Here is a 144,179-nt window from a genome sequence, read left to right as displayed (position 1 = left end):
CTCTGTTTTGAATTTTTGTCATTTTTGCGCATGACATCGTTTAAGACACTGACAGTATTGCTTGTCAAAGACATGTCTACTAAGTTAGAGAATGCTGCATACGAATAGGGACTGCTCTATTCATTCTTAGAAATTTTGCAATCTTTTGACCTAGAAAACACCCTTTTCTATTTAAAATAGATATTCTACATTATAAGGTGTCGACGGTAAGTTTGTTGTGGAACTTGAATAACTTTAAAAAGTTTAATATGTTTTAATACTTAAACAAAAGGTTGCCACATATATAATATGATGGACACACCAACCTTTAATGACAGGCCCCTTCTGTGTTGCCCTATCCTTGCAAATCTTAAATATTATCTCAATACCTTTTGCTTTCCGCTGAAATAGCAGTTTAAATTATGAATACAGTTCTGCTATGAAATTCATCTATTCTTCTTGCTATTCAAATAAATTAAAAGTTAAGCTTTAGCATGTCCAGCGGCACATATATCACAGTCTTATCCGAATTCATCAGTATACAATGCGGGGAAAAAGCTATTGTACAATTCAATTTCAAATAAATAGATTCGTGTTTAACAAAACTATAAGCTGTGTGGGAAACGTCTATGAAGATATCAAATGATTGATGTATTCATTGTTGGTCTTTAACGCTACTTTTATCCTTTTTTGCTATTTCATGGCGCCAAGCTTATTTTATGTGTAGAAAACCAAGACGCTTATTTCTTTCTTTACGGGCGGGGACTCAAAGCAGACACCATGCATGTAACGGCACTGTAGATTTTCTTATAAAACAAAGAAAGTCGCCGGTCCGATACATGAATAGATCTGTTAGAAAGCAAGGTTTGAATTTTGATTAGATTCGGGAGAGCTTAATTTGAGGGTTGAGTATACACCAAGACGAGCATCAGATTTTCAACTTTTGTTTCATTTTGTAGATTGTCTGCTCAAATTTTTTAACTGAAAAAAAATATGTCTTCACTGGGATCTCTCAAGCTGAAACCTACACTGTTCAGTTTAGCAGGGACACTACTCTGTTTTGAATTTTTGTCATTTTTGCGCATGACATCGTTTAAGACACTGACAGTATTGCTTGTCAAAGACATGTCTACTAAGTTAGAGAATGCTGCATACGAATAGGGACTGCTCTATTCATTCTTATAAATTTTGCAATCTTTTGACCTAGAAAACACCCTTTTCTATTTAAAATAGATATTCTACATAATAAGGTGTCGACGGTAAGTTTGTTGTGGAACTTGAATAACTTTTAAAAGTTTAATATGTTTTAATACTTAAACAATAGGTTGCCACATATGTAATATGATGGACACACCAACCTTTAATGACAGGCCCCTTCTGTGTTGCCCTATCCTTGCAAATCTTAAATATTATCTCAATACCTTTTGCTTTCCGCTGAAATAGCAGTTTAAATTTTGAATACAGTTCTGCTTTGAAATTCATCTATTCTTCTTGCTATTCAAATAAATTAAAAGTTAAGCTTTAGCATGTCCAGCGGCACATATATCACAGTCTTATCCGAATTCATCAGTATACAATGCGGGGAAAAAGCTATTGTACAATTCAATTTCAAATAAATAGATTCGTGTTTAACAAAACTATAAGCTGTGTGGGAAACGTCTATGAAGATATCAAATGATTGATGTATTCATTGTTGGTCTTTAACGCTACTTTTATCCTTTTTTGCTATTTCATGGCGCCAAGCTTATTTTATGTGTAGAAAACCAAGACGCGTATTTCTTTCTTTACGGGCGGGGACTCAAAGCAGACACCATGCATGTAACGGCACTGTAGATTTTCTTATAAAACAAAGAAAGTCGCCGGTCCGATACATGAATAGATCTGTTAGAAAGCAAGGTTTTAATTTTGATTAGATTCGGGAGAGCTTAATTTGAGGGTTGAGTATACACCAAGACGAGCATCAGATTTTCAACTTTTGTTTCATTTTGTAGATTGTCTACTCAAATTTTTTAACTGAAAAAAAATATGTCTTCACTCGGATCTCTCAAGCTAAAACCTACACTGTTCAGTTTAGCAGGGAAACTACTCTGTTTTGAATTTTTGTCATTTTTGCGCATGACATCGTTTAAGACACTGACAGTATTGCTTGTCAAAGACATGTCTACTAAGTTAGAGAATGCTGCATACGAATAGGGACTGCTCTATTCATTCTTAGAAATTTTGCAATCTTTTGACCTAGAAAACACCCTTTTCTATTTAAAATAGATATTCTACATTATAAGGTGTCGACGGTAAGTTTGTTATGTAACTTGAATAACTTTAAAAAGTTTAATATGTTTTAATACTTAAACAAAAGGTTGCCACATATGTAATATGATGGACACACCAACCTTTAATGACAGGCCCCTTCTGTGTTGCCCTATCCTTGCAAATCTTAAATATTATCTCAATACCTTTTGCTTTCCGCTGAAATAGCAGTTTAAATTTTGAATACAGTTCTGCTTTGAAATTCATCTATTCTTCTTGCTATTCAAATAAATTAAAAGTTAAGCTTTAGCATGTCCAGCGGCACATATATCACAGTCTTATCCGAATTCATCAGTATACAATGCGGGGAAAAAGCTATTGTAAAATTCAATTTCAAATAAATAGATTCGTGTTTAACAAAACTATAAGCTGTGTGGGAAACGTCTATGAAGATATCAAATGATTGATGTATTCATTGTTGGTCTTTAACGCTACTTTTATCCTTTTTTGCTATTTCATGGCGCCAAGCTTATTTTATGTGTAGAAAACCAAGACGCTTATTTCTTTCTTTACGGACGGGGACTCAAAGCAGACACCATGCATGTAACGGCACTGTAGATTTTCTTATAAAACAAAGAAAGTCGCCGGTCCGATACATGAATAGATCTGTTAGAAAGCAAGGTTTTAATTTTGATTAGATTCGGGAGAGCTTAATTTGAGGGTTGAGTATACACCAAGACGAGCATCAGATTTTCAACTTTTGTTTCATTTTGTAGATTGTCTGCTCAAATTTTTTAACTGAAAAAAAATATGTCTTCACTGGGATCTCTCAAGCTGAAACCTACACTGTTCAGTTTAGCAGGGACACTACTCTGTTTTGAATTTTTGTCATTTTTGCGCATGACATCGTTTAAGACACTGACAGTATTGCTTGTCAAAGACATGTCTACTAAGTTAGAGAATGCTGCATACGAATAGGGACTGCTCTATTCATTCTTATAAATTTTGCAATCTTTTGACCTAGAAAACACCCTTTTCTATTTAAAATAGATATTCTACATAATAAGGTGTCGACGGTAAGTTTGTTGTGGAACTTGAATAACTTTTAAAAGTTTAATATGTTTTAATACTTAAACAATAGGTTGCCACATATGTAATATGATGGACACACCAACCTTTAATGACAGGCCCCTTCTGTGTTGCCCTATCCTTGCAAATCTTAAATATTATCTCAATACCTTTTGCTTTCCGCTGAAATAGCAGTTTAAATTTTGAATACAGTTCTGCTTTGAAATTCATCTATTCTTCTTGCTATTCAAATAAATTAAAAGTTAAGCTTTAGCATGTCCAGCGGCACATATATCACAGTCTTATCCGAATTCATCAGTATACAATGCGGGGAAAAAGCTATTGTACAATTCAATTTCAAATAAATAGATTCGTGTTTAACAAAACTATAAGCTGTGTGGGAAACGTCTATGAAGATATCAAATGATTGATGTATTCATTGTTGGTCTTTAACGCTACTTTTATCCTTTTTTGCTATTTCATGGCGCCAAGCTTATTTTATGTGTAGAAAACCAAGACGCGTATTTCTTTCTTTACGGGCGGGGACTCAAAGCAGACACCATGCATGTAACGGCACTGTAGATTTTCTTATAAAACAAAGAAAGTCGCCGGTCCGATACATGAATAGATCTGTTAGAAAGCAAGGTTTTAATTTTGATTAGATTCGGGAGAGCTTAATTTGAGGGTTGAGTATACACCAAGACGAGCATCAGATTTTCAACTTTTGTTTCATTTTGTAGATTGTCTACTCAAATTTTTTAACTGAAAAAAAATATGTCTTCACTCGGATCTCTCAAGCTAAAACCTACACTGTTCAGTTTAGCAGGGAAACTACTCTGTTTTGAATTTTTGTCATTTTTGCGCATGACATCGTTTAAGACACTGACAGTATTGCTTGTCAAAGACATGTCTACTAAGTTAGAGAATGCTGCATACGAATAGGGACTGCTCTATTCATTCTTAGAAATTTTGCAATCTTTTGACCTAGAAAACACCCTTTTCTATTTAAAATAGATATTCTACATTATAAGGTGTCGACGGTAAGTTTGTTATGTAACTTGAATAACTTTAAAAAGTTTAATATGTTTTAATACTTAAACAAAAGGTTGCCACATATGTAATATGATGGACACACCAACCTTTAATGACAGGCCCCTTCTGTGTTGCCCTATCCTTGCAAATCTTAAATATTATCTCAATACCTTTTGCTTTCCGCTGAAATAGCAGTTTAAATTTTGAATACAGTTCTGCTTTGAAATTCATCTATTCTTCTTGCTATTCAAATAAATTAAAAGTTAAGCTTTAGCATGTCCAGCGGCACATATATCACAGTCTTATCCGAATTCATCAGTATACAATGCGGGGAAAAAGCTATTGTAAAATTCAATTTCAAATAAATAGATTCGTGTTTAACAAAACTATAAGCTGTGTGGGAAACGTCTATGAAGATATCAAATGATTGATGTATTCATTGTTGGTCTTTAACGCTACTTTTATCCTTTTTTGCTATTTCATGGCGCCAAGCTTATTTTATGTGTAGAAAACCAAGACGCTTATTTCTTTCTTTACGGACGGGGACTCAAAGCAGACACCATGCATGTAACGGCACTGTAGATTTTCTTATAAAACAAAGAAAGTCGCCGGTCCGATACATGAATAGATCTGTTAGAAAGCAAGGTTTTAATTTTGATTAGATTCGGGAGAGCTTAATTTGAGGGTTGAGTATACACCAAGACGAGCATCAGATTTTCAACTTTTGTTTCATTTTGTAGATTGTCTGCTCAAATTTTTTAACTGAAAAAAAATATGTCTTCACTGGGATCTCTCAAGCTGAAACCTACACTGTTCAGTTTAGCAGGGACACTACTCTGTTTTGAATTTTTGTCATTTTTGCGCATGACATCGTTTAAGACACTGACAGTATTGCTTGTCAAAGACATGTCTACTAAGTCAGAGAATGCTGCATACGAATAGGGACTGCTCTATTCATTCTTAGAAATTTTGCAATCTTTTGACCTAGAAAACACCCTTTTCTATTTAAAATAGATATTCTACATTATAAGGTGTCGACGGTAAGTTTGTTATGGAACTTGAATAACTTTAAAAAGTTTAATATGTTTTAATACTTAAACAAAAGGTTGCCACATATGTAATATGATGGACACACCAACCTTTAATGACAGGCCCCTTCTGTGTTGCCCTATCCTTGCAAATCTTAAATATTATCTCAATACCTTTTGCTTTCCGCTGAAATAGCAGTTTAAATTTTGAATACAGTTCTGCTTTGAAATTCATCTATTCTTCTTGCTATTCAAATAAATTAAAAGTTAAGCTTTAGCATGTCCAGCGGCACATATATCACAGTCTTATCCGAATTCATCAGTATACAATGCGGGGAAAAAGCTATTGTAAAATTCAATTTCAAATAAATAGATTCGTGTTTAACAAAACTATAAGCTGTGTGGGAAACGTCTATGAAGATATCAAATGATTGATGTATTCATTGTTGGTCTTTAACGCTACTTTTATCCTTTTTTGCTATTTCATGGCGCCAAGCTTATTTTATGTGTAGAAAACCAAGACCCTTATTTCTTTCTTGACGGGCGGGGACTCAAAGCAGACACCATGCATGTAACGGCACTGTAGATTTTCTTATAAAACAAAGAAAGTCGCCGGTCCGATACATGAATAGATCTGTTAGAAAGCAAGGTTTTAATTTTGATTAGATTCGGGAGAGCTTAATTAATTTGAGGGTTGAGTATACACCAAGACGAGCATCAGATTTTCAACTTTTGTTTCATTTTGTAGATTGTCTACTCAAATTTTTTAACTGAAAAAAAATATGTCTTCACTGGGATCTCGCAAGCTGAAACCTACACTGTTCAGTTTAGCAGGGACACTACTCTGTTTTGAATTTTTGTCATTTTTGCGCATGACATCGTTTAAGACACTGACAGTATAGCTTGTCAAAGACATGTCTACTAAGTTAGAGAATGCTGCATACGAATAGGGACTGCTCTATTCATTCTTAGAAATTTTGCAATCTTTTGACCTAGAAAACACCCTTTTCTATTTAAAATAGATATTCTACATTATAAGGTGTCGACGGTAAGTTTGTTATGGAACTTGAATAACTTTAGAAAGTTTAATATGTTTTAATACTTAAACAAAAGGTTGCCACATATGTAATATGATGGACACACCAACCTTTAATGACAGGCCCCTTCTGTGTTGCCCTATCCTTGCAAATCTTAAATATTATCTCAATACCTTTTGCTTTCCGCTGAAATAGCAGTTTAAATTTGAATACAGTTCTGCTTTGAAATTCATCTATTCTTCTTGCTATTCAAATAAATTAAAAGTTAAGCTTTAGCATGTCCAGCGGCACATATATCACAGTCTTATCCGAATTCATCAGTATACAATGCGGGGAAAAAGCTATTGTAAAATTCAATTTCAAATAAATAGATTCGTGTTTAACAAAACTATAAGCTGTGTGGGAAACGTCTATGAAGATATCAAATGATTGATGTATTCATTGTTGGTCTTTAACGCTACTTTTATCCTTTTTTGCTATTTCATGGCGCCAAGCTTATTTTATGTGTAGAAAACCAAGACGCTTATTTCTTTCTTTACGGGCGGGGACTCAAAGCAGACACCATGCATGTAACGGCACTGTAGATTTTCTTATAAAACAAAGAAAGTCGCCGGTCCGATACATGAATAGATCTGTTAGAAAGCAAGGTTTTAATTTTGATTAGATTCGGGAGAGCTTAATTAATTTGAGGGTTGAGTATACACCAAGACGAGCATCAGATTTTCAACTTTTGTTTCATTTTGTAGATTGTCTACTCAAATTTTTTAACTGAAAAAAAATATGTCTTCACTGGGATCTCTCAAGCTGAAACCTACACTGTTCAGTTTAGCAGGGACACTACTCTGTTTTGAATTTTTGTCATTTTTGCGCATGACATCGTTTAAGACACTGACAGTATTGCTTGTCAAAGACATGTCTACTAAGTTAGAGAATGCTGCATACGAATAGGGACTGCTCTATTCATTCTTAGAAATTTTGCAATCTTTTGACCTAGAAAACACCCTTTTCTATTTAAAATAGATATTCTACATTATAAGGTGTCGACGGTAAGTTTGTAATGGAACTTGAATATCTTTAAAAAGTAATATGTTTTAATACTTAAACAAAAGGTTGCCACATATGTAATATGATGGACACACCAACCTTTAATGACAGGCCCCTTCTGTGTTGCCCTATCCTTGCAAATCTTAAATATTATCTCAATACCTTTTGCTTTCCGCTGAAATAGCAGTTTAAATTTGAATACAGTTCTGCTTTGAAATTCATCTATTCTTCTTGCTATTCAAATAAATTAAAAGTTAAGCTTTAGCATGTCCAGCGGCACATATATCACAGTCTTATCCGAATTCATCAGTATACAATGCGGGGAAAAAGCTATTGTAAACTTCAATTTCAAATAAATAGATTCGTGTTTAACAAAACTATAAGCTGTGTGGGAAACGTCTATGAAGATATCAAATGATTGATGTATTCATTGTTGGTCTTTAACGCTACTTTTATCCTTTTTTGCTATTTCATGGCGCCAAGCTTATTTTATGTGTAGAAAACCAAGACGCTTATTTCTTTCTTTACGGGCGGGGACTCAAAGCAGACACCATGCATGTAACGGCACTGTAGATTTTCTTATAAAACAAAGAAAGTCGCCGGTCCGATACATGAATAGATCTGTTAGAAAGCAAGGTTTTAATTTTGATTAGATTCGGGAGAGCTTAATTTGAGGGTTGAGTATACACCAAGACGAGCATCAGATTTTCAACTTTTGTTTCATTTTGTAGATTGTCTACTCAAATTTTTTAACTGAAAAAAAATATGTCTTCACTGGTATCTCTCAAGCTGAAACCTACACTGTTCAGTTTAGCAGGGACACTACTCTGTTTTGAATTTTTGTCATTTTTGCGCATGACATCGTTTAAGACACTGACAGTATTGCTTGTCAAAGACATGTCTACTAAGTCAGAGAATGCTGCATACGAATAGGGACTGCTCTATTCATTCTTAGAAATTTTGCAATCTTTTGACCTAGAAAACACCCTTTTCTATTTAAAATAGATATTCTACATTATAAGGTGTCGACGGTAAGTTTGTTATGGAACTTGAATAACTTTAAAAAGTTTAATATGTTTTAATACTTAAACAAAAGGTTGCCACATATGTAATATGATGGACACACCAACCTTTAATGACAGGCCCCTTCTGTGTTGCCCTATCCTTGCAAATCTTAAATATTATCTCAATACCTTTTGCTTTCCGCTGAAATAGCAGTTTAAATTTTGAATACAGTTCTGCTTTGAAATTCATCTATTCTTCTTGCTATTCAAATAAATTAAAAGTTAAGCTTTAGCATGTCCAGCGGCACATATATCACAGTCTTATCCGAATTCATCAGTATACAATGCGGGGAAAAAGCTATTGTAAAATTCAATTTCAAATAAATAGATTCGTGTTTAACAAAACTATAAGCTGTGTGGGAAACGTCTATGAAGATATCAAATGATTGATGTATTCATTGTTGGTCTTTAACGCTACTTTTATCCTTTTTTGCTATTTCATGGCGCCAAGCTTATTTTATGTGTAGAAAACCAAGACGCTTATTTCTTTCTTGACGGGCGGGGACTCAAAGCAGACACCATGCATGTAACGGCACTGTAGATTTTCTTATAAAACAAAGAAAGTCGCCGGTCCGATACATGAATAGATCTGTTAGAAAGCAAGGTTTTAATTTTGATTAGATTCGGGAGAGCTTAATTTGAGGGTTGAGTATACACCAAGACGAGCATCAGATTTTCAACTTTTGTTTCATTTTGTAGATTGTCTACTCAAATTTTTTAACTGAAAAAAAATATGTCTTCACTGGTATCTCTCAAGCTGAAACCTACACTGTTCAGTTTAGCAGGGACACTACTCTGTTTTGAATTTTTGTCATTTTTGCGCATGACATCGTTTAAGACACTGACAGTATTGCTTGTCAAAGACATGTCTACTAAGTTAGAGAATGCTGCATACGAATAGGGACTGCTCTATTCATTCTTAGAAATTTTGCAATCTTTTGACCTAGAAAACACCCTTTTCTATTTAAAATAGATATTCTACATTGTAAGGTGTCGACGGTAAGTTTGTTGTGGAACTTGAATAACTTTAAAAAGTTTAATATGTTTTAATACTTAAACAAAAGGTTGCCACATATGTAATATGATGGACACACCAACCTTTAATGACAGGCCCCTTCTGTGTTGCCCTATCCTTGCAAATCTTAAATATTATCTCAATACCTTTTGCTTTCCGCTAAAATAGCAGTTTAAATTTTGAATACAGTTCTGCTTTGAAATTCATCTATTCTTCTTGCTATTCAAATAAATTAAAAGTTAAGCTTTAGCATGTCCAGCGGCACATATATCACAGTCTTATCCGAATTCATCAGTATACGATGCGGGGAAAAAGCTATTGTAAAATTCAATTTCAAATAAATAGATTCGTGTTTAACAAAACTATAAGCTGTGTGGGAAACGTCTATGAAGATATCAAATGATTGATGTATTCATTGTTGGTCTTTAACGCTACTTTTATCCTTTTTTGCTATTTCATGGCGCCAAGCTTATTTTATGTGTAGAAAACCAAGACGCTTATTTCTTTCTTTACGGGCGGGGACTCAAAGCAGACACCATGCATGTAACGGCACTGTAGATTTTCTTATTAAACAAAGAAAGTCGCCGGTCCGGTACATGAATAGATCTGTTAGAAAGCAAGGTTTTAATTTTGATTAGATTCGGGAGAGCTTAATTTGAGGGTTGAGTATACACCAAGACGAGCATCAGATTTTCAACTTTTGTTTCATTTTGTAGATTGTCTACTCAAATTTTTTAACTGAAAAAAAATATGTCTTCACTGGGATCTCTCAAGCTGAAACGTACACTGTTCAGTTTAGCAGGGACACTACTCTGTTTTGAATTTGTTTAAATTTGTTTAAAAAGTTTAATATGTTTTAATACTTAAACAAAAGGTTGCCACATATGTAATATGATGGACACACCAACCTTTAATGACAGGCCCCTTCTGTGTTGCCCTATCCTTGCAAATCTTAAATATTATCTCAATACCTTTTGTTTTCCGCTAAAAAAACAGTTTAAATTTTGAATACATTTCTGCTTTGAAATTCATCTATTCTTCTTGCTATTCAAATAAATTAAAAGTTAAGCTTTAGCATGTCCAGCGGCACATATATCACAGTCTTATCCGAATTCATCAGTATACGATGCGGGGAAAAAGCTATTGTAAAATTCAATTTCAAATAAATAGATTCGTGTTTAACAAAACTATAAGCTGTGTGGGAAACGTCTATGAAGATATCAAATGATTGATGTATTCATTGTTGGTCTTTAACGCTACTTTTAAATATTAGAAATTATTATAAATTAAGGAATGTATCTCCCTCATGCAAAGCTCTGATTCCTTTCACGGATTTGGCTATACTTTTTGGACCTTTTGGATTATAGCTCTTCATCTTTTATATAAGCTTTGTATTTCAAATATTTTGGCCACGACCATCACTGAAGAGACATGTATTGTCGAAATGCGCATCTGGTGCAAGAAAATTGGTACCGTTAATTTTATTATCCTTTTTTGCTATTTCATGGCGCCAAGCTTATTTTTTGTGTAAAAACCAAGACGCTTATTTCTTTCTTTACTGGCGGGGACTCAAATCAGACACCATGCATGTAACGGCACTGTAGATTTTCTTATTAAATAAAGAAAGTCGCCGGTCCGGTACATGAATAGATCTGTTAGAAAGCAAGGTTTGAATTTTGATTAGATGAAGGAGAGCTTAATTTGAGGGTTGAGTATACACCTAGACGAGCATCAGATTTTCAACTTTTGTTTCTTTTTGTAGATTGTCTACTCAAATTGTTTAACTGAAAAAAAATATAACCTCACTGGGATCTCTCAAGCTGAAACCTACACTGTTCAGTTTAGCAGGGACTATACTCTGTTTTGAATTTTTGTCATTTTTGCGCATGACATCGTTTAAGACACTGACAGTATTGCTTGTCAAAGACATGTCTACTAAGTTAGAGAATGCTGCATACGAATAGGGACTGCTCTATTCATTCTAAGAAATTTTGCAATCTTTTGACCTAGAAAACACCCTTTTCTATTTAAAATAGATACTCTACATTATAAGGTGTCGACGGTAAGTTTGTAATGGAACTTGAAAAACTTTTAAAAGTTTAATATGTATTAATACTTAAACAAAAAGTTGCCACATATGCAATATGATGGACACACCAACCTTTAAAGACAGGTCCCTTCTGTTTTGTCCTATCCTTGCAAATCTTAAATATTATCTCAATACCTTTTGCTCTCCGCTAAAAAAGCAGTTTAAATTTTGAATACATTTCTGCTTTAAAATTCATCTATTCTTCTTGCTATTCAAATAAATTAAAAGTTAAGCTTTAGCATGTCCAGCGGCACACATATCACAGTCTTTTCCGAATTCATCAATATACGATGCGGGGAAAAAGCTATTGTAAAATTCAATTTCAAATAAATAGATTCGTGTTCAACAAAACTATAAGCTGTGTGGGAAACGTCTATGAAGATATAAAATGATTGATGTATTCATTGTTGATCTTTAGCGCTACTTTTATCCTTTTTTTGCTATTTCATGGCGCCAAGCTTATTTTATGTGTAGAAAACCAAAACGCTTATTTCTTTCTTTAGGGGTGGGGACTCAAAGCAGACACCATGCATGTAACGGCACTGTAGATTTTCTAATTAAAAAAAGAATGTCGCCGGTCCGGTACATGAATAGATCTGTTAGAAAGCAAGGTTTTAAATTTGATTTCATTCGGGAGAGCTTAATTTGACGGTTGAGTATACACCAAGACGAGCATCAGATTTTCATTTTTTGTTTCATTTTGTAGATTGTCTACTCAAATTTTTTAACTGAAAAAAATATGTCTTCACTGGGATCTCTCAAGCTGAAACCTACACTGTTCAGTTTAGCAGGGACACTACTCTGTTTTGATTTTCTGTCATTTTTACGCATGACATCGTTTAAAGACACTGACAGTATTGCTTGTCAAAGACATGTCTACTAAGTTAGAGAATGCTGCATACGAATAGGGACTGCTCTATTCATTCTTAGAAATTTTGCAATCTTTTGACCTAGAAAACACCCTTTTCTATTTAAAATAGATATTCTACATTATAAGGTGTCGACAGTAAGTTTGTAATGGAACTTGAATAACTTTAAAAAGTTTAATATGTTTTAATACTTAAACAAAAGGTTGCCACATATGTAATATGATGGACACACCAACCTTTAATGACAGGTACCTTCTGTTTTGCCCTATCCTTGCAAATCTTAAATATTATCTCAATACCTTTTGCTTTCCGCTAAAAAAGCAGTTTGAATTTTGAATACAGTTCTGCTTCAAAATTCATCTATTCTTCTCGCTATTCAAATAAATTAAAAGTTAAGCTTTAGCATGTCCAGCGGCACACATATCACAGTCTTATCCGAATTCATCAGTATACGATGCGGAGAAAAAGCTATTCTAAAATTCAATTTCAAATAAATAGATTCGTGTTTAACAAAACTATAAGCTGTGTGGGAAACGTCTATGAAGATATCAAATGATTGATGTATTCATTGTTGGTCTTTAGCGCTACTTTCATCCTTTTTTGCTATTTCATGGCGCCAAGCTTATTTTATGTGTAGAAAACCAAGACGCTTATTTCTTTCTTTACGGGCGGGGACTCAAAGCAGACACCATGCATGTAACGGCACTGTAGATTTTCTTATTAACAAAAGAATGTCGCCGGTCCGGTCCATGAATAGATCTGTTAGAAAGCAAGGTTTGAATTTTGATTAGATTCGGGAGAGCTTAATTTGAGGGTTGAGTATACACCAAGACGAGCATCAGATTTTCAACTTTTGTTTCTTTTTGTAGATTGTCTACTCAAATATTTTAACTGAAAAAAAAATATAACCTCACTGGGATCTCTCAAGCTGAAACCTACACTGTTCAGTTTAGCAGGGACACTACTCTGTGTTGAATTTTTGTCATTTTTGCGCATGACATCGTTTAAGACACTGACAGTATTGCTTGTCAAAGACATGTCTACTAAGTTAGAGAATGCTGCATACGAATAGGGACTGCTCTATTCATTCTTAGAAATTTTGCAATCTTTTGACCTAGAAAACACCCTTTTCTATTTAAAATAGATATTCTACATTATAAGGTGTCGACGGTAAGTTTGTAATACCGACCGTGCAAGGGCTGTATAGCCAGTCAAGGTCGTTAAAAACTTCCATTTGTTGTAGTTTGTAATGGAGCTTGAATAAATTTAAAAAGTTTAATATGTTTTAATACTTAAACAAAAGGTTGCCACATATGTAATATGATGGACACACCAACCTTTAATGACAGGCCCCTTCTGTTTTGCCCTATCCTAGCAAATCTTAAATATTATCTCAATACCTTTTGCTTTCCTCTAAAATAGCCTTTTAAATTTTGAAAACAGTTCTGCTTTAAAATTCATCTATTCTTCTTGTTATTAAAATAGATTAGAAAGGTTAAGCTTTATCATGTCTAGCGGCACATATATCACAGTTTTATCCGAGTTCATCAGTATACGATGCGGGAAAAAAGCTATTGTCAAATTCAATTTCAAATAAATAAGTTGTTTCATCTGTCTTAATTATGCACTCATACTACACCTGTTCCACTGTTTCAATAAAATAAAGCTGCCATGTGTCTGTCCTAGTTCCAAGATAATTACGTCAAAGCTCAAGTTGACAAAGCCCTTAACAGAATAGTATTATGCAATAGCGCTTCATATCTTAATGCTTTTATTATACAGTGTATGAAATGAGGTACTTAGGAATAATTTTGCACTTCCAAAATACATTGACTTTGATTATGATGACTTCCATTCCATTTTTTGGATATAAAAATAGCACACGTGTCCTTAGAAATACTACTAGTTCTGAGAAGTGGTCCATTAAGTATTTTCAAAACCATTTTAGAATACTAGTTCTAGTAGTAGTATTACATTTTAATGCATTTACGAAGGAGTTTTGAACTACTGTGACAAAGTGTTGTATTCCACAGTTGTGTATGACATGGGTGACGCTAATATATCATAATTTCAAAAAGCAGTTGAAATAACTATGCAACCCGGGATAGTTTACCTTTCTCCAACAGTAAGTTTTCTTTCTTTCCTGCTTTGCAAAATATCCTCAAAAGAGGGGAGAAAGATACCAGTGGAACAGTCAAACTAATAGATTGAAAATAAACTGACAATGCCATGGCTACAAGAATAAAAGTTGTTTTAATATTTAGTTTACCCTTGTAATTTTCATGAAAATCGCTGTCACATAGCATATTTAGTAAGGTTAATATGTAACATAACAAATGTCATCATTACATAGTTTTAGTCGATATCAGTATTTGGTCGTTTGTTATCAGGTGAGTGTTCCAATATTTTTGATAGTGATTTTCATGTCAATCACTGTGTCAAGGCCTATTTAATAAACTTTATACTCAACAAAAATGTATTTCATCATGATTAGTTTCTTTTTTATCATCACAAGATTTTGTCGATCGTTACCATATGCGTGTTTCACAAAAAGGAGACATTTCCTTGAGTATTTCACGCTCTTTAACTTATTCGAACTTTCATAAACTTTGAACATAGGGAAATACCAACAGCATCGAATGTTGGTTGCTTCGGTTATTCTAACATTTTACACCTGTTTTGATAATGTAACAATACAAAATTGTCTACTAATGCTCGAGCTACAACCTCTGCTTCCTGAGATTTTAGTGGAATGGCATGCACAAACTTAGTGAAGTAATCACCAATAACGAGTAAATAATTATTTCCCTGAATTGACCTAGGCAAAGGCCCAATTATGTCCATAGCAACCCTTTCTAGGAGCACCGACCTTGTATTGTCTTATAGGTGCTTTTGGTTTTCTGTTTGGTCGCTTTCGTGAAGCACATACATCACATTTGTTACACCAATTCTCAATATACTTTCGTACTCCAAACCAAAAGAATCTTTGTCTAACCTTACTTAAGGTTTTCTTAATACCCAAATGACCACCAGTGACACTATTGTGTAACTGCTTGAGCACACCTTCTTTCAAATTTTCTGGAATTACTTTTTGCCAGATGACATTGTCCCCTTTTTCACTTTCCCATTTTCGACATAGAATACCGTCTCTTATCTCAATTCTATTCCAGAAGTATTTGATAATCGGACTGAATTTTGATATTTCCGACCAAATGGGTTTCAACTTGTTTACTAGCCAATCCCTAATTATCTTTAGTACCGGGTCATTTTCTTGTTCATTTTCTAAATCAAAATCCATCTCAACAAATTGTTCATCGTGCATCGGAGATGACGAGCTCGGTTTTTGTTGATCCAAAGGATTAGGTTTCATACTTCGAGTTTTAAATACTCCTACCCGTTTGTTATAATGTTTTCATGGGTCTTTGATTTGCAAACATCAACTGATGTTTCTCCTGCAAATCCTCTTTTCCCTTTTATTTTCTCGGACCTTTTCAAATTAAAAATATTAAAAGTTTGAGAACTACTTGATTTGCGAGCGTCATGTGATGCCTTTGAAACAAATCCACTTTCATCCTTCACTTTATCAGATATGTTCACCCTTTCATTTTCATGTTTTGTACAGGATTTAGAAGCATTTAAATCGTCTGACCTATAACTAGCATATAGTTGTGCTACTTTATGTTTCTTACTAGTCTCTATACGTTGACTACCTTCAACTTTAACGGCGCCTGTTAAAGTATTCGTAGCATCAACCACAACTGACTTTACTACCACTTCTTTGGTTGAAATCTCATTATTTATTTCAATCTCTCCTAAACCCACATTTGAAAATGTATCCTCAACTTTAGAGCAATACGAACAATCAACTGAACAGGGTCTACGACTCAAAGCATCAGCATTCGAATGAATGCGACCAGGGCGATGTATTATTTGAAAATCATATGCACCAAGTGTTTCCAACCAGCGGGCAAGCTGACCCTCTGGATTTTTAAAATTTACTAGCCATCTAAGAGACCCATGATCTGTACGAACAGTAAAAGATCGACCATAAAGATAGTGATGAAAGTTTTTAACTGCACGGACGATAGCAAGCAATTCTTTTCTGGTGACACAATAGTTTCTTTCATTTTTCGAAAAAGTTTTACTAAAATAGCCAATCACTCTTTCTACCCCATCTTGGATTTGAGATAAAACAGCCCCCATTCCAACATTGCTAGCATCTGTATCCAGAATAAAGCCACCATCATTAATTGGATAACCTAAGATAGGTGCAGATATTAACAACTTTTTCAGATGCTCAAATGAGCAATTATAAGCTTCTGTCCATTCAAATTTCTTACACTTCTCGGTTAATTGATGTAGGGGCTTTGCAATGGTAGAGACATTTTCTACAAATCGACGATAATATGAACAAAGTCCGATAAAGCTACGCACATCTTTTACATTCTTGGGAGTGGGCCAATCTTGCACGGCCTTAATTTTTTCATCGTCAGTACTTATCCCTTCGTGACTAACTTTATGTCCATAAAGGTAACTTCCTTTTGAAGAAGGAAGCACTTCTTAGGATGTAATTTTAAATTAGCTGATCTTAGCCTCAAACAAACTTCACTTAAATTTTTGAGATGCTCATCAAAAGTTTTGAAGAACACAATAATGTCATCAAGATACACTAAGCAGATTCTCCAAGTTAAACCAGAAAATATTTTCTCGACCAACCGCTCAAAAGTCGCGGGAGCCCAACATAGTCCAAAACATAGCACTTTAAATTGCCATAAACCACTACCAGGTATTGCAAAAGCTGTTTTCTCCCGATCCTTCTCATCTAAACCACATTGCCAGTAACCACTGCGCATGTCCAGAGTTGAAAACCACTTACTACCGCTTAAAGCATCCAGAGTGTCCTCTATACGAGGGATCGGTTGGCTATCTTTTTCAGTAATATCATTAATTTTCCTAAAATCTATACAGAATCGAATGCTCTGGTCTTTCTTTTTCGTAACCATGACCACCGGGGAACACCAAGCACTACTTGAAGGTTCTATGATACCCCTTGATGTCATGTCTTGTATCTCTTTCTCTGCAACTTCTCTCTTTGCCAAAGGAAGTCTATATGGTTTAAGTTTGATGGGTTTTGCATTGCCCGTATTTATTTTATGGTTAACGAGTTCAGTATGACCAATATCAGATGGAGATTTTGAAAAAAAACTCTTGATAAGAACATAAAAACTCCTTTAACTTTTTGACTTCAATATTATCCAAATCTTTGGAACCTTTCTCAAATACTCCCTTTAAATGATCAGGAATGTCTACTTTAGTGTTACTATCTGCACAATTGACCCGACTTACAGTACTCACTTCATACGTTTCTAAGTCAACAGGTTCAAAAGAACTCACAATTGTATTTTTATAAACCTTGACCGGCTCTGAGCTAGAATTAGCAACCCTTAAAGGTATGATATTTGAATTTGGCTGAACTACTATTCTGGCTTACAACAAACCAGTTTTCTCAATAAACGACCTGTTTGTCTCCACGATACCTACTTCATTAAATATAACGGGGCCACATGGCACTCCTTTTATTATCATTTCACTATCAGGCGGAATATCAACTGTTTCCGCAATTGAGATTCGACAACATGAGCTATCACCTTTATTTGTAAAACAGGTTATAAACTCATCCTTAATTCTCAGGCAACCTTTGCTAAAAAGAACATCAATACTATTAGTCATCAAAAAGAAAAGTCCATACCAAGTATAGCCATATCTTTGATTTCAGCCAACAAAAATTCGTGTTTGAAAACATGTTTTCCTAATTTTATTTCTAAATTAACTTTTCCAATAAACTCTGAAACTTCTCCAGTAGCTGTCAATAAATTCATTCTGACTGGCATGACTTGAGGTCTATTCTCAAGTACAAGGCTATCAAAGAAATCTTTTCTCAAAATGGAGACACTCGCTCCAGAATCAACCAACATATTTACAGACATAGAATTTATACTAGCAACTACAAAATATACATTATCTTTCCCCCAAGAAACATTTGAAATAATTGTGTTGGGTCTTTTTATCGTGGTCGAGCCGCGACCCCCGCACTCGACGCTTGGTAGTTTTCCGAGCTGTTATAAATTTGGTTGTTATTTCTATTTCCAAAATTATTTGATCCTCTTTGCTGACGTGAACCATTATTGTTATTATTGTTATAACGTTGACCATTAGACGTATTATTTTTCCTTATGGCACCTACTTCATTTTGTAGATTTCGTATGCCTAATTTTATTTCTTTTATTTCACTGGCCATTTTACTGTCATCCGTGTCACATGCATCAGCAGTTCTCACTGATCGCCCTTTTTGTCTGTCTTCTAGTCTTAAAGCTTCAAGACGAACAGCAATATTTTCAGCTTCATATATTGTTTTTGGACCTACTTCTTTCAACCTTAGACGAATGTCAGTTTCAGTTATAGCGTCAATAAAGTAATCCAGCGCAAGGGTATCCCTGACAATAGGGGAAGTACCAGGGTATGCTCGCCTTGTAAGTTTTTTTATTGCCTGTGCCAGTTCAGGCAAACTTTCGTTCCTTAATCTAACTCTAGTCTGTAGCTCAGCTCTAAAAACTTCTGAGCGATTTATAGAACCAAATCTGCTTTTAAGCATTGTCACTAAACATTCAAAGTCATGCCTTTCACCCTCTGTCATTTCATTTAATAGAGCACGAGCGTTACTTGTTAGACTACTTGCCAACAATAAGTCTTTAGACCTTAAAAGTCCCAATCATTAAGTTCTGCCAAAAGATGAAATTGTGTCAGGTACTCTTCTAGATCGTCTGAACCGTCATACAGCTGAGGTTTAATTTTACATTTTATTTCAGGTTTAGTTCTGATGTTCTCAGTGAAATGGCTTTTATTTAAATCTTGTTTATTATGCTTGGCTTCTCCACTCGCATTTATAGACGAACTATCATACCCCCTTCCCAAAATAGGAGTAGTTTTATTTGTTAAATGATGGTCAAATTTTGCCAACATACTGTCCATTTTCTCAGAAAAATCTGAAAGACATTTATCTACCATAAATTTCATTTCAACTTTAGCGTCAGCAAGCCTTCTATCTGCTGTTACATTATTTTCACTACTAGAAGCTATCACTTCATTCGATAGTGTTTCATTTACTTCATGTCTAATCCCAGTATTGGGACCGAACGTAACGATATTTGAATCGTCCATTTCTATTTTTTTTAACAACTTTAGATTTTGATATACAAACAATAGACTCTAATATATTGAGAGTGGTATCCCACCGCTGCCACCAATTGTTACGCTGCCTCTCTGGCGTTAGAGTCGGTCACCAGAGATAACAGGGTTACATAAAAAGGAATCTATTAGAGGTCGAGAAAGGTGTCTTAATTTAAACCACCGATCTAAACCCGAAATAGGACGAAGGAATTATATACCAATAGAGGTGTATTAATGTACTATTGTAGTCCTGTTTTCATGAGTATTATTAAAATGAAATAGAATATTTATAGTTCAACATTTTATTAATGAGATAAAATACTGGAACAAGTCTGGAATCTCGGTGCTGTCACTGGTCAGTGCCCCCGGGTATGGTTGGTCTTACAACTATTCACGTGGGTGAATACTGCTCATAAGCTATATATATGTATAGCTTTTCTTTAACACAAATCCTTTATACAAAGGTTTCAATCATAGTTATAATTACTTTTACTAAACAAGATCAAAAGGCTTGATCTTCCTCAAACTGTTATATTAGAAACATACCATATATGTTTTTCAATTATAACTATTTATATTTAATACTATTAACTATTTATATTTAATACTATTAACTTTTTATATTTAATACTATCTCAATAGCCACGGTTATATTTTCATTAATTTATAATATACATATCTGAATCTCCGAATGTGGTGACAAAAATATTGAGTCACCGTAACCCACAAGTATGGTCACCGTCACCGACAGATATAGTCACCGTCACCTACAGCTATAGTCACCGTCACCGATATTACAGTCACCGTCATCGAGATTTAATCACCGGGACTGATATTTGTCACCGTCACCTTTAATATAATTATAATCCTATAATATATTTCACAATACTAACTTTTAAATTCATTACATCCGACATATTTGTATTTAGTTTATCTATCTATCTATCTATCAACCAACCACACGTATTTATATTCTAAATTGACCAATGAGAATTGAGCTTATATAGAGACGCCCAATCACGAGCCATCACTCTTCTTAGGGAAATTCCCTTAACGGTGACAAAATAGTAAACAATGCCATGTTCTTCACGAACAAATATAATTTATGTATTTAAAATGCATCTAAAAGCTTGGAAAACGTTTGTAATGGATACAAACAGATACAAACTACTGTATATAGCAATCGATAGTCCACAAGAAACGAGCATTCTAACCAATACACATCAAACATGTAAGTGTCACCTAGATCGGTGACAAACATTAAAAATCGGAACGAGAGTTATTTACAGTCTCTAAACTGTTCCGAGAAATTAGCAATCATACACAAAAGAAACCCAAACATAATATAGAATTATAAGATGTAAAATTATGCCAACAAGAATCATCTTATTATTATTATTTACAGCCGTAAATAAAAATCTATGGCCTACTTTCATTTTCCAACAGTTCGAGAATAAACGTTATCTGTCTCAAAAACAATAATACACAGGTTTAAATCATACAAATTAATAGTTTTATATGTACAAGAATAAGCCTTTCCTGACTTATCAAACACATTCGATAACCAACTTATGATCAGGGATCATAACAACAACGAACATGCATATTAAAAATAACACTGAATAACTACGGGGAGCCGGCATAACAGTATTATTATGTTAAAATTAAGTGTTCTCTGCACATGTGTTTGATCTTGTTTGTAAATTCACCTGTCTTGTTTTCTTTAACACTTTTCATGTAGCAATGCAATTACAATGTTCAAATTTTCCCCTTAAACACAGCTTGGTCTATTTCATAATTATTTAAGGGTAAACAAAGCACATTAGACCCAAAACATTTCCCGAATTCCGCTAGAAAAGTGCAATTACGTATACTTCGCCTTAAAAATACCAGTTCACAAATAGTAACCTGTCATCCAAAACAAAAAAGAATCTCAAATATGGAAAAGAAATATGGGTTTTAATTCGTTGAGACAATAATCCCTCACATAGTAAGACATTAATCCCTCACATAGTAAGACATTAATCCCTCACATAGTAAGACATTAATCCCTCACATAGTAAGACATTAATCCCTCACATAGAAAGACATTAATCCATCACATAGTAAGACATTAATCCCTCACATAGTAAGACATTAATCCCTCACATAGTAAGACATTAATCCCTCACATAGTAAGACATTACTCTTTACTTCAGACTTCGGGTATGCTATCCATGTCATAGTAAGTACTGCATTATTGGTATGGTTCAAATAAAGAAAACACTAAATACACCTATCTCTGGATATTATGTTTTGAGACTTTTAGCTTGTGTGATAAGGTAGCTTAATTCAGGAGGACCTTTTGACACGGGTTAACAAATGGGACGGCTAATCAAGAATCAAACGTTATGCCATAACTCATCATTTAATCTGATGCATCATGTATTGATATTAGGTTATGCTTGCGGTAAGTGACCCTATAGAAAGTACAATGCCCTATTAACATATATATATTGTTTACTTGCTTTGTCGATTACGAGGTTTAATTAATAGACAAGTTCGTCTGTAAAGACATCTTTCAGTGTCTTTATTCTGACCAGTATTGATATAATTAAGAGTTGTTTACAGGAATGTCAGTGTGATATCTAGATGTAGGACCTTGGCCTTTGAGTTATTGTTCTGTTTAGACATATGGCACAGACAGAACACAATCATTTCTGTCTTGAGGCTACCCCACTAAGATCTCAATAGAAAGTTCTTATTCCTATAAAATATACCCCACGATCAGGACCTTTGTACACAGTATTCATATATATCGTAATATACCAAATTATTTCGTTTTCAATATGTATTATCTAATGATTGTTTTAAACAGTTGAGACTGTATATTCAGATATTATTACGTGCATTAATTATTGCCATTTTGTCATTTTAGACGCGAATTTGAATTTTGTGATATTGAGAAAAATCTTGTTAAATTCGTATCAAAACTTTCAAAATGCGAGTTTTAATTATTGCATTGCGATGATAACCCTGTCTTTTTCGCCAAAATAAAAACATCGTAACATTTTAAATGTATAGTACATTAAAGCCATTATATCATAGCATTTTAACCTGTGAAACAAGGCATTGACAGGTTTGCCCACTAAAGTATTATTTTTGTCACAACATGAATTAAAATGTTTTAAAGAAAAAATGGCTATTTTTCATAGTAATCACCATCTTAAAAAAAATAGTTGGGCCGTCGTCGTTGAGACAGGTACATTTGATTTTCATGCAACAAGAAGTTAATATGGTGGGAATGTTCTCGAAAGACATTCGTATTCTTATACATCAATTGGTTGATTACTTCATAGCACGTGCCATGTTTTTCATGTTGTAAATTGGATACCATGAAGAAAATAAGGATTCAGCATCATTTGGTTTGTTGACCTTATATGGCTTTAGCTATATATGTATATTTACAATTTTATTTTGGTCATATAACTCTTCAACTGTGTCTGTTCTTTTACATCATTGGCTTTTAAATATTGAGCTTTGATCATTCCCGATAGAGGTAAATACAAAAGCGTTTCGGACGCACAAAATTAAAAACAAGTCGTTTTAATATATTTTTACTTAACTTTGTTGATAGATCTGCTGTTGGACTATCAAACCTTGAGGGTAACCAACTTCAGCATTCTGTACTTTGGTACTGACATGATTTATGAAAAACAACTTTCTTGATTTATCCTTTTATTAATTTTGGTATTTTAAAGAATCTAAGGTTTAAACTCCAACCGGTTAATTCGACCTAAGATGAATCAAGCTAGAATCAGTCCGTTTTTTATAATTACGTTCTGACCGTTTATTCATCAACGTCATATGAATTCTAGAAAAAAATACGCTTTCATAGCCTCTAGTTCTGAAACAAAATTCGGCAATAGTGTTTTAGTTCTAGCCGATGATATATTTTAGTCTAACGAATTCTAAAAAAATCTGCTTCACAAAAAGAATTATCTTATCATATTTCGAAGACATCTTGATGTTCTGCTTCATTTCAAAGACGACTCCTTAAAAAAAAAAACAAGCCATGGACTCTCCAAAGAATTGCAGAAAAATTTCTGTAACTTTAAATAACAATCTTGGATGTTAAACTCAAGTGGGAACTAAATTGCATCATAATCTGTCAGTAATCCGCAATCTATTTTCTCATGTTTCTGAAAAGTGCATATTAAAACCAGTTATAACTATATTTGCTGTTTTAATATGTTTTGTCGGTTATTGTGCACTCTGTGTTGATTAATTTTCGATTATTAGATATTTTAATATCCTGTCAGGAGTTTGATTAATGGCATTGTATTGAAATTCTTTCTTTGCTCCTTGGTATTTAATAGGTATACAATCATATTGATCAATTTTGGAATAATGTGTTATTGTCTACTTTTATTCCATTACTATATGTACTTCACCATTGTTTACATATCATCTAATCTTATCTTATCTATAGTATCATATGTTTTTCTATTGCTTTCGTCCTATCTCTTATGTGTCTAGGTTTTATGGCAGAAATAATTGGGGTTATGCTCTTTTTTCTTATAGTTCTTGGACAGTGATCATTATTGTGGTGCAATACTTTTGTACATGAATATAAAATAAAGAAGATGTAAAATTTACATTGAGACAATTCTCCACTAGAGACCTATACACATAGAAGTTAACAATTAAAGGTGGCCGTGCGGTCTTCGGCAATTAACAAAACCCATGCCGCATAGTTGATGCATATCTTATTATATTATGTGGACAACAAAACAACCAGTAAGATATTTCTCCACTTTTGGACAGTTGGTATATGTAATTTAGAATTCGAGGCTTGCTGCGCATTCTATGGATATCAAATTGAATTGCCTACATTATAAAAAAAACCACCGAATCTCACGAGATACAGTTGATGTCAATGTTTGAATCGGTTCCTCTAAAAGCTATTTGACGCTATCAGACAAATTCGCTTTATTTTGTTACCGTCACAAGAGACTTGAATAAAATTCGACCTGTTTAAGTTTTGACAATTGATAACACGATATCAATGAAGCCGCATGATTACTATAGACAGATATTAACTCTTCAGGACTAGTGTAAATCTGTTAAGATTAGAGCAATATATACCAGTACAAAGATCTTTATAAAGTGTGTTGCGTAATTTTGCTGGTATGAAATCTAAACCAAATTTCCATTACACAGAGACTTGAAAACAGTATTCTGCACGGAGCTCTTACAGCTAAACAGTAAAACAATCAATGGCAGTAATTGATTTTTTTTAACTGAAATAATTATTAGTATTCATTCGAATTTATCATTAATTGAATATGAATAAGTATCGTTTATGTTATATTTGTGAAATATTTCCATAACCTCAATACAACTTTAATGTAAGAAGAAAAAAATACCATATTTTTTAATTGTCAACATAGAACAAAATTAGATTACACGTTTGTTCATTAATTAAAACTGAAAAAGACGAATTAAACAATAAACCCTTTGTAAAGAAAAACATTGTTACCTCAGTTTTAGTTTGTAACCCGGATTTGTTTTCTCTCAATCGAATGATGACTTTCGAACAGCAGTATACTACTATTGCCTTTATTTACCGTATGGAAGCGATATAGGAGTGTTTTGTTTGATTCTAAGAACAAAATGGTTTAACTACTTTGCAATTTTTAAGTACTAATATTCTCAACTATTTTTGAATATACAAACCAAGCGAATAAAACCTAAATGATTGCATAAACTCTCAACATAGATAATTTCGGTGTCTCGACGGTATAAACATCTCAAATACAATCATGCATGCGTGCCGTGCAAATCCAGAAATAGAGAAAACAAAAAGAACATACTTATTAAAACTTCAGATAATTTGGGACACAAACAAATGGTATCAGTAAACAAATTTGTAACGGTGACCGTAACAATGTGTAGTGTTGTTTAAATTCGTTCTTCCTCATATCGCTGCTGTCGGATTTCAAAGTAACACCAACTGGAATTAAGACGGTAGCTGATAGATTTTTCACCCATACTATTTCAAGTGTTAAGGCTTATCCTTACATTTCAATTTTGTGGTCAAAAGCTTGACCCGACAATGATTTCCAAATGCTAATTGATTACGAATAAACTATACTATCAATAAAGATCTACAAACAATATTGATTTGGATTAATATAAAGAAAATAATTTAACAATTATTCTTTTGTTTCAATGTAATACCTTACTTGTTTTGATTTGTCCTTATAATGTTTTGCTCAAGTGCCCCTGCTCAGTTTTCTGTATACGAATTACAAATATGCTGTTCATGGAATATAAGCCTGGTATCTTTCCTTCAATCAATCAAAGGCATTGTTAGCAACGGTAATAGTAACTTGTGTCAATCAAATTTACAGAAAAGCACTGTTTGACATCTGTATCATCTTTTATCCTATTGGAATAAAAGTTATGAAGAATGGTACACGTATCCTATAAATATTTGAATGTCAGTTGCCAATAAAGTTTAAATAATAAGTTTTTCTGGGGAACGTTTAGTTACCGAAAGTATTGTTCGTCCAGTTACGCATGTATCGGAATTAAGAATGACGTTAAACATAATTTTCAATGTCCCTCCTCCCTCAAACAAAAAAGCTCGGGGCAAAATTACAATCCTTGTATCTTTGATTATTTTATAACTGCTAGATCGATAACAGTGCTGGTAGAATGTGTTGTTTTTAAGGAAATAACCAACCCAGTAGTAAACACCTTTACAGAGGTCTCAAACGTTCATTGGTCGCTGTTGTATGTCAATTTTTCACTTGGAAAATCAAAAGTCGCTTAATCGTGCACTCTAAATTATGATCTTTTCTGTTGTAGGATTAAGACCTACCTAATTGACTTGTACTAGCTTATACAGGTAAAGGCAAAAGTAGAATAACGCTGTGCAATAGCCATAAATCGAATTAGCGAAGAAACATCGGGGTTTCAAACCAAAACAGAGGGAAACACTTCAACTTTAAGAGGAAAACAACGGAACAGCAGAAACACTGAACTGCTACAAAAAACAAACACATACATAAATCGAAGCGGACTGCCATATTCCTGACTTGGTACAGAGCATTTTAAGAAAAAATGGTGAATTCAAGCTGCTTTTTTTACTAGCTAAACCTCCTGCTTATATGGCAATGTTAAAAGAACACCATTAAAATGTCAACATAATGTGACAGGACTACAGTACAAAAAACACAAGAACACTTAGGACAGAGAAATACATAAATATATAATATATTAGTACATTACACCGTGTAAACCACATATAACATCGGACACCTTCCATTAAACTAGTTTACGACAGTATACCACAAAAGAATTATGAACTGTTCGTCACACGCATGTATCAACACAACATATGGTAACATGGTGTACGCAATTTACATACACACAAATAAACAATTACGGTTTATTAGAAATTGCAGATAACAAATTAATCCTCGAAAATTTGAATAAAAAAAGAATGTGGTATGATTGTCAATGAGACAACTCTCCACAAGAGACCAAAATGACAATGAAATTAACAACTATAGGGTGTACGGCCTTCAACAATGAACAAAGTCAAATTTACAAAACAAAATACTAAAAACAATTGTAAGTCACATAGCCTTTTACTTGAAGTCATGCATATGTTTTATTTACTGTGTATGCACTGATTTTATCCCATATCCTGTGTTTTTTCTGGTATAAAGTGTCTAATTGTTCTTTTACTTTTCTTACTGAAGCATAACAAAAGAAGCAAAAAGCTATGCTGGACATCGAATTAAATTTTACTATAAACACTTTATTCCTTTATATAATAACAAAAAGAAAGCATCTGATATAAACAAGGTTTTATTTACGGAGTAACCATAAGCACATGCAATACAATATAACTAATTGCAGTATAAAATGAGCTTTTATGTTACAAAATCAATCATGTTTTAAGAAAGAGGTTGATACATAAAAAAAAACTTGTTTGGTATGCTTCAGTTGTATCATTGACATTACTATATATAAACATACCTTTACATGCGTATAATATCTCCATGGTATAGTATTTCATTGTATTACATAAACGCAAATCAATTTGCGTTTTAAATCGTGAGAATATATAAGATACCGAAGTACTTTCTGATGTAATGTATGTTGTAGTTTGTTTAAATGTTAACACTTTAAAAGGTTATTAGTCATGCCGAAATTTTTTCATTTCGGTATTATTTGATCTTTTTGGTGTACAGTTCTCATTTGTCAATATCGTTAATCATATCTGTATACTTAAATATGTCCACAGTATGATCCGGATCGTCAATTCTAGGCTATCGATTTAATAATGTACCGTCTCTACCAAGTCATCACAATGGTAGATGTTTTTCACTTGTTCCGTTGATCATATTTATTGGTGGCGTTTGATTTTTTTCAATTTTCTTGGACTTTACGCTTTTTTTTAATTTGCCTTGGAATTCAGTATTCATGTTATTCCTTTTACTATTTTCCCGCTTTTTAAACTCTAATTTAATTACGTAACTTTGAATTTCATTCATGAAAATCATCATGCCATCGCAATTTTTTTAATTCAATTCCAGAATGGCAATACTTTTCAGACTTTCAACATGTTAGTCTACAACTATAAGTTATCTTGGCTATAGCTCGTATTGAAATTAACGTTTTACTTTAAACCAAAACAAAAATCTTGTATAATCATTTGAATTTGAAATGATTTAAATTCACATAACTAACCGGACCAACTAACTATTACCCCAATTTATCAATATTACGTGCAAATGTATTACTCTATCTTGAAATCTGACGTTACAAGGTAATCTTATAATTATCAAAAACTGTAAGAGAAAATAAAGTTTATTTGTTGCCAATTCAACACAATAGTATTTTGTTTTTCCTACATTTGTGCAACAGAACCCGGATAAATTCACTAGTTGTGTGTATAAATGATATCCGAATAGTTACTAAATAATAATTATTTTGACCAAAACTTAATTGCTGGTGCTACAACTCCAGTTATAACACTTGACAGACCATACAAGAATTTTCCAGTCAAAGATTCATCTTCATCTTCTATTTTTTGTCTAATAGTAGTTCGAAGGTCGTATTGTTGTTGGCTGTCAACCATAAATTTCAGTTTCTCTTTTTCCATTTCAAGCTTTCTATGCTCTTCTTCTAACTTCTGTGTTATCTCGCTTTCTTTTGCATCAGCCATTTCCTGTCTAACTTTTTGTTCCTGTTTTATGGCGTTTTGTTCTAGCTGCCTTATTTTCTCTTCCATATCTTCATTTAATTTTGATCGTTCTTCTTCCAGTTTTAATTTGACTTCAATCTCTTTTTCGGTCGATATTTCCTGCCTAAGCTTCTGTTCTTCATCAATAGCATTCTGCTTTTGCTTTCGTATTTCTTCTTCTATTTCAATCTGAATTACCTTTTCAGCCTCTTCAAACATTTCACTTGTGTAGTAAAGACCGCCATTTTTTGTCACAGTTTCCCTTATTAGACGAAATAGTTCTTTAAACTGTTCTTTTCTTTTTTTTGAGGGTGCTGTATTGTCAAATGCAATAACTCTATTCTCACAACGCGTAAAGAGTGTCTCTAGTGCCTCAGGTATTTCTCCAAAGTATTCATCAAGCTTATCTTTAACCTTTCCTTTCTTTGAAATGGTATCTAGTTTCGTGAAAATAATAATAACATACTTATGCACATCCTTTCCGAATAATTTAAACACTGTTTCCACAGAGTCTTTATCTTCAGGGGAAAATCTTCCTATTGATAGGACAAGTAAAAAACAGTGTGGACCAGGAGATGTTAATCCAATGCACTTAGCCACTTCTTGCTTTGTGTCTGTTTGACTGGTTGAAGTGTCGAAAAGGCCAGGCGTATCAACAACAACGATTTTCCTATTTTCTCGAACGGCTTCTGCCAGTTTGCATTTTTTTGTAACGGACATCAACGCGTTTCCCGACTTAAACTTTGGCTTTCCAAGGATCGTATTTCCGGTGTCACTTTTGCCTACTCCTGTTTTTCCTATTAGAACTATTCTAACCTCATCTTCAAGTTTGTAGTAATGCTCGGTTGAAGAGAACAGATTTTTAACAGCACCAGTTAAATCTGAAATAAAAGTTAATTCAATTAGCATACCGTTAAAGTAATTAAATAAAGTTGTAAAATACGAAACAGACACGACAAATTTTAAGCAAGACGTCAAATAAAATATACCTGTAAAGACTCCTGCCATATTGAATACCAGTCACACATTTTACATAATTCTTATATAGATGTACATACACCTGCAGATTTAATTTAAATTTCTGCTTTATACTGGTTCGTTTCATTTAGCTTAACTACCGTAATGCGCTAGTGAACATATTCAACTGACATAAATGTAAAAAAAATATTATTCCGTCTTTTCTCAATAAATATTGCAAATGAATTACGTTCTTGATTTAAAAATCAAACCAAAGCACTGTCAATAAATACTAAATTGGAAATAATCAAATTTATTTAACATTTTGACGAATATAGTTTATCTCCCTTTTTAAATATTATAAAACTTAAATATCATCGATCACTGGCAGTGTTAAAATTTTTTTATTTCATAAGGACTGCATTGGATATACAACTATAGAAACATACTAATGATTTTTAAAATAAAGTTGAAAGAGATGTTTTAATATTTTTAGAAGGATTTCATCCAAGTTGTTAATTTGCTACATTGTAGAAGATGTCTTTTCACAATGCAATGCATATTTAATGATACTATAATGAGTTACTTCCCGTTTAAACCCCATTTTATTTTATAATATTTATGTTGATAATATTTTTACCACAAGGCATAGAATACTCTTGAAATTCCAAAAAAATTATGCAGATCGAATCGGTTTTTTTTTCTTTTCTGCATGTAATGAGAACTAAAAAGGTCTGTTTGATATTTAAAATCGACGCAAATCAAATGAAATGAGCCAAGGGCGTTTCCTGCTAATTTTTTCACCTTTAAGGAATACGGCATAATGTTAGGCAATTTAGAACTTTGGTAACTTTCTAAAACAAACATTTTTCACAAAAAAACAAACAAACAACGAAAGCAACAAAGAAAAACAAAATGGCATGCAGGCACTCTACAGAGCAAAAATGAAAGCCAGGAATACACAAAATGACTATGGCACAATAACACAATGGCGGGATGTATAAATAACGATCAACGACAAAAGGATATTACCAAAAATATACCGAACAGCAAAGTATAAATTTTTTTAGAAAGATGAACAAAAGGACACTGTAATACGCAATTAAGATCATAAGTAACTCCAGTACCTAGATTCGATACTATGTAGTATTTCTGAAGATGATATAGAATATTGATCAAAGAGGTCTTAGAATCTTCAAAATGAACTTTTTTTTAGAAGTTAGTTATTTGACATATGCAAGTGAAGATCGTATATTGTTGCGAAGGTTTGGGAATTTTGATTTCATAAATAGAATAGTCTCGTTTGTCATTAATAATGGTACTGATAGGACCGTTTGTGATTTGAATTCGAAGTGAAGTTATAAAAAGACAGAGGAAGCAGTGTTTATTGTTTCTGGAATTTGTATTTCTTAAATACACATATTCTAATTTTGAAAAAGAGAATATTCATTAATTGAAATAGTCTTTAAATTAACTTTTGGAAACTGTTTGTAGTTTTCGATCGGAATTTGTATTGTTTTCATTTTGTGCTTCGTGTCGATCGGATAAATCAAGCCTATCCAATTCACCTTAACAGTTTTCTATTTTGTCGGGCTGTCACTCTACTCTTTAAGGTTATGGCAAGGTTGCCCACTGAAATGCCTGCATACACCTGCCTTTGTTTTCATATGTATATATATATATAAACCAGGATTACAATTTGGTAAACAGTTAAAATAGTGGACAATTAATTGCAATTTCGATTTTAAGCGGTTCTCTTAGCTTTTTTAACCTGCCATTGGTTTACATCTTCCTTACGAATTTTCTGGATTTAAACACTGGTTTACAATATAGCTATTGTTGCCTTTTACAATGTTTGAACTGGGCTTATTCTGACGGTATTTTTGTTTTTGCCGACATATACTGATTTTGTGTGACGGATGAATACCCATATCTTTTTGTTCTATTATATTCTTATTCTAGTTCCATACAGTAACATCCTGCTATGTATTTTACTCTTCAATATTTTACATCAGAAAACAAATTGGTTTAAGCCGATTTGTCATGAGCAAAACATGGAAGTATAAGAATCATGTAAAGATCTGAATGTTCATATTCAAGAAAAGCTTGTAGGACGCAGCAATTTTATAAAGTGTTTTCTTTTTCATTTTCTAGTAGTGTGTCGAATATTATACTTCTGTTTATCATCAGCTCAGTAATCAGTGCTTTGGTGGAAGGTTTGAATTACCATAAAACCAGGTTCAATCCACCATGTTTACTAAGAACGTCCTGTAATAAGTCAGGAATATGGCAGTTGTGATCTATGTATGTTGGTATTTGTAATTGCTGCAGTTCAGTGTTTCTGTTGTTTAGTTGTTTTCCTGTTATAGTTAATGAATCATCAATTTTATCAAGTGTAATTTTCTTTTTACAAATCATGTAAATGGTGAACTTGCAGCATTGTTTATATCAAGTAAAATACGTATCTTATTTCATTTATAATACTTTTGTAAATAAAGACATTTCTTATTTTTCTACGGGCGAAAAAGAATGATTCAGCTCAGACGAAGATTTGAACAAATCCTTTTTTCTAAAAACGATAAAGTTATATCTAAAGATGATTACAACGGATGCGTTATCTTCCGAACTGCAGACACAATGATTCATGATAAGGTGATATGTTACAATATACGTGCACTTTAATTAAGAGACATGTCTGCGTCCAAACAATGTCATTTGTTTAAGTTTACTTATAAATCTTATATTAAAGGAACGACGACTAAGTACTTACTTCTTATAATAATAATTCCTCAAAGACGCGGAGACCGGATAAGAGTTATGTAATACGCTAATGTTGTGTACCTAATGATGACAATATGAGATTCATGAACGCCATATTCATATTATCAAATCCAAAATAGCAATATAGGATCAACATGTTATTAATATATGTCGTAAACTAAATTCCAAACCAAATTGCATTTTTTAAAATGAAAAACGAGGCCTTCGTTAAGCTTCTGTATGAGTCATGTTATGAGATATTTTAACAAAACACAATTGGTCACTTTGGATTAAATTTTAATCATATTAAACGTAATAGTCAGGAAATATGTTAATATGTTGTACATTTTGTTTTTTAGCATCTAATATCTAATGTAATTGTTCAGAAGTAATTGTGTTTGTTTCTAGTTAAGAAATATGGCCTTCAGAAAAAACGTGTACTTATATACTCTTACTTGTTAACCCTGTGGGGCACAAATGTTTAGATCTGACAGGTTTGTCGGCGATAACACACCCACACACACATATATATGTAACACGTATAAATCTTATTGCACATTGTTGATGTTTTACTGATGTTACACCCATTACTGTATGGTAGTGACTGAACATGTGGAACATCTATCATATAATTTTTCTATCTCCATATGGACCATGCTACTTATAAAAAAATATTTGATTGCAAATAGGAAACTTACTAAAAATTCCCAAGACTCACGACCAATGAACTGAACCGCTATATAACAAAAAAAACCTCGGACCATATAATGTCTAAAATTTCACAATTATCATACTAAAAACAAGACCTATTATGTTCTAAAAAAAAACACACATCTCAAATCTGTTTCAGAAGACAACACAATGGGGCTGAAATTATAAAGGAAAATAATCATGTCTCTTTCTTAAACATATAATAGCATTATAGAATACCTTGATTACATGCATACAGTGTTGATTAGTCTGCTCATTATTCAACAGATGGGACATCGCCTGGCAGGTCAAAGACCGATTTACAAAAGTATACCAATCTCCTTGTGATATCGATATTTAGCTTTTCTGTTATCTACGGACGCTTCACATATGAATAAATGATTATCACTAATACTATGCGAAGGTGCAACGTTAAATTTATTTTATGTGAGTGGGCATGCATTATTACTATAAAAGTTCTTTCAAAACCATAATTTTTAGATGATACTTAATGTAGGAATGCTTAAAAGATACATAATAAATATTGTTAAACTTTGAAATTCCTCTATAAACTTCGTTTCCATTCGGTTAGGCGACTTTCTGTTAAACAGCAAACCTTTTAAATTGTTTATATAGCACCAGAAGATAAAGAAAAGCAATATGATTTGATATATATATATATGTAATTCTAGATATGATATCTGTACAAGAGAGGGACGAAAGATACCAGAGGTACAGTCAAACTCATAAATCGAAAATAAACTGACAACGCCATGGCTAAAAATGAAAAAGACAAACAGACAAACAATAGTACATATGACACATCAAATGACATCATCAATTGAAGTTAATGGATAAAACCGTACCATAAAAATCAAGTCAGTAACAACGGTGATTTTGACAGCTTGAAATGGGGACAACCATACTTATATACTTGTATATAGGTGTTATTCAATTTTTTACCCGCTTGAATGTAAGGTTTTGCTTATACATGTAGCTATAACCAGCTGATTTCCATAAAACAAACACGAATCACATTGTCGTCTTGAATATTTCCAGTTAACTTACTATTCATACGTATATGTGTGCTTATGAGACAATATACTTTATTGATACTACTTCGTCATCATGGTTGTATTTTGTTTTGACAGCAAATTAGGAATAAACGCCTCTCTATAGAATATTTGTCAACTTGAAATATGTGTCTTGATAAAATAAACTGGAATTGGAAAACCATGAAACACTATATTTATACAAAAAAATATCTTAAACGACCAATTACATAAGTAATTGAGATCAGTTTGAATATTTAATGAAAGTTTACTGCAAACAAGACGAGGTGAACATCCATTACAATGCATCACCACCTAAAAATAGAGCTATTAACGACATACAAATGCATCTGATTTATATAGGTAAACCAGATAACCATTTATTTCAACAAATAGGTTTGCAAGGAAACCAATTGGCGATTTCTTAAATTATCCCTGTAGAAATCGATGTCGCTCTTAATATAGAAAAGTTATCATTTATGAACAGTAGTTGAAGGTTTTGACATAGATACGAAAGTGAATCTTGAATGCTAGCACTATTGTTGATAACACAATAGAAAATACTCATTATCTATTTTCGTTATAAATTGCTAACTATACTGACAGTGACAGACAGTATTACTTTATATAAGAAGCATCTTTTCAAACCAATCTTTTCTGGAAGCAACTGTAAACACATTACTAATTACCTCTATTGTTAACTATATTCCTTATGTCTGGTTTTCGTCAAATCAATCTTGGTCATTGTTGTGATAACTTCTATGGCCAGAATTGAAACGTATTCATTCCTTGTTGTAAAAACAAAATGGCATTGATATTATTTGTATTACTAGAACACACCCGTGATATCGCGGGTCCGTGACTGAATTAAAGTATATAACTATGCGAGAGCCTTATTTTAGTATTGATATTGTCATCAGATAAATTATAAAGTTATGCCGATTATAAGATGCACAGTTTTATCTGCTTTCAAAATCTTTCTTTTTGAACCAGTCGACCTGGAACTTATCAATTATTGGTAATATTAATTATTTGGAAAACTAAAGGTCCTGGAATGGAGTAATTTTTAATCAACAGCATTGTCCTATATTAGTTATGAATAAAGTTGAATTCTTTGATTCGCTGTTTTACGTCATGCCCTCTAACAAATTGAAACTGTACCTATACGCCTTATTTTAAGTCCAGATTTTTAGTATTCGTATGGTCATCTTAAAAAGTCTTACTGATTAAAATACTACAATAGGGATCAATTTGACAATGATTAAATTTAGTAGTGTCAATCCTGTTATTATGACCCGTGTATATAGCAAAATCCTAATTACACGGGTTGGTGGTGCGCCTGTCAGATGCGGAACGTACAGATAAGGTAATAGGTAACAGGTGAATATACTATTGGTATCGGTATCGGATTCGACCCGGAACTTGTTAATTACTGGCAATATTAATTATGTGGAAAACAAACGGGTCTGGAGTGGTGTAATTTTTAATCATCACCATTGTCCTATATTAGCTATTTATAAAGTTGAATTCTTTGATTTGTCGTTTTTACCCCATGATGGCTGACAAATAAGACCTCGTTATTTTAGTATTATAGATATTTTGTCCTTAAACAGTAATATAAAAGTGCGTATATATATACTAGACGAGGTACATTTATCTATTAATCCACGGATCGATTTAAAGAAACAGGTAGGTAGAGATCTAAAAAATATATTTCTCATCGTCACATGTTTACGTTTAGGTTGAAGCTTAAAGTTAGTTTTTTTCTGAATTCGGATATCATTATTTGATGAGTATCACACTTCTTAATATCTCTGATAATTTTATTCACACCTCTTTTGACAACGGGCAATTTATATCTTGACATATAGTATAGACACCCGTCTATTTGTGAAAATCGTTTGATGTATTTTGCTTATTTCTGAGTCGTTTCGTATTTGTCTCATAACTTTTCTCAGATAACTACAGTAAAATAATGAATGCCCAAGAATATTTGTGGTCTGAATTAATTCCCCTTTTAATATGAATCATGTCTATAGTCACTGTTATTTTTTTCCAACTCTCATTGATATTATGCAATACACGACATTGCTAACATCCTCGATTTTTGGTCTCCATGGCATAGTTGGCTCATTGGCAATAATCCAAAATATCTCATAAATGTTACATCTTAAATTATAATTTGATACTAAAAACTCACTATTTGTGATTCACAAATAACGCCGCTCAAAATGACAAATAGTAATTATAATCCATAAGAAGGTGTAAGATATACTGGATGTGTTTTAGAAAAAGACCACCACAACCTGGATGCATATAACAAAGACCTAGAATAAACCGTTTCAAAGTACATAATAGTTTCATCAAGATGATCTAGCATGGTCGTTTAGCCTCCTGATATTTCATAATGAATTGTGCCTTATAGATAAAAGACTTATTTAGCGTCCGAAAAATAACATTTCGATGTGGTTAGGATTACTTTTTAAAAATATGTATCATAAGTAAAAGGAATTTCTATTTGTGTCCGTCTCAATCCAATCTATCATCGAATCCACGTCTCAGTCATTACAGCTGAACGGACGTGTTGGGCCAGCTCTCCTTTACTCGCTATCTTCGATGAGGGTTTACAGTTAGATATCAAGGACTTACTACTTAAGATGACAGAAACCAATCCATGCCGTACAGATAGACGTAGTAGTTGGCGTACCTGCGTTAACATGCACTCCAAAACCATTGTATCATGGGAAGTGTTATGCCGATTAACGTCCGAGGGATGTATCCTAGGCTGTTGGGTGATAAGACCTACGTTTCACTGCCTCACGGCTTTGGTCCTGATAACGCTTCCTGTCATCTTTCGAACTACGTCCGAGATCATCTACCAGTACTCCATCATCGAGGCTAGCGAGCTGCCAAGCTGACCAAACTGGCCCTGAAAGCAGCCGTTAGTGAAGAATAAACAACAAAATAGTCAACAAACCAAAAACAACTCACCAAAACCAAGATGGCGGCCTACATATTGCGACCTCCACTACCTGTTCCTGACCCACGACATCAAAATATGTTAAAGCTCACCAAACGTCTTCGGGCACCGAGTCGACCGTGCGAGGGCTGTATAGCCAGTCAAGGTCGTTAAACACTTCCATATAGGTGTAATACCACCATTGATTTTTCCCTATTAGTCTTTGTTAAATTGGCACTTTTAAAAAAATTGTACAGTATTTACCTTTATTTCAACCAAAGAAATACTTTGCATGTGTAAAGTTTAATCCTTTCCAGTGATACAGTGAAAATTTCACACTACATTTCATTGCATATAAGAAAATAATCATCGCCGGAAGTAAACAACCCAATTTTTACACTGTTATTTACATGTTACCTGCTTTGGTAACTACGTAACCTTAACGTTCCAAAATATTTCATAAGACCATCAAATAAAAAAAGAATGATGCTTTCAGACATCCAACATACATATTTACGACTCAGAAAAATTTAAGTGCATTGAAATGCAGGGTTAATTTTCTACAACTGTCAAATTCAAGGGAATATTTTTTTAGGCCTACTTTCGTATGCAACCGGATGTGACGTACCATGATTTGGTGGTATTACACCTAAAGAACACCTAAATGTCAAATAAACTTAATGTAATTTTTTCCCCTCCAATTGCAAGTTATTTCAAGCATAACAGTCAAGTTTTGTCTCAGTCAGAGCTATAGTTTCAGAGAAAATCACTATAATGTAAGGCCATATCCTACGGCAATTTCAGTCTAATTTCTTCGAAAAATCCTAATTTCAGTGTATTATTATAAAATGCAGTGTTGACTAATATCTGATCATAAACTCATGATCTATGCATTCAAACAATTATATAGAATACAAAAGACAACTTTAAGATGATAAACAATTTTATTGCACCTTTTAGAGTTCATTTGAAGGTCTGTTTTGGTCTGTTTTGGTCCATTTTTCCTCCTTTCTTCCTTTTTCATCAAAACTTGATATCTTTTGTCTAAAAATTAAAACAAATGTGATTATTTCCCCACAAAAATTAAATAAATGTAATGTTAAATCAATAATTAAAGTGTTTTAGCTGAAAGAACTGTCTCTATAAATGTTAACAGTCTACACGGAAGTTTCTATAAGCCCTTATGTGTAACTCAAGTTTTTGGTCTGTTCGCCTAGTGTGACAAATAACGGTTCCCTTTCAGTCAATCATTTATTGTTACTGGTATCAAAGTCTTTTTATTTACTCATAACAGTATATTTCTAATAGATTTACACAAAGAGTCCACTTTCTTGTATTTTACATTAGAAAATTGGGAGAAAGAGTAATAAAAAAATACCTCAAAATGTTTTTAAAAAGGGTTATGTCCCTTGGAATGCTGGTACAAAAAATAATTGGTAAGAATTATAAAGTTTAAGTATGTGAGACTGGATTCTGATGTGTGTAAATCCAGGGCAAATAAGTGTTTAGATGATTTATTGTCTGTGCAAAATGTAGACGGCACAATGGCAAATTGTAAACTTTTGCGGCCAAAAAAAACCAAAAAAACATGATGATAGTTGATACTTACTTTAATGCTGAAGTGTCATCTGCAGACCAATTCACATATGAGATTTTTCAACAGAATGCTCTTCAGAACATGGTTAACACTGAAATAAAAAAAATCACATGTTGTATAAACAAATCTGTCAGGGTAATTTAAAATTTAACACAGTAAAACTAAATACAGCTTTGTCTGTCCACTCATTTGACTTAGAAAACACCCGTAAACCCTCATTTCAAGGCAATTTTACCTCAAACGTGCTCTCTGTGTCTAAATCCATTCCGAATAGTCCATGTTTACAATGTATGAACTGGTTTATTAATAACTTTTAAAAATGAAAGTACAATAAGGTCACGAGTGCATATGTAGTTTCCCTAAATAGGTGTAATACCACCATTGATTTTTCCCTATTAGTCTTTGTTAAATTGGCACTTTTAAAAAAATTGTACAGTATTTACCTTTATTTCAACCAAAGAAATACTTTGCATGTGTAAAGTTTAATCCTTTCCAGTGATACAGTGAAAATTTCACACTACATTTCATTGCATATAAGAAAATAATCATCGCCGGAAGTAAACAACCCAATTTTTACACTGTTATTTACATGTTACCTGCTTTGGTAACTACGTAACCTTAACGTTCCAAAATATTTCATAAGACCATCAAATAAAAAAAGAATGATGCTTTCAGACATCCAACATACATATTTACGACTCAGAAAAATTTAAGTGCATTGAAATGCAGGGTTAATTTTCTACAACTGTCAAATTCAAGGGAATATTTTTTTAGGCCTACTTTCGTATGCAACCGGATGTGACGTACCATGATTTGGTGGTATTACACCTATATATGTATCCGTCTGATGAATAAAGGCTTTGTCAACTGATTTTTATAGTTTGTTATTATTTTGTACTGTTAAACCACTGTCCCAAGTTAAGGGAGGGTCGGGATTCCGCTTACAATGTTTAATCCCGTCACATTCTGTATGTATGTGCCTGTACCAATTTAGGATCCTGTAATTCAGTGGTTCTCGTTTGTTGATGTGCAAAATATCAGTTTTACGATCTCTTTTTGTACATAAATTAGGCCGTAAGTTTTTTCGTTTGAATTGTTTTACATTTGTCATTTCGGTGCTTTTTATAGCTGACTATAAGATATTGGCTTTGCTCATTGTTGAAGGCCATCCGGTGACCTATTGTTGTTAATTTCTGTGTCTTTTGGTCTCTTGTGGAGAGTTGTCTCATTGGCAATCATACCACATTTTTATTTCTCTCTATATTATACAAATATCTAATCTTTTCAAATAAGAAACATAGCTTGAAAATAGTTGTTGGTGCCTGATGATTAAAAGCACATTTTTTTTCAAAACTATTATTACATTTTCTAGAAGTTTTAGATATGATTCTTCCAAATATCTATAATAATATATTTTGGAATATTTACTGGTGGTAATGCTCCTACAGACATTAAGGTATGTGTTAGAATTTGACTGAGCATTAAATATAGAAGGGTAATATACATTTGTAATAGGAAAAACTGTACTTCGATTCCAGAAACAAACAGATTAGTTCAGGAAAAGTAAAGAAGTAAAAAGAGAAAAGAGAGGCAAACGATACCAAAATATCATAATTTCTATATCCATATGTATAACCACTTCTAATTTGAATTTTTTTCCTGATTGCGTAATAAACCTCTTAAGTTACATCCACGTCTTTATGTCTCCAATGAATAGTTGTCGCATTGGCAATGATGTCTATATATTCTTATTGTTGTATCATGAAATATTAGTTCTTTTACATAAATAATACCGTAAACTGATTACTTATCAAATAACGTCACTCAAAATGACAAACCGTAATAGAGGTTCACAAGAAAGTGCATTCTCAACTGGATGCGTATCAGAAAAAGACCTAGACTAACCTGGATGAATATCAGGAAAGACTCAAATAACCTCGATGCGTATCGGAAGGGGCCTCAGATGACCCGGTCTTTTTATATGATAACGCGATAAAACAATATTGTTGTCGTTTAGCGTGTAGATATTCCATAATATATTGGATTGCGCCTTACAGATCAAAGACCAATTCAGCTTCTGGAAAATAACGAATATAAAGATTACGTCTAGAATAATAAGCTCATACGACATATAGTGCGATTGTATTATGTTTATATAATAATACTTGCAGGTAGAAGAAAAATATAATAGCATGTTTTAAGTTTTTCTTAATATCTAGTTGAAAAGGGTTTACAAATCTTCATTTATTTCTTCATTACCCAATAATGTGAGTCTAGTCTCTGGTCCCTTAAACTAGATTATTCAAACATTCTCCAAATGTTTAAGATATTTTTTCTGCCAGATAATATGTTTAAAGTGTGTCTTGTATATAAACTTATGAAAATAAAGCTGTACAACCAACAGAAATAGCCTCATTTTCAGATCGTCTAATTTGTGTCTAGATGTGACATATAAATTCATCATAGATACATGGATTCAAATTTTATATATACGCCAGACGCGCATTTCGTCCACTAAAGACTCATCAGTGATGCTCGAATCATAAATGTTTCAGGGGTTATATAACCAAAAAGAACATAAGAAAACAGGTCAATTTTTCAAAGATGAGTTGAGACGTTAGTTTGCTGATACTTTCAATATTTACGAATAAATAATTTTTAAAATGTATAATATAATAATTTCGGACTAATATAATTTAAAACTTTGAGATTTGAATTATTACATGTTGGCCTTTAAAACTCAAATCAATGTTATGAGTTAGATTTTTTTTCAACATCTTGTATTGTTCGACCCAAAAATAAAACGACAACAGGGAGCTGAAATTATAAGGAAACATGTTGATTTTCATCATGTAATTTAATTGTATTATAGATTTCTTAATTATATGTATGCATTGTTGTTAAGTATACTATTTTTGACAGGTGGCTCTTCGAATGGTAGGTCAAAGACATATGTATATTAATTCTATTGTGATATCTTTATATTGAACATTTCTTATCTACAGTCAGGTACACGCTACTAATGGTTCATTTCTTTCATGGTGAAAGTTTTTTTGCAAATCTGGATGGTATATTTTAATATCATAACCATTTATGGTTGTAAATTATTATAAACCTAGGAATTCTTGGAGCATTTATTTGTTCCGTTGAATTGTTCATATAATTGGGCTATCCAAATATCGATTATATATGTTTAACATAAACAGAGGGAAAGAGGGCTGTCATAGGTGAGCAGGCACTCTACTTCAATAAAGAGAGATTATTTAGATGTTACTACATGTGCCTGTCTTGTGTTGATACACGGTTAAAATATAGTATACATTTAAGATTTATAAATAAACATTGTTAACTTTTGATCGGTAGAAACTTTTAAAACAGCCATGTTCACTTTTGTTATTTTATGCAGCAAACAAAGATGACCAATCACTTATAGTATCTGTATAATTGACCTCATCACTCAAAACTGACCTCATCACTCTTGGCTGATCAAAGTGCCAGACTGAAATTTGAACAAAAAGGCATGCATACAATTACTAGTATATAATAATATATCTGTTCTTGCCAATTGAATGTAAAGCTTTGCACGTATGTAAAGTTTACGACTGACCGAGCTGACGACGGATTTCCGTGAAACAAAAAAAGGCCCATTGTCTTGTCTAGAATAATTTTCTTTAACATACTATTTATATATATATATATATCTGTAGTTTAATCATTGATATTACATCGTCGTGTTGATAGTATTTCTTAATGGCAAATAAAGAAAATAATCTTCTGTATTAAATTATAGACTATATGCCATCTTGAAGTATGTGTCTGGATAAAATATATATGTAATCATAGGAAAACTGGAAAACACTTTTTGTATACAAGAAAAATAGTATTAACGGTCAATAATATAATACAAAATATAGTTTACATCGCCACATGGTAACGTGCTCTTCGTTGTCTTTTTTCATTCGATTACTTTTATTTGATAAAGGACAAATCTTTGATAATCTCCTAAAAATATTCACATTGTGTATTCCAAATTTTATCTTAATCTTTTTAACCAAACCCATTTCGAACTCTTTTTCGGATTACGTAATGAACTACATCACTAACAACCACGTATGTTGGTGCATAGATGTCTCATTGGTCATAATGTTATATATTATTTTTGTATATTTATAAAATATAAAACTGATAATGTCACAAAAAATGACAAACAGTAATAGAGATTCATCAGAAAGTACATAATGAACTGGATAATATCAGAAAAAGACCTCGAAAAACCTGGATGAATATCAGAAAAGACTCAAATAACCACGATGTGTATCAGAAAGGCCCCAGATAACCCGTTTTAAATCGAATAATAACTTAATAAAACAATAACGTACTGTCGTTTAGCGTCCATGAGTTGCATAATAAACTGGATTGTGCTTCAAAGATCATAGACCGATTCAGCTTATGAAAAATAGTGTATCTATGAATTACGTCTGAAATAATTAGTTCATACCAAATATTGCTTTATCATTATATAATTATATATAACCACTTACATGTAGAAGAAAACACAATTGAACATATTTTATTATTTTCCTCCAAAAAAAAGGTTCTAAACATCTTCATTTCATTCTTCAAACTAATGGAATGGTATGAAGCTAGTTTTTTATTATTTATTAAAACACAAAATATTTTACAACCGTTTAAACATTCTCAAGATAAACAAAATATTTTGTCGGATATCTTTAATTCTAAGCGTGTCTAATATATATTACCTAACACTTCTATCATATAAGGAAAAGAGTATTTCCAACAAACTAGCCTCGTTTTCAGATCGTCTTATTTGAGACCAGATATGGAACAGCATACTCATATATTTTCAGAAGGTGATTTTCACAAAGATCATCTAGTTTGATATTTTTTTTTTGGCACTGAAAAAGTGACAAATATGAAGTTTTACATTACCGCAAAAGACCTAAGAAAATAGGTCACCTTGCCTGAGGAAGTTGAAAAGTAAATATCTTGAAACTTATAAATGTACATTTTCCAACAGGTTGGTTCAATGTTATATACATGTCAGTATCGGTGTACGAACTACAGATAATACCACTGGGGACTTAGTATATCTCATTGTGGTCTGTCAAGGAGGCTCGAGAATACAAACAATGCAGCATTTTTTGTTTTTTTTGTTTTTTTTATTTCAAATTTTATTTATCATACTATAAGTTGTTAGTTGATATGGTACAAAAACCAACCAAAAATCAATTCGTTTTGGGCCCAGATGACTTTTAAAATGTTTATATCATTGAAAAAGCTCAAAACTATCTTCCTTGTTTTAGTATCAAAATTGAAATCTCTTTTAACACATCGGTGATCTATATTTGTATTGCTTTTTTTTCTTCAAAAAAGCTGTTCTCAAACTAGACAATTTTTGCGCATTTTTGCGCCTGTCCCAAGTCAGGAGCCTCTGGGCTTTGTTAGTCTTGTATGTTTTAATTTTAGTTTCTTGTGTACAATTTGGAAATTAGTATGGCGTTCATTATCACTGAACTAGTATATATTTGTTTAGGGGCCAGTTGAAGGACGCCTCTAGGTGCGGGAATTTCTCGCTACATTGAAGACCTGTTGGTGACCCTCTGCTGTTGTTTTTTCTATGGTCGGGTTGTTGTCTTTTTGACACATTCCCCATTTCCATTCTCAAATTTAATTGTAATTTTTAAGCGATTTCTGTAATTTAGTTCTTCTTTTATTTCGATATTACCCCTATTTCTCCCATAAGTTAAACAGAAAAAACTCTTTATCAAAATGTATGCGTCTTTCGAAGGCAGATTGTGAGCCTAAATGAACGGTAACCCCAATTTTTGTTTTATTGTCTATTGAGAATGATAAAGTTCATTTATGAAAAAAAAACCGATATCCTATATTTGAATAAAAATTGAATTAATACCCTCGAGCCCCCTTAAATTAATTTTACCTCATAATGTTTGATTTTTTTCAAATTTTTGTATTTTTCGGCCTACAAATAAAACATCATTGAGCTGAAATTATATGAAAATTTATTCATGTCATCTTGTTAAACACATAATATTATAATATACATCATGATTATATGTATGCAGTGTTGTTTAGTAATTAAGTAACTTTATATACTATTTTCGACAGATGGCTCATCGATTGGAAGGTCAAAGCTCTATTAATGTATGTATTTCAATTTTCTTGTGAATAAGTAAGGAACATTTCTTTATCTACAGTCACGTTACTTATGGTTCTTTTTCTGTCATGGTGAAAAATTACGTGCGAATCTAGAGTGTATATCTTATTATCATATAGATATAGGAAGATGTGGTATGAGTTCCAATGAAACAACTCTCCATCTAAGTCACAATTTATAAAGGGAAACCATTATAGGTCAAGGTACTTTTTCTCTATTGAATTGTATATATGATTAGTCTTTACAAATATCGAGTTTATATATTTTATATGGATGGACAGGTAGAGGGTCATCAAAGGTCATCAAGAACTCTGCATAAAAATCTTAAAAAAATTAAAAAATTAAAACAGGTTATTCAGATGCTACTACATTTTGTACATGTGCTTGCCATGTGTTGATCCTAAAAAATATATTGTTAACATAAACATTCCTTAAGAAACACTGTTAAGTTTTGGTAAGGAATATATCTTGTCAAACAGCCATGTACACCTTTGTCATTCTATGCAGCAAACAAAGATGGCCAATCATTAATAGTATCTGTACAATTGACCTCAGCACTCAAAACTCACATCATCACTCAAAACTGACATTATCACTCAAAATTGACATCATCACTCAAAACTGACATCATCACTCAAAATTGACATCATCACTCAAAATTGACCTCATCACTCAAAGTTGATCAAAGTACCATAGAAATGAGGTAATGGACACAGACATTTTGCCGACGAAAATTATTTTTTGTCTGGAATTTTCCCCTTTAAAATAATATCTATTTATATATAATAGTTTTTATTATTGTGAGCCTGGACATCTAGTTACATCTTACTATTCCCTCTTTTTTTTATGAATCATGTATATATTTACTTTTACTTATATTTATCTGATATTTTATTTTTAACTCTTTTTTCGGATAACGTAATAAGCAAAATTAACAACATCACTCTGGTGGCCGGTGAAAAGTTATCTCATTTGCAATAATCCCATATATCACCTCATGAATTATTAGCTATTTGGACATATCTAGTACTACAAACTAATTTTTTTATCAACTAACGGCACTCAAAATGACAAACAGTAATAGAGATGCATAAGAAAGTACATATTAAGCAGCATTCATATCATAAAAAAGACACCGAATAACCTGAACGAATATCAGAAAAGACTCAAATAACCCAGGTGTGTATCAGAAATGGCATCAAATAACTCGTTTGTAATCGTATAATAATTTAACAAACCAATCATGTACTGTCATTTTGCGTCCATGTATTGCATTATAAATTGGATTGTGCATTATAGATCAAATACCAAATCAACTGTTATAGTATTTATGGATTACATCTGAAATAGTTAGTTTATACTACGAATGGTGCGATTGCATAATGATTATATGATGGAGTGGTACTTACATGTAGGAGAAAACTGAATTCAACATGATTAACTTTTCTTACAAGTTAAATAAAGTTCTACAAATCTTTATTTATTCTTCCAAACTATGGGAATAGTATGAGGTCTCTTAAAATTAAAAACACGAAATAACTAAATCTATTTAAACATTATCATATATTCTAAGTGTGTCTTATATATAAGCATGCAAGGAAAGCAGTATAAACAACAAAAATGTCCTCGTTTTCCGATCGTCCATATGATATAATATTATATTTTCTCAAAAGGTGATTCTCACAAGGATCATATAAGTTAAACATATGTTTTGTCAACGTAGCTTCATTTTTTTTATCAAACCAAAAATCAGGAAAAAAATATTCATTCGGTCAAATAGGTCAAGCATGGCATGTCTACAATAATTTCGTATATATCAACATATGTAAATAATCATAATAAAAATTAGATGCCTCCGAATTTCTTTTTTTATTTACCTTAATCAGGAACGCTCAAAACCAAAAATATGAAAGAATATATAAGAACTGAATAATTTTAAGAGTAATAATACCAAGAAGGACCTAAAAAAGGTCATCTTTGTCCGATGGAGTTGAAACATAAGTTTCTTAATTATCATGTTTTTTTTTGTTGTGATGTTATGCTATTGTTTCAGAAAAAGGGAGAAGGTTTGGATCCATTAAAACGTTTAATCCCGCTGCAAATGTTTGCACCTGTCCTAAGTCAGGAATCTGATGTACAGTAGTTGTCGTTTGTTTATGTAATATATACGTGTTTCTCGTTTCTCGTTTTGTTTATATAGATTAGACCGTTGGTTTTCCCATTTGAATGGTTTTACACTAGTAATTTTGGGGCCCTTTATAGCTTGTTGTTCGGTGTGAGCCAAGGCTCCGTGTTGAAGGCCGTACTTTAACCTATAATGGTTTACTTTTTAAATTGTTATTTGTGTGGAGAGTTGTCTCATTGGCACTCACACCACATCTTCCTATATCTATTTAAATTTATAAATGGACAATTTTCAAAAGATTTGTTAAATGTCATGTCAATGCCAAAGGACAGACTTCTACTGATAATAAACTTGGGGACTTAATAATCCCATTTTGTTATGTAAAATTGAAATATAGACTTCCTCATGTTCGATTTTATTCAAACTGCAGTATTTTTCGGTCCAAATATAAAATGACAACATGGAGATCAAATTATATTCATGATTCCATTTTCAAACCAAACTAGAATAGTGTTTCTTTATTATTATGAGGCTGACTTCATGCAGGAATTTCTTAGGAAGAAAGACAAGAAGTTAGCAATATCCTTTAACTCTACTTTCCGCTATATAGATGATGTTCTTTCACTAAACAATTCAAAATTTGGTGACTATGTGGAACGCATCTATCCAATCGAACTAGAGATAAAGGATACTACAGATACAATTAAGTCGGCTTCATATCTTGACTTACATCTAGAAATTGACAATGAGGGTCGGTTGAAAACAAAACTTTACGACAAAAGAGATGATTTCAGCTTTCCAATTGTGAACTTTCCATTTCTAAGTAGCAACATTCCAGCAGCACCTGCATACGGGGTATATATCTCCCAATTGATACGATATTCCCGTGCTTACATTTCCTATCATGATTTTCTTGATAGAGGTTTGCTGCTCACAAGGAAGCTATTAAACCAAGAGTTCCAAATAGTGAAGTTGAAATCATCCCTTCGTAAATTTTACGGACGCCATCACGAGTTGGTTGACCGTTATGGAATAACCGTTTCACAAATGATATCGGATATGTAATCACTTAAGCAACACGACGGGTGCCACATGTGGAGCAGGATCTGCTTACCCTTCCGGAGCACCTGAGATCACCCCTAGTTTTTGGTGGGGTTCGTGTTGTTTATTCTTTAGTTTTCTATGTTGTGTCGTGTGTACTATTGTTTTTCTGTTTGTCTTTTTCATTTTTAGCCATGGAGTTGTCAGTTTGTTTTAGATTTATGAGTTTGACTGTCCCTCTTTTATAAATATCTTGATTATATGTATGCATTGTTGTTTAGTATACTATTTTCGACAGATCACTGTATGTTTTCCGTGAATACCATGAAATGCATTCGGTGTCTTAAAATGAATAAAGGCGGTGAAATTATATTCGTAATCATAATTTTTTCCGACAAGAAGATAGCGATGGCTCATCGAATGGAAGGTCAAAGTCCTAAAAACATATGTATGTGAATCTTCTTGTGATAAAGGTAATATTTTTTATCTACAGTCCCGTTACTAATGTAATGATTCTCTTTCTGTAATGGTGAAGTGTTACGTACAAATGTAGAGGGTATATTCGATTATCATTTAAAAACGTATTATAGTTTCTTAAGAATTCTTTTTGCATTATTTTTTTCTCTCTATTGAATTGTTTATATGATTAGCCTATATAAATATCGATTCTATATTTTTGATATGGAGGGACAGGTATAGGGTCATCAAAGGTCAACAGGAACTCTACAAAAAAACCAAGATTATTAAGATGCTACTTACTACATTTTGTTCATGTGTTTGTTCTGTGTTGATACGTGAAAAGATATAGTTGAACATAAAGATTCATCAAAAAACACTGTTTATTTTTGGTCTGAAGAATCTTGTCAAACAGCCATGTACACCTTTGTTATTATATGCAGCAAAAAAAGATGAGCAATCACGTATAGTATATAACTGACCTCATTATATTATATTATTATTATGCTATTATAACGCTGTCGTCGTTGTGGTACACGTATTTTTTTTAATTTTTTTTTATCAAATAAAGACAATTTTCTTTTCTCTAAAAGTAACATTATAAAATTGTCATCATGACATATGTGTCTGGATAAAATGAATAAGCAACCATGGTAAAACTATTCATTACTATTTATATACAAGAAAAATAATCTTAATAGTCAATTATACAATAAATCATTCGTGCAGTAAAAATCCTCTGTAACATGTTGTCGAAGGATTAATAGCACTGTTACTAGTTAAATCGTTTACGCTTTTTATACGAACGAAAATTGTAATACGTTACTGAAAATAATGAATATAAGATGGTATGTAAACTTGTTTAACCTTGTATTTATTAATTTCGGTACAATTGATAATATATTTCCATAGCCTTTAACCATTTTAGTATATACATAAACTTATATTTATGTTCCTTTGAGGGGGAAAAGAAGAGATATGATGTATTATTATGGCACATAATCCCTACAAGCGTCAGTTAACAAAACTTGTAACATCGTTTTCAACGTCATAGCTCTTGACCGCACATTCAATGCCGAAGCCTTCAACACCCAGCATTAGCTCATACTTACCTGCATGACGCCTGATGCCTCACAACACTAGTTGTTATAGCACATGGTTATGCGCACACATTTGATGCACAGGTAGACAAGTAGTCTCACGAGCAAATGCACAACACATGTAAGAACTAGGGGCATTTATTTGCCGAATATTCAATTTATGTAAACACAAGATATTTAACGATATATGTCCCTGTACAAAACCGATATATCTTCTTTATATTGAAATATTTATCAACAAAAGTTGTCAATAGTCAAATTAAAGACGAAGTTATAGTAATGTGTACCAGTATTGTTGGCAATAAAGTTGTTTTTCTTGTAATAGTTGTAATAGTTGATTATTGCATGATCATGTATTGATATACTCTGCACCTTACTCTGCCAACTAACTACTTTAAGTATTCATTGAGTTCTACATAAATAAGATGCATTGGGTCTACTTGTCGTCTAATCCTGGTCGTTGACGTGACATGATCAGATACGAAACACAATTTATTCATTACTTATTGTATAATAAAATGACATCTATATATTTGCTTAATATTTGAATAGTACAACACAAGTACATCATTGGCATACTAGATTATATACATTTGAAAAAGTTAAGATGGCATTATATCTAACCTCAAGATAAGTACTTTGATTCTTTGTTTATTAACTGCACAATTACTTGGTTAAATGTTAGAGTACATATATTGTTTGAACTCGTGCTTTTGTTATCTACTTTTAAATTACCATTATTATACTTCAGAAGTAAAATGTATTTTAATGGTATGATTTTTCATGGTAAATATTTAAAATCAAAAGACATCAAATGCGTATCAGAAAAGACTTCAATATACTTTTTTAATAATTATATAATAATGTATTTTGAAAGAAACAATATAATATATGGTGTGTTAGTGACCTAATTCGATATATATGGGGTCATTAAATTCAATAGAGGTCACTAGCACACCGTGTAATGAATTTATCTTACCGACTATCTTCAAATGTGGCATTTTGACTAGCGGCCTATCAAAGTGATCAAGTCTTCAATACTTAGCATTAAGATCCTACTTCCATTTGTCTGTACAAAAAACAAATGCCAACAATAGCAACTTTTAGCTTTAAATTTGTTTTATGAATTAATTTCAATTGTTCATTATATGTATTTTAATTACTTCGTCTGTTCAGATTTCTTTTTTGTTTTAAAGGGAAGTAACCCCGTTATGCCAACATTAACAACTTTTTAGCTTTTATTATGTTTTATGAACTTATTTCAACCTTTCATCATCAATTTCTTCGTCTGTTGAATCCTTTCAGATTTTTCCTCAACTTCGTGTTTTTTTTATAAATGGGTTGTGGCATCATTTTTTATTTGAAAGGGAAGTAACTCCTTACTTACCCCATATTGTAACTAACCATGTATGGTTGCTAACCCTATATTTTTTAGGACACCCTATATCAAATATACATAGTCACCACGTGTAGGCCTTTAACCAATCATATCTCTTATTATAAATCTAAAGGAGGTAAGATAATGTTGCTTATCGTCCTGATAATAGTTATGATTGTGCTTAAAATATCAGAGACATATTCAGTTTCTTACAATTACTGTTTTGATGTGAATTGAGTCTAAAATGATAAATACATACTGTAGAGTGTACGATTGCATTATTCTTATATGATTTGAACGTACTTTATATAACAAACTATTAACAATTTTATAATTGTGTCCATCACAAAATAGCTACAGTAGTATACAATCTCATTTATTTATCTAATCCAATTGAAAGATTAAAATGAAGTCCATACCTCAAATTAAAAACAAATAAATAGTCTTATGTTCAAATCTCTCAGTTTTTATTCAGTCCTCTCTTTTATTATTTTCCTCAGAGCTCTGTTAGTATATTTTTACAATTTTGTTTTCTTTAGATATTTTATCAAGATATTATTCTAGAATGTAAGGAATAGCAGTAAAAGAAGTTGAAACTTGCTCTTCCGATTTGAATAAGATATGACAGAAAAATAAATTCACAAAAATGATGCAAGTTCGGTATCTCCATCAACAAAGTTAATTTGCGTTTTGTTTTTCACCAAAAAGCCTAATAAAGTCAAACAGCTAAATGCAGTCGAATAGGTTAAGCAGGACATTTTCAATTATCTTATAAATCTAGCCTATTTTTTCGTTTTTTTGTGTGTGTGTTAGCTTTGATTTCGAAGCTGAAATAAAGACCATGAAGTGGAGATGATATTTCACGGGGAATAAAAAAGTCTTGTCACTTTCTTAGACCTATACTTCAGCCTTTATATGGTGTAAACTTCTCCAAAAACGTGTATGATGTTATGGGGTATGGCATATGGTGCAATGGTAAAAGGTGTATTGTGATATAGTGTATGGTGTAAGGGGAATGGTGTTATGGTGTAACGCGCGATCGAGAATGGTGTGAATGAATGATGTACGACATTCAAATCTATCAAACTATTGATAAGAACTGATTTTTAATCTTGTACATTAATTTACAAATTTGTCATCACAACTCGTTTTTTGAAATAAATAAAAAAATTTGTAGTCGCACGCTTTCTTGGAAATTTAATTGTATTATGGCATGTATGGTGTAATTTGTAAGGTGTATTTGTGCAATGGTGTAACGTGTATGATGTAATGGCACAAAGTGTATGGTGAATGGTGTAATGGTGTATGGTGTTAGTGGGAAGTTAACACCACCCAAGGACTGTACTATTATCATAATTATAGAAATATATTAATTATATTTATATACGACTTTTCATTCTGCTCATTACTCAACAGATGAGAACTCCTTTGATAGGTCAAAGACCGGTCTACAAATGTATATCGATTTCCTTGTGACAAATGAGTTTAGCTTTTCATTCATAAAAAATAACATCACAGATGTTATGTTCTTTTCAAACATTTCATCAAGTTGTAACTTTCCATTTAAGATAGTGCATTTTATAGTTATAGTCATATCTGGATTGATATATTATTTAAAAGGTCAAAAATGTCCTCGTTGATCATAAGCTTTATATGTTGCTTTTAATTTCCACTGAAATGTTTAGAAAATACAAGTTTCGATTATTTTATACAGTATGTTTATTATAGACGACAACAAGTTTAAATTTGATTAAGTTTCAGTACTTACTCTAAATAGAATTCTTAAAAATAAAGCAATAACTACATGTATAAATACTGTATTGAGCTTTAAAGCTTCATCTATAGACCGAGTTTTCTTTTGGTTAGAAGAATCTGGTCAGACAGCAATGTTTACATCAAAAGTATTTCTCCAGATGACCTCATCATTTAAAGCCAATCAATATACTGCCAGTATAAGGTCAAGGATAACTGACATTTTTCCAGTAGAAAATGTTTACAATAGTTAATACTTATGTACAATTATATGTGGATTATCAAGCTCTTATCATCGCTTGAATGTAGGGTTATGCACATACATGTACGTTTGATAGTCTCTATCGGATAACCTTGAGACAAAAATGATCAATATCTTTGTCTGGAATATTCCCCTTTTACTTATGTATATAGGTATGTTATGCTTTATTTATTGTTATAACGCGACGTTGTGATGGTATCTAGTTTTGCAGCAAATTAAGCTTAACAATTTTCTCTCAAAATAACATAATATTTGACATCTTGAAATATGTGTCTGGATAAAATGAATAAGTAATAATGGAAAAACTGTGAACTCTATTTATATATTCATGACAATTTTCGGTAATTTAAAACTTATTCACTGATGCAAGGAAAACCGAGAACACATTGATTGACAAATATCACTACTTCTATGCAAGATTTTGAGCTTATTTAAAAATTATTGTTTAAGATAGTACTTAGAATGTTCATAAATAAAAAGAATGAGAGAAAGTAGGTGAACTCGATAAATCGGAAGCTAGTACACTCGATATGTATCTTTTCAAGTATTTTTTTTAATGAAAATAGAAAATATGCTTTCATTATAATTCAAAGATATTTTAAAAGAATTAAAACTAAACTGAACACGGATGTCGTCATGCGGTGGAAGAATGAGGAACAATACCATGATACCGAAATGAAATCTACGGTAAATTGGTGTTTAAAGAAGAAAATGAATTCCCAGTAAGATGGGAAAGAGCTAAAATAAAAAGAAAGCTAGAATTTATATTGACCAAAATAAGTTGTAGGTTTTGACAGTTAAACCAATAAGGGGGGGGGGGGGTCTTGTAATTTCATTTTGTTGATAATCCAAAATAAAATAGCTATTATTTCTTTTCAAAATAGTTGACCTCATCTAATGATTAACACTGTATCTACATCTGTTAAATATTTATTCAATATTTTTTTTAACGGAAACAATATAAATATTGTTTACTTCTATGTAAATTGGATGCATTTGGTCTTCTTTTCTTAATATTGGCAATTGACGTGACCATGGCCAGATACAAAAATAAAAGTATCCAGTAGTTAACACCACCCAAGGACTGTACTATTATCATAATTATAGAAATATATTAATTATATTTATATACGACTTTTCATTCTGCTCATTACTCAACAGATGAGAACTCCTTTGATAGGTCAAAGACCGGTCTACAAATGTATATCGATTTCCTTGTGACAAATGAGTTTAGCTTTTCATTCATAAAAAATAACATCACAGATGTTATGTTCTTTTCAAACATTTCATCAAGTTGTAACTTTCCATTTAAGATAGTGCATTTTATAGTTATAGTCATATCTGGATTGATATATTATTTAAAAGGTCAAAAATGTCCTCGTTGATCATAAGCTTTATATGTTGCTTTTAATTTCCACTGAAATGTTTAGAAAATACAAGTTTCGATTATTTTATACAGTATGTTTATTATAGACGACAACAAGTTTAAATTTGATTAAGTTTCAGTACTTACTCTAAATAGAATTCTTAAAAATAAAGCAATAACTACATGTATAAATACTGTATTGAGCTTTAAAGCTTCATCTATAGACCGAGTTTTCTTTTGGTTAGAAGAATCTGGTCAGACAGCAATGTTTACATCAAAAGTATTTCTCCAGATGACCTCATCATTTAAAGCCAATCAATATACTGCCAGTATAAGGTCAAGGATAACTGACATTTTTCCAGTAGAAAATGTTTACAATAGTTAATACTTATGTACAATTATATGTGGATTATCAAGCTCTTATCATCGCTTGAATGTAGGGTTATGCACATACATGTACGTTTGATAGTCTCTATCGGATAACCTTGAGACAAAAATGATCAATATCTTTGTCTGGAATATTCCCCTTTTACTTATGTATATAGGTATGTTATGCTTTATTTATTGTTATAACGCGACGTTGTGATGGTATCTAGTTTTGCAGCAAATTAAGCTTAACAATTTTCTCTCAAAATAACATAATATTTGACATCTTGAAATATGTGTCTGGATAAAATGAATAAGTAATAATGGAAAAACTGTGAACTCTATTTATATATTCATGACAATTTACGGTAATTTAAAACTTATTCACTGATGCAAGGAAAACCGAGAACACATTGATTGACAAATATCACTACTTCTATGCAAGATTTTGAGCTTATTTAAAAATTATTGTTTAAGATAGTACTTAGAATGTTCATAAATAAAAAGAATGAGAGAAAGTAGGTGAACTCGATAAATCGGAAGCTAGTACACTCGATATGTATCTTTTCAAGTATTTTTTTTAATGAAAATAGAAAATATGCTTTCATTATAATTCAAAGATATTTTAAAAGAATTAAAACTAAACTGAACACGGATGTCGTCATGCGGTGGAAGAATGAGGAACAATACCATGATACCGAAATGAAATCTACGGTAAATTGGTGTTTAAAGAAGAAAATGAATTCCCAGTAAGATGGGAAAGAGCTAAAATAAAAAGAAAGCTAGAATTTATATTGACCAAAATAAGTTGTAGGTTTTGACAGTTAAACCAATAAGGGGGGGGGGGGGGTCTTGTAATTTCATTTTGTTGATAATCCAAAATAAAATAGCTATTATTTCTTTTCAAAATAGTTGACCTCATCTAATGATTAACACTGTATCTACATCTGTTAAATATTTATTCAATATTTTTTTTAACGGAAACAATATAAATATTGTTTACTTCTATGTAAATTGGATGCATTTGGTCTTCTTTTCTTAATATTGGCAATTGACGTGACCATGGCCAGATACAAAAATAAAAGTATCCAGTACTTTTTGTCAAAATTAAATGGCATTATTATCATTTGTACTCAATTTGAACTTTTAACATTAATACACGAGTACGTCAACAGTTTATTACATACATACACGAGTACGTCAACAGTCTATTACATACATATACTTATTATAGTGTAGAAGACATGATTTATAATCATCAAGGTAGGTGCTTTGGTTCTTCGTTTATAAACCCTGAGCTTTCTTTGATAATGTTTACTTTATTATTGATTGGTTTGCACTGAGGATTTTATTATCTAGTGTACTGTTATCATAGTCTTTGGGAAATATGTCCTTTTCTTGTTCTGTTTTTCAGAAGAAAACAAATTTGTATGCTCTTTAATCTTTTTGTAGGGACAGAACGAGAGGGTTTGCGGTAGCCGCGTGGTCTAATTAATGCATATAAAGAACCACTAGCATGTAAGAAGTTATAATGCGAGTTAGAACCACGCACGTGAATGGTGGGTTCGAGTTCAGATTTAAGTGACGTGTATTGCCACGTTTCCTACCGACAATCGTTGATTCTCTATTGACAATCAGGCTTCTCTCAATTACAGAAACTAGTTTTTTTCTAAGCTGTAAGTGTCGCAAGTGGTTTAAATATTAACGAAAAATCATTTCAAACATAACATATATTGAACCGAAAGCTTAACGCATTTTATACCACAACCATAATTATCATATCTCATAACAAAAACGTATACGGCATAATACCGAATATCTATCCCTTATTGTACAGAAACTTAACCTAGGAAATACTATCAATCTGAACTTCAATAACACCGATTTTCTTATGAGAATAATAATAACATTTATTTCGTCTACAGTCACAGCACTGATGGTTCCCTTTCTGTTAAGATGAATGGCTACTTCAAAATCTAGAGGACATATCTTCTAGTAATGACCATATATGGTTGTGCTATTGTGACCTAAATGTAATCTTGTTATTCCTAAGCATTCTTGGGTGTATTTATGTTTTCCGTTCAATTTTTTATATAGTTAAGGTATATTTCTGTCAGAAAATTTAAACCTAATAGAAATGTTACTATCGCTACCATAGTCAGTTTCTTAACCTATTTGGTCCCGGAAAGACAACTTTATCATCTACAATTATGATACACCTTCTTATTTTAAATTTTATAATATGTTTTTTAGAGAGCAAAAGTAGATGTCCCAAAAACTTAATAATATTATTTGTACAACTATTCGGGGCCTTTTATAGCTGACTATGCGGTATGGGCTTTGCTCATTGTTGAAGGCCGTACGGTGACCTATAGTTGTTAATGTCTGTGTCATTTTGGTCTCTTGTGGACAGTTGTCTCATTGACAATCATACCTCATCTTCTTTTTTATATCATATTTTCTAATGCAAAATATTTACTACGAAAGAAGTTCAAGGTCATGCACCAGGCTTTTTGCCAGACTGAAATTGAGACTAAAACGAAAATTTACAATTAATTGATTGCACCACTTTTTATCCGTGCATGCCTATTAAAAAAAGTGTTGTACAAATAGTGTACGACAGACGTAGCCAACCTCGTTTTACCAATTATTTGTTTGCATTCTTTTGCATTTTTTGTTACAGAGGAAATACTGACCTACATTGTCTGGAATATTCCTATGTTTACTTACTTAATATAATATGTTATGAAAAGTGTACTTTGTTTATTGACATAAGGTCGTCGTCGTGATTGTATTTTGTTTATACAACAAGTTGAGAAAAATAATCTTCCTTCTTAAAATAACACATTAGTTGTCATCTTGTAATATCAGTCTGGATAAACTGGGTTAAACTATGAAACGTTATTGCTATAATATAAGAAAAATAATATTAACGGTCAATTATATAATAACTAACTGATGTAACGAAAAACCTATAAAACTGGTAAAATTATGTCTTTAAGATTTGAAACTAGTACAATATTTTATGCTCTCTAAGACGAGAGAAAATCGAAAAAGATAAATTAAAGTTATTAGAAAATTAATAAGAGAAGGTAGGTGACCTTGTCTAACCGAAAGGAAGTAAACCTGATACTTTTGGGGTTATCAAAAAAGATTATCGCTATTTTACAAAATTTTCATTTGACCGTAGTGAATGATAATTTCCTTTCTCATCACAATAGAATGGTATGGAAAATTATCGCTAAACTAAGGACGCGCACGCCGTTGTCAATGTCAGCTTCAACGTCGTCATAGGTAAAATAGCTATAAACAGATTATCTTTGGTCGTATATGAAATGATACTTTGATTGTTAATTATTCAAAAGCAAGATTAACTATTTCCAATGAAACTATATTTTAAAAACAATGGAACTGGAGAAGATAATCGTACAACGTAACACCTACATGCACCAGTTCACAGAACAGTCATCGGAACATCGTTATTTGTTTCTGTTCTTTATCTCAAATTTAAGACGATTCTTACCAGCAGTTTACAAAGCTGAAATATTCCCTAATATATCCTGTCAATGATACTACCTCTGTGCATTAACGTATGATACAAACGTATATATACTTAAGGAATGACTGTAATATTTTTTCTGTCTATGAAGAAATAACATAAAAAGTGGGGTGCACACTGAATAACGCGCGTAGCGGGTTATTTAACAGTGTGCACCACATTTTTTATGTTATTTCGAATAGACGGACAAAATATTACAGTTATTTCTTATAATTTAATTCTAAATTCCATTTCAAACCGGCATAAATCATGAAAAAACGTTGATGACGCCATGGTCACATGGCAAAACTGTGTCTTTGATATGATAAACAAAATAAAAACGACGTCAGCTAATTAGATGACGCGTTAAATCCACAATTAAATTAAATGTATATCAACACAAAATAAACTATAATAGACCAAGAAATGTCACAAATACTGTAATTGTTGTCCCTCCACCAATACATGTACCTAGCTTGATAGGGACATCAAGAATGTTTTAACATTGCTTTAAAAAAGAACAAAAGTTACAAATTGGATTGCAATACACAAACATATCGATTGACGAAAATCAAAGTAGTACATATCCGAAGATAACTGTAAAACAAAATCCATATAAGGAGTATATGATTTTGCAAGTATTCAATTTATGTATATGCAGACACATTACTCACACCAACAACAAAAAATCTGTTTAGTGCAGGATGGCATTTGGAATAAAGTATATGTCTTCAAGGGCCTCCAAATTTGAGGTTTGAGTAAATATTTCTGGATGATACTGAAGAAATGAAGAAAATGTAGAAAATCAAACTTTTTACTAAAACTTTTTAGCTAAACATCTAACTTGTTATCCACGCAAAAAAGTTTATTAATAAAAATGGACTAAAAAGTAAATGTTAAATATATAAAAAGACAAATGAAACATAACTGCAAAACATAATTAAGATGATTAAAAGCGTCCGAACTTCTAGACCATCATGTTTTATTTGTGAATTTGATAGTGAAGAAGTATCAACAAGGTCTGCACTTTATATGATTAGAGCAAATATACCAACTTCACCTGCATATGAGATAAACATTTGTCAATCCATTCGATATTCAAGAGCATGCAGCTGCTACTCAGACTTATATATAAACGTTACAAGTGTCTGATCAGAAAGTTGATGAACCAGGTTTATGTAAGAGAGCATCTCCCCTTCCTTATCTAAATTAAAATCATCGGAAGATTGCAAGATCTTGTTAATAAATATTGCGTATCAACTTCACACATAATGTATAATGGTGTGAAGTATAGATTCTAGGTACTGACATTGTTTATCATCTTAAGTACGTATTATATTGTTTTTTAGTATTTGTCTTTGTATATTTATGTTTTTTTATTACTCTGGCAAGGTATAACTGAACATATTTTATAGATACTGATATACTGATGAAACCTTTTTGGTGGCTTGAGGTTACTTCTGTGTCGTTGATGTCTCCTTTTAATTCACAATTAACTCACACGACAATAGTAAAATGAATATTCTCACGAATATTTTTCGGTCTGATTTAAATCCGCCTTTAGAATGAATCATGTCTATACTTACTTTCCTCCTAATGCATTCTTGTTTGTATTATGTAATAGTTACATTACTCTCTGATGCATAGACATCTCATTGTCAATAAAACCAAATATCTTCTCATTTTTGTAGTATGAAATATTAGTTCTTTGATCATATTCTACTGAAACTGATTACTTATTGAATAACGTCGCTCAAAATGACAAACAGTATTAGAGACTCAGACGAAAGGACGTAATATACTGAACGCATATCTAAACAGACTATGATAACCTGGATACATATCAGAAAAGACCTCATATAACCTGGATAAATATCAGAATAGACTTCAAATTACCGTTTCAACTTATAAAATAACTTATAAATAAGATCATAGATTGAAGTTAAACCAACTGATTTTTCATAACAAATAAGATTGTGCCTCATAGATCATAGACTAATTTTGCATATGAAAAATAACATTTCTATATGGATTTTGTCTTAAATGCAAAGTGCATACTACTTAGAGTGCGACTGCATTATTCTTATATCATTGAAAATTACTAACAAGTACAAGTTAAAAAATATTGAACATTTATTCTCATTAAATACTAATTAAAAAAATGTTCTAAAATATCTCAATATATCTTGGAATTAGGAACGTTGAAATTGAGAAAGGGAATGGGGAATGTGTCAAAGCGACAACAACCCGTACATAGAGCAGACAACAGCCGAAGGCCACCAATGGGTCTTCAATGTAGCAAGAAACTCCCGCACCTGTAGGCGTCCTTCAGCTGGCCCCTTAAAAATATGTATACTAGTAAGTGTTAGTCCCTTAGAATTTAGAAAGAAATCAAACTAGTTTAAAGCTGTTGAAAAAAATTGTTTTGTGTTTGGTTTTGTCATTTTCACGGTGGGTATGGTTGTCCTGCGAGAGAACGTTCTGTGCTATTGATTCGGTCCTGACGGGTGCTGGTGATCAATGAAAAAATGTAAACAAAGACGAAAATGATGATTTTTGACGTTTTCACTCATAAAAAATGGAAGGAAACAGTTGAGATTTTTCAATTTTGTTTCTTATGGGTTCATATATAAACCATTAAAAAGTTGACCCTCTAAACTGTTTCAGTAAGCGTTACACAAAAATGCTCATTTTCAGAAAATCTAGAACTGAAAAAATAAAACAAAAATGCTCATAGAGTCCGCTTTCTATACCGCAATCCACACGACAAAACTATTTTGTGAAAAAACATTGCAATTTATTAAAATTTAGCATTTTCTCAATTTATTCATGTCCTGATACTGTGCTGGTGGGTCCTGTCATTGTGCTGGTGGGTCCTGATACGGTGTTGGTGATTTTGGATAAGAAGTTGGTCATATTTGAAACAATTGTTACAAAATCAATAAAATTGGGCAGATAATTGTTGTCAATAGGATCTATGACTCCTATTTTAGCTCTTGTGCATCCATTTTGCTGTTTAATATGTGTTTTCAAATGATCGTAACTTGTATTACATAATTACATAAAAGGGCAACATCTTTCGTCCAATATAAGATAACAATATATAGTATCTAAAAAAAGAATAGTTATATTAAGATAATAAATGCCCCTTACATTGATGCTTCAACAATGATCAAAGCCCATGCCGCATAGACATGTTTGTTAGCGCTCCGCATACCCCTCCCCACTTCCACCCAACTAACCCTCCTCATTTCCTCCTTCATTGTTACAGTGGTGTACCAACACAACAATTTATCACATAAAATAATAACACAAAGACACACATTATTGAACAACGAATGCTCGCAGGTACTGAAAGCTAGTTCAAAGCCGCATTTTCAACTAATAAATAAACCATGTTCTCATATACAAAAATCCCAATCGTGTCGATTAAAAAGTCTCAAAACTTAAGTTCACATTTTAATGTTTGATGAAGCAGAACTTAAAAGTGTGCAGTGAATCTTGTGCTCACAACAGTTATTGTCATAATTATATTTACATAAGACTTATAAAGGAATTAAGAAGGTACCAAGAAATATTTTACAGTTCAATTTAATGATCATGAATGGAAGGAAATTGTACGGAAGTTTACATAGGACAAAAAGAAATTGATAGTATTTTTTGGCGAAAGACTTAAACGCTTCTTTGCATTATATAGTACAGCTCTTCTATAAAAGCATACAAAGAAAAACTTTGATTGACCTGCTTGCTATGTTTGCTTGGATGTTTTCAGACAATAGGTAGGCGGAGTTTCAATACATACTGGTATTTGATTGGACAAATACAAACAGACAGATATTGAAGTTAATGTTCATTGTCCAAACAAATTCTAGTATATAGTAAACAGACTACTTACCTGTCGTTTACAAACATCCAAACAATCATAGCAAACAGTTTGATCAATAGTTTGCTTTACATATATTTATAGAAGAGCTGTAAATTCTAAAAAAAAATTCTTGTTGTCGTAGATGGTTAAATCCTCAACAAAATCTCAATAACTTTGTTGGAACGAATAAAGGTTTTTAATCAAATTTTCGTGGACGTTTTAGTTTTCACCCTGACGAGGCGTGTAAGCTGTTCGTATGCTGTTGCACCTGACGCACGGAAACTTTCACATTTCCATCTTCTTTTATGAAATATTTTACCCAGCTCATACTTGACAGGATTGTTATCCTAGTAAAAGATGTAACCAATGAATTGAACACAAGTTAAAATTCCACAATACTAAATAATTCATTTTATGTCTCAATTAGTTCGAAAAAAGTCGAAAAGAAGAAAGTTTTTTTAATGTCATGATTATCTGTCGCTTTCTAGATCTATGCTTAGCATTTATTATAGATGACATGGACTCCTCATCCTGGTGACTCTGCTGCCTTTCATAACTTTATCCGTATACATACATTAATAGATAAACAAAAGGCTGCAACTGGTATTTTTGTATTTAAAATGATTCGTTGTAACGAGAATATTTGTGGTGAATGGAAACTGTGGTGTCAAAATCTTAAAATGCTTATAAATGTTGCTGGACCCAGTTTCGTTATCTGATCTGAATTTTCTGAAATGTGCAAGGTAGATAGACATCAGCCTTTTGATTTTTTTTACTCGGTAAGTTTTGCCCTAATTGCTTGACTTTTTGCAATATTAAACCGATTTCAATGAGTGCGTAGACAAAGGGAATATCTGTGGTTATCTTGCTTGCTAAACAGAAAAGTCATTGTTAGGTTATGTAAACTACCCTACTTTAAGAGTAGACTAGTCCGACAAAGGACACATCTTTCTGTCTGTAGGACCAGGCTACTTCGAACGGAGGGTAGTATACCTTACCTAACAATGACTTCAAGGTTTAGCTAACAAGCAAGCTAACCAAAGATATTACCTTTGCCTACATACTCAATGGAATCGGCTGTAACTAAAAACTCAACTAAATTTTAACAGACAGTGGTCATGTTTGTTGATGAATATTGTTTTTCCTAGATTCACTCTTGAAAAATCATTTGGTAACATTTGGTCAAGTAATTTCAGAAAAGATCTTTTTGTAATTTCGGACACCAAGACAATACTTGAATCTCACACGACCCCTCGACACAGGTGAGCTTATATATGATCTTATAGCGATTCGGGTTGATAACCAGTTGAAATTAAGCCAGTTTTTTGTGTGTGTAGATTTGTATTGTTTTATAAAAAAGAAGATGTGGTATGATTGCAAATGAGACAATTATCCACAAAAGACTATAATGACACAGACATTAACAACTATAGATCACCGTACGGCTTTCAACAATGAGCAAAGCCCATACCGCATAGTCAGCTATAAAAGGTCCCGATAAGACACTGTGAAACAATTCAAACGAGCAAACTAACGGCCTTATTTATGTAAAAAAAAAATCTATATTTTTGCTCTCCATTTTTATGCAAAACCTTTTACATTTTTATTTTATGGGTTGTTGTTGAAGGTCGTACGATAACGTATGGTCGTTAACACATACTTCCTTTGGTTTCTTATGGAAATTTGTCCATAGACAACAAACATACACATCATCTACTTTATATATGTATTGTAAAAATTACAACGTATTTTGGTGATCTTGCAAAATGATCGTAATCCCGAAAATCGTAAACATATTTTCTTATCTTAAAAGGGGACAAGAAGGGTTCCATTAACAGGCCAATAAATAAGATAAAAGTTAATTTAAAAAAAAAATAATAAAATAGGGGTATTTTTTCTCTCATAATAACAGTAAACAGATTCACAACAATGTCAATTTCAAGAAAGCAGACAACAGTTAATTAGTCAATAACAGTACAGCATCAATGATCTTAAATATATGCCACTTTTAACTAAAATATAAAGGCACAGAACCAGGACATAGGAGCACAGAACCAGGACCGTTTTTCTTATCACCAGCACAGCGTCAGGAAAATTCCGTTTAACGAACTTGCACGACTTTTGCAATATAATATTGTTGTAATATACTTTGCATGGAACTTATGACGCATCAGAAAAAAATTAAGCAACAAAACAGTCATTTTATTGCCGTTCTGATACAATGTAAACAAACCCACCAGCACAGAATCAGGACCCACCAGCACCTGACAGGACCAAATCACCAGCACAGAACGTTCTCTCGCAGGACAACCATACCCACCGTGATTTTATAGACTTTTTTCTATGCGGGCGCTTCTCTGTCGAATATCTATATTAAAATATTTCGAAGTATTCCACTTAACACATGAACAGGGAAAAGAACTTCTAATTTCAAGCATGTACAGAAAGGTAGTGCAACTAGATAAAAGCATACCCTTTTATTTTTAGAAGACAAGACATGAAAAGGTAATTTGTAATCACAAAGATATGGTTATTTAAAATGCTTGGCGTTTGTCATATTCATCTTCTAGCCATTTTGGTCAACTTTGTTACGTATGACATTTTTATAATTAGTATATAACAATAACACGACTTTATCTCTTCCATTTTGCCGTATAAATTTAAACTTGATTATTACAGTTTGGTATTTTCCTATATTTGTATTTTTCGTCAAAAATAAAAACAACGAAATGGAACCGAAATAAATAGAGAAAATATTCATGTCATAGAATAGAATAGTAGCAAAGACAAATCTTGATTCTATGTCAGCATTGTTGATAAATCTGGTCATTATTCAACAGATGGCTCGTTGCCCTGGGGGTCAAAGACCGATTTTACATATGTATATCAATTTCCTTGTAATATAGGTATTGAACATTTCTTTTATCTACAGTCACGTCACTGGTTCTCTTTTTAACATTGCGATCTGTTACAAGTTACAAGTAAATGATGGGGTATATCTTCATTGTTGTATTCATTTACCGTTTGTACTTTCATTCAAACGTGTCAAATAAAGACAGTAGTATACCGCTGTTCGAAATTTATTAATCGATTGAGAAAAAAAACAAAACAAATCCAGGTTACAAATTAAAACTGAGGGAAACGTATCAAATATAAGAGGAGAACTACGAAACAACACTAAAATGTAACACAACATTAAAATGATATACATTACAGTACATCAATGAAGTATTCCGATATTAAGTTGTAACTTAATATTCTGGTTTTAATAATAACATTAAAATGTAACACACACGTTTTGAATGAAAGCACAAACGGAAAAGTTTTCCTGTTTATCCTAGGAATGTTTAGGGCAGTTTTTCTATTGAATTGTTATTAGTCTATAAAATATCGATTTACATAGTTTTATGGAGCAAAAGTTAAAGGTCAGCTAAAGGCACTTGCTATCTACATCAATATCTTCAGTAACCATAAACCAGTCTATTCAGTTGAAACTTAATGTCGGAATACTGCATTGATATATTGAAATTGTATAGTTGAACTTAAAAAAATGTAAAAAAACAGGGTTTTCTTTTGGCCAACAGCATCATGTTAGACAACAATGCAGCCCTTTGGTATTCTGAAAATCCCTGTAACAAGTCAGGAATATGACAGTTTTGGCCATTCGTTTAATGTATTTGAGCTTTTGAATTTGCCGTTTGAAATGAGGCTTTCCGTTTTGAATTTTAGTTGTTAGTTTTTACCGACTCAAAAGTTTGAATGTCCTTTTTGATATCTTTCCCTTTACTTTTGCAATTTAATAATGCTTATGGACAACAGACCTAAAGAGGAGGAAATAGAATATTTAATAGTGAATAAATAAACTCATCATAGATACCAGGATAAAATTTGGTATGTACGCCAGTCGTGCGTTTCGTCTACAAATGACTCTTCAGTGACATTTACGACAGACGCGCGTTTCGTCTACAAATGACTCATCAGTGACGCTCGAAACCTAAAATGTTAAAAAGGTCAAATAAAGTACGAAGTTGAAGAGCATTGAGGACCAAAACTCCGAAAAGTTTTGCAAAATACAGCTAAGGTGATCTGAGGTAGAAAAACCTTAGTATTTAAAAAAATTAAAAGTTTTGTTAACAGTTAATTTATAAATATGACCATAACAATGATCATGCATATCAGCAATGAAGTGCTGTGCTAGGGGAATTAAAACTCTACCAGCAGTGACACCGATCGAGTTGTCTTAAATAAACTCATCATAGATACCGGAATAAACTTTTGTGTTTACGCCAGACGCGCGTTTATCCTCAGAGCAATTTCAACATAACTATAGAAATAAGTTATTTTTATTTTTACCACGACCATTTAGTCTGACTGGTTCCCAGATACAGCTGTATTGCGATATTTAAAAGCAGATTTATATATAGAAATTTTATCAACAAATATTGTAGGTTTTGACAATTAAACATGCTTAATGAAATAGAAGTAAGTCTAGAAGTCATTGTTGTTGTTAATAGAATTTAAAAAGTCATTATTTCCTATCCAAACATTTAAAAGTCATTGCAACTTCATCTGTTATGTATCTATTTGAAACATTTAGATTGTTGAATATGTATAACATCTATATAATACAATGCATTTGGTCTGTTTGTCATGCAGCTCTAGTCATTGACGTGACAATGGCTGGATTAAAAAAAGACATTGTAATCATTAATTGCTGTGAAACAAAATAGCATCAATAATGTTAGATTATTTTTGTACTATAAACAAGTAAAACAAAAGTACATTATTAGCATATTAGATTAGAAACATTAATTAGAGTGTAGATGGCATGATTTCTAATCACCAGTTTAAATACTTTGATGCTTTTCTCATTAACTGTTGCATTAGTTAATACAGTACTATTGTTTATTGTTCTTTGGTTTGCACTCGTGCTTTTGTTAATTGTTAAACCTTATGTATGGTATGTTGTGTCTGGTGTACTATTATTTGTCTGTTTGTCTTTTTCATCTAGAACATTGGCGTTGCAAGTTTACTATTCGATCTATGGGTTTGACTGTCCCTATTGTATCTTTTGTCCCTCTTTTATAGTCCAGGATTAATTCTTAAAAAAATGTATTTTCTGTTCTGATTTCCATTGTCATACTTTTAATCCACGATATTTTACAAAAGGAAATGTATGTTCCAAGTCAGGGTTATGACATTTGTTTTCCAATCGTTTAGTGTGTTTGAGGTTCTTTATCTTGCCGTTCGTTATCGAATTTCAGTTTTGAATTTTCTTTGGAGTTAAGCATAATTGCTATTTTACTTTTTATATACCTTTTCTTACTCCATCGACCGAGTCAAAGTCGTTCAACTAGTATCACAAGAATGTCAACACTGCGATAGTGAATCTGAATCCCGCACATGGTAGGTGTTTTCGACTTTAATCCAGTTTCCTGCTGAAGGTCGTTGGTTCTCTTTTATTCCTTCAGTCAATCAAACAATAAAGAAAGATTAGTTGAAATCCCGAAAATCTAGTTTACTCCGTCACCTTTTGTTGTGTTTGTTGTTGTCTTTTGTAAAAAACTAAATGTCTTGTTTTTAAATTGAATGTAAAAAGTTGGAGATCTGTTGAAGTTGGAGAGTTGAACTGCTGCAAGATGTGGTTATCCAACATTGATTTTTACATATATCTATATGAGTCAATCAATTTTTCCAAAATTAAGTTAAGAGGGGTGGGGTTGGGGGGGGGGGTGGTCAGTGAAAAACTATATGAATTAAGTTTTTTATTCTTCACTGAACTTTTGATGTCGTCCCTAACGATCTATGAGATTGACTTTCCCTCTGGTATTCTTCCGCTCTTTTTTTCGGTCTAAATTTCATAGTTGTCTCATTGATACATTTGTGATTTACCACACATATCCGTATTGTCATATTATAAATTATTTTGATTTGGAAATAAATGATACTGACACTTGATTTATCAATTGCAAATAACGCCACTTTAAGTAACATGGGGTAACAGTTATGTATAAGAAAGGGTATTATTTTCTGGATTCGAATCAGTATCAGTAAAAATCTGAAATAACCTTCATGTATATCAAAAAAGACCTCCTATAACCTGAATGCTATCAGATTAAAACTTCAAAAACCTTTTTTCAATGATTAATATTACTAAATCAAAAAGATTATATATTGATAATGTTGTTCTTAAGCGTCCAGACTTTCATAATAGATAAAATTGTGTTATATAGATCAAAGACCTTGTCGGCTGTTAGAAAAAAAACCGTTTCTATGTGGATTACGCTCAACCAACATAAAAGTGCGATTAAATCATTTGTATATGATTGAATAGTTCATACAATGAATAAATTGAACATTTTTCTAATTACTTCGATCACAAGATAAAAAGGTTTTACACTATCTCATTTTTTAAACTAGGGAGATAAGGTTAGTATTCAGTCCATGTGTATAAAACAACGGACCTATTTCAACAATATTAAAACAATGTTTTGGTGTTACTTTGTCAGTTTTAATGAATTATCTTGGAATTCTGTAGTTTTGTTATCTTGTCATGCTTATTTTTCAGATGTTCAAAATATCATCCTGTTATAACATATTTTCATTGTGTTTTTACTTATAAGCTCAAGAATTTCAAACTTTTTGCATGTAGATAATGGCAGCAAAACTAGCTAAAAACGAACTCCTCTTGTATCTTCTCCTCTTTGGTCTGATATCACCGTTGAACTCAAGAGATATTTTCTAATAAGGTGATTTTAACAAATGTGATGTAGACTAGGTTATATTTCATTTTGTTCAATTAAATTCAAAAGCAACTTACTCAGATTCATTTTTTCTGGCCTTGTATTGTTATAATTTCGCCCCGAAAAAAGATAAAGAAAAATGGATCTAAAATTAGAAGGAAAATTATTCATTTCACGGATGACAACAGATATGTTCTTAAGTTTTACTCTAGTTCAATCTTTAGTTTCCATGTTGTGTTTTGAACTCTGCTGTTTGTTTTATTGGTCTTTTTCTTATTTTTTTATTGCAATGGCGTTATCCGCATATTTACGATTTAAGAATTTGAATGATCCTTTTGTGTCTTTCTCCTCTCATTCAAACCTATAAAGATCTATAAAGTATTATGAACATATCATCTCGAATGTATGTATGCATTTTTGTGTAGTCTGCTCATTATTCGACAGCTGGGTCATCACTTGATAGGTCATAGACTGATATACAAATGATTATCAATTTCTTAGTGATAAAGGTATACATTATTTCTTATATCTACGGTAACATCAGTGATGATTCTCTTTCTATAATGGTGAACTACCACGATGGTGAATCTTGTTATTATTATCAGTTATGATTTGTATTTTTTTAACAAGCGCGGTAAAACATTTGTTTTGTTAATCCTAAGCATTTTTATCGCTTTATTTTGATGTGCATAGTTATTTAACAAAGCTAAATGGATCTTTATAATGTGTTAAATTTAACTTAATATGTGACAGTCCTGTGATAATCTCTGGTAGTTAGTTTTTCGTACTATGAGCCATTCAATGCTTGACATGCTTACAGACACCAGTCAACTGATGAAAACTTCGTGATGTTGTCGTGTATGTTATTTCTGAGTCGTTAGGTTCGTGGATAAATCGTGATTAATGTACACGAATTGTGTCTGGTGTCATTTGATTCCTCTTTAACATGAATCATGCCGATACTAACTTTCATACTAATCTATATGCCAATTTCTATTTCGAACTCTAATTCGGATTATGTTATAAACTACATTAGCTAAACCCACATCTAACCCGTATGGTCTCTAGTGCATGGGTGTCTTATTGCCAATACTACAACATATCTACTTATTTGTATATCTTGAAATATTATTTCTTTGGACAAACATAATTCAGAAAGCTGATCACTTATCAAATAACGCAATTCAAAATTAGATAGGTTAATAGAGATTCATAAGTAAAGGCATAATGTACTCGATCTGTATCAGAAAAGACCTCGAATAACCCGGATGCATATAAAAAAAAGACTCAAATATCTCAATGAAAATCCGAAAAGACCTCAAATAACCCATTTGAAATTATATAATAACTTAATCATAAAAATCATGTATCATTTATTCATAATATATTGGATAGTGCTTTAAAGATCAAAGACCTATTCAGTTTCTGCAAAAGAAAACGAATGTTTCTATAGATAACGTCTCAAGTTATTAGTTCAGGTTTCATATAGCGCCATTGCATTATCCTTATGTAATTGAATAGTACTCACTTCTTACAAAAACACAAAAATTGACATAAGATTTTATTATTTCTACAACAAGATGAATAGGGTTCGACAAATTCTGAAATATTTCCTCACACTAGGGAAATTGTATGATAAAACTAACTGGATGGTATTCGTCACTCAAATTTAAATATTCTAAACTTAAATAACTCGAAGTTTTTTAAAAACAAATTCAGATGTTAAGTATTACATATGAAATCTGAACTTGAAACTTTTAGCATCTAAACAAACAGTTAAACCAGCCACCTTGTCCTCATTTTCAGATTTTCTTTTATGTGATTTGACCAAGAAATATTATTTTCCCTTAATGTGTTTTTTTTACTCAAAAAGATGATGCAATTTAAAAATCTTGCTTTGTACCTTATAAATTCCTTACATCAAATATATACCAACGACAATCTGCCATTAACACAGGCGTGTCATCTTCCCTTTTTCACAAAAAAGTTAAACTGAAATGTGTTAGACTTACGAGTATTTTTACTCTTAAAATTGTTTGTGAAAAGTGCAACTGGCTTTTAAAATAAGTATTTAATGCGACTTTCAATCGTGTGACAGCTAAATCCCTCTGCTTATCATGCCAACTCACCTGGTTGCATTGCATTTACAGTTCGCCGTTTCATAAACTAAAGGACTATAGGTAGTTTAATTGTTCGAAACCCAACATACAGACAACTTCACGTCATAAATTCAATTTCCATGTTTGTGCTAATCCAACTAATGTATTTTCTTTTCCCGTTTAAGATATCTCTTATTCATCTCATTTACTCTCTCAAAATCTTATAAATGTCCTTGGTTTCTTCAGTCTTTGCAATATGCATTTAAAACACTTACATCTTCAGTTTTAAAGGTTTAGCTAGCTATAAACCCAGATTTAAATCACTGTATTCTACATAATGAAATGCCTTTACAAAGCGCGGAATATGACAAACGCTTTCCATTCGTAAACTGCGTTTCCATGTGAACTTCAATTTATACCCCTAGCTAGAGATTGACAACGCATACATTGTACGTGTACCGCTTATTTAAAGGAAAAGAATGTCAATAATGAAAGTGAAACAAAGGTAAATCATTTGATAACCGATCCACATAAAATCATTCTTATACGGATAAAAGTGATGAGAAATACATATTTTTAATCTATAAAATAGAATTAAACAGACCTATACAAATCCAATTGCACGTGTTGGTTTAATCTATTCATATCTTTATTTATGTTTACATCGCTTATATGGTCATCTGAGGTCAACTCGATATTTAATTAGATGGCGTCTGGACTAAAATACACATGAAACGAAGCTACATTTTTTCATGCCTGTGCCCTGTTTATTGTTTATTTCAGACTTTTTATAATTTTTATTAATGTTTTACATTGTTATAAATAGAATATGAGAATTTGAGTGAATTCGGTGAATATGAATTTGACAGTTAGTGCCCTTTTAAAGCAAAATATGTTTTCATATATGCCGTTAGATTGAATAAAATACAAATGAACTCGATATAGTAATGCATATATATCAGATCCATGACCCTGAGTTCTTAATTACCAAACTAAATTAGCATTTCGATTGTACTGCGTATTTTTGATAGAATATGTTAATAATGAAAGTTGATCGTTGATGATTAATTTTTAGAAAAAATGTAAATCAATCTTCCAATCTTTCTTCTTTGACGTTTTATTCAATACAGCAACTCTAGAACTCCTTTTCTTTCTAAATTTGTTTCAAAGTATGAATTTATCGCATTTAGGGAGTGTAAATTAGGACATGGAACGGCAAAGGCTTTGGTTTATACAATTTTATTTATGTATTTGACATTTAGCCAACAAAAGTTAAGAAGACAGTCTGATAATCGAATGTCTTTTGTATAGTATAACTTAAAGTTTGTACTGAAATTGAGGAAACATTGAGCGTGCCTATAACTTTTATAATCTAACTCAGCTGCAAATATTTTGTTGAACGCTCATCTACTTATTACGAGCATGTTTTCCAAAAGCGTGATGAAAAACAATTTAAAGGTTGCCCCAGCTTCTATTTCCATAAAAAACTATAAACCTCAGACTTACATTACTGTTTTACAAATAAGGAATAATGGTAATAAGAGACGCCGTTTTTACTGCAACTTCTATATTTGACATCAGCTGAGTTTGTTCCTAGTCAAGTGAAGTCTGTTTTAATTTACTTACATTTTATACATAGTTTTGGTGTAGTGAGCTTTGTATTTTTACATTGAAAGCAGCAGTAAAAATTAGAAATATGGAATCCATTATTCCGCTGAAGTCTTTTCGATATTTTTAGATACAAAGCATGGTTTTCATTTCTATCATTGATGTCAATAAAACAGGAATAGTTGTTTTAGGGGAATATAATAATCTTCAGCATGGTATTTAATCATATGGCAAAACTTTTAGAAAATGTTGGTCCTATGCTCTTCATCTGCGTACTTTATTTGACTTTTTTTTATTCGATTGTCGATGACGAGTCTTGTGTAGATGAAAAACGCATCTAGCGCTTATACAGGTATCTATGATGAGTTTATTTGCACTTAATTTCCTTCGATATACATAAGATTTTTATCATTTCTCATATGATAACTCTAGATTTAAGATAATATGCAATGAAATCTCCATCTTAGACTGAAAACTAATCAGTATAAATTTTTATTGACGCAAGAATTTCGGTACAGAAATAAAAAGATAATCATAAAAAAGTAAATGAAATCATTAATGCATACAATAGATGGTTTTGACTATAAATTTATCAATTTTGTTCTGAAGCAAGAAAACGAGTACCTGTTCGAAACGAATCAATTTGTAAGTCCGTCCGCTTTGATCAACTCATTTATTTAACAAAATTAATGTTTATTAAATACTTAATGAATATATTCTTATAAATATACGTATTGGTGGTCCACTAGTATAATTTCTTTTTTAAAGTAGGAGGATTTCTAGTTTCCTGTATTGGTTGTTTACGTCATATTTTAGATTTGATACTTTATAATTAATATTTTGGAGAATTTGGTATTGATTGTTAACATCTGTTAAAGCCCTAGGACAATATAGGACCTGAAATGTTGTATAGACATTTGCCTTTTATTGGCTTAGTCTGTGTATTGCCCTTCAGATATCTATATTGTGTGTTCGTTAGGTTGCTTTGTCTTTGACTTATAATCCTTGTAATCTGTAATTCATACACAAATTAATCTTTATGTTTCTCTATGCTATTGCTGTTGACTTCAATTTTTTATATTAATAGATCTATGGACGACTTCGGGTGCGGGAATTTCTCGCTGCATTGGAGACCTATAGTTGGTGACCTTCTGTTGTTGTCTGTTCTGTGGTCGGTTGTTGTCTCCTTGACACATTCCCCATTTCCATTCTCAATTTTAAGTATAAAGAACTTTTGATTTTCTGGCAAAATGACGAGCTGTTTGGTTATTTTACCAAACGGTCTTCTCTTCAAGGCATTTTATATTAACATTTGCTACATGGAACAGCAAAAGCTCTTGTTAATTTATTTTTTCTGTTGGAAATGGATATGGTAACGTCATCCTTCAATTTCAGGGCACATGAGATCAACCCCAGTATTCGGTTGGGTTCGTATTGTTCCTTTTTTCAGGGTCTATCATTCTTATCAATGGTTTTTAACACCAACATTGTATCATATAACTTTCAAAATGGAAATGGGAATGTTTCAAACAATCCGACCAAAGAGAAGAAAGCACCCGAAGGACGCCAATGGGTCCTCAACACAGCGAGAAAAAAATCCCGCTCCTAGAGGCGGGCTTCAGCTGGCCCCTAAGAAAAATGTGTAAATTCAGTATAAATGGGACGTCATACTAAACTTAGGAATATATAAATGAATTAAAATTAAAAATCATACAAGTACTGACACAGATCAGAGGCTTCTGACTTTGGACAGGTGCTAAAATCCGGCGGGGTTAAACCATTTCTGTGAGATTTCAACCCTCCCCTATACATCTACCCAATGTAGAAAAACAAACATACAGCAATAAGCACAGCAAAACTCAGTTTAAAAGAAGTCCGAGTCCGTTTCAGAAAAGGTAACACATATAACTATAAGGGCTACTAGCAGTTACTGACATGCCAGCTCCAGACCTCAATTAAACTGGTTGGAAGATTATGTCTTCATCATATATATGTCAAGCACAATCCCTACAGTTTGTAACGTTCGGACGACGTGTTTTTTAACAGACTGTTGGCATCCCAATGGGAACAAACTGTGCCCCTCTACTTGCCGACTTGTTTCTTTATTATTATGAGGCTGACTTCATGCAGGAACTTCTTAGGAAGAAAGATAAGAAGTAAGAAATATCCTTTAACTCTACTTTCCGCTATACAGAAACTTAAAAGATAATATGATAATCGAAGGTCATATAGAAAAAAAATAAGGGGATGTGGTATACTAGTAGTTTAAAAATGAAATTTAAGAAAGTTTAGCGTGTTAAAAGTCTTAAAGCCTTACTCAAACGTTGATGAATGTATGTGCTGTACGCGGAAGGTATTTGAAAGATTGCGCATTAATTTGATAAAGGAGATTTTGTATAAGTTGTATACTATTGCCGTTAACCGGTTTGGCGGTCAGTATAAAAGAAAATTGCACGGGTTTTTAGTTATCGAGGACTGAGTAGTAACCACATACGCGCACGTCATATATATATACATGTATAGGTAGAAGTTTATTTTCATTTTTTTTTTGTATACAAAATATTTGTATTCAAGTTTTATATAGAACAGTATTTAAATGTGTTGTATTTATTTTGTAGATTTTTTTGTTGCAGAAAGTATTGTCCAAGATTCTGTCATCTTGTGTTTTTGATAGGACTTTTGTTATTTAGTTTGATGGACTAAACATGCAGATCAGATACATTTTGTATAAGAAATAGAATTTAAGAGGTGGTCACTGCGCCATTTAGTATCCAACCTTGTGTTTGTTTTATTGATTTTAGAAAGTAAAGGCTAATTTTGAAGTGTAAATAATTGGATGTGCTCAGTTATTTACACATATGTTCAAAATAGATGGAGCATTTTAGCACATAAATACTTTATGTTTGGTTAAACAGCGTGCATTAAAACATAATATGATTTTCTTATTATTTAGTTACTTCTCCCTGTGTAGCATCATAATATTGGTAACATAATTTCATCTTCATATAGAAGCCTTTCTCTTTGAAAAGTAAAAGAACATATATAAAAAATCCATTGTTGCATCTAATGAAATTTGATTTATGTATTATTTAACATCCATACATAAACTACTTAGAAGACAATATGATAAACAAAGGTCCTATAATTCTGAAACAAATGTGAAGGAACATATAGCGTGTCTATGAGTTTTGTTACCTTACTCAGGAGTTATTGAACGCTCATCTGGTTATTACGATGTTTCCGATTGCGTAATGAAAAACAATTTTAAAACTTAGGTTTACATCAGTATCTCACAAATAGGAAAACTTTTAATACGGTTATATAAGACGTCATTTATAATGCAAAGTCTATGTTTGAGATCAGCTGACATTACGTTTTTATTGACACTAAAATTTAAACTACTTGGTACATTTTTTTTATAGATTCATATGTATGTTTTATATCTTATTACATTTTGTGTATTGATCACATTTTGCAACCTCAATCCTTAGTCAAACCTTCATTGAACGTTACGAAGTCTGAACTGAATTCGAAGCTTCTACATCATTAGGATATAGAATCCTTAGCAAAGTTTTTTTTCAGTTTTTTTCTTCTGTATTTTGATACAAATAATGACGTAGTGTTTGGGTCGTGAAGAATACACTTTTGCACTGACAACAGCGATGGATCATTAACGATTTAGTGCTTGACATATTGTTGCCTCGTTATTAAACTTCAATCATTTCCAATTAATAGAAATGTATGAGCTGAATAGGCTAGCAGTCTTAACAGAAAAGATTGGTGTGAGGTAATGAAAGCTTGTGTTAAATCTTCGTGAAATGTATGATGTTTTGTGTTGTTACTGTTGTAAGGTTGCTGTTTAATTGATTTATACCTCAAAATTTCTATTTCGTTTTTGTCAAAATGCAAAAAAAAAAGCCATTTAAAATATGACAAATATTTGTTTATTTTGAAATAAATTTTATGAATATATACTTTAATGAAAGCTCTTTGGTGAGGGATGTATTGTTATATTATGATTGTAGCAACCATTCTGAAATTCTCCGCTCCCGCAGTCGTTTATCTACTTTCGTTTCAATACCGTGGTCTTGTAGAATATTTGTTAATTTGTCCATGTGATCACTATCCGTGACGTCATCTTCAAAATCACTGTCATTTGATGTTTTGGTTTGGCGTAACCAATTGTCGTTAATGTATTTACTTATGTCCTTTACCTCACAACGTCTTTCTGGTTTACAGTCAAGTGCTTTCCGAAAGAACCTCATTAAACGAGGGGTGAATTTACGCCATTGGGATGGAATTTTGGTCGTTTTTCGTCGTTGCCATTGAATGAATTCGTTATAGTAAATGTCACTAATGTCTGCGTTTTCCCACGGAAAATTCCCCGTCAACATACAGAAGAGCAATACTCCATATGCAAACATATCACCGGAAGAAGAAACACTGATGCTTTCGTTTCGGACGGCATCACAAACTTCTGGCGGTGTGTATGGAATGGATCCATTCACTTTTCGCACTATTGTACCTTCTTTTCTCGACATGCCGAAATCCATAAGTTTAACTTTACTGAAGTCTTTTTCAAACACAAGAATGTTTTCAGGTTTGATGTCTCGATGTACCAGTTGCTTGCTGTGCACGAAGTCGAGTGCAGACGAAATTTGTTTCATGACGGTTTTTGAGTCTTTTTCTGACATTCCTTCCTGTGGCGAAATGAGATCAAAAAGGTCACCGAAAGGCGCAAATTCTTGTACGAATACAAACGAAACTCTAGTTTCGAATGCAACATTGTAAGTGTCAACTATATTAGTATGAGGCGATAGAAAGTAGCTAAGGTTAAATTCCCTTTGAAATTCCTTCAGTTTAACGTGTGTCTTTGGAAGGATTTTCAGGGCAATATTAGTTCCAGTTTCTCTACATTTAGCCAAAACAACTTTACCGTATGTTCCTCTTCCAAGTTCTCGCAAAATATCGTAATGATCTCGTAAACATAATTGAAGGAGATTATCAGGTGTGCTTAATCTAGGCGATCTTGGAATGTTCGAAGTGTTGTTACTCATCGTTATTGTTTTTGTAAGCTTCACATCTGAAATAAAATTAAAAAAAAACATGTCATAATGTCACTTGTTTTATTCATTTTTTTATTTTACATGTTCATGTTTGCGTTGGTATATACATATATATGTATATGTGCAGCAGCTGTAGCTATCAATCTCAATGCAAATAATACAATAATACAATCAAAATCAATGATTACAACCTATTGATGAAACATTTTCACGTCATAGTGAAAGAATTGAAAATATATGTTTCACAGTCAGTTATTTCAATGTATGTATAATTATTACCTATATGTAATATAATTTATCAAAATCTTCGGGGGGAAATCGTATGAATTTTAAAAGTCAGAAATTCTTGCAGATTGTTATCTAAATTATTTTTTTCTTTGCCCCTGGACCTGTTATTTTTTTTAAATAGAAAATGGAAATGGGGAATGTGTCAAAGAGACAACAACCCGACCAAAGAGTAAAAAACAACCGAAGGACACCAATGGGTCTTCAACACAACGAGAAAATCAGCTGGTCCCTAAACACAAATGTGTACTTATGTCTGGTACAGTTAAAATGGACATCCTACTTAACTCCTTAATGAACTTAAATATAAGAATTATTCAAGACTGACTGGGGCCAGGGCTAAAATTCGGCCGGGTTAAACATCTTTAGTGAGATCTCAACCCCTCCCCTTAATACATCTAGCCAATGTAGATTAAACAAACACAGAGCAACATGCACAGTAAACCCCAGTTTGATAGAAGTTATAGTATTTATGTTATCTAAAAAGATATAGAAGTTTAAAACAAGAAATTTCTGAAACAATTTATTCGAAATTTATGGTTTAAAATGTTTTTCGAACTACAATTACAGTATGATCATTGTTATGCCTCGACCCTTCTTCTGTCTAGGCTATACTCATTAAAAAAAAAATCGGCAAGTTCCAATATTCTGCCAAGAAAAAAGTTAAAAAAAAAACAACAACAACCTACATACAATCAAAGATTAACAATATGAATCTTCTAAAAAAAAATAATAAACAGCACCGTGTATTCTATGTATTTCTACAGCACCACCAATTACGAATCTTACAAATAGCAATTAGTTACGCAATGAAATAAAACGTTTAACCATCTGTTGCGTAGGTAATGTTTGTACTTATGCTTATTCTTATACTTGTTTTAATGGCCTTGGAAATTTTTTCTCAAAACTAATATTGTAAAGTTTTCAGAGTTTAAACTCCCTAATGCACAGTTTACTTTAACTGAATTATGTTATATTCTTATGACCCTTTTGATAGGCATACAAGTAAAACACATGTTCAGCTTCTTACAACTTATTTTCATAAGTTTCTTTTACGTTGAGTATCTTTTTAAGACTTTTTGAATTGTAATAGAAAATAAATTGTAATTAATATTCTAGTGTAGAAAAAAATAAGGTCAAAGATATTCTATATTTTTTTTAAATTTTATCAAAGAAATTAAGTTTATTTCAACTTGTTGCGTCAGCCATGTGTAGTTCTGTCTCTATATCTTTGCTTAACTTCATTGGCCTATCCTGCCACCTTCTAAGGTTATCAATACAATAACCATGCTTTATCTGATATTAAGCATGCGAATACACAATTGCTTTTTTTTTTAATTCATATAAATAAGTTGACATAAAATAAAATTAAAAAAATATACAACTCAAAGAGCTTTAATTACAGTTTATCATATATATAGTGCACGTACTATTAGAACAAGTATCAACATTTGCATGGAAGTTAAATAATTTAGATATTTCCAAAAGCACATGTTGCACTTATGCATTTCATTATCAACGAATATTTGCTTACCTTATGCTAAATAATAAATTTTCAATGATATATAATATTCCAATACTGAACTATTAATGTAAAAGCTTAGTTCCAAATGACAATAATTTACTTCCTATATTCCGTAACTACCTTCCTGATTTGAAGCGAGATTTGATATGACAGTTACTATCCCTTCGCTGACTATATATGCTTAGGCAACCTACTTATCCTCGATGACATAGTCTTAACGAAACGTCATCATTTTCACAACTACGTGACGTGACGAAGCACATATGGCTTCCGAAGTGATAAAATCGATTTCAGTTTTGATGATCCATATTTAGAAAAAAAAAAATTTTACGTATTTATTCACGTTATTTTTGTAAATAACTTTAATAAATATAAATAATTATGGATACACGAAGTCATTTCTATTATTGTTGTTTATTGATTATGTCCACTTAAATACAACTATTGATATTATTCATTACAACGCTACAGCACCATAAGCGGAAATAATCTAATAAGATATTTATTTGGAGTCATGGTCAGAGAGAAATGTTGCTCGCCAAAGTTCACGTTACTGAAATTTATTGATGCTTCTCTATAAAATGAAGAATGGGGAATCTGTCAAAGAGACAAAAAAAAAAAAACGACCAAAGAGCAAATAACGGCCGAAATCCACCAATGGGTCATCAATCCCGCACCCGGAGTTGGGCTCCAGATGGCCCCTTAATAAAATGTATACTAATTTGCGCCTGTCCCAAGTCAGGAGCCTCTGGCCTTTGTTAGTCTTGTATTATTTTTAATTTTAGTTTCTTGTGTACAATTTGGAGTTTAGTATGGAGTTCATTATCACTGAATTAGTATAAATATTTGTTAAGGGGCCAGCTGAAGGACGACTCCGGGAGCGGGAATTTCTCGCTGCATTCACGAACTGTTGGTGACCTTCTGCTGTTATCTGTTCTATGGTCGGGTTGTTGTCTCTTTGACACATTCCCCATTTCCATTCTCAATTTTACTTCAGTGAAAATGGACTTTATACTAAACTTCAAAACATAAATGAACCAAAATTAAAAAGCATACAAGATTAAAAAAGACCAGAGGCTCCTGACTTAAGACAGTCTCAAAAATGCGGCGGGGTTAAACATCTTTACCTCTAGCCAATGTAGAATAAACCAACACAACTCTATACCTTTTTTTTTTTCATTTGCAATATTTTACCAGTTAGTTGACCTTCAGATTCAAAAGTTGATATTTGGGAAATTTTCCTACTTTTTTCTCCAACTTTTATTTTCATATATGATTTCTGGAAAGGTAACATTTACATTTCGCCGATTGAAGAAAAAAAACCTAAGATACAACAAAAGAAAAAAATAAGATGGCGCTATTTAAATATATTCTAAAATCATTTTTTCAAAATTAGGAAATAATGACTTACGTTAGGCGAATAGTTGGCAATTAACTGATATTCAAAATAATGCAGTGTTCCAAATAGTTTCCAGAATTATATTCCAACCAAGGAGTGTTAGCAATACCTTAGAGATTTTTCCCTCAACAGGAAAGATGAATATAAATCAAACAAAAGTCCTTACCTGGAAAAGTGATTTGACTTGTAAATAACATCGCATTACATCTAATGATGATGAATAATTATCCAGCAGAAATAAAACCTAAGCCATAACTTCCCAGGACTTCACACGAACTGCAAAACCGAAAACAACTTTATCATATTGATGGAATAGAAAGTCGATTTCTTATTGTTAATCTCTGTACAGGCTAATAGTTTTATTAGAAAAATAGTTTATCTCTGAGCCTGATGTTACACTACGACAGCTTGTATTACTATGTAGAAAATCTATTGGAAAAAGGATGAAAGATTTTTTTGAAATGTCAAACAGCCAATCTTGGTTAGATTGACATAATGTGTTATAATTGCCATGTTATTTAACTTGAGAAAATCATTAAATTTGTATTAGACAGAAGAACTGAATCTAAGATTCGTGTTCAATGCATTTTTTTTTCAAGGTTGGAGAATACCACTGAATAATCGGTTTTTACTTAATAATTTTTCACGAACATTGAACTTTTCAAAGTAATATTTGATATGCATGTACAGGACACTGGTTGAACCATTAGGGAAATGTCGTAAACCTTTTTAATAAGTGACATACGCAAGAAAACATATTGAGTTATTATAGCTAATTTAATAATATCGAGGTTGAATTATAACTGTTTAATGTGTCTGGTTAAAAGTACTTCAAGCTGCATTCAGGACATAAACAGATTCAACTATATTATGTAACTCGACTAAAATGTGGATATGAAGTGAAAAATAATTGACAATTATCTAAGTAAACTTCATGTATCAATGAAAAATTTGGAACTTTTTATTAAGGTTGGTCAGTTAAGTCTTTAGTAGCACCAAAACCTGGTTAATCTTTGCACATTTCAAGATGGGTATTTGACTTTCCTATTTTGACCACTCGCTCTTAAAAAATCATGAAAAAATATTTGACCCTCAGTGATAATTTCCCCTTTTTTCCTTCAACTCGGTCCAATTCAATACTATAATCTACGCTAAAACGGACACAATTGAGCTGATTTACTTTCCATTTTTTAGAAAAAGGGAAATCATGGATTTTATCCTTTTTTTAAACTGATAACAGAAAGTTAAAAGTCCCAATTGTTACCACTTTAAGTGATAGCATAAAATAATTTGCTATGACCCTTCCGATGGTCCATAGTCCTTTCCGGTTTTGTGGTATTTTTTAGTTGGGGAAAAGGGTGGGTAGCATTCGGTCACACATCTTAAATGTTATATATTTTTTGTATTATGAAGCGTTGAATATTCTTCTTCAACTTTATTGCATGTATTTTTACAATGCTTTTGTTCGTCTTTTTTCGACTTTTTGTTTTTAGTTATTCCGTTCTTACTGTTGCGTAGCAAAACATAACTTTAATCTTAACATCATAATTATAACACATTATGTATGCAACGAGTAACTTATGTTTTACACGACTTAGTTCATGATAAGAACTTCTATATGAGATATCTTCAACAGTTTCATGAAATACAATATGAAATCATTTCCCTCAATTTTAAACCAGACTCAAGCAATTTTAAAGAATGTTTTTTCAGATGTTTACACTTTTTGTTTGAGGAACAATAAAATTGCACTACAAATCTTCAAGTTGATTGCAGGTAAAACATCAAGAAGCTGTTGAATCTGTATTACAACGAAGGGCCGATGTGTTAAAATGCAAGATAAGGCAATATAACATGTGTTAGTAACACAGGGTGATCTATGACCAACTGATGTAAGATGTTCTCCGTTTAAAATATATACATGTACTATCTTATCTTATTTTATAGACGATAAAACCTTAAAAGACCAGGACAAATACAGATATACATATATTCAGAATTAAAAAAGCACGATTTGAATTGATTCGATATTATTTGGCTCCTTGACAAGTTACGTGGTATGGTATCTTGCATAAAGGATGTTAATAATAAAATAAAATCAATATTAAAAAATCAATAGTTTTGGCCTTGTTTTTGTAGGAATACCTGTTCAAGGTATGAAAATAGAAGATGTGACGTGTTTTCATATACTATAATTAGCATCTATCGGGCTATTTAAAACATGATTTACCTATCTTATCGAATGAAAAATATTCCCGGCAAATTGTCCCTACCTCAAATTTATTATGCTTCATAATTTACATCAATATTCGCAATACGTACATATATTGAAAACTATTTCATTTAATGCACACGTAGATGCTTAAATTTCTTGCAGTAGTTCATTAAGATGATTTGTCTTTTCAAACTTGTCGTTTCAAATTTTCAAAAACAGAACAACACTGTCCACCACAAATTGTTAAAACACGCAGTTCCCAAATCCATACTTGTTCATACGTATGTTAAACACATTTTTTAACACATGACTTCGGAAGGATTATACTTTTCTAAGTTTTTCCAATACATAATATCAATGTCTACCACAAATTGTTAAACACGCAGTTTCTAAATCCTTATTCAAAACACACTTCTTAACACACGACTTCAGAAGGATTATACTTTTCTAAGTATGTGTATTAATGTGTTTAAAGCCTCTGTCATACCTTGCCGGATAGCTCGAAAGGACGCCTAACGGATAACTTTTTTTTCAATCCGTTCATGTCCGTTAGACGTCCGTTCTAATCCGTTAGATCGTCCGTCCATATCCGTTGCATGTCCGTTAAGCGTACATTTTATCCGTCAACGTCCGTCATGTCCGGTGGAAAATTTTGAGCATGTTCAAAACTTTGAACGGACGTCCAACGGATAAAATGTTCGTTGAACGTCCGTTAGGCGTCCGTTTTGTACGGTACTCGTCCGTATCGTTTCCGTTTTGTATCCGTTACGTGTCCGTTAAACATCCGTTGGAGGTCTGGCAACGGACTTCTACCGGACGTATAACGGATAAAAGAGATGATGAACGGATCTGAAACGGATAAATGCCAATAGAAAATTTTGCGTCAGAAATGACAATTATTAGTATGTCAGATTCTTTAAGGTTCATGAATTCTTATTATTCATAATCGATCTTAGAGTATAGGCCCGTCTTCACAATCAAGCAGTTTTTATTCAGGCTAGACACTGCCCTTGGGCGGAATTTTGAAGAACAAACCAAAACCAGTTACACAGAGACATTTTGAATATAAATGTATTATTATTGTCGCCTTTGATTTTTCCGTATATCTTGTTCATCCGTTTTATCCGGTACGCTTACGTTAGGTGTCCGTTTTATGCGGTACTCGTCCGTTGGATGTACATGTACGTTCGACATCCGTTCTGTCCGATACGTGTCCGTTTCTCGTACGTTGCATATCCGATGTGTCCGTTATGCATCCGTTACACGTCCGTTTTATTCGGTCAGTACACCAACGGACTCCCAACGGATAACAATTTTGTCAACGGACAACTTTTATTTTCATCCGTTAGGCGTCCGTTCGTGCTATCCGGCAAGGTGTGACCGAGGCTTTTCGTATAAGTATCCTTTGATTGGGAGAACCATCGTGAGTTATGGCGAAAGCAAGGACATCTATTAATTAGCATGTACCTGGGTACATTGTATAAGAAGATGTGGTATGAGTGCCAATGAGACAACACTCCATCCAAGTCACAATTTGTAAAAGTAAACCATTAAAGGTCAAAGAAAGGTCTTTATACTAAGATGCAAGATAAATCAATTATCTGATAAAGTCATAATAATGCTATTAAAGTTAATCATTATTAAATTATTTGATACGCATAACAAATGTCTCGATCAGAATGCAAAGCCCTGCTTAGACTTTATTTATATGTTAATTAAAAAGATAGAATATCAATAATAATAAAATAGAAGTCTACAAGATTTCAAATAAAGAAAAGTGTCGTTAAGTACCATGTCAAGGTCAAAATGTCCCCAAGTAGAAAACCACAGAAAGTCTACCGTCGACACAAAATTCCCTAAAGTGCAACAATGGTAAGAGATAGGCATAACAAACTTTCCCGATATTTTTATATCGATATATGTTAAAACTAAACGTAGAACGTTCGTACGAAAACAAATCTGTTCGATAATATTAAAAACTCAATCATGTTAGTGCAAATCAAAAGCCTGAAAGAATATTAACACCAGCAGTAACGCTGGCTAACCCCACAAAAGAAAGGGGATTCACATTCAATTTAAAAATTCCTCTTATACATTTTCATCATTCACAATTCTGCCCTTTCCTTTGGTATAAATCTGAAGAGGATTTTTAAATTTTCATATTTTATTTTAGATACCGATGCTTCACAAAAAATCGCATTAAAAACGATAGCAGATGATCCATGCATTTGAGATTCCAATCTTCATCTTTTTTTTACAGTAATATACTGTAAACCAAATTATTTTCGCTTTATACTTTATTCAGCGTTTAGCCTTTACTAGCCCTTTTCGCAGCGATTTAATTTAGCTATTTTCATTTAGTTAAATAATGAAAGATTCATAATTTACATATTTGCGAGATTTATATTCGCGTTATTTTTCTTTTCGCGGAAGTTGCAAAATTAGTTGGTTTACAGTCTTGTCTTAAAAAAATATTTGATGTCGTACATGTATACTAAACCAGTGTTATAAGATGTAGACTATTTCAATTTCTGAAGATCTAAAAATTAAAAACAATTCAATACCATTTTGCAAAAACATCAAAACTTTTAATTTATCGCAATAACACATTTTGATGGATGATGTTATCGTTTCGACAGCGTCAATAGTAGAGAATGTTAGTAAGTTTTCTGTATCAAAAAGAAATGTTTACTGAAATCATCTTAATTATAATCGCCTTGACATATTTCTTCAACTGAGTTATTAACATAATAATAACATAGAATATAAGCCTATTCACCTTGACATATTTATTCAACAGAGTTGTTTTCAGTCCATATATATAACTGTATATACACAGATATAGTTTTGAATTTTGTCTATCCAATAACATCACATCAATTAATTTACAAGTTGATATTCTAACTTATTGTTCGAAATCTGACATTTAAAATCTATTTCCCTTGAAAACCTATTTATAACTTTAACTCCTACTACAAGAGTCCTTTGATACAATAGCCATCCTAGATAATTGTCGTAAATAAATTTCAATAGAAACATAAAAACCAATTTAATTGGCCTCTTTTGTTCGAACGATATTAAAAATAAAGGAAGCTATTAAATATATAAGGAAAGTCTCCAGTTACCAGGAGGAATATAAAGCTCTGATTCAAAGTCGAGCAAATAAGCAACCAGTGATATAATCCATAATTGTCTCTATATTAATACCATGATGAAAATAGTTCGTTCTTTATTGAAGGTATAATAGATAAAATGTGTTATGCAACCATTATTAGTTCCAGACAGTTTATTCTGTAATTGTTTACGGTATGCTGCTGTCATTCTCGTAGTTTGTCGTTAGATATAATTGGTTCGTTTAAGTTAAAGTTGACCAACCATCCTTAAGTTTTTTTTTACCTCATACGAGATATTTTGAAAAACATCCTATAGAAGCAGCATCAAAAAGTTTCATTTTACTTCCCTGAATACAGTATTTTTTTTCTACTGACTTGAGGAAGGATTGTTGGAAATGTACGATGAGGTCTTAAATTGGATAAGTTTCCAAACAAGGACAGGAATTGAAATGTCTAAAAATACTGTATGTGTCAAATCTTAAAACGTAATTTGGATAAGTTTCCAAACAAGGACAGGAATTGAAATGTCTAAAAATACTGTATGTGTCAAATCTTAAAACGTAATTTAAAGGCCCCTTTTAACTCCTCTAACATTCGTTTATTCGTAAGAAAATAAAGATAAGCGTTTCAGGAGAACACAATTTATCAAGTGTTATTACAACTTATTTCGGTAAAGCTCTAAATCATATATTGCAATGTCTTTTAACTAACTGAAACATTTTTACTATTTTTGTTTTAAAACTGACAACTTTAAGCCACACTATCAAAGTTTTTGGGCAGTTTTCAGTGAGTCTCCAAGTCGTGAAGCTTAATTCATAATTGCAATACAAGCTGCAAAGTGTCCAGCCTTCTAATGAAGGCTTTATGAAAATTTCAGGCCAATATACTGTATTTGGCATCATTAATCTCGAGGCTGGAAGTCTAACGTGTTATTTTGTTATTGTGTTTTTAGACAGTATAAATCATTTAAAGTAGAGATCTTGTTACATCGGTTTAAGACTTGCGGGGGCTCGACTATAAATTTGTAAGCTTGTAAATCCAATTCTTACACTGAGGAGTGTAGGTGGTATATAGCAACTATCAAAGGTAAACCAGATTTAAAATAATTCGATATAGAAATATTAGAAAAGAGGCGAAAGATATCAGAGGGACATTCAAACTTATAGATAAAAAAAATGAACTGTTGTGGTATGACTGCCAATGAGACATCTCTTCATAAGAGACCAAAATGACACAGAAATTAACTATAGGTCACAGTACAGCATTTAACAAAGAGTAAAGCCCATACCGCATAGTCAGCTATACAAGGCCCCGAAATGACAAATGTAACACAATTCAAACTAATGGCCTAATGTATCTCACAAACAAAAAAACATAGCTGTAAAAATATAAGGGCATACAATACAGACACGTGGACACATTCTACTGCAACCACAAAGCAAAGACCTTAGCGTTTCGAATAATTCAGCAATTTATAGATAGTGAATTTAAAGAAAATGAACAAAACAATAACATTTCATGCAAAAAAAAGTATAACCTTTATTAAGATTTATCTCTATAGTAACTTAGACGTGTCAGCAATAGAACCGACATAACTAGTCTAAATTATCATCGCCATGTTTGCATTCAAAAATTATACGTTATCTCTGATTTCTCAACTTACAGATGTACGCTTCTCTTGTTTTTAAATATAATCTTTTAAAATACTTGATCTTTGTCACAAAATTTTGTTTCAATAAGATTTCAGATTGTTTTTGAGAAAAAGAAATATATGAAAAATCTAAAGATAATCAAATTTTCAGTGGCTTATTTATCTTGTAATCTGAGTGACATTACGACCAGCATTGTAAGACAGACAGAATTAATTATCCAATCTTTCTATGTTATGGTTTAGTGTTGTTCAAAGATTGATTTTCTTCAGATCTTGCCCTTTTCAAAGAAGCAAATTCATCCTTGACACAATTCCTCTTTGTAAGGAAATTTGGTTTCAATAAGATTTCAGATAAAGACACCTCCGCATTTTGGTGAACCAATTTGAAGAATGATTTATTGATGTGGGCACAAGTTTGCATTTCCTTCAATGATATTTCTTGTTTAAATATGGCCAAGCATATTGTCTTGAAATAATTGTGCATATTTGTTTTTGATTACATTTTTCTAGTTTGTATGCATTTAAATCTTGTTTCGACATACCGATTGTTGACATATGGTTTTCTGTTAAACATATTTTTTTATTAATCTCTTTCTGCAGGGACCAGGAACTGGGTATCATTCCAATGCAAGTTCACGGGGTTTGCCGCTTAGTTAGGAATCGCGTGTTTAGTTTAATGACGTGTATGTTTTGTCTCTTTGTTTTGCCATAGTGGTGTCGGTCCTTTTGCTCATAATTTGGTATAATTGTTTTTTTTTCTCTCATTAAATCTTTAAGCGCGTTTTCCTCCGTGAAATTTATATAAAAATAACACGAAAACACTAAAATACCATCAAAACATATATATAGTATCAAGTATACAAAAAAATTGCTCACGCAGAAGTCCTTTATTATTTTAAGGGAAAGGGTCTGTCAAAAAATCAACTGTTATATTAAACAAGTATTGGTATACATTTTCGTGTCTAACTTGTTTCGAATTTTTACAATTCAACAATAACTATATAATATACTTTACAAATCTTTAGAAGACACAAAGTGCAATTAACATCATTGCCAACCTAAAAATAAAATGCCTAAGTTAAGTAGTATAACATTTTTCAGACCTCTTACACGGACACACTTTGGCTTATGTGATTAATAAACTCTGATCATGACTCATGTAGACTAAATTCATTTGACACCGGTCTTGATACATTAATCTGACATTTCTCAAAATATCACTATTCGTATGAAAACAATAAGATCGATTTTTGGGAAAAAGCAAAAATCTGTGTTTATTGAATCAGAAATCAAGTTTGAAAGAGGCATTAACTTAGGGAGAATGACCTATATATGCCATGTAGTTTTGAAGCCTGTTAGAACCTATATTGAATTTCTGAAAACTAAATTCGGTGATGGACATTAGTTTCCGGAAACGGTACTTGGATTACATAGGTTATTGAAATTCAACCTATATCTAAATTGCCCTTTTCAGAATCTAAAGGGCTATGGGAAATTTCAATGTTCGTACCACAAAATGAAAAGAAATTGTTGTCATTGACTGTTGGGCACAGCCGGAAGTATAACAGACGTAAGACGAGTTCAGCTATAATATTTATGCAGTAACTGTTATTTGATACTGTCATGTGTAAATGATACAAATGTTGCCGTATGGCATAATCATCTAGTTTAGGTGTCGAAGTTAGCCTGATGCAAACCAAATGTTCTGTCCCTGTTAACGTTTCTTTCTTTTCAAGTGGTTTTATAAATGTCAAGTAATTTTTCGAGTTGACGCTCTTTATAGAAACTACATATTTCACATACAGTTAACTAGTTTTCGCAGTGTATCTGTATGAAATACTTGCCATGGACCATTAAGAAAATACTATACATAAATATAGACATTATATAGACAATAATGTTTTAGTAAGATACATTATTGTAGCCTAGCTTAATATATGTTACTTTATATTATATACTCAGTGAATTACTATAGACAAATGCAATATTAAAAAGACGGGCAAATCTTGATCGTGGTTTTGATAAAATAGATATATAACTACAGTTTTGAAAATTATTGTATTCCAGACACATTTCATGGCACCAACTGAATTCTATTAACTTTATCTCGAGACTTTATGTATTGATAGATTCTTAAAATTGCATTTATATCTAATTGGAATCCATTGCAAATTTCCTTTTTATTTATTTGAGGTGAAGGACGGATTTCTGCGAATGTCTACTGTACTGTGTGTGGTTTATACAGTAAATAAACAAATACAAGAAAAATCAACATAATCGTATTAACGGTTACATTGTTTTTTTCAAAAGACATTAGTAACATGCCTTATTTCTTAACATAAAATTTTGTTATGATCACGGAGGAAACGTATTTTTAAGATAATATTTTTAAGCCCATAAGCATATTGTTAAAACATCAAATATGGCAGCAACCTAACAGCTTTATTACGGAAACAAAATAGACAGAAAGATCTCTAAAAAAAGACCATAAAGTTCTCGTCTTTGCCTCTTGCAAAATGTATATGCTGGTGGTACATGTTGTCTGTTTACTATTTTAAGGTAGCACTACAGTCTAACAGTGATTTTTTAAAGATATTTTTTTTATCACATAATTTTGAAGGAAGTATTATTCTGCACAGTTTGTAAAAATCCAAAAATCATTATTATATCACAACAGGGAGTAAACTGATAATGAACTTATATATGTAAATAAAAGCAAATGGTAATTTATCTAAATGTATAGGCATTTAGGAGGGGCTAATATGTCAATCATCTGTTGATGCCAGTGTCCAGCTGTTAATCACTGACCACAAGATAAATAGTGGGGTCTTATCTCATTGTATCATGTGTATTGCAACAAAAGTAATTTATATTACATGGAAGTAAACAGAGAAAAGGGAAAAGTTATCAAAAAAGAGAAAATCTAAAGGGAAAAATCTAACCAAAGTGAACAAATAAATATATACTAGAACACACCCGCGAAATCGCGGGCATTCAGAGCGTAGTTTAAAGTATGTAAAGGGAAGAATTTTGTAAAGTATTGAATGACTTAAGAATTTCAGCAAAAGTATCATAAGTCATAGGTTATTGGGGTCAGGAAAATGTTTTTTTTTATCCCTCCTCCTTTATTTCCCAAACTCCCAATTTTTGGTTTTCTATCAATTTCAATATGAACATACATTTAATATGTTATGAACATTTAAGTAAGGAGCCTGTAATTCAGTGGTTGTCGTGTTACATATTTGTTTTTCGTTCATTTTTTGCACATAAATAAGGTCGCTAGTTTTCTGGTTTGAATTGTTTTACATTGTCAGTTCGGGGCCTTTAAAAGCTGAGTATGCGGTAGGGGCTTTGCTCGTTGTTGAAGGTCGTACGGTGACCTATAGTTGTTAATTTCTGTGTCATATTGGTCTCTTGTGGAGAGTTGTCTCAACATCGCAATCATACCACATCTTCTTTTTTTTGTAATCAATGAATTTTGTAAAAGCTTTAATGACTGGAGAATTTCAGAAAAGGTATCAAAAGTTCACATGAATATTTTTAGCGCTTATCTGTATATTATGAATATTCATTACTATATAATGATATAGTGTATTTACTTTCAATTCTAAGTTTACTTATCGATCCATGGTGGGCATTGATATAGTATACAGACTCTCTCTATTTAATAAACTCTGTGACCGCCGTGGATAGTAAACTTGAAAATGATAGCAGATAGAATTCTGAAAATACACTTTATTCTTTGTATATGTATGTTCAAAGTATACAGAAAAACGCAAAACGGAAGTCTAATCTGACTTAAAGTATGGGCTTTGTTCGTTGTTGAAGGTCGTACGGTGACCTATAGTTGTTAATTTCTGTGTCATATTGGTCTTTTGTGGAGAGTTGTCTCAACATGGCAACCATACCACATCTTCTTTTTTTTTTGTAATCAATGAATTTTGTAAAAGATTTAATGACTGGAGAATTTCAGAAAAGGTATCAAAAGTTCACATGAATATTTTTAGCGCTTATCTGTATATTATGAACATTCATTACTATATAATGAGTGTATTTACTTTCAATTCTAAGTTTACTAATTGATCCATGGTGGTCATTGAAATAGTATACAGACTCTCTCTATTTAATAAACTCTGTGACCGCAATTCTAAGTTTACTAATTGATCCATGGTGGTCATTGAAATAGTATACAGACTCTCTCTATTTAATAAACTCTGTGACCGCCGTGGATAGTAAACTTGAAAATGATAGCAGATAGAATTCTGAAAATACACTTTATTCTTTGTATAAAACAGAAAAACGCAAACCGGAAGTCTAATCTGACTTAAAATTTCGTCCAATGACGGGACAATATCCGGATGCCTTTTTTCTCGTTTTTCTCCCAAAATAACTCAATCTGAATAATCATATGAATCATTATGGATGACAAATGGGAATCTACACTGTACCTAAAGGACACAGAGGCGTGTCGATTAATTTATTGTGGAAAGAAGAGAAGCGACACCCAAAATGAGGTCTTCTCGTTTAATAGTATAGATATAAGGATAAGAAGAATATGGCTCTGGATCTATCTTCTGTTAGGAGTTTTAGGCACTTTAACCAATTTAAATTTTATGTGAAATTTTTCAATTCCATATTAAAAACTAAGAAAATCATGTAGGACACTCTATTTTCAGGAATGGTCTTGATTTTGTTTTTGAACATGTCTTTTATTGCATAATTTTAATGTTCTAGCTAATTTCATAGTATATTTCTTATTAAAATACAAATGAAAATCATTCTTTATAGTGATAATAGTGATGTTAAATATTGATTATATGCAGCTGGTCATTTCTGTTATTCTCTTATCTTAGACTGTCTGGATAGAGGCGGAGCTTAGTCTATATTTAATTACTTCATCACAGATGTTGGTCAAATCTGTGACGTCAAACTCCCGCCAAATGCGAAGTTAGTGTTGGTCAGTGCACATATAATTCAAAATTCACAGTATTAGAGCATCAAAGACACAAAGTGTGTGGTTATATTGATAAAATAATGGTGTCAGAACACTCCTCGGGTGTTATCGTAGAACTTTTGTATTAATGATGCATTTATAGGGGTTCTAAGGGGGAAATTCAGTTTTTAGGTCATTTCTCAGAACAATTTTTCATGAGAATTGTTAACAAAAAATGAAAATAAAAACTTCATGGGTCCCCTTTTGGTTTGACTTTGATATATGTGATTAAAGAGAGTATTATCTACAATACCGTGTCCCAGTTTTTGAATAATTTGTTTCTAAATGAATTTATAGGTGTCCAAAGATGAAAGGTGAAATGAGGTTTGGCACCCAGCAGTTAAATCAATATATCTTCTTACTAGGCATATATCAAAAATCTGAGACACGGTTTTCTATATAGTGTATGGTTGATTAAAGTGATGAAAACAAATTTTTACTACCATTTGACCTGAATGTGCCATTTTCATCCAAGTTGGAAGACCACTTTTTTGGCAATTGAGGAGCTATAATTTGAGATTAATCATACCAAAAATAAATCTATCTACAGATTAAGAAGAATTAATATTTCAGCTTTATAATGAGTTAAAGATTTTAAAAATCCATTGAGTAGTTTTGGAGAAATTAATCTTTAAAGACTGTTGGTTGGAGTCAGAAAATTCTGACTGTAGTGCTACCTTAAAAGGTTAATTATAATTCCTGTTTAGTTTAACATATTTATTTATAGTGGATTGGGAAACAAGTTTTGCAACTCATATTAATCCCCTTTCACTTTGCGGGTGCGAGTGCTGCCTTGTAGCGGCATTAGCCTGCTCTTTTTTGAAATCTACAACCTTGGTGTCTTTAACGTGCAAGAGAAATTCATGTTTACTTTTTTATGTATTAATTTATCTTTCTGTACGTATAAGCAGGAAATAATTTGTAACTCTGCTTTATTCCAACTGCAATTTTTGAAAAGTTATCCAAGCATTTAAAAGTGAACGACCCCCCTCCTTTTCCTGTTGTTTATGTATTTATGTAAGGTACATCTTGTTTATCCCTCTTTTCCTATTTGTGCGAATGAGTATCCAAAAATATATCAAATCAAAACAAATATCATACTAATCAGGTGTCAATAACTCAAAAATATATTAATACAAATCAAATATCGACTTAACCAGGTGACGACTACGATTTTAGCCACAAAGGTAATTAGATTTACGTCATATCAGTAAGACTGGTGGGAAGTTCGAGGTAACCAGTATGCAGACGTGAAGTCTCTTTCCTTTTATACTTCACAATCATGACTTATTTATTTTTGACGAGTTTGTAATTATAACAAACTAATAGATTTAACCTTACTTGATCATATGACGACGGTAATTTGACGCATGCAGGAGCCTTCTACAACACCTAACACGTTTTTAGTTTTCGGTGATCTTTTGGTGGACAATTGACGAATCGTTGTCAAAAATTTGATGTATTTGTTTTGTACCATACCTTTCTGTTTTCTTTTACTATCTCTTCTTTTATTTTCTTGGCAATTATATCGCATCTAATTTCAATATCAATATAATATTTATCAAAAAATAATTAATACGTGTGCAGTAATTTTCCGAATGTTCTTTATCGTGTAGTTTTGAAATTAGTTTAAATGAAAAACACCATTAAAGTGAAACATAAAAGCTCCAGTTAATTGTATCTATAACACGTGTAATTAGTTATCATATTTATCATCTTTTTTTGATATATAATTACTTGTTATAAAAGCAGCAAATAATAACTTATGACATACAAAAAAGTTATGAATAACAGAAACTCCGACGAGACAACACATTTACACAACGAGCAATCATATATCATCTAGCTGCAAACCTGAACTGTCTGCTGATGTGAATTTTGGTTGGGATATTCATAGTACATTTGACCTGTTAATATGCCACATATTTTTTTATTTGGGAAATGATATGTTCTGCTTGAAAGTTGCATCATTAACATTGGAAGTTCATATTGGAAGATCCGACGTCATTTATATTTCGTGAAGATAAGTTTCCACTTACCACAAATGTTAATTATTAGATGAAATCTTAGTGTAAAGCACATCAAACTATATACTTCTGACTTGCTTTATCTTACTAGTTATCCTAAATGAAGTAAACGCCAGTATTCTATTAACCAACATTTAATAATTCGGGGAAAATGCATCATCTGCATAGAGTAATGCGTAAAATCAATGGGATATTAGACTCTTTCATGTTTCTTGATAACCCCCTGTACGCCTCTTACCAACAAAGAAACAAGTCGACATGAGCTTATTTGGTTCCAATTAGAATGCCGACTTGCTGATACAAACACGTTTATCAACACTTATACAATGTACAACAGGTTGTTAATCAAATAATTTACAGCAACTTGATATTATTTTGAGATGTCGATTTGTTTCAATCGAAGTATGAATTGTCCATCCATTATGGTGGCCGGTGAAGGGCATTGTGTATTTCGCCCTTCATATTTTATAGGGCGAAAATGCAAAGTCGAAAACGCGAAATCGGAAATAAAAAATATTTCGCCTTTTCGCCTTTTCGACATCGCGTTTTTGCGTTTTTGACTTCTCGATTTCGCCTTTTCGCGTTTTCGACCTATAGAATATGAAGGACAAAAACGAGAAAACGCGAAATGGCCTTGACCGGCCACCATAATCCCTAAAATTGGTTATTGGCATTCAAGAATATGCAATTAATTTTATGTTGTATATTCATTTTTGTTTTCCGTTTGACCATTTAAAAGACAAATACTTGGAAAAACTTAGAATGTATTGAATTTATTGCATTAGAAAAAAGTGTTTTGATTGTATCCCCCTTTAAGATGTAATCTCGAGCGAACGTTTTCAGCATTGTTATTTAGTGGTACACTTTTGTTTACTCGGTAGTTATGTTTATAAATTCAACTTACCATAGATTACTAGTTGAGGTTATACCGTGGCTGTATAAATTCTTTCCAATGTTTTAACGTTCTTTGATAGTCTCTATCTTTAAAAACAGCATAGTTTGATCAAGTCTTCACAGACAATACGTACATCTGAAAATAAAGAAAGACATGATTAAAAAAGAAAAAAAAAACAATAAATTATTCGGATGTTAACCATACTCACAAAAAGCCATGCGTATAACCTAATGTTTCATATAAGATATAAGACCTCATTGTCCCTTGAAAGGAATGACCATGTTTTGTTTCATCATCTGCTAAACAATGTTTTATTTCATTGAAAAAAAGCAAGAAAAATTGATAGACAAAAAAAAAATATTTCAATGGTTTGTTCAAAAGTAAGAGAATATCATGTCTGTTTAGCCTTTCTGACCACCTGCGGACACTCCCAGTTGTTGGTGAGGATTGTGTTGCTCGGTCTTCATTTGTTATGATGTGTTTAGTGTACTGTTGTTTATTTGTCGGTCCTTTCTTTTGTTTAGCCATGGCGATGTTAGTTTATTTTCGACTTTCAAGTTTGAATGTCCCATTGATATCATGCTCCTTTCTGTCATAAAAAAAATGTAAAGATAATGCGAAAGATGATATCAAACTTTGAGACCAATTAAAACGATAAGTGTAATACTGACTAACATTACCATATCCAAAAGACGACAAACAAATAATAGTCCCAATACTACTTAGAAAACTATTGATTAGGAAATTCGAACGCAACCAAAGCATTAGAATGAACCGTCCCTGCTCCGATAATATTACCCAGAACAGATGTAAACTTGAAGACAAAAAATCCTAACCAAAATTATCAAATGAATAGCAATTAACCTCAAATATCGCAGTTGAAATGAAAAAGTGTCATCAATTATTAGCAGTTTTTTTTTTTGGCAATATTCAAACAATATGAGTTTTTAAAATATATTCTTCCTTTAAGATGTTAATTAACATACTTTTTTATAAAACGTATTTCACTCAGAATCTCATTATGTAATGGAATGCATGCAGTTGCTATACTTATTACAACACATTCATGAAACATGTCTCTTGAGTATTCCTACTTTAGAATAATGAGTTATATAATTCATTCATAATGCTGCTAATTTGAAATAATTAGATGCCTACGTATTTTCTGCCATTATCTATTCAAGAAATACATAAAATAATCACGAACATTGTTTTGTCGGTTCTATTTAGAAGGGTAGAAATTGAGCGTTGGAATAAATCATTACGGTATTTTGAATTGATTTATTAAAGCGAAAAGCTCGGGGCATTAAATTTACACGAATTCATGTTTATGGTTCGCCCACGGTTTTTAGAGGGTATCGGGTTGCTTTATCAAGTTTTCTCCATTTCTGTTATTTGCTTGTCTTTTTTCAGTTTTTTTTATACCATGATGGTATTCGTCCTATCCCCTATTGTTATTTAGAATGGTGATTTGCTTACTTTGGGGGGGGGGGGGGGGGGGGGGGGGACTTAAGCTCGATCATGACATATTGTCCTTGAATATTCATATAATATTGTAGAATATTTTGAAACTCAAATATAAAAAAATGCATTGTCGTTTAAAATTTCACCGAAACTTTTAAACTAGAATGTCTTCTTTTGCCAGTCGTCTAACAAGACAAAGACACACTGTAAATTGTAAGTTTAGTTCCCAGAGAAACCACATGTAAAAGAAAAACAACATGTTTCGTAAATTCCATACGATTGAGATTTTGCTTGGTCAAATTAATGGAGGAAAAAACTATTTATCGTCGTTAATACATATATATCATTAAAAAGGTGGCCTGAATTAGAATTATCACGTATGAAATGTACACAATGCAAATTAATGCAAATCTATATAGATTTAAGGTAAGGCTGATTTTTTAAAACTTATTATAAAAAGATATGAAATAAATTGGAACAATACGATCTTAGAAGATTCTATCATGTTTAGTTGATCAAGAACATATGTTACTCAATAAACATGTTTACGTTTTTAATCAATCAAATTAACCGAATTCGTGCAAATCATATGAAAATACTGACAGCAATTGCTATCATACACCACAATAAATCTTTTGAAGCATTAAGCCTAGAGTACAAGTATATATAAATCATACGAACGGTAAATGGTTAATGAAATATTTCAATCTTTTGAAAAAAAAATTAAAGACTTAAAAGAATGCTCATAAAGTTAAAACAAACTTATGAACATTTGAAAGAGCTTAGTTTGAAGCAGGACCAGACGCGCCTCAATAACTCTTTCACCGATCTGGGTTACTTGATTGATTGTTGTTTATTAACGCCACTGTCAGCATTATTGGCTATATCATGGCGGTCAGAATATTTTTTTGGTAGAGAAAGCCATGGTGGTCGTAGAGAATCACCGACCTTCGACATGAAAACTAACAATCCTATAGACGATTGAGGTGGAATAGAACGCACCTGACACGTTCGGGATTCGAAGTCACAACATTAGCGATGACTAGAGACCAGGTTGTGTAACGCAATTGTTTGAAATTCAAAAAAAGATAATTAATAGAAATTGTGACCTTAATCTTGTACCAAACTTCAATAAAAAAGAAACGAAATTGGACAGCTGTATAGAATTTGCCAGTCATCTAACAAGACAAAGGCACACTGCAAATTGTATGTTTTGTTTCAATGGGAGGAATATGTATCAGACAAACAACGTGTTACATAAATTTATAAGATTGGGATTTTACTGAATTGGGCTAATTAATGAAATAAAAAAAACTCCTCTATCGTCGTTATGACATATATATCAATGAGACATTTGCCTGATTTACAATTATATCGTACAAAATGTACAAAATGAAAATTTATGCTAATCTCTATGGATTTCAGGAAACGCTGGTTTAACTTATCTTTAAAGATGTGAACAAATTGGAACATTTATACCCTCTTAGATGATTCTTTCATGTTTAGATGATCAAGAACATATGTTACTCAATAAACTTGTTTACGTTTTTTATCTATCAAACTAACCTAGTTATACTTCAAGCAAATGATATGAAAATACTGACAGCAATTGCTATCATACACCACACTATATATCTTAAAACATTAAGCTTGAAGTTCAAGTATATATCAATCATACGAACGCTACTTTGCTAATGCAATAAAGCATTTCAAACTTTAAAACAATTTAAAAACTTTTGAATTTAAAAATGCTCATAAACAAACTTTTGTACCTTTAAAAGAGCTTAGTTTAAAGCAGGACCAGACGCACCTCAATAACTCTTTCACCGATCTGGGTTTCTTGATTGATTGTTGTTTATTAACGCCACTTACAGCGGTCATGTTGTTTTGTGTAAAGGAAGCAGCGGGAGGAGTGACAGAAAAAAAAAAAACACTCTAGTCGATTAAGTTTGGAGTAGAATGCACCTGCCACGTGCGGGTTTCGACATAACAACATTAGTGGTGACAATAGACCAACTTGTGTTGCAAGAAAAATTATACTACATTATAATTAGACTACTTGGCCACAGAACCTTTAGTAACAATCAAGAAAAGAAGTGGAAATTAAACACATACTGATGGGAGGTATTGTAGCCACCGTTCGAACTGTGAAGTGATGTATTCCGTCCTCGTCCTCATCAACAGAAGAGTTTTCTAGCATTACACAAATGACAATAAAGTATCACGATATATCATTTGACATTAATTGTGTGAACAGCATAATTCTTTGTTTGTATCATCATACTTTTGTCGAATGATAAAACCACGACTTTATCAAACAGATATTAACCATGTGTTTACTATCTGCTAACATTTACAGGCTCTTAGGTACAGGATTTTATTAATTTGTTCTTTTATAGTTTTGAACTGGATATTGAATTAGCTGGTTTTATACCACATACTGAACAATACTTAGCAGGCTAATGATGTGCAGTATGTGGCATAAAAACAGAAAGTTGAATATTCAGTGCAAAACAATAGAAAAAATACCAATCCTGCGCCCAAGCGCCTGTCATTTGGAAATTCTAACGAAAACTTGTTGATGACTGTGAACTACTGTTTCATTTGTTAAAATCTATTAAAAAAAAAGAATCATCATGACTTCTACTAAAAAGATTTATAAATCGAAAAAAAATAAATTAAAATACACACTTATCATGTTAATAAATTACTTTAAACAGATTTTATTATGAAATGTATCCGGAAACAAATTAAGAAATGTTTTGTAAAATAAAGGCAACAGTAGTATACCAGTGTTATAAGTCACAAATCGATTGAGAGAAAAGTTGGACTCAACTAGTATATACGATAATCTTTAAAGTTACATAACATTACATGTAGCTATAGACGGACAACTAAATATAGCTTCTGAAATCATCTCTGAATGATATAATGCATGAGATGTAACAGTAGATTATCAATGTCCAAATATCGTAAATCGGTTAAGAAAATACAAGTCAAGATTAAATACAGAAAATCCCAGATATGTCATTTCATACCCTATCCCATAGATCAACCGCCCTCGTTATGAGATGAAAATATCAAATTGGTATAAATATCAATAGAAATTCTAGTTCTGCTTGCCGAAAACATGTTCAGTAAATGACTCGTAAAATTAATTTCTAACATATTCTGACATTAGATGTTTGGCCCAATGTAAAGAAACAATCTCCTAACAAATGTCAATAAGCAACAAACTATGATATTGTATGGGAAAAACATTTCTAGTTAATTGGCTTGAAATGTCTCTTGAGTCTCTGTTATTCGCTTCAATACTAATGTTGTACTTTTTGCTATATTTAACCATAATGGATTAGTAAACAACAAAAATATATGTTAGTGGGACGCTTCACAACAGCTATTTGTTGTCCTGAGTATTTAAATCTTATTTTTCTCTTTTTCCTTTGTTATTGACTTGAAAAAAAATTGTAAAAACTTTTGGACCTTTGTTTTTGTATTGGTCCTAATTGATACACCTCTCAATTTTAAGTAACGTTTGGAGTACTTCCCTATATCCGTACTTTTTTTTTCATCAGTTGTAGTTTTCCTACTTTATTTGCAGCAATTATTAAGTAGTATAGTTTCGTAAAACTAACACTGTAGTAACGTCCTCCTACTTAATCATGAATTTCAGTCTTTTGATCCTAATCATTCTTTAACTACTTCATACTGATTGCTATCTTCTGATCTTCTTATTGCTTTTATCACTTCTGACGAAATGACATTCTGGTGTCAGTTCGAGTCAGTTGCAGACTGACTAAATCTATAGAAGACTAATTTCCGTAAATATAGTGTACGTCGGATTGCTGCGCTTAATTTGTAATCGTTATTTTCATGAAATTTATTTAATATTTTTGTTCTTTGGTCAATTGTCAGGACATAAAAAATCATATAAAACAACATAGATTTCGTGTAAATATGATGTCGTAATTACAATCCCTTTCCCTTTTCACGAATGTAAACTTCCGAATTTGACTTTTTACCGGATTTGTAATAACATAAGCAACACGAAGGGTGCCACATGTGGAGCAGGATCTGCCTACCTGTCCGGAGCACCTGGTATCACCCTCAGTTTTTGGTGGGGTTCGTAATGATTTGTCTTTAGTTTTCTATGTTGTGTCTTGTGTACTATTATTTGTCTGTTTGTCTTTTTAGCCATGGCGTTGTCAGTTTATTTTCGATCTATGAGTTTGACTGTCCCTTTGGTGTCTTTCCTTCCTTCTTAATGTAATACTAAAATAACCGTAAGCGATTTACAACATATATCCATTCACATATATAAGTATTAACAATAAAATATGAAAACCCATGTTATTAAATCTGTTACACATTCCTATGATCAGTAGTAAATGAACCGAAGAATTATGTTGCTACGCGAATCTTTTCTTGCAGTTATTCCAGGCAGAACGTAATAAATAAATAAATAAGCTTTATTTAGAGTCGGCAAGGTATACAAACATAGACAAACACAAGCTCTAATGAGCTTTTAACCGACATAATTTTTTTGTCATCTTTATATCAAATGAAGACATTAGTTGTAAGGAGTTTCTCATGTAGATTGGTGTTCTCTGAGGTCCTTGATAAAAAATGAAAAACTATTAACGGTATTCCTAAAACCATGAAAACTGTTTGTGACTTGTAACATTTCTATATAATCGAATTATTTTAGTTAAAAATGAAGAAACTAATCAGCGTGATCAATACGCTTCGACAAGAAATAAATTTGTTATCTACCGTTAATATAAAACGAATATCAATGCGTGTCTATCATATCAATAGGGCATTTCGGGCTATATTCACGAAGACTCTAGGGAATTTCTTCATTTGTTGACCGAATAAATTTGTCTGACAATCGAAAATTCATTCAACAGAGTCTGCCATATAAAATTATCAATATATATTAAATATTGTAATATTTGTTATGTGATTTCGACATTCACAAATACTTGAATTTAATTTGTCCGTTAAAATGTTGTCCCTTATTTACACTTTATATACCACGTTCTTTTTATTTAGTTTGTGAGATAATTGGCTAAGTTAACACTTCAATAAAAAAATGTGCATAATCACATACTAACAAATGCACATTCTGTATATAGTTGAGTATCTATTCTGAAACAACAATTACTCCAGTGAACACTGTACCAGTACGTAAGTAAAACTTATTCGATTTGTTCTCTCTCAATAATAGTTTTATGAATTTCGAACAGCAGTATACTACTTTATTTATCATAACATTTGCTGTAAAGACCGTTAGTCAAGTTAAAAATGCAAGTTACTCTGAGAGAGAGAGAGAGAGAGTGGGGAAATAAAATGTAGACGATAATGAGACAACCATCGTTACATCAACAACCCATAATTCATATAAAAGACAATGCTGGTTTCCGCAAAGTCTATATACAATTCGTCAGCCTCTAATTTGCCCCGAGTCCAAACATTTGAATCAATTAAATCAGTGTTTTTGTGATCTAACTTTTTAAAACGACACTTTAAAAGATCTGCGATTATCATTAACTTTTAAAATGAAGAAAAACAGACAGGTATAACTTATTTAATAGACACTCATTAATAAGGTTCACAATTTGGGTACTTTTTAGTTGGATACAACTATTATATAATAAAGTCTTCAGAGTTATATAATTCTAGACAGACAATACCACTAAAGATTCTAAATGAAACACTGACTAGTCTTATGGATGAGATGTAACAGTATATAAAAACGTCCTATTCTCATCAATCCTTCTAGAATATATAAATAAAAAAATACAAATAACCTGAGAAATGTAAATTCATAGTCTTTCATATAAATCAACCGCCCTAGTTCTGTTATGTAAATGTCAAATTGGTAGAACAGTCAAAAGAAATACTGGTTTCACTTGTTCAATAAATGACTCGTTAATTTATTTTCCACATATTCTGGCTTAAGATAATTGGCCCAATATAGAGAACCAATCTTCTCACAAATGTCAATAATGCAACACACTGTGATATTCTATGGTAAAACACCTAGAATACACTTTTCCAGAATTAATTTTATACATTTGTACCATACTAATTCTATCTTAAAAAGTTCGATCTTTAGTTTTATTGGTTTGTTTTGTATATATTGCTGTTTTTATTTGTTTTATTTTTGGCTAAGGCGTTGTCAGTTTATTTTCAGCTTATCACTTTGAATGTCCCTTAAATGACTTTTGTCTCTCTTAAACATTCATTTACTTAATTACACATCCATGTGTGTAATTGAGAGAGATTTTAACAATATTTTGTCTTTTTTCCAACGATGACGAGATAATATCCACCTGAAGATAGCTCAAATCGTGTTTTTAATCAATTTTGGCAATGTTTAATTATGAATTATAAGAATGTTCTTAATCAAAACCAAAAATCTGCTGAAGGTAAAGGAGTAGTCCCTGTAAGACCTTTTTTGGCCCCAAAATATAGCAGTTTAAAAAAATTGTTAAATGTAAAATTTAAACTTTTAACTATATATTGGAAAGTAAAATACTTCTGTTACACACATATGGACTGCTTTGGACAATGCAATGCACATACATTGGATACACACATTCTTTTCGTCATGCTAAATAACTGAAACCTTCACATTTTTAGACGGTTTCTGTATTAATTGGAAATGGCCGCATTTGTGTTCATTCTTTATAATTAAATATAAGTTGTATTTGATGATAATACATAACATACATACATATTGAGAGTGAACGAGGATGCTGCCATGCACCTTCATTTTTGACAAAAAACCTCTGAAAAGTGACATATATATAGGCGATCCCCTATGTGCACGTGGTAAATGACGTCATAAAGTTTTTTCCGACGAAGGACAAACTCGGAAGTGGTCTATTGAATCGCCAGAGTTTAAATCAATAATTCATTTGTTTAGTTCTTCGTGGATAATTTGACATAAACCTGTAAGCATGCAATTTTAAATCAAATTGCCTTCATCGGCAAATTTAGACGCCCCGAAACAAATAATATATGGAGACATATTAATTGTGGGGAAAATGTTCGAAGCATATGATAAGACTCTGATTTATTTTGAATCCAATAAAATTTGACAACTTTTAGATTTTACCCATGTACAAGTGAAAAAAAATCAGCGGAAATTGATCTGAATGAATAAGGGATGGGTGTCTGCGTGATAAATAAATGATACATTATACAGGGAATTATTATGTATTACTGGTCAACGAAGACAAATCGAATAAATTGACTGATAACTGACACTAGACATAAATGAGAGATAATGATGCAAAATGGACGAAGTTATACAACCTCAGCAATTTGTTACGTGATTTGAAAAAGGGAAGGGAATGATAGCGAATAGCATATATCCATATTGAGGAAAAGACATAATACACCATATTATCAAAGACAAAAAAAAAAAAAAAAAACAGTCCACAAAAAGCTACGTCTCAAACGTTATGTTCCTCATGACAATTCCAAATATGGTGACATTAGTCGCCTTTGATTGGTCATCAACGAAGAAAGAAGGACAGGATTATTAGCGCTTAAAATAAAATATATCTGTGTTACAGATTTTCACCACTCATAATGGTGTCATAAAAAACCTTAAAAAAAGAATGCCCTTCATCAGTCACGTATGCCTTTATAAGATTGCAAACTTATAGCATATTTTTCGCGAAAATTTGACCCGGAAAATGAAAATTAAGAACGCAAGTACAAGATCTGATTTCTAATATGAATGTTATTGTTGTTCACTGTTTTCTCTTCAAAACATCAACATTACTTGACATTTCGTATTTCAATCCATTTCTATGTATAATCAAACCACCAATAGCGTTATAAAACAATAAAGCGATTCAAATCAAGTTCCAATTGTTAGATAATCGGATAAAATACCAGTCACAAAGATTAAGTCTTAAATATGATAGTTTTAAATGGTTGATTGAGTATTTATTGACGCATTTCGCGCTAGGATCAACGCTTCTTAAATTAATTTATATCTTCATTAAAAAGAAAGATGCCATATGAGTGTTATTTTAATATATTAAACAGGAAATATGACAAATTTTATTATAATTGTCAAATCGACGACGTATTGGCGTGAAAATGATTAATGTTTGTAGAAAGGAGATAAAAGTCAACAAAAACAAACGTACACCAAACATAGACAAATTGTCCATATCAAAGAGGTAACGCCATAACTTACCGATCACTCTGATTCAAACAAAAAATTCTCTGAAACTGATATTAAGATGCTTGATTTCTTGATTGACAACATATTTGTTACGTTCGGAGGACGTGTTTTTCAACAGACTGTCGGTATTTCAATGGGAACAAACTGTGCCCCTCTACTTGCCGACTTGTTTCTTAATTATTATAAAGCTGACTTCATGCAGGAATTTCTTAGGAAGAAAGACAAGAAGTTAGCAATATCCTTTAACTCTACTTTCCGCTATATAGATGATATTCTTTCACTAAATAATTCAAAATTTGGTGGAAAGCATCTATCCCATCGAACTAGAGATAAAGGATACTACAGATACAGTTCAGTCAGCCTCATATCTTGACTTACATCTAGAAATTGGCAATGAGGGTCGGTTGAAAACAAAAATTTACGACAAAAGAGATTATCTCAGCTTTCCAATTGTGAATTTTCCATTTCTAAGTAGCAACATTCCAGCAGCACCATACGGGGTATATATCTCCCAATTGATACCATATTCCCGTACTTGCATTTCCTATCATGATTTTCTTGATAAAGGGTTGGTGCTAACAAGGACGCTATTAAACCAAGAGTTCCAAATGGTGAAGTTGAAAACATCCCTTCGTAAATTTTACGGACTCCATCACGAGTTGGTTGACCGTTATGGAATAACCGTTTCACAAAAAATATCGGATATGTTCTTTAGGTCGTAACTACAATCCCTTTCCCTTTCATGAATGTGACTTACCGAATTAGACGACTATTTACCGGATTTGTTATCACATTAGCAACACGACGGGTGCCACATGTGAAGCAGGATCTGTTTACCCTTCCGGAGCACCTGAGGTAGCAATACACAGTTAGGAGTTTAGTTTCGCATTTTGGCCCCTGTGGATTTTTCAAATAGGAAAGTTATTGTGTAATAAAATTAATTTTTAGACAGCTGAGTGCTTATTTAGCCTTCAAAGATGGTTTATAAGAGCATCAAGATTATTTTTTACATGTTTTATGGGCTGTTTTCTGTTTGCCAATCCGTATTTTCATAGCTAGACCGGCCATCGGTCCAGAAATTAATGTAATGTTTACAAACACTTTTTTTCTACACGAGGTTTTTTACAAAAAAATGAGATGAAAGATATATGATTTTCATTGGATTTGCTGGATGATATATGTACACAGTTTCAGAAAAGGTATTACTTCAAGCGATTGAAATTCTACTTTTAGCCAAATTTAGGGGAAATATGTGACATCTTTTCCCCCCTTTTTGCAATATTTTATAACAAATAAATGCAGATTGTTGCCATGAATACACCCAAAAGAAATTATATTTTACCATTTTATATACTGTATATAAAATCTATGGAAGATTCTGATTACATACATATGCCCATATATGACACAAACAGTAAGCTTGATATTGCCAGAAAGCAATGAAAAGAGGATGGTAAAATTTATAAGGGCAAATTTTTATATTTTTTCCTAACTGTTTATTGTTACCTGAGATCACCCCTAGTTTTTTGGTGGGGTTCGTGTTGTTTATTCTTCAGTTTTCTATGTTGTGTCATGTGTGCTATTGTTTGTCTGTTTGTCTTTTTCATTTTTAGCCATGGCGTTGTCAGTTTATTTTAGATTTCTGAGTTTGACTGTCCCTATGGTATCTTTAGTCCCTCTTTTACCATTTATATACTTTCTTGCATTAAGTCCTTAAACCCTGGGAGTTGACCCCTCGCGAATAAATAAAGTATAGATAAAACAATGGACAACACTAAATACACTAACTGAAAACGACCGCTTTGCATGTTTCAAACTTTTTCAATGAAAATATGATTTTTTAAGGAACAAAAACAAAGCTACTGTGGATTCAGTTATTTTCGTTGGTATCAATTTTCGTGGATTAATGAAAACTTGTATATTCGTGGATATTTGATTTCGTGGTTCTGTCAGTCACCGTATAAAAAGCCTATTGAAAAAATGTTATTCGTTGAATATTTGAACACGTGGTTCATCTGTACCTACGAAATCCTCGGAAATTGATATCCAACGAATAATAATGAATCCACAGTAATATGAAAAATGGTTGGTCTACATTTTTAATTTATTTTCCAAGTAATCTCTAAGTCAATCTTTAACATTAACATTATATGCTATTTTAAATTATTTTAATCATGTAAATGATGGATGCAATTGGTATAGATATTTTATTCATTCATTCATTTGTTTATCTTTTGTTTTCATTTTAGAAATCCATCCGATCAGATATTTTTATCTATCTTGACAATACATTGCTGACATTTAACGTCCAAGAAGACACTCAAATAATTTTATGCAGCATCATGTTCATGCAGTTGTGTCACATCAGATTTTTTGACATTTACGTACATCAAAACGTGCCAATTTTACTGCAATGATACGCGTTTTCCCAAAGGATTGTCGAGGTAAATCAAAATCTAATTAAAACGCTGAAGAACTGGTATATCCGGGGAAAAACTAAAGGGAGTGCTTACGCCGCATAAGGAATGAAATTATGCATGATTTAACTGTTAAAAGACAGTATGTAGTTTGCAGTGATAAAACTCCGGAAATTACTTGAAACTAAAGGAGTGTATCTCTTTGATGAATTGCTCTGATTCCTGATTTACGTGCAATATCGGAATTAAAACAGTAATTTAAATAAGTATTGTTTAAAAACATTTTATTTCTGAAGTATGAGTTTATGTCTAATTTGGTATTCATGACAATGAGACAACAACACCACGAAAAAAAGACACCAGAAACATCTTAAGATCAGCATAGTGTTTTAACAATAAAAAGATTACTAAGAATGCAGTATGTGAAGCTGTAAAGCGTCCTTAGTTAATATACGATATGAAATAATTTAACGATAACAATCAAAGTTCTACCATAAATCTCAAAAAATGTTTTTTTAAATATTATTTACGGCAACTTCTTGCAAGGTTCCTGTTTGCAGACAGGTAAATTTGCATGAAAACGTCATCATTAACAAGACATTAAAAGAAACATATAATAAATTCAGGGCTAAAAAGCGCTGATATAAAAATACCAAATAGTTAGGTATAAATAACAAAATAATACCGTATAAAGAGTTATAGCATTTTCTGATATCAAGGTCAAAGGTAATATACCATTTTGATAATCTATTATGCCGTCCAACACACAATTTTGGTTACTGAAATTTATGTAAGGTTTCTATTTATATAGAAACTCCATAAACAATAAAAGAAGACGTGATAATGTGCACTATTTAAAACAGAAAATACAGTTTGCAAGATTTTAGTCTAACCATTAATTAAATACATGTAATTGTCTTTTTCCTCTCAAAACTATTTGTCATTTAATTTTTGAATAATTTAACTTATGAAATGAAATTTCTTCTTCAAACATACGTATCAATAGAAATAATCGGTTTGTGTCATAAAGTCAAGAACTAAACAGAAAACCTAAGAGTAGTATCACTGGATTTGAAAAACAAATTAAATCTTAATTTCAATTCAATCCAAACATAAACTGCAATCTTTATAATTTGTGAGTATGCATCATATTATAATATTTTCAGTTTAAACTGAGGCAGGGGATTTTATTACGTCATTATAGCAAAATAAATCATTTTATACTGCATATTCCGAAGGTAATTTCAAAGCAGTTATAATGACGTCAATGCATTCAAAAAGCGCTATACAAAAAATGGTTACGAATATGTTGCACCAATAAACTCTTTATTAGACATTTTAGTCGCCCACAGGCAAATACATAACTTTTATTGCTTAAAAATAGACAAGGGTATTCAGAAATTTCACTATTCATGACTAAAAATAGAGGCATAGAGGATATTTTGATGTAGGAAAAGTTATTTGCAGTAGACATTCAAACCTTTAAAATGCGGTGACTGCTTTGACAATTTATCGCCGTCATCCTTATAAAAAAGAAGATGTGGTATGATTGTCAACGAGACAACTCTCCACAAGAGACCGACTGACACAGAAGTTAGCAACTATAGGTCACCGTACGGCCCATACCACATAATCAGCTATAGACGGCTCCGAAATGACGATATAAAAATTCAAACGTGAAAACTAACGGCCTAATTTATGTACAAAAAATGAACGAAAAACAATTATGTAACGCATAACTAAACAAAAACCACTGAACATACTGGTATGGTTTGATAGTCAATATATTTCAATGATTGCGTTAAATTCCGAGATTGTACTGATGTTCATTGCACTTTATTCTATAGAACAACGAACGTGCTCTTTGCCAGTTAATTGTACCAGGAAAACAATTTATCGCTTGGATGATTAGATACTAAAGATTTAATAACCATACTTTTGACTGAGTGCATCATTTGTATTATCAGACGTATAATTGTATGGTATTGCTGATGGTGCATAGATAACCTAAGCTTGATTTGAAAAAGCCTCTCGAAATATAAGGTTCTCACTAATCGTCAACTTCGTACTTTATTTGGAAACTTAGATTTTTTTCTGAGTGTTTTCAATGAGTCGTTTGTAGACGAAATCAACGTCTGGCCTACACAATATGTATTATACAGTTGGTTTCACAAAATAACATACGACTAACATTGATTGTTAGAAAATTGAATTGTTCGTGACTTACTGTGAATCGAATTTTTTTCTTTCCTCTTTCTTCAGGTATCTATGATAAGTTAAGTTGAGTAGGAGCTTTACCAAAAGAAGCACTTACCTTTACAATTAGCATCTGTCGTTTCTACACTTCAATCAGTATATATAGTAAAGTGCATTAATGGAATATTTCAGCACATTTATAAACTTATTAATGACGTAAATTGTCTCTCCAGTATCAGATTTGTTTAATACTGGTGTCTAATTTAGAAGCACGTTATTATAATTAATAAAAACAATATCCGAAAATTTACTTATTTCTTATATCCATTAGTGAAATGAATTAGGCATGCAGTAAGTATTTAGATTCATTTGTAATCACCAAACGCATTTAAATAAATCATTTCCTTTTTTGCTTTTTTTAAGTGACCCTTTTCATATACCGTGAATGTACGTATGATTAAACTTTTCAGTATTTTTATATACCTACATATTGTGTTTTATTAGTTTTGTCTTAATGGTATTGTTAAGAACACAGATATGCATGTTCAGTTGTGCGTGTTCAATAATTTTATTTTCAAATAATTCGCCTTTTTTACACTTCAAAATGCCAGAAATGATCAATGTAACACAGAATGTCATGTATGATCAATTAAACAGACAACATTATATCAATGTATTTGACTTCTTTGATATGATTATCTAATTTCTCATTTCCTATTAAGCTCAAAATGAGAATAAACTCATCATAATTATACGGCTTAAAAGTTTGGTTGTTGACGCGCGTCAGTGACCAATCAGTGACTCACGAATCCAAAAAGTAGACGAAATATGCATTTCAAGGTGAAGAATAAATAAGGATTACCTCTTTTACCACTATGAACATTTTCTATTTTATGACCCAGACAATTAGATAATGATTTATCTAAATAATATATCTGTCCCGTTCCAGAAAACATTTATCCATGCAGACTACTTTCTTCTGGTAGATACAAATTGCATTTTGCCTGAACTTGTATGATCTATAAAGATAGTTACTGTTGCATAAAAGACAACGGAATCTATTATTGATTATCTTGTGCACTTATGTAAACACTGTTATTATTCTAATGGTTGAAAGCGAATGTATAAAATAATTCTTAGGATATTTATAGAAGAAAAAACATAGAAAGTATATCATTAAATTCGGTTAATAAACGCAAAATAATGTATATAGTGGAATCATACAAGTATACTCTTTTATTATTTGTTTCTAATTAGAACTCGTGAACAAAATATGTGAAAAATAGAACAATATAGCTTACACTATTATTAAACCCATTTTTGCAATTATTTGTAGTGTGTCGTTTTTTATGCTACTTTTAAATATTCCTTAACAACGTTACTATTCTCGCATTGTGTACGGTTACTTATATAAGGTATGTATACACTAGCTACTGTAAAATATCTTATATAATGAACATACAAAAGTCTAAACATTCCAAAGATCTTTAAGAGTACATACAATCTATGACTATTTCATCTTGCAATAGTAATAAAATATTTGACCTTTTTACACTTTACACAAATATTCCCCATTTCAAACTTTGACAAATTGAAAGACTGTACCTCTGGTACCTTACGCTCCTCTTTGATAATGAGATTGTTTTTGTGTATTTCATAAAGAAGCAAGTTTCTTTGGTTGTTAAACCTCATATGACAGTTAATAATATTACATTTATATAGACACGTTGGGTCAATTATATATCTAGAAGAAATTGATTGTTTTAAATTATATTTTAGCGATTTATAATTCAAATTATCTAATAGAGGTTGAGACGAGTAATTTGAGAGGCAGGGTAATTTTATTGTATCATTGGCATGCAGCGTTCGAGTTGTAAGCCTTCTTGACATGACTTCCTATAATATACAAATGTTACCATATGTATGCCAATTAGACACACATTATAAACTTTGAAGTAATTTTGAAGTATGACGAAACTATCCAAATAAAGAACATAACATGTTGTACCGAAAAAAAAAACCAGTATCAATCCGCACAGAAATTGAAATTTATAAAGACGAGGACGGGTTTTTATTTCATATATACATATTATTGTTTTTTTTTCAGTTTTCGCATCAAACCTTCAATATTATTGACATTTCGTGTATCACTAACTATAATTTCAATAAAACCACCAGTAATTTTTTGAAATCATTTTTTTTGTTTCTTTGTATAATCAGATAAAATGCCTGTCAAATAGATAAAGTCTTAAAAAATTACTGTATATTGACGCATTTTATGTCAGGATCAACACTATCTAAAATTAAGTCATATGTTAATGGAAGATGCCGTACGCAAGTTGTTTGGATAAAACAGAATATAAAATTTGATTATAATTGTCAAATCAAAAGCGTAAGTACGTATAAAGTCATTAAACACAAACGTACAACAAATATATACATTTATGTCATATAATAGATTCAACATATAGTCACTTACTATTAATATGTGTCCCTGGATTCAGACAATTCGTTTAACCAATTGATTGGACTTATTGTGAATGAAGTAAGCAAAGATGACCAAAGGTGATCAAAGGAACGAACGAACAACTTTAAAATACACAATATGAATTATTGGTTGACGTCATAAAGGCAGAACTCAAACAGAAAACCGTTAAGACATTAAGAGAGCAGCATATACACAAATGTCTTGACCATATATCAAAGTTAATTTTAAGTTGGGGTAGACTGATTGAAAGTGGAAACAATTTGACAATTTTTTTTTTACTTGTTTAGTTGTGCTGAACTAAAGTCCTAATTTGTTTAATATGGATCTCATGTCCGGAGTGTACTTGTGTTTTGTAACCAACTCCCCCTACCGTGTTCATCTGAAATGGTTGCATATGTAAAACAAAATTAAGACATTTTGTGAAAAGATACTGATAAGAGATACAAGTATACAAACAAGAGGAAAATAAATAGTATTGACAGGAACTTCTGCAAAACATAATGCCTTCATCTTTATCAGTACGTTTTTAACATGTGAAAAACAATGCGTACTCTGTTCCCTAAATGACACTCTCGCGCATACAGGAAAACGTGCGTTTGATTATAAAATCTTGCACTTTAAAAAAAATGATAATAGACAAAAAACAATATTAAAATTTGTGAAGAAATGATCAACTATCTATAAAAAATTTGCTGGATGGTTGTTTTATATAGATTTATTTATATAGTGATTATAATACATTTTCGAAGCTATGCCTACACATTTTGCTATTAAAAATACTTGCATACATGCATTTCTATTAAAGTATTGATAAGTTTACAATCTAAAGGAAATATTTTATTGGCCATTGATTTTATCTCATTGATTTTGTTTTTTAAATCTAAATTTCCAGTTTATCTAAACATACTGCTGCACTTTCTACAGAATAGATTAGTGTATGCATTATCCTATATCAAATTGAGATTAAAAAAGCATCGGGGGATTTTAATTTGCCATTAATATTATAGCAATAAAAGTCACATTATTCTGCATATTTCAACGGTCTATAACCATGATTTCAGAGCATTCATATGTACTTCACAAAACATGCAACGTTGCAAATATCTGATTTACTGTTGCTGTTTCATTAAACTGTATTTGAGATCTAGATACCAAACAGACAGTGGCAGATCATCAATTAGATTACTTGTATTGCTTAAATTAACGTTGATCTTCAAATATTTCACTATTCATCAATGCAAATAGGAGTAAGGAAAGGATTATAATTTCGAAAAATTATATGAAATAATAATTTATATAGACATCCATACTTTTAACATACAGTGACCTCTAACACAATTGTTTGTCGTCGTCATAGTAAGTTTTAAAAGTCAAAATACTTTAACGTTTGCTAAATTCTCATAGTGCACTGATGTTCATTGCACCTGGTTCCAGAATTCAAAGTTGCTCTTAAGCTGTTGATTTTTCCAGAACACCAATTTACCGCTTGTTTTATTAGGTACTAAATATTTTTACATCCATGTTATCGACTGAGTGCATCACCAGTTGTATGAATTGTGTAATATTGTTGATCATACATACTACCATTCAACGGCAAAATTATCTGAAATCATATTTCTAAATAGACTTACTTTCCTCTATGATATATTTCAATAATCAGAGCTAATTTCTTCAGCTGTTATGCAACTGAATTTGACAGCATTAAAGTGAACCTTTTGCCTATGCGACTTGCCGCCTTCTCTCTAGATATCGAAATCGAGATAGCAAAATTGCTCTTTGAGTAAAAAAAACTATAATTGCAAGACCGAACAAAAACCAAATAATAAGCCACGATCACGTACAAAATAACAATAATCGACTTTTTGTGTGCACAACTTGTATGTATGGTAAGTTTTATAAATACTCTCCATACTGAGTAAGAGAAGTCATCGAAATTTACAATGTCCATTATAATTATTTGATTCAATTTTGGTATGAGATTTACCATAGGAAGCACTTACGTTCGGTTTTACAACTGTTATGTGATGTGTCTATGTTCCGGACCATATGGGTATATACTCATATGGTCCGACCATACGCGTATTGTCCGACCGTATGGTCGGGGTAGTTAACAAGTTTACAGGTAACACCTAGCTTTTCATAAGGTATAACCCTTGTAGTTATCACGTCATTTAAAAGACAATATCAAAGGTCATTTCATTATATTATAATAAAAATAAGCAATTTCGTTCATTTAATTTTACTCACTGGTCACTATAGTAAACACATTTTATACATATAGTCACTACCGACTTGTTGTTACGAGTGAATGGCAATATGTTGACTTAGGTAGATATTTCGATAATTTCTTAATGACTATTATGGAATTTCCCGAGACCTCGGTGTCACTGCAATCAGCTGATAAGAAGGTTAGCTTTTCGCCCGAATGCAAATGGTGTAACTGCAAAGGATCGTGCACAATCAAGACGTGCAAATGCCGAAAAGGTTATGGTACCGTGTGGATGTAAATGCCATCCTATACGTAAATTTAAGAATACAATTCGCGATGAAAACTAACTGTGGCATCAATATTTGATTTTTTTTATAGCCTTTGAATTATAAAATTAATACATTTTCATGTAAACATCATTCTGTTTTTTTAGATAAAGTTTATTAATATTTAAAAAATACCTGTATGGTCCAAATACTCATATGGTCTGGTCCGTTAATTACCAAACAAGTGTATATACTCATATGGTCGGACCATACGCGTACGGTCGGACCATACGCGTATCGTCGGACCACATGAGTACATGCATATGGTCATGACCATATGCGTATGGTCCAAATACTCATATGGTCCGGAACATCTATACTACAATAAGGATGCATATTCAAGTACATTAATGGAATATTTCAGCAGATTTATAAACTTATTAATGACGTAGATTGCCAATCAAGTGTCCGATTTGTCTAATGCTGATGTCTTATTTACAATCGAGTTGTTATTAATAAAGAATTTCAGGAAATTTTCTTATCTCTTACATCCATTTTAAAAATGAAGTAGACGCACAGTAAGCATGGTGGTTTCATTTTGAATTGTTCAACGCGTTCAAATGTAACGTTAAAAATTGAGAACGGAAATGGGGAATATGTCAAAGTGACAACAACCCGACCATAGAGCAGACAACACCTTTTTGCCTTTTGATAGGACGTACTGAAACTTTGGCGTATGTAATAGATAATAAAGGGATTTAACTATATATTATCTTTTATCTTCTAATAAAGGCAATCTGAATATAAATCATAAGGATACCAAGTATAAAGCATGTAAGTTTGTTTTGTTTTAATATTATTCTAAATGCATATATATCATACAATAAACGCAGCCTTTAATAGCTATTTAAATACGCAAACAGTTATTATTATTATTTTTTTAATCGACATGATCGAGTTAACTACCCTAATGATGATCGGTATAAACCTATCATTTATCCAGTTCGGCAGTAAAAACAATGACGGAAAATGATTATATGATAGAATCTGACAAAAACCAAATCGCCTACATATATAACAATCAAAGCCGGGCTTCAAAATTAATATGAGAATGCATATTCTTCAGGTGGCGTGAATCAGATTTAAATACTAAAAAAATCCAAAGATTTTTAGAGTACATAAAAACAAAAACTCTTTCATGTTGCAATAGTATGAAAACATTTGACTTTTCTACACTTTACATATTCCCCATTCCAAACTAAAAGGCAAATTGAAAGAGTTGATATTGCTATGTTTCATAAAAAGAATAGCCAACGTAGATACAAGTATCTTGTCTAAGGGAAGGATAAATCATACTTTATCAAGAATCACTCTGATTCAAACAAAACATTCCCTGAAACTGATATTATCAAGATGCTTGATTTCTAGATTGAAAACATATATGTTACGTTTCAGGGACGTTGTTTCAACAAACTATTGGAAAGCCCATGGAAACCAATTTGTACCTCTTCCTGCCGACTTATTCCTTTATTCTGATGAGTATGAATTCGTAAAGAAAGAAAAGAAGTTATCAATATCCAATAACCTTACTTTCCATTATATAGATGATGTTCTTTCATTAACTAATTCACAAATTGGTGACTATGTTGAACGCATTTATTTAACTATAGTAAAGGATACAACAGATACAGTTAAATTTGTCTCATATCTTGGACTTACATCTACAAATTGACAACAAGGGTCGGTTGAAAACAAAGCATTAGGTCAAAAGAGATGATGTCCTAATTGTGAACTTTCAATTTTTATTTAGCAACATTCCAGCAGCGCCTGCATAATCTTCCGGGAGCACCTGATATCAGATGTGGTGTTCATTTTGCTTAGGCTTTAGTTTTCTTTGTTGTGTCTTTTGTACTATTATTTGTCTGTTTGTCTTTTAATTTTATTTTAGCCGTAGCGTTGTCAGTTTCGTTTCGATCTTTGAGTTTGATTGTCCCTCTGGTATCTTTCGCCCCTCTCCTTTAAAATGCCATAAATCATTTGTTTTAAAAAGGGTTGACATGCATGATCGATTAAAATAAACGGCAAAATCACAATATATTTGACTCAAGTTTTTCATTTCATATTAAGCTAAAAACGTTTTAGCGACTTGTGAATAAACTCATCATAGTAACAAGGCTTAAAGTTGTTTTTGACGCACGTTGTGCTACAAAAGACTCATCAGTGACACTCGAATATAAAAGTTAAAAAAGGCCAAATAGATGAAATATGCTGCTCTTATTCTTCAATTCTTCGATTAATCTGATTATTCCCTAGGTCAGCATAATGACCATCATTCATATTTTTATGACCCAAACTGTAGTATAATGATCTATCTTTAGTAAATAGTATATCTGTTCTATTCTAAAAAAAAACATTTCTCCATGCAGCCGAAGAAAATAGATCTCTAAGTATCAGTAGAAAGCTTGAACATGGCCTGAAAGGCATACTTTGAAAAGTGTCTTGAATGTATTTTCCAGACTACTTTCTTCCGGTAGATATAAATAACATTGTGTCTCAATTTATATTATCTCTGAAGGTGATTACTATTGCAGAAAAGACAGCGGTCTATATTATTGATCATCTTGTGCAATAATGTAGACTCTGTAATGTATACTAAAGGCTGAAAGCGAATGTATAAAATAATTCTTATGGTATTTATAGATGATAAAACCATAGAAGAATATAAATAAATTCGGTTAATATACACAACATCAATGTATATAGTTGAACCAAACATGTGCACTATTTTATAATTTAGTTTCTCAAAACTCTTTTATGCGAAAATATGTGAAACATATGACACAATAGTTCGCATTACCACTTAACCCTAATTTAGCATATATTTGAAGTGCGTCGTTATTTGCTGCTTCTTTGAAAAAATCTTTAACGAAGTTGATATTCGCGTACTTACGAAAAACCTTGAAGATTTTCCCATAAGTACAATTTTACTGTTTTTTGTAAATTAGATCTATGACATATCTGATATGGTGAAAAAATGATAATCAGACTGTATTTTTTTGTGCTTTATGATAGAAACAAGTTGTTAGTTTCACAAGCAAACCAGGAGAAAATTTGCAAAGTTCGAGTCAATCTCTTATCAACTGTTGTTCAAACTTTGTGACGTCACCGAGTTTGAATTATCACAACTATACATGCGTTAAAACTGAATAATATCGATGTTTACGCGTAATTCTAAAATATTGATATTGGGATAACTTGATTTCACAGAAGTTCTAGTATTTTTTTTATGTTAACAAAAAAATGTCTGACGTCTCAAAAGAAAACGGATTACTGTGTTACGTAAATAGTTCAAGTGGTGTAATTGAGTTTATTAATACAGAACTGATATGATTCTTATTTCTTTAAATTTAAAATATTTATCACCGGTCCTTGTTGAAGTGTGTGAGAGAGAAATTATGGTGACAACTAAAATTGATAAAATTAATGAACAATTGTATTTTACGATTATTGAGTTTTTTTGACGTACACTATTTTAAAAAAGAGATGTCGATAAAACTGCCAAAATAAAACAAACACAATCAACAGAACGAACGAAAAACAACAGTCATTTTCTTGATTACTGATTCCTGAAAACAAAAATGAATGTTTAAACCTGGTTTTAAATTTAGCTTAACCCCATACTTCTATGACGGTAATTAAAATTTCAGTTATATTGACACATTTGTTCAACTACTCAGTAAAGTTTGATTGCTTTAACTTATTGAATAGCGTTTAAGATTTTACATTATTTAATAGAAGTTGAAAAACTTGAAAGGCACAGCATATTTATGATATCCTTGTCTCTGATTGCAGTGCTCATGGTTGTAAGACTACTTGCCATTATTTCTTATAATATAAAAATGTAATCGTGTTTGTGTAAGTGTGACAGAAATTTAAATTTTTTTAATAATTTTGAAGTATAACGACATTGGCCAAAGCAAAATACCTTACAGAACAGCAACCCGACCAATCCTCAAAGAATTGAAATTTATGAACATAAGGACGGGATCTAATTTTATATATAAATATTATTGTTTGTCACGGTTTTCGCTTCCAAACATTATTATTATGAGATATTTTATGTTTGAAACTATATCTAATTTAAATCAAACCACAAATAACTTTATGAAACAGTAACAAAATTGAAATAAATTTTTAATTTCTTTTGTATCATCGGATGAAATGCCGGATGAAACGCAGTCATATAGATCAAGTCTTAAATAATTTATGTTTCTGACGCATTTGGTATCAGGATCAACACAATTTAAAATGAATTTACATATTTCTCTTTTTTAATAAAAAGATGCCGTAGGTTAGTTATTAATATAAAACTGAAGATATGACAAATTTGATTATAATTGTCAAATATACGACGTAGGCACGTAAATATATAAAGTCAGCAAAAACAAACGAACACCAAAAAAAACAGACATATTTGTCATATAAAAGAGGCCACCCTAAAGTAACTTACTATTAAAAGAGGGACGAAAGATACCAAAGGGACAGTCAAACTCATAAATCTAAAACAAACTGACAACGCATGGCTAAAAATGAAAAAGACAAACAAAAAACTGCACACATGACACAACATAGAAAACTAAAGAATAAACAACACGAACCCCCCAAAAAACTAGGGGTGATCTCAGGTGCTCCGGAAGGGTAGCAAATCCTGCTCAACATGTGGCACCCGTCGTGTTGCTTATGTGATAACAAATCCGGTAAATAGCCTAATTCGGTAGGTCACATTCATGAAAGGGGAGGGGATTGTAGTTACGACGTAAGGAACATATCCGATATCATTTGTGAAACGGTTATTCCATAACGGTCAACCAACTCGTAATGGCGTCCGTAAAATTTACGAAGGGATGATTTCAACATTTGCAACTCTTGATTTAATAGCTTCCTTGTGAGCAGCAACCCTCTATCAAGAAAATCATGATAGGAAATGCAAGCACGGGAATATCGTATCAATTGGGAGATATATACCCCGTATGCAGGTGCTGCTGGAATGTTGCTACTTAGAAATTGAAAGTTCACAATTGGAAAGCTGAAATCATCTCTTTTGTCGTAAAGTTTTGTTTTCAACCTACCCTTATTGTCAATTTCTAGATGTAAGTCAAGATATGAAGCCGACTTAACTGTATCTGTGGTATCCTTTATCTCTAGTTCGATGGGATAGACGCGTTCCACAAAGTCACCAAATTTTGAATTATTTAGTGAAAGAACATCATCTATATAGCGGAAAGTAGAGTTAAAGTATATCGCTAACTTCTTATCTTTCTGCCTAAGAAGTTCCTGCATGAAGTCAGCCTTATCATGCGTCCCTTAATTCAGGTAACAATTATATTAAACTAATTATGAATGAAGTTAGCAGACAACTTTAAAATACACAAATGGTAAAGAACCAATAAAAATATTTCAATTACTTCTTGTCTTATACTCTTTGTTCATCAAATTGTATATTTTGTCAAATCCTAAAATTAAACAATGCCAATGTTAGGGCACCATGTACGTTTTCGACAAATTATGTCTGCACATCACTGTTTGACGTAAACCAACTTGAAAATTCAAAAATTGAAGAACTGATATAAAAGAAAAAGATCAAGAATAGAGCCACAACCGGAGGTAGAATTAATTTAAGCATGATTTAACTATTAAATGACAGCATTTAATTTGCTGTAATGAAATCTCGGAAACAATTTGAAATTAAGGAGTGTATCTCCATTACGCATTGCTTTAATTCCTTATTTATTGCAATATCCGGATTTGAATCAGTAATTTACAATAAGCACTTGTTCACATTCGGACTGCATATGGAGTAGCTAAAAACTATATTTCTTACGCCTGCTTTCTATTTTTCATTTCGAATCATATGAAAAACGGAGATGAGAGATTTACGTAACTGAAACAGCAACCCAATGCACACAAAATCTTCAGAAACTTCAATAATTATGAATGTCTATATACTATTTAAAGTTTTAAAAATCATGGAAAAAACAATAGAATCAGTACAAGAAAGCGTTTAAATTTTAAATAATGGTAAAAATGGGTGAAAAATAATGAAATAACAAATGTTACCGTATGAAAGCATGATCGCGTAGTTTTTGAAAGCAAACTCAAATGTTATACCATTTTTGTAAGTTAATTATACCGTCCAACACTTAATGTCGGTTACTGAACTTTATGTAAGATTTAAGATAGCAATTTCATAAACAATACCATTGGCAATATTCAAAACAAACAATACAAAAAAAAAACCTAACTTTAGACAAATATGTAACCGTTGATTCACGAACTGACTTTCATCTCAAAACTATCTTGTCATTTTTATTTTGTTTTATAATTTCAATGGAACTAAAGAACATCAAATTCGTAATAAAAACCAAGAGACTCATATAAATAATTGGTATGCGTCATAAAGTCAGTAATACAACCGACAACAAGAAAGTCTAAACGTCTAAACAAGTAGAAACTATACCAAAGATCACAAGTGAAGAGAATACACGTCTGAAAATAAATTGTATTCATACTTACTCAAAATATTAACACAACAATGTTAAATCTGCAAATTTGCGACAAAAACATATGATAAAAGAAAAAAAAAATACGCATCAAATAAATGAAGTCATATTTTAATAGATAGTTCTGCACACGAATTGATTGAGGGAAATCAGTTTCAATTCCTTTTCAAAATAATATGAAACAACTGGTTCTCTGTGTTTTCAAAGAACTACTCATTAAATCATACAGGTAGAGGTCCTTTTTTATGATGAGTTTATTTTGTTTTATAACATTTTACTTGATCCAGTGGAAAAAGCAATTTAAGTTCGCGTAAATAGACGATTCTATATTTATTAAATTTGCTGGTTGCTTGTTTTGCAAACGGGCTTGTCAATTCTTTATAAAACTGCAACCTGACACTTACCGACTTCCATAGGTATGCCTACACATTTGGAGATGACAAATGTTTGCATATAGGATTATGGATTATACCAGTGATTCGAACACTTACTATAAAAGGAAATAATTTATTGGCCATTGATTTCATCTTATTGGATTTGAAAATTAAATTAAATCTTTATTTTCACTAAACCCAAATCTATGGATGTTAGTATTTTTTTGTATTATATGATATTGAGATTAAAATAGCATGCATCGAGGGACGATCTAAAATAGTTTCCCATTATAGTATAGCAACAAAAGTAACTTCTTTCTTCATATCCCGATGGAAATTTCATAGACGTTATAATGATTCCAACGCTTCACACGTACTTCACGAAAATTGTTGAAAATATCTGCTTTACTTTTGCTGCACCATTAAACTGTAACAGTAACTGCAGTAACTGCGACATTTAAGTCTCAAACAGACAATGAAAATTCATCAAATACACTACTTGTATTGCTTAAATGGACGAGGATATGCAAAGCTTTCACTGTTTATGAATGAAAATAGTAGTAAAGACGTAACTGGGGTTTTCGTTAAATCATGTAAAATAATAAGTTATTTCTAGTTGACATCCCTACCCTTAAAATGTATTGAGCAATTTCCTCTCGGGTTGTATTGGTGAACATTGCACTTTGTTCCAGATATAAAAAATGACTTGCTAATTAGCTGATAATTTTCCGAAGAACACCAATTTACCGCTAGGATTATTAGGTGCTAAAAATTTAAAACCATACAAATTGACTAGGTGCATCATTTGTATTATTAGATATTATCCATTGTGTAATATTGCTGATCATGCATACTTCCATTCAACGGCAAATTTATCCGGATTTATATCTCTAAATAGACTTACTTTTCTCCACGATTTATTTCAATAATCAGAGCTAATTTCTACAGCAGTTAATCAACTGAAATTGACAGCACTAAAGTGAACCTTTTGATATGCAACATGCCGTCTTCTTTCTTTACATTGAAGTCGTGATAGCAAATTGATTTTTTAGTAAAAAATAACTATGATGAGGACAAGACCTTCCAAAAACTTAGTCACGATCACGCACGTAAATTACTATCTTTTCTTTGTGGTTTATTTTTTTGTGCACAACTTATCGACGAATGATTAGAGGTATTAGTTTTATAAATCTCCAGATATAAAGTTACATGCATGTTTAAAACATGTCATCAAACCTGATCTAATGAAATCAATGAAATTTACAAAGTCCATTAAAATAAACCAAGAACAAATTACAAATAGCAATCTGATTATAGTTTGGCTATGACCTTTACTATTGAAAGCATTTATTTTTTAGATTTACTACTAATATTTGTTGTTCCTATCCTTAAATGGAATATTTAAGCAGATTTATAAACTTGTTTATTACGTAGAGTGTCTGTCAAGTGCCACATTTGTCTACTAGTATCTAATTGAGAACCGCGTAGTTATAAATATAAAATATCCGGATATTTACTTATTTCTTACATCCATTTGTAAAATGAAGTAGGTATGCATTAGGTGTTTTGATTCCATTTAAAATCCCATAACTCGTTTAAATCTTTCAATTTCCCGGGTTTTGTTATACTCAGATTGACTTTTTCCGTATGCTTTTGGACAAAAAAAAGATATATAGCATCTGATTTATCTACTCATATGGACATTCGTCATCAAAATAGAATACATAAGGACACAATCAATAAAGCATATTGGTTTATTTCGTTTAATAGACTAGACACATATCAATTCAGAAATGTTTTTTTTAATTTGCCAAGGGATTATTGTTCGAAAATTAATATGCATAGTGGCAACCATCCTGTACACTGATTTTCAAATAAGTTTCATAAAACATCCAATATGTTGTTCTATGTTACAACGTAGATGTGTGCCTAATAAAGTTATGTTTTTTTTGTTTTTTTTTTTAAGTTTTACTAAAAATACCTAATATTTTCAGTATCAATATAATTAAAATACGCACCAATTTATCAGATAGTATTTGTTTGATCTTCATGATAATTTGTTTTTTTTTTGTTTTACATAAGCAAAGTGGAGTGAAACTTACGAACGTTCAACTTGGTTTACACTTTGTGAAGTCATTGATAAATCTGTGTCAGAATTTGTAAAGCCGGGTCGACATTTTTTACGTCTCAAAGCCGTGAAAGGCAATTTTATACTGTTACAGGCAAATGAAACGAGACTTATAAAACTAAAAATCTGAACGTTATAACAGAAATTTTGGCATACAAATCGAAGCTCTTGATACCTTAAAACTTATTAATATTAATCGTTATGCATGATGTCCGTACCAACAATATACCTGGTTGAAATTCGTCAACCACTACTTGACTTCATAGAAGTTCCAGATACATAGTGACGTCACTAAAGAAAAATATATGACGCCTCAATGGAAATGCGATTGGTGCAAGACATTTATAACAAAGGTGTCGAAAACTATGTTTACTTAGAGAGTTATGATTCTCTTCCTTTATGAACATTAACCCTTATCACATGGTTTAAATAAAACTGTATTGACTGTGGGTGTCAGTACTACAACTGAAATTGCTCGACAAAAAAATGTCTGATTTCGAGTAAAGAGGTTGAAGGTAAATCATTTCAAAATTGTTTTTATTTTCAATTTCTTTTCCCCAAGTCAATATAAATTGCAAAGGAAATAAATTGTAACATATAACTAGAAAATAATTTAAATAAGTAAACAATTTACAACAAAATCTAATAATTGTTAGACGTGTTACAGAGATTCACAATAAATGCGAAACGACGGTATAGCCAAAAATTAATTATCAGAGTATAAGTACTTTAATAGACATAACATTGGTATGTTATCCTTGTATGTTTATGTATTGTTCATGTTTTTTAGCCGACTAGACACGACTAATCATGATATTGAAGTGCGTCTGTATTCTTGCAATTGGAAACTAATTAAAAAATAAGAGATTATAGAATAACTTAGACATTTAGAAGTATGACGAAAATGACTACATATAAATATAGATACGCAAAGCCAATTGCCTTTTAAAGAATCATCACATAAATAAGTTATGGAGACTTTACCGAGACATTGATTATTTAGTAATACTTCTGGTCCTTTTTTATGTATATAGCTCTTCATATTTTAACAGGCTCTGGATTTTTAAATATATTGTTCTCGAGCATCACTGAAGAGACATTAATTGGCGAAATGCGCATCTGGTGCAGAAAACTGGGTGCATGTTATGTTATTATTTATTTTATATAACTTAACGAAATTATCGTGATCGAAAATCAAATACAGACGTCTCTATATAGCTAAGTAAATAAAAAATCCAATGTCACTTGTCCTTGACTGAAGTTTTGCAACAGACAATGTTAATTGATGATGTTCGTTCTTATTTCATAATTGTAAATGCATGATGAAAACAAAGTTTAGAGAATGTTATATCAACAATTAGCAACACAGTGGCTGTCACATATAGAGTAGGAACTGCTAACCCTTCTGAGTACCAAAGGTCACCTTTGTGTATTGGTAGAGACCGTGTTGCTGGACCTTTGTTTACTTTGTGGTGTTTTGTTTTTGTTGTTCGTCTTTTTAAGGTTTTGTTATATATCCTGTTATGTTGTCTATTTTTACAGAAATTTTAAATTTCGATTGCTTCAGTGTTATCTTCTTCAATTTATTTATAGGTCTATATATGTAAAATGTATATATATCAAAAAAAGTTGTTCAGGTATGCCTACACATTTGGATGTGTAAAATGCTTGAAAAGTACGATTTTATTGTACCTATAATAAGGAAGAGGAAACAAAGGTTTATGTCATGGAACCTTAAAAAATATCTTAAAGTCACTGCATTCTCTGTACATGTTTGTATTTATTATAGCATATTCAGACTAATACCGTCAGAGATTAGTAACCTGTCAAAATTCATAATATTCTGAATTTTGCAATGGTTATGAAAATGATACTTACGCATTCACATGAACTTTATAAACACTTTTTTTAAACTATTTTTCTGTTGCAGTGCAAGCAAACTGTACTTAAGACTTTTGCATCCCCAACAGGCACAGTGTGTGATGGGAGCTTATACAACAACATATCTTTTATTGCTTAAATGGACGAAAGTATAATAAACTTTCATTCGTCCTTCATTGAATAAAGTATAGAAGTGAAAGTCGTGTCAAGGGAAGTCTAGAAAAATCATTATCTGCAACGACATCTACACGGTTGTCTTTAAGCCGACATCACAACCTTTAAAACGCGGTTACGGCCGCTTAGACAATATACCTACGCCGTCAAAGTATACTTTAATAATCGCAGAGTGTACTGGTAATCATTGCATCCATTGTTCCAAAAAAGAAACTTGTTCTTTATATGTTATTGTTCAATTATAACAATTTATCGCTTAGATTATTATGTACTAAAGCTTTAACTACCATAAAATGACTGGGTACATCGTTTATATTATTAGTTACTAGTATATAAATGTATGACTTTGCTGATAATGCAAACTTCCATTCATCGGAACAATTATCAAGAATTATATGTCTAAGTAGACTGAAATTGACAGCACTGAAATGAACCCTGTTGACTTTGCGACATGCTGCCATGCAAACAACAAATACCTATGTCATGGTCATTTACAAAAACAAATAAACGATTCCTTAGTTTATTATAAATGTTGATACTCAACCTCTCCAGATAAAGTAAAATGCATGCTTTAAACCTGTTTTGAATATGGAAATTATGAAATAATCACAACTTTAGAGTCCATTTTTCCAATTAACAGTAATAATCTTTCGCGTCCTTCGTATGAGCTTACAAAACGAAGTACTTCCTTTTACAACACGAATGTGTCGTTTCTATACTTCAATCAGCATCTATATTCAAGTGCATTAAAGGAATATTTCAGCAGATTTATAAAGCTGTTAATGACGTATATTGTCTGTTAATTGTCAGATTTGTCTAATACTAGTGTCTAAATTAGAAATGCGTAGCTATTAATAAAAAATATCTGGAAATTTACTTATTTTTTACATCCGCTTGTCAACTGAAGTGGACATGTAGAAGCTATATTGGTTCCTTTTTTTTAATCAACACTTTTATATGTATCATTTGACCTTTTACTTTCTTCTTGCTTAAAAGTTACATTTTGTGTATATTTTTATTATATAGCCTTGGACAGCCTTAATCTGAATAAAATACATAGATCTGACAAAATTTAGATTTCGAAAGTGCATAACATATATCCAAATAAGGATATAGATTTTGAATCTCAGTATTTATATTTATCGTACTTTACAAAAACGGAAAAACAATTTTGTTGAGCTTTTCGTTTCTTTTAATGTTATTGTTACACAGTAAACACATGTGATTATTCAGTTTTGGTGTTTGAATTATGTTTGTTCAAATAATTCCGCTTACATGACTTTTAAAAAGACACAAAACATGACATTTTGACAAAGAATGTTATAAAATATCGATGAAGCAATATCATCATATATTTTCCTCCTTTTTTTAATATATATGGTTTCGTAATTTTCAATTTTATATTAAGCTTAATGAAGTTTGAACAAGTTATATGCCGAACTACAAATGTTATACTTTACTTCATCGATTAACATGGTAATTCCCTAGGTAACCTCAATGACCGTTTTCTTATCTTCATGACCTAGACTATTATATAATGATTTATTTATTAAATGATATATCAGTCCTGTTCCAGTAACAATCATCCATGCAGACAACAGCAATATATCTTTAAGTACCAGTAGAATTTTTGTAAACCGGCCTCAAATGCATACTTGGTATGTGTTTTACAGATTTTACAGACTACTTTCTTCTGGTAGGTGTTAATTGCATTCAGTCTAAGTTTATATGATCTCTTGAGATGATTGCCATTATAGAAATGACAGTGGCCATCTATTGTCGATCATCTGATACATTTTTGTAAACTAAGTAATGATTGAAGGCTAATGCGTAACATAATTCTCAATATATCTATTTTATTTAAACTAATAAACCTAGATAGCACCCCATAAATTGTGTCATCCAAGGGAGTTAATATACCTCTAATTAATGTTTATAAGAAAATCTTTAATATGTCTAGTAATATCACAATACCGTATTTTTTAAGTAAAACTCAATCTTTTGGTGTACTTTTAGTATCTCCTTTATTTCTAATGTTTCTTTACAGAAATTCTTCAACAGTATAAATGTTTGACAATAACAAACCGTCTTGTAAAAAATCCTTTATTTAGCATTTTAACTTTGTGTATACGTCTTTCAACATTTTGGATCCTCAGGTGCTCTCAAATTAAGACTTTGTTCTTTGTTTGGACTTTTTTATTTTGTAGTTTTGCTGGAGGGTCTTTCGTAGGCAAGATGCCCGTCCGGTAATCACAGTTTAAGGCTTGGTATATATGATGTGTTTATTGATACTGTAATGTAATGTTTTACCGAAACAATATGATGAATTATCCGAATGCAATTGAGTTTTTTCCATTATAGAAATAATGTATTCTTTGTTTCATCACTAAGCCGGAAGAGTACTTAATAAGTTCGTGTAAAACTAAACACCGTTAGGTCAAAAGCTATATGACAACGATGACGAGTCCAGGTCAGAACTATTAAAACCGGATGAACATATTTGACGTCATAAAGCCATGATACATTTGATGCATGCAAGGGAATAGACCTACAAAATGAATGCTATAATTTTACAACAGACCAATTTACCAGCACATTCAAAATCTACATGCGTTAAAACAAAAGAATATCATTTTCGATGCGGGATTCCTAAATGTTTCTGTATCCTCAATATACATTAAAGCACTTCTTATATGTAATCCATGTTGGTTCGTGCATTGCTCAGAATTTTCATCCGACTTTAAATGACTTATTTTGATATTGAAATGTTTCTGTTGTTTTGTGACTTGGATTCAAATTCAAAGCTTTGTATAAGATAATTATAAAATACTTGTGAGGCCACACATAAATTATAAATATTCAATGTCGACTTTTTTACAAAACAGCAACCACATCAATTAGCAATGGAGACTTAACATCATGATCAAGACCGACTACCACAAAAAGCCATCTTTAATCAAAAAGGGATTTCGAGAATTTTAATTAATTTTATTTTAATATATTTGTATTTCGATTACTAGTATGTCAATCTTTATAACAATCAACTTAAATATTTTTGTCACATCTGTGTAACAATAAAAGATTTCAAAATGTTCTTTAGTATATATGATGTATTCAATACTTTGAAAATAACAGTTCATATTCAACTTTGTCTTGCAGTGAATATACATTTTTGTTCTCTCGTAACCACATTCTCGTCAGCAGCCGAGGAAAGACGAAAGAACCAATGCAATCAATCTACTTTTTTTTTTATAGTTGTCTTCTCTCATAAAGTGTTTAAGACAAACACACTAGTTTCTAATGTATGTGTCATTTGGTCTCTCGTGGAGAGTTGTCTCAAAGGCAATCATACCACATCTTCTTATTTTGATATAGACGTTATATCGTGTATATTTCTTTGTATATATGTGCTATGGTTTATTCTCGGAAATGGTTCTGTTTCACTTTTAATTCTATCGACATCACAACTGAAATCAAATTTCAGATTTGTCTTTTTTTAAGAATCATTACTCATTTTAATCATGTGTTTAGAGTGGTTTTGATTATACTTTCGGTATAGTTTGCTGTTGATAAATTTATGAACAGTTGCGAGTCTCATTTGGTATAATCTTCTGATTAGTTCTCTCAACATGTTCTTCATTAAATGACTTAAAAATAGAAATAATGAATAAGTAAAAAATAAGAAGTTGTTAAGCTCATACGACATAATACTAGTACATCAAAACATATGGGAGTGGGAATGCCAAATAATACAAGTAAAGAATGACAATGGATTTGTATTCGTTGCTTCTAATTCTGAGGGGCATATTATATTATGTAATATTTGAGATTATAATAGCTTTGAAGGATTTAAATTTGACATTATAGCAACTAAACCCACTTCTTTCTTCATATCCAGATGGCCATTTCATAGAAGCTATAATTATTTCGATGTGTTCACACGTACTTCACAAAAATATCTGTAACAGTTGTTCTTTTGCTGCACTATTAAACTATTACAATAACTGAAGCCTATAAGTCACAAACAGACAATGGGAGCTGAACAAATTCATCACCTGTTTTGCTTAAATGGATAAGGATATGCAAAGTATGATTTTATTGTTGCTTTAAATAAAAAAAGACGAATTAAAAGAAAATATGAATCTTGCTGTGCACTCATTCCATTGGCGTTACTGCATTTTCTGGACATATTTGAATCCATTATAATTTATACAGACTTAAATACCATCAGAGCCATTTAAGCAAAAGAAATTCATATTATACTAAATTTGTTGATGGTTAAAAGATCAAAAAAGGGGGGGAGAGAAACCAGACGGACAGTCAAACATATAGATCGAAAACAAACTGACAACGCCATGGATAAAAACTAAAAAGACAATCAGACCAATACATGTAATAGTGCAAATGACACAACATAGAAAACTGACGACTAAGTAACACGAACCCAACCAAAATTAACACGATACCAACATATTTACATGTACTTCACAATAACATTTTTGCTTTTTACTGTTGCAGTGCCAGTAAACTTTATTTGAGAATGTGAAATCACCAAAAGGTTCCTTATGATATGCAGCTTATAAAAACAACTTTTATTGCTTAAAGGACATACGAAAAATAAACTTTGACTCGACTTTCATGAAAATGTATAGAAGTGAAATTCGTGTGTAGGGAATTCGTGAAAAATCATAATCTGTAACGACATCTAGCTAGTCGTTTGTCTTCTAGTCGACATCGTAACCTTTTTTAAAAAGGTTGTCGCCACTTATACAATTCATCGTGGCCGTCATCGTATACTTGAATAATCAGAGTGTACTGGTGTTCATTTCACCTTGCTCAAGAAAAGTACTTTCTCTATAGCTGTTACCTGTATTGTACTTGAGAAAACAGTTTACCGCTAAGATTATTAGGTGCTAAAGCTTTAACAACCATAAAATGACTGAGTTCATCCTTACTATTAATGATATATATATTTATATATCGCTGATAATGCATCTTTCCATTCAACGGCAAAATTATTTGGAATTTTATATCTAAGTATTAGCTAACTTTTGTCTTTGATTTATTTCAATAATTAGAGCAATATCTACAGCAGTCAATCAACTGAAATTGACAGCACTGTTACAAACCAAGTTTCAAGTGTTCATTTTATCAAAGTCATGATTATGAAATTGCATTTTAAGTCAAATATGATCACTAGACCATACAAAATATTGATAACTTAGTCAAGATCATTTATCAAGAAACATAAGTATCAAACGATTCCTGGCTTGTTGCAAAAGTTAATGATACATGTTAAAGGTATTATACCACTCAAGATAAAGTCACATGCATGTTTCAAATCGGTTTAAATATGGAGTTGATGAAATCATCGACACTAACGTGTCTATTATTTTATATCACAAAACAACTTGAAAATAATAATCTGACTCGCATCTGTAATATGAACTTAACCAAAGGAAGCATTTGCTTTTACAACGGGTATTTGTCATTTCTATACTTCAATCAGCATGAATATTCAAGTGCATTAATGGAATATTTCAGCAGATATATGAAATTATTAATGACGTACATTGCCTATCAAGTGTCAGATTTGTCTTATACTGCTGTATAATTTTGAGAACAGCATAGCTATTAATAAAACAATATCCGGAAAGTATACTTATTTTTACATCCATTCGTCAAATGAAGTAGCTGTATTGGTTCCATTTTTATCACTAAACGCCTTCAACTGTATCATTAAACCTTTTACCTTTTTTTTTATTTTTTGTCATTGACATTTTGTGTAGATTTTTATTATACAGCTACAATCAGCCGTTATCTGATTAAAACACATAGATCTGGTCAATTTTTTAATGACGCCGAAAGTGCATCACATATGTATATATATATATATATATAAAGATATATGGTATAATTGTAAATGAGACAAACTTATTCAAAATGACGAAAATAAACGCATTTATAGGTCACTGTATAGCCTTCAATGATGAAAAAACACCATACCATATATAGTCAGCTATAAAAGGCCCCTACTTGAAATAATCTGAAACAATTGAAGCGGGTAAACTAATTAATACAATTGAATTTACAAAAAAAACAATCTGACATACACAAACACCGACAACTAATGAATTACAGGTTCCTTACTTTGTACAGGCACATGCAGAATGTGGAGGGGGTGAACATGTCTGTGAGCACTGAACCTCTCCGAATCTGGGTCAGTGGTGTTACAGAACACCAGAAGATTAAACTTAGAAATTAGTTGCAAATGGCTCAACTCTTTAATCAAATAAACAAACTAGCATAACAATAAAAGACAAATTAGCAGAACAAGAAAATACAAAAAGCACATATATAAAAGTATTCCTGGTTCATGACGCTAGTTAAAATCCATCAAAAGCATATTACGTGTCCTTTACTATGCGGTTTCCCTTGACAGGAAACACAGTTCGATTTACAAAGAAATATGTAGATTCATTTACCAATGTATATTTTCCCATTCAAATATATAATGAATCTTCTTAATACTACTTTTTATCGTTCTCCACAACAACTAAACAATATATTTTGTTGAGGGTTTTGTTTCTTTTGATATTATTGTTCCACAGCAAACATACCTCTAGTCTCTTGTGGTGAGTTTTCTCATTTGCAACTATAACACGTCTTTTTTCATATTAACAGGGTTTTAGCAATTTATGAAATATGCTGATATTATCGATTGATTTCCTAGATTACCTCAATGGCCGTTTTCTTATCTTCATGACCTAGACTATTATATAATGATGTATGTATTAAATAATATATCTGTCCTTTTACAGAAAAACAATTATCCATGCAGACGACAGCAATATATCTTTAAGTACCAGTAGAATTCTTGTAAACTGGCCTCAAATGCATACTTTGGTAAGTGTCCGGCTTGTATTGTACAGATTTCACAGTCTACTTTCTTGGTTATAAGAGCACAATTATTTGTTTACATTTTACCGGCAAGCTTTTTACCCCAAAATGGTACTCAGAATAGAATCCTATACGGCTTCTGATTGGTTGATACAGGATTGGAATTACATTTAATCGAAAGCTTATCCAATTAGGTTTAAAAATAACCGAAAATCATATTCACATTTTACGAAGTATAGAAAATATCTTCCATTTCTGCACATCGGAGCAATTAAAAATATGCCTCTTTCATTAGGCGAAAAAAAAATAGACGATTTTTTTTCAACTGCATTTTAAATCAATTTGAGCCGCATGACCCTATATATTTTTTGGTTGTAATGCAACACTGGCATTTCTAGCAACATGAACCACTACCCATTTTTCCCTAGTTAATGTAGTCTATGAGAGAAAAAAATACTAGTGGTACCCTATGGAAAATGCATTACGAATAATTGTGCTCTTGTAACCTATATCTGGTAGGTGTTAATTGCATTTAGTCTGAGTTTATATGATCTCTTGAGATAATTGTCATTGTTGAAATGACAGTGGCCATCTATTATCGATCATCTGATACATTTTTCTAAACTAAGTAATGGTTGAAGGCTAATGCGTAAAAAAATCTCATTATATCTATTTTATTTTAACTGATATACCTAGATATTCAGAGCACCCCAGAAATTGAATCATCAAAGGGAGTTAATATACACCAAATTAATGTTTATGAGAAAATCTTTAATATTACTATTAATATCACAATACCATATTCTTTAAATCACTTAATCTAGATAAAACTCCAAATTTTGGTGTACTTTTAGTATCTCTTATATTTCTAACGTTTCTTTAAAGAAATTCCTAAACAGTATAAATGTTTGACAATAACAAACCGTTTTGTAAAAAATCCTTAATTTAGCATTTTAACTTTGTGTATACGCCTTTGAACATTTTGGGTACTCAGTTGCTCTCAGATTATGACTTTGTTCTTTGTTTGGACTTTTTTATTTTGTAGTTTCGCTGGAGGGTCTTTCGTAGGCAAGATGCGCGTCTGGTAATCACAGTTTTAGGCTTGGTATATATGATGTGTTTATTGAAACTGTAATATTATATTTAACCGAATCAATACCGGTTTGATGAATTATCCGAATGCATTTGAGTTTTTCATAATAGAAATGATGTATTCCTTGTTTCGCCACCAAGCTGAAAGAGGACTTAAGGAAGCTGGCTTGTCATGTTTTGGATTTTTTGTCAGATTTTCGGAATCCTCTGGTTTTATCCATTTGAATGGCTTGAAATATTTTGCCTGGTGACCCCCATTTTTCTTTTTGTAAATCTTTTACATGTATAAAGATAAGCCATCTGTTAAAGTTTTATAAAATTTTAATTACTTTTTAACAGTTTTTGAAATCTTCAACTTGTCAATGATAAATCTATGAAAAGTCAAGAGAGAATATTTTCCCGCCAAAATTTCAATGGCTAATATCTTGAAAATAAGCACGGTGACCTATTTATTTTATTTGCTCTTTGGATTCATTTATTAATCCCCTATCAATATAAGATAGTGTTTTGAAAAGTTAATTACTTTGAAACTGAGAAGCGAACTCCCTTAATAAGTTCGTATTAAACTAGACAACGTCAGTTCAAAAACGTTATGACAACGAAGATGAGTCCAAGTCAGAATGTTCACAACTGTATTAACATAGTTGACGTCATAACGCCGTGATAGGAAAATGTATATTGATGCATGCAAAGGGAAAAACCTATAAACTGAATTATTTTAAATTACAACAGACCGTTTCATCAGCTCATTCAAACACTGCATGCGTTCAAACAATATAATTTCATTTTCGATCCGTTATTCTAAAACTTTTCAGTAACGTTAATACACCTTATTGTGACTTGTCCGCCATTACTGCACATCAAAGATGTTTCCGTAAAATGTTGATGTCACTCAGCTAGAGAAAATTTCTCAAAGGAAACGAGATTGTTGTCTGACGTCAATATTTCAAGTGTTGCAAATAGAGTTTACTAAGTGAGATATTGTTTTCATTCCTTAAGAATTATAAACCTTAACAAAGAGTGCTAGCTATTTATATATTGGTCCACCGAGGGAAAGAGACGGTGGGTATCAGTACTACAACTAAAATGAATAAAATTGCTGTTGTGCGAGTTCGGTTGAACGTAAATCATTTCAAAATATATGTATGTTTTCAATTTCTTCTTTATCATTGTCTATCAAGTCAAAATAAACCAGAAAGGATATGAAATGTGACATATAATTAGAAACTCGGACTTTAGATGAGAAAACAATTTACAGCAAAATCTAATATTCTCAGACATGTTACTGTGATTCACAATAAATGTGAAACAACGACTTGATTTATTTATTAGAGTATAAGTGCTATAATAGGCAGTGCATTTACAAGTTATCTTTGTCGGTTCATGCATTGCTCAGGGTTTTAGTCCGACTAAAATGACTTATTATAATATTGAAGTGTGTCTGTTGTGGATAACACTAGTTGTCAATTTATGTGTCATTTAGTTTCTTGTTGAGAGTTGTCTCATTGGCAATCATACCACATCTTATTTTTATATAAATTGTATATGCCATTTTCTCTATGTGCTATCGTCTATTTGTGGGAAGGTGATCTGTTTCACTTTTATTTTATCGACATCGCAACTTAAATCAAATTCACACATTTATGTGTATGTAAGAATCACTACTCATTTTAATCATGTGTTTAAACTGGTTTTGATTCAACTTTAGGCACACATTGCTGATAAATAGAATTAATCTCAATGTGAATATAAGAAGATAAATAACTGTGAATAGAAAATATATCTCCAAGAAGTTTCAAACGAGTGAACAATTTCACATTATGTTTCCAAGTGATGTCTGGGTTTCGTAATCAATAACGCATCACCGGTGCTAATAAAACATCACTGTACAAAACACAATCAGTTCACTGATGGATTTATGAACAGTTGCGAGTCTAATTTGGTATAATCTTCCGATTAGCTCTCGCATCAAGTTCTTCATTGAATGACGTAAAAATAGAAATAATGAATTAGTAGAAAATGAGAAGTTGTTAAGCTCATTATATGACATAATACATCATAAAACATATGGGAGTGGGAAGGCCAAATAATACAAGTATAGAATTCGAATGACGAAGGATCTGCATTTGATATTTTTAATTTTGAGTGGCATTTGAATACATTTCTGTCATTATTATCAAATTTGTATAAGTTGGTTTAATATTTGTGCTACCATCTGTGAAACGGATATTCCGTAACAGTCAACCAAGTCGTAATGGTGTCCGTGAAATTTTCGAAGGAATGGTTTATTTCAACTACACCATTTTGTGAATGACATTAAATAATATTATTTATTTTTATCACCGTCCTCTTTAGATTTTATCGCTTCTCACTGTATATGGTATAGATAGTCATGTACAATCACGTCTTATATATAAATAGATAAACTGTAAAATCTTTATTATTTGCAATACAACCAAGCTAGAAGATGTAAATTATTTCACGTACACTAAAAAAGTGTGGACCGACTTATTACATAAATATAAGAAGATGCGGTATGATTGCAATGAGACAACTCTCTATCCACGTCACAATCTTGTAAAAGAAAAACCATTATAGATCAAAGTATGGCTTTCAACACGGTGCCTTGGCACACACCGAACAGCAAGCTATAAAGACCCCCAAAAATGACTAGTGTAAAACGATTCAAATGTGAAAACCAACGGTCTTATTCATATAAAAAACAAAAAAACGAGAAACATTTATGAACAATATCAACAAACGACAACCACTGAACAATGTTCATAGATATAGGAAGATGTGAAGTGAGTGCCAATGAGATAACTCTCCATCCAAATAATAATTTATAAAAGTAAACCATTATAGGTCAATGTACGGCCTTCAACAAGGAGCCTTGACTCACACCGAACAACAAGCTATAAAGGGCCATAAAATTACAAGTATTGCAAAACTGCAGACACAGGCCAGGACAAAAAATATAAGAATTGAATCTTTCATATTAGACATTGAAAACCATTTTTAAAAAATATGGAAGTTTTCGCAGACAGAATGGAAAAAGCGTGTCGGGTTGATTAATCACAATCATAAGAAAATCTCACTCAAATAATTCACCCCAGTATTTTAATGCACTTTTTAACACTTAAAAGAATTAAAAAAGCAATATAAATATTCACATATTTCAACACAGGCTGCTCCTAAAACTATACCAGATTTTTACACTGTAGCGAAATGTTCCTCTCCTGTGTATACTGAGGAATGCAGCCAGAAGGTGGGAGTTTGCTACACTGGGCTGGGGATAACAAAAACGTAAAATAAAAGTGACAGTAAATATTGGTATTACACATGATGACATATGAAATCTTTCGGGCAAACAAGTCCCAAAGTTCCGTTCACAAGATGTTATTTTTTTACAATAGTAAAAGATACTACCGAAAATTGCTTTACGTTTCCCGCCAAAACAATTATAACCGACGTATTGTCTGACATTTACAGATACAGGTGAAATAAATGACTCATTATAAAGTTATGCAGTATCATTAAGGCAGTAACACCTGATTAAGACAGACGAACAGATACTAAAATAATTACAGAGGCGGAACAGTACATCATGTACAAGGATTACTACCTGAGTTTCTGTGAACGTAAACAAAACATAATTTTTTGTCTTATTCTTTGCCAAGTCTTTATTTTTTTATGACCTTTTAATCTAATAACAGTAAAAACTATCAGTACAAAAAGCTTTATTGTATGAACATGTTGCACGTTTCCATTATTGTCAATGTGTTTATGTTTAATTTCATGTTGCATTCTGATTTATACCAAATGTATGTAGCGTTCCAGTCTTTAGTGTTATGTCATCGGATTTGCAACTAGTGTAACAAAAGATAGTTTTAAAATCAATGAACAATTACATTATACATAATATAAAGTAAACAATAATTATTATGTTAAACAGAATTTTTTAATTTAAATAAAATATCTATAAATCAACCGCATTTAAAACAAGAGATGTTTCCATGCAAACGAAAAAACACCATCACGTACGCTTATATATGATTGCTTACAAAGTGTGTTGTCGACCGTTTGTCCAGCGGCAAATGTTTCATGCAGGCAAATATAGGAGATGAACAAATGAAATGATGTATCAAATAAATGTGTTCTTCAAAGATCGCTTTACGTTCAGGATCTATAGGTCGCAAGGCAGAATGCACAGAAAAAATAGAGGCATTTGTCTTTAAAGACTTTAATATACTGAAAAAATGACATGATATGACACTCTTGCAACATGGAAAATAAAAATATTAGCGTCTTCTTGAAAGTTATTTTTTTTTACATTTAGTATTCTTTAATATAATATTGTTATTATTTGAATGGAACTGTATACCAAACAGCTTTTTCAGTTTCTATTTTTAAAATTAACATAAAAATTTTCAACTTTTGTTTTCACTTTTAAATATATAAGAATAACATGCAGTTCAGGAAATAAGTTAAACAACTAATTTTTGAAGAAAATAAATATATTTCAAGGTGAAAAAAACAAATAACATGAAGGTAAAAATAAGATTAATAAAAGATAAAAAGCCAGACAAGAAGACATTGAGAAGTTATTGAATTATCTGCAAAACTCATGTTTATTTTCTGATAAATTGTTAACTCTAACGGGATACACATTTCAGAATCGATTTAATGTAGAATAAGTACAGACATTTGTCCTTATCCTTACAAATGTAGATCTCATTACTTGATATCTTTCTATGAAGAATTTAATCTTTTGAGAATCTTATGTAAGTACGCTTTGTCAATACTCTGGAGAATTAAAATGCATTGCAAAGATTTTCTTCCTTTTAATAGCTCTTTGACTAATCTTTTGATTGATTTATTAATTGTTTTCTGTTTTGCCAAACATTCTTAAGATGTCGTTTCTAAAATTCGACGATGTTTAATACTATTTAGTACCTTTTAAATTGAAATAAGATTGCCGGTTTCGAAATAGCCTAAAAAAATAGGGAATGGAGCTGACAAGGGTGACAGAAGCGTCAAGAATTATAGTAATTCTTCCAATTTTGTGTACTTGCTGAGTTATATTACCTTCTGGTTACACTATTCATGTCATTGGGGGATCGGAAGGGGGGGGGGGTGTTACTGGAGTTGGAATTCCCCCTTTTTCCACTTTAAAAAAAATGTGTTGCACGGGTTAGAATTCTTCTTTACAAATTGGCTGTATCCGCGACGTACTGCTTATGAGGGTACATTGGCAATTATAAATAAACGCATTACTCAGATATAAGTTTCGGATTTATAGAATCTTATACACACGCTCACAAATAAAACCATGAGTAATTAATGGCTTTAAATGGAGACCAAAATCCAATGCACGTACATTTTGTACATTTGTAGTAAACACTCAATGATAAACATGTATTTGGACATCTAAAATTGTGAGACAACTAACTTGTCAATCAAATTCACGACATGTTGAACATAATGGAAGCTTAATTTCCTCTTTGTTTTTAAAGGTATAAATCATAATGTTTGATTAGGACTTGTTTTTGTTTTTATCTTATTGGGACTTATGTTCGATCCCTCGCACTTTAAATGCTTTCTCATTTATTTCTCGAAAGCACTTTTGCATGTTTAATTTAAGATTAAAAATGGGTACTAGTACTTTATGGTTGAGGTTGAGCTGGGTTGAAAAATCGGATAGCATAAACATGAAGCATCTCGGTTTGCCACTTAAAACATTATTTTCATTAGAATTTCGAATTGAAATTTTATGTAAATATATTTCGATCGGTTGGTTGCTGCTTCCGAAAAATCCATGTCTATCAAGGGCGCCGTATTCATTTATATATACTGATCTATTAGCCTATGTCACCTTGTGACAACTGCAAATTGTACACCATTCATCGGATTTCCAATGATAAGAAATATTTATAGCTATATACATATAGATATATTTCTAGCAATGATAATAGCATCAATTAATTTGATACATTCATTCATCAGGGATAAAAATCAATCAGATTCTTTCTACAATGCTAATTATTACACAAGTATTAAAATAGACTTACCTATGGTCGTAATGATGTATCCACGTGAAGGTACGAAGAGATAACAGCAAGAGAATTTCAACTTCTTAGTGATGCACGATGATTGTTTTTATTTATTTCTGCATTGTAGCTTTTCGATACGAAAGATATGTACACGTACCCGCGAGCAAAGCAGCTTAGAATAAGACTTCCATTTCTTCAGATTTTCCTCTTACTGGATAAATGTTATCGTAATTATCCGTCTGTACAACAAGAGGTTGCAAAAATCGATATCTTTCTTAACTTAAATTATATTTTATTGGGGAATTCTTAGCATCAACTAATTTAGACTGCAATCTTCTTCTATCAGTTTCTACATTTAGATCGCTGTTGTTTTTGTATCGAAAAATCATGAAAAAGGTGTAGTTTCCGGATAACCGTTGCCGTTTTAAGATCTAAGAATTAATTGCTGACAACACAGGAAGAAGAATCACGGAGTGTTATATAACAAGCAAGAAGTACGAAAATATCGACATGACTTATAATTATGGTATTATTGAATATTCTAGAGAATAAGAAAAGAGACAAAAATAGCCAAGTGAATTACCTCTTTATGAGAATAGCAAGTTTCTATCGATATAAAATTAACTTTGCTATCAAGAAATTCTCTGTATGGGGTAAATGTCATTCCTTTTAATTCTTATCACTTTTCTTACGACGAAAATAAAAATTTGCCAATTAAGGAAATTGAGACAGATTGCTTCACCACAGAAACGGTTAGTTTCTCCATTATTAGTATCTGTTACTGCAAATACATGAAAGCTTAAATCAGAGGCAGAAGTGCAAATGTATTTTTGTCACTACAGCGCAATATTGCAGTGACACTGAAAAGATGAACGTACATGGAAAATAGAAAAAATAACAAATAATTGTCTTCTATTTTCTATTTCTATGAGGAAAGATAATACCATGTTCTCAAGAAAAATGACAAATTATAAGGCAATATTTAGCATACTATTTACACAGTGATCTATATATCATCATCTATGCAAATGAAAATTAAATTGATGCCAGTTTTCCTTTTTCAAGAGGGAACTGCATACATGTACATATTACACACTCATTCTTGCATGTTACATGATTGTAAAGTTTTGTCGATAACTACTATCTATGATTGCAGATACCATACACCCGTACACGCGATGTAAAAAGTAAAATCACAAAAATACTAAACTCAGAGGAAAATCAAATCGGAAAGTCTATAATCAAATGACAAAACACATCAAAAACGAAAGGACAAGAACAGACTTGGTACAGGCATTTTCAAATGTTAAACCTGGTTTTATAGCGATAAACCTCTCACTTTGTTGACAGTCTCATCAATTTCCGTTATATTTACAATGATTCGTGAACTAAACAGACATAATAAAATTCCTAGTACAATGTATGCCATGAATGAAGTCCGATAAGTTCCGTTGTTTCCTGCATTTATTTATTTATTTAATGTTTGTGGCTAAAAATAACTGGGCAAACATTTCTGGCTTATTCTTCGTCATTATTTCATAAATAACCTAAAATGGTTTACTTTTACAAATTGTGACTTTGATTGAGAGTTGTCTCATTGGCACTCATACCACATCATCTTATATCTATTGTATTGTGAGTCGTACAGCATGTGGGTCTGACACCAATTCTGAAGTCAGTAATGGATATAGCAAAACTAAACAAAGAAAGCAGTTAACATTTGAAATTTCAGGAAGGCTGAGCGATTGATATCCCTGGATAGATGATTCATTTTCGTAAACAGTGATTATTAGCCTGCTACATGGACTACTTGTTAAATTGTATTCAAGTACTACCTAGAAATAAAACGTCTATTTGCGTTATAAAAAAAACCTGCAAAATACAATAAATATATAAAAATTTGATGAAAAGATGTTAAAATAGACAATCCCTTAAGGAAGTACGGTAACTTTTTTGTTGCGCAATTACATAAAAATAGACTGACATTACTAATTAAACAAAGTAAGTATAGAAACGAACTAAGAGTGTCTATCAAAGTACATTCTATGTTGTAATTGATTAAAGAGTACAAAAGTGATTAATATGTATTAATCATTAAAACAACTTCACTTCATAGAATGGAAATTGTTTTTAATAAAGCAACAGGCAATTATTTTTATTAGATGTTTACTATTTAGCAACACAAAAATATGACGGAAGATACCATATGAACAACCACAAGACATATATCAAAGAGAAACAGATAAAAACAATGTAAAAAAATGACAAAAAGACCTGTCTTCAAAAACTACATAGAAATCTAACGACTCAGGAATACGAAGCCCAACAAAACAAGGGAAAATGTCAGGTGTTCCGGAAGGGTTCGCTTCTGAGACGTAAAATAATATTTAGGATTTGAATACAGTGATTGAGTTGTGATTGTTTTACTTTTTATAAATTTCATGTTTACAAAACTTTAAATTTGTCGAAAAACATCAGGATTTTCGTATCCCAGGCATAGATAACATTATCCGTATTTGGCACAACTTTTTGGAATTTTGGGTCCTCAAGGGTTTTCAGCTTTGTACTTGTTTGGCTTTATAACAATTTTGATCTGACATTTGGTCATATGTAGACGAAACGCGCGTCTGGCGTATTTATTTATAATCCTGGTACTTTTGATAACTATTTACGCCGCATCAGAACTAAAAGGCTATATGGCAGCAAGAGCTATTTCAAATGTTATCAAAGTTTAGCAATAGCAAAAAGACATTTATAAAAGGAGGCATTTACAAATTGTTACTAGAATACGATATTTATATACGTGTATGAGTTATGGGGTAAACCATTATCTTGTTTCAAGAGGACACTTACCGTATATTCTTTCTGATGCCAAACAAGTGCAGAGAAAGATTATTCTTCTGGTGATATTTTTTCTGTCTTTAGAAACTCTCATCATCTTTTGAAAAGCCAAAGATTTAAATACATTTAGATCTTGTCGTCAAAAGCAAGGGAACGAAACCCTTTACAGTTAAGCAACAGAAAAGACAAGAAAGTCTTCATACATATTTGTTTTTCGTTAATTTGTGTAAATTTGTACTGACAGAAATTTACTCCATCCTATATTAGATTGTATATAACAGAATGCATGATATATGAAATGTTTTGTATCTACAAAATAGTCCGCATCCTCCCGCATTCTTGTAATACATCGTGATACATGTAGTTGCTAATTATAATGGCAGATGTAGAATCAAAACCGCTTTTTATATACTATACATCATACATGTAACATGAAATAAACTTTTGACAGTATAGCAACAGAAAGGACAACATATTCTTCATGCAATTTTCGTCTCATTTATTATTAATAGAAAAGACAGAAATACTTTGCATCTAGTAAACAGTGCACATCCTCCCTCATTCTTGTAATATACCGTGATACATGTATTTGTTAATTAATATGAAACCACTTTTTTATATGTGATTCTTCAACTTCGAATAACGGTGCTTCTTCAACTTCACTTCACCTTATATATTTAACATGGAAGAAACTTTTAACAGTATAGCATGCGCAGCAGAACGAACATGACATTCTTCCTACTATCTTTTTTTCTCAATTATTTTAGTATAAATGTATACTGACAGAAATATAGACCCTCCTGTATCAGATCGTACATTTTAGAATGTATGATATATGAAATGTTTTGTATCTAGTAAATCGTGCGCATCCTCCCGTATTCTTGTAATACATCTTGAAACAT

General features: G+C 31.8%; 2 protein-coding genes and 1 long non-coding RNA gene across 5 annotated transcripts; all 3 read right to left on the bottom strand.

Moving 5' to 3' along the window:
* Positions 1-28,685: 28,685 nt before the first annotated feature.
* Positions 28,686-29,852, bottom strand: LOC143046561 (GTPase IMAP family member 4-like). The gene has a single exon (XM_076219720.1). The coding sequence runs from the start codon at positions 29,850-29,852 to the stop codon at positions 28,686-28,688; it is 1,167 nt and encodes a 388-aa protein (XP_076075835.1).
* An 8,434-nt stretch (positions 29,853-38,286) lies between these two features.
* On the bottom strand, positions 38,287-39,790 carry LOC143045099 (uncharacterized). Its single transcript, XR_012968863.1, has 3 exons — positions 39,402-39,790; positions 38,971-39,049; positions 38,287-38,405 (listed from the first exon to the last, which is right to left on the bottom strand). It is a non-coding gene; the product is annotated as an uncharacterized LOC143045099 (long non-coding RNA).
* Positions 39,791-76,774: 36,984 nt separating this feature from the next.
* Positions 76,775-140,782, bottom strand: LOC143045098 (serine/threonine-protein kinase SBK1-like). Of its 3 annotated transcripts, XM_076217394.1 has the most exons (4): positions 140,455-140,782; positions 96,032-96,157; positions 81,295-81,404; positions 76,775-77,936 (listed from the first exon to the last, which is right to left on the bottom strand). In XM_076217394.1, the coding sequence occupies exons 3-4, from the start codon at positions 81,323-81,325 to the stop codon at positions 76,867-76,869; spliced, it is 1,101 nt and encodes a 366-aa protein (XP_076073509.1). In that variant the 5' UTR covers positions 81,326-81,404; positions 96,032-96,157; positions 140,455-140,782; the 3' UTR covers positions 76,775-76,866. The 3 variants fall into 3 exon arrangements, with proteins under 3 accessions (XP_076073509.1, XP_076073511.1, XP_076073512.1); XM_076217396.1 differs by lacking the exon at positions 81,295-81,404 and having other exon boundaries at positions 140,455-140,780; XM_076217397.1 differs by lacking the exons at positions 81,295-81,404; positions 96,032-96,157; positions 140,455-140,782 and adding an exon at positions 79,739-79,875.
* Positions 140,783-144,179: the final 3,397 nt, after the last annotated feature.

This window comes from Mytilus galloprovincialis, chromosome 9 (assembly GCF_965363235.1).
Source record: "Mytilus galloprovincialis chromosome 9, xbMytGall1.hap1.1, whole genome shotgun sequence".
In the NCBI taxonomy this organism is placed as follows: domain Eukaryota; kingdom Metazoa; phylum Mollusca; class Bivalvia; order Mytilida; family Mytilidae; genus Mytilus; species Mytilus galloprovincialis.
The sequence above is the reverse complement of the archived record's forward strand: the minus strand, read 5'-3'. Positions and strand labels throughout refer to the sequence as shown.

What these genes read in the sequence shown, in the direction of transcription:
- LOC143045098 (XM_076217394.1), bottom strand. Translation starts at nt 81,325, where the DNA reads ATGTTATTTACAAGTCAAATCACTTTTCCAG. An exon ending in AAGTCAAATCACTTTTCCAG is followed by an intron (nt 77,937 to 81,294) that starts GTAAGGACTTTT and finishes ATTTTATTTCAG; the next exon opens with ATGTGAAGCTTACAAAAACA.
- LOC143046561 (XM_076219720.1), bottom strand. Translation starts at nt 29,852, where the DNA reads ATGCTAATTGAATTAACTTTTATTTCAGATTTAACTGGTGCTGTTAAA.